At 32.9% G+C, this 103,651-nt stretch overlaps 1 protein-coding gene across 1 annotated transcript; it reads right to left on the bottom strand.

Annotated features, from left to right (window-relative positions):
• Window positions 1-1,082: 1,082 nt before the first annotated feature.
• Window positions 1,083-94,796, bottom strand: PpV (Protein phosphatase V). The gene is made up of 10 exons (XM_085823178.1): window positions 94,600-94,796; window positions 91,264-91,359; window positions 72,340-72,405; window positions 71,439-71,506; window positions 58,145-58,218; window positions 40,247-40,326; window positions 32,185-32,302; window positions 31,954-32,045; window positions 16,037-16,094; window positions 1,083-1,386 (listed from the first exon to the last, which is right to left on the bottom strand). The coding sequence occupies exons 1-10, from the start codon at window positions 94,666-94,668 to the stop codon at window positions 1,196-1,198; spliced, it is 912 nt and encodes a 303-aa protein (XP_085679304.1). The 5' UTR covers window positions 94,669-94,796; the 3' UTR covers window positions 1,083-1,195.
• Window positions 94,797-103,651: the final 8,855 nt, after the last annotated feature.

Genomic DNA, 103,651 nt, shown 5'->3' with positions numbered 1-103,651 from the left:
GATAAGAAAACGAAGCAACTTAAACAACTTACATTGAAAGAAATGTTTAATAAAGTAAACAAATAAATATTAAGCTTTTTTTTGTAAATTTTGATACCCTTTAGATCATAATTGTTCTTTATTTCATAAATTACGGTTTCATATTTTTAATTTTATAATTTCTGCATGCCATCTTACCAGATTTAAACTGATGATCTATAATCCGGAATCGCCAAAGTCCCGACGAGTCTGAATTAACGACTTTTGACTGTATTAATTTTATTCAAAAACTTCAATTATTACAGAACTTTCAAAATGCAGTTTCTTGTGCTATTATGCAGTATGTTAAAATTGTGCTGTTAGAGCGAGATAGCTAGGTTAAATCGTGGTTATTCTTTGAAGTACAACAAACCTAAAACTCAAAACCATGTATGTATTGTCAACTGATATTCTGGACAGCAAGCAATGGGCAGCTGTGACTGATATCTACAACTTGCATAGACGTGAGGCTTATATAGACCAATAAAAAATAAATGTGTTGCAGATCATATAAAATTTAACATTCCAGTTTCTCTTTCTTAAACACTTAAGACTGATCAATAGTAGGAGTTCGATCCCAGATGAACGGGCTGTTGTTCTCCATACGTATTTGTTTGTTGTTCTCCATACGTATTGCGAATATGAGCCAGTTTCCCTTGTAAAGTCCTCTATGAAGACATCTCTAAGACGTAAGCTCTTGTGTGCTGCATGTCTTAGGGGTGTTGTAGGAATATTTACGATGAATCAAATTTTGTTCTAAAACTAGTTTAATAAATAAAAAAAAGGTGAAAATGAAAATTTAAAGAATAAATAGAATAAATTTTGGGCAAAACTCCGATAGTGAAGATGATTTAAATTATCAGACAGCATACAGTATGTTAGAACCCATAGGCTATGGAGAGCAATAGGCTCATATCATGGTAAAGAAAAAGCATTTCATCTAGAAAAAAAGTAAATTTAAGAACATTCAATTAATTGTTTAACTACTGGTAATAAAATTGTCATACCAATTTATAAAATATATCATGTTTTACAGATAAGTTTTCTTCATATAAGAGATCCAATTCTTTACAAAAACTTTATTTAATTTTTTTATATGTACATTATGCATAAGACAGCAAGGTCTTAACAGTTTTTATTACATAAGAAACAATTCAAAATAACTGCTATGAAATCATTACAAAAAGTATGGTGTTGTTATTCGAGGTGGAATGACACGTTCTGAGTCAGGCACGGCACTAAAGAGCTTAGCTTTACGAGTATCTACATCTGAGAAAGCAAGAACGGCAGCTATATTACCACATCTGTAACAATAATTTGGTGCAGACCATACTGTGACCAATTTTTCATCAAACATATATTTGTAACCTGTAAATAAAATAATATAATAATATTAATATATGCCAAAAAAGATTCACAGATATGCAAAATTTATGCAATGATGATTTTAAAATGGATTTAATATTTTAATGTAGTCAAACCCAGCTTTGGCAAACCTGGTTTATAAGTAGCCCTGATTATAATAAACAAACTTTTTTTTGTTCCATCCAATTTCCTTCACACTTGTTGCTATTTTTATACAGCTAAAACAAACTTCCAGATGTACAAAAATAGATATAGAGAATTTTATGGATATATTTGAATGAAATATTTGTAATTTTCATAATTTTGTCCAGAATTCTGACAAGTTTTGAATGAAAAATGGGGAGCCTAAAATCAACCATGTTTAAGATTTTAGGCTCCCACCCATATTAGAAATAAGGAAATCCCTTTCATGTTAGTCATTTTTATCTTCATCCCTTTTTTCCCTGTATTCTTAAATAAAGGCTATGCAAGGCAAGTGCAGACTAGTTTTTGGAAAATCAGAACGCATAACAAGCATATTGTAGGACATCAGTGGCATATGTGATGAATAAGACAAAAAAAGTGAATGGGTTCTTTGATTCAATTCAAGTTCTTTTATTCAACTGTCAGGTGGAGTCTGTCCAAGGCTAATGCTGTCATGGAAATTTTGAATGTTCAAGGCTAACGCTGTTGTGTAAATTTTTAAAAAATTTTTATTGTTCAGGAAAAGAGATGTAATTAATAGATTCTGATAAAATTGCATTATTTTGAAAGACTATGCTTTTCTTTTTACTTCCTTGTATGAAGTAAAGGAAGTTTTGTAATCACGAAAAGTGGTATCTGTAAGAACGTATATATATATACGTGCAAATTAAAATATGTCAAAGAAATTAAGGCAATATATCAAAAGAAAACAAATCCAGGTATGAAATACCAGGAGAGTTTTTATATTAAATCAAAAAAATAATTTGTTCTCATAGTAAGTTTTGGGAAATCTGTGCTTTCTTAGCGAAATTCTGGCCGCTCAGAGGGTTAAAGATGTTTTTGCATGACATCTGTATGTAAGGACAATAAAAGACTCTTTTTTTCCCCAAACGAATTATAAAACATTTAAAGTGGATTCAAAAGAGATTTTTTCATGGCGTCGGTACATACGTGTGCATGTATCTCGCATAACTCAAAAACATGTAGCCTCAGAAATGTGGAAATTTTACATATAGGACTGCTATAACATGTAGTTGTGCACCTCCCTTTTTGGTTGCAATTGGCCACACCAAAAGTATATATATATATCTTGTACAGTTTTTGCTTTAAAAATGATTAAATTATGCTCTTATCTTCGAGTTAAGGTTTTTATGCCTTTGGTTAATCTGCATGCAATTGTTGCAGAATTATCAACAATTTAATAGATGTTTAAGTACGGGTAAGCCTAATTTTTTTTTTACTATAACAGTCATATTTGTTTACATTTGAAACTTAGCAGAATAGTGAAAGTTATTCTGCAACTTCAGTGTCTTTTTGTTGAGTGGAACCAAAAGGAAACTTGGTTTTGTGCACTGAAAAATCTGCCTTTTTGCCTGCTGGCCGAACTGCTTGTTTTTGAGTAGATACTCCAATTTAAATTGTAAAAACTGCTTTTTTTAACTGTTTGGTGTTTTATATTTTTAAATTTTTAATAAGGATCTTTTTGAGGTTTTTATGTATTTTTGCCTTGTTGCGAAGTGAGAAATGAATTAATTGAATGAGAAATCTATCTCTAATGAAATTCGAGGAAATAAGTTTAAAAGAAATGCAAGAAAAAGTGCGTACATTTTAATACAGTGAAGTCAGGTGGTGTACACATCAGATTTTTTAAATTTTTTATATCAGATCAGATGTAGCAAATCAAACTTGTGGTCCCTTAAAGTTTGCTATTGTGGAGTTTGACTGCAATTACTATATTATTGGCATGATACCAAAACTACAAATCTGCATTTCTTGCTGCTTCTCATTCATTTTTTCTTCAAGTTTTACATTATGTGAAACTGTACTAGTTCAGGTTCTTCCAATTTTTAAAAATTTTTTTCATTATTTAAGATTTTTTCTCAAAACAATGATTATGCATTTTCGCGTGTTTGACATGACATTCAAGATATGTAAATATAATTATTGAATATTTTTTTCTTTTTAAACACATTGTGTTAAATCCCTTAAACTGGAATTTCAATTCTTTAACCTTTCTCTTCCAATATCAAAAATAGATATCATCTTGATATTTAACCCTGTAACACAGCTAACAGACCTTACTATACCGAGCTCTGGTAACTGAGAGTAACTTACTTACTCTTAATTTTGGTGTGGAAAGAATGGAAATGATAAATATATTTCAGTCACATTATTGCCTTACTTAAATTTCTTCTACTGATTTGCCTTACTTAATTTCGTCCACTGATTCTACTGATAACGCCTTCATTAGAGAAAAATAACTGATATATCAAATGAGAAAAGATAGACAACTATGTAAAACTTAAAATTAAGTTAATTAGAAGTTATTAATTTTTAAATGATTTTCCGTGTGTAAATCTGTGAATTTTGAGCTATTCGCCAACCCAACGGTCGACCAGATACCAGCTACCTCCCCTCTGTCGCTTCCGAATTGCAGCCTGTCAACAAAAAGTTAACAATAGCAAGCGGAGTATTGATTAAGCTGGAAATAATTAAGCGACAAAAACAGTTCCACCACCATTGTACCTATCATTCAGAATGCAACAAAAGTTTCTAAATTTCGAGAAATTTGGATAATTAGATCAAAAGTTATAATTTTTATCACCAATTTATTGGACCCACACGGGAAGACCTAAGAAAAAATCCCTAATGTCGCTATTGAGTCTCATTCAAATTAGCCTTTTTAATTAATATCTCTGCTGATTAAAGTCATACAAAGATGAGAATGGTATCAATGGATTACGACGTTTTTGGAATCAGGTGTCTCGAAATTCAACCAACCGCCGTTCTATAGATATTTGTGAAAAAATTAATTGGTGCATAGCCAAACCACTTTAATAGGGAAAAAACCCAACAAAGTAAGTGAAAAATGTAGGAGGGGAATAGTAGTTTTTAATTAATATCTTGGCTAATTTAAGTCGTACGAAGACATTTTGTAGCCTATAACATTTTCTAATATATCAAAAATATTTTTTGAAAATTTCATGATGATCGGTTAAGTAATTAAGGCGTGAAAGTGTAACAAACAAACACACAAACTCACAATCACATTTGTAAATTAGTAAGGATTTAACTAATGTGGTGGACGTTTATGTGATAAAATCTTTTGTCCCATATGCCAGTATATCAAAACTGGCCAACGCCACAGGATCAGAAATATACTGTGGAGATCAGCAACAAGTGGAGCCCTCCAAAGTCATATGAAATTAAATGAGAAGAGTGAGGCAGTTACCATATTAATACGGTGTCCACCAATAACATCGCGGAGAAAACAATGCAAGGTGAAAACGTCGTGCTACAAAACATTGCAGCCCTAAAACATTGTCGTAGAAAATAAAGCAGTTAAAAAACTTCGTAGTTTAAAAACATCGTCGTCGAAAATATCGTGGTAAAAAAAGTATCTATAAATCATCGCATGACAATAACATCGCAAACATGCTTTTTTCAGGCTTTAATAACTGTAAATGGAAATATGGTCCTCATAAGGATTTGTGAGCGCAAGATATAAAGAAGGATAATTTTTACTTTCACAGCTTTTTATTGACTAATAAATTTTTGCTGAAAAAGTTAAATTATTGCATTAAGTTATTGCATTAATTAATTTAAGGCAACTTATAGATTATACTTTTCATGAAAAATTGCCAGTAAAAACTTTATAAAAAGGATTTATTAATGGCCTTTGTTAGTTAACTATGTCGGTTTAAAATTCTATTGAGTGATACAAGTTGCATTAATTTTCTATGCGTAAGTTTCCTTCTTATTTTCTCATAAAAAATTTATTAGTGAATAAAAAATATGAAAGTAAAAATTATCCTTCTTTCCATGAAAAAAGCATGTCTGCGATGTTATCGTTATGCGATGATTTGTAGATACTTTATTTTTTACCATGATATTTTCGACGACGATGTTTTTAAACTGCGAAGTTTTTTAACTGCTTTATTTTCGACGACGATGTTTTAGAACTGCGATGTTTTGTAGCACGACGTTTTCGCCTTGCGTTGTTTTCTCCGCAACGTTTTCAGCTGTAACCATTAATACATCATCTTCTCCACCTATGCATCCTATTCACCTTAGCAGCAAATGGCAAATTTTGAGTGAGGTACTCCAGCAAATTATCTCAATCTAGAGAGCTGGGCAAGTGTTTTGTTGAAAGATGTCATTCTTTCACGATTTCATTCAAATGTGGTAGTAATTAACTTTCCAATATGTAAAATCCTCCGAATAACACAGGCCTACCTGTCTGCTCTAAAAGAAAAGCTGGACACAATGAATACTTGTAAAATAAGTATAAAAAAATTTAATATGTCTATTTTTAGTGCAATAAATATGGTTTTAGTTGTGTATTTTTAATTTTTAAAATGCTTCATAAGCTTGTGAAAATAATCTTGTTTTTAAAATTAACATAATTACTATTTCTGAGGTACAAGAAAAAGTGTAAACTGGTATAAAGAATTTTTTGGATGCCTATTCTTTCATTTTATGTCATGGCAATTTTTTACAGTGTGTACATTGATCAACCAAAACATACCACTACTCTCCTAATATGTTGCTCCACCTTTGCCATGCAAAACAGTTGCTATCCACTGTAGTTATGGATTCTCTATTCTCTTTTTCTTGATAAGCAATTGGGCGAAAATTGCACCAAATTTGCAAGCACAAGTCATGCAATTCTCATACATGCATGATGAGATCTGAGTAGGCAATTCATAACATCTCAAGTATACTATATGGTGAATTATAAGAAACCAGAACATTGAGAAAAAAATCATCAGCAGAGTTCTTCAAACCACTAAAGCATAATTCCAGCCTTATGACAAAGACATTGTGCTGAAATAATCCATTTCTGGTGGGAAAGACAGAAACCATGAAAAAGTACGAATAATCACCAATCGGGATACCCATGAGAACATGTACTAAAAAATTTTGCCTCCCCACCAGTCTGTTTATGCATCCAGTCATCACCTGAACAACATACCCCAATATGGCCAATAATGTTTTGTAAAAGAAATCATGAATCATATATGACCAGGCAACTTGTTTCCATGATAGCATGGTCTAATCGCAAAGTTCATAGGTCCAATGTACTCATAAAAGTTACAAACTGGTTTAACAAAGATATGCATATATACTCAGATAGACTTGTACACTGCACAAAAAAAGGGGTAGACAGTTCTATATCTCCCAATGCATGCACTAAAAAATAAAAGTAGACAGTTGTTTTACCACATGCATAATTTATTTATAAAAATCCATTTCAGATTTTTAAAATCTTATTTTGTTAAATATCAATAAGCATTATGTGAGGAAATAGATTTAAAATTTTCAAATTCAAACAAAATAATACTCTGAATTTTACGTTACAACTCATGCCTAGCCAACGACAAGTTGATATTAATTTTTCCACAGAAGCGATATTAAAATAGGAATGATTACACCAGGCACTTAATTTTCATAACAAAATAGATAAACGATATTGAATAAAAGATCATATTCATTTGCACTTTTATTTAACTTTTAAGATTAACAAAATTTAAATTTATGGCAAGTGTATGTGATACAAAGACATACTTGCCAACCTATGACACTCAAAAATCAGGAGATTTTTCTTAATGTTAAAAAGACTTTTTAAATGATGAAAATATAGTTTTTAATTATATAGTTTTTAATAATGAATTAACTTTAAATAGTAACTAATTCTTAAATGCAAGCAACACAAAAAAACCTTACACATAAAAAACACTTTTATTACTTTCATCGTATAAAAAAAAAAAAAAAACTTTAATCAGTTTTCGTACAAATGTTATAAACAGTGGCAGATTTTGCTTTCTTTAAGACAGAAACTTCATAATTTTGTTCATAGTAATTGGCCACATAGGCCTGCTTTCGCTAATAAAAGTTTTTCTAATGTGTCATCATTAATATTAGATCTAAATTTAGTCCTCGTTTTCGCAACAACACTGAAAATCCTCTCGCACTCTGCATTACTATGGGGAACTGTCAAGATGGCCAACATAATTGTAGACGGTTCAGTATATTTCAAAATTTCATCAGCATCTTTCAGTTTTCCAATTAAACTCCACTGGGTGTCAATCCTAGCTGATTTTATAACTTCATCCAAATTTTCTAATTGTAAACTGCTGTTATGCAGCTGTTGGAACTGTTTCAATTTTTTATTCCTTTTAGAACTCCTTTCAAGATAATAATAAATATCAACAATGTGTTCATCCACATTTATTGGTAAAGAAGCTGCCCTTTTTTTAGCTGCAAAATTTAAGAGGTAGCAGGTGCACCTCATAATCTGCAAATTGGATTTTCCTTCCTTAAGATGCCTGCAACATCAGTCTTCCAAGCCTACCAATACTGGTGCATAATCGGCACCAAGTGCTAAGGAATTATCCAGAGTGACTGCATTTTCTTTTAAAGTTTTAATAATTAGCTGTACTACATTAAAGCCTGTCAAATGTCCTTCTGAAGTGGTGACAGAAAGTAAACTGCACTCAATTTCTGAAGACTCTGGATTAAAAAAAAAAAAACAACAATTGGATATAGTTTTGAATCGGTATTATTGCTTCCATCCGTAGAGAGGCAGAACGGAGCTGTTTTAATACAATCAATAACTGAAGATTTATTTTTCAAACCCATTTCTTTAACAATTGCACCTGTTTTGGTCCTTGCAATTGAGTATTTCTTAGCGATTTTACTATCGAGAAACATTTTTCTAAATAAAGCTGCAGCGTGATCCTATGCATTCAGTGGCAGGTTGTGCTCCAGTAAAAAGGCAGAGAACAGACATCTGCATTAATAACTTTTTCGTCCTTTGTTTCCGAAGAAAAATTTAATTTTTTGTTTTTTTCAAAACAACTCATGTTGTTTTTGTGTACGCACATGTTTGAGGACATCCGCCCTTCCACCATACGAAATCGAAAAATCGCAACGACAGGCGGTACACATCGCAAATTTACTACATTTCCTTGAGGAAATAATGGAAGGAAAGTCAACTGTGTACGATTTTTTAAACATACACGAGTATTTCGCCTTTCTTGAAGACATAACAAAAGATGATAATTTCTAAAACTATTTCCCGAAGGCACGTGTACTCACACAACTCGGGACAAAATGACCGAAATAACTAGAGAACATCCAAATAACAGCTTGCTTTGTCCTCATAGGCTAATATATGCCAGATGACGCGCAGTGGAGCACGATGCCCATTGGAGAACTGGAGAACGACATTTCTGGATACGTATATGCTCTCACTCACAAAGCAGAAGTTCCCATCTGATTCGCAAGGTATTATTTTAGATATAATCTAGAGAAAATTCAATTGCTTTCAGACGTCCAAAATCACTTATTTTTTTTCACAGAAATCGTGAGAAATTTTAAGAATAAGAAAAAGTCAGGAGAAATATATTGTAAATCAGGTTGCCGGGAGAGCGGTCGAAAATTGGGAGTCTCCTGCCTAAATTGGGCAACTCTGCAAAAATTACTAATACTCACAATTACTATGAGTTGGCAACTCTGCAAAAATTACTAATACTCACAATTATACAGTTATATAATTTAAATAATCCTTTAAAAGTAGATGATCATGTTGTGCTCAGCAAACCAACAACAGAAAAATATCCTGTCTTTATGTCTGGACTGATAAAGTAAATGTAAAGGTGAATAAAATTTCACACAAGATGTTATTTTTATTTATAAATAAAATCTAGTATAACTAGATACATCATATTTAGTAAACTCGGCACATGCATGCAACCTTTTAAAGATGTCAGAAACTTCAAAGTGTAATCAATATTTAAATTTTTAAGTGAAATGTGGGAAGTATTAAAAATTCACTCCTATTTCCCTAGTCCGACATACATACATAGGGCCAGCCTCAAATCTAGGACCAGCGCAGCCACACTGGGTAAAAGAATGGAGTGGCAAAATTTTTAAAATTGAGAGAAGGAATGACCAGTATAGGGATGGTAATTTTTTTAAAAATTTAGATAAGCAGAATTTAGGATCTGCAGAGATTGGAATAGATAACAAAATGTTTATTGCCAGCCCTGCATGTACACTGTGGGAAAAAAAAAAAAAAAAAAAAAAAAAAAAAAAAAAAAAAAGAAAAGAAAAAAAAGAACAGTTCTATTCTTCCATTCTACTGGGCCGATTGACGAAATTCAGATTGCGTTTGTTGTGTCTCGAAAGCACAACTTACGATATATATTAGATTTATATATAGCATCATTCTAACATAGGTATTTTGACACAAAATCGAACTTTTTCTGAAATGACATGCCATTTCCCCCCCTCCCCCATATTTCGATTTCCGCCAAGAATAATTTACTTGGTGAACTTCTTAATTTATAGCAAACTATTTCCCTTTTCTTTTTTTATTGTCGACGAGTGGGAAAAAGTCATTGTTAATAATTTTAACAAAGTGCATAAACCACGTTTGGCGTTATTATCGCTAAAAAAAAAGTTGCCAAATTTCAAAATGCTCCAATATGCAAGTTCATGTATATCTTAGAAAATTCTGAATAAAAAAAACTTTAATATATTGTAAGTGTGTCTAGAAATGAATTAACATGATGCTAAAAATTTTATAGGTTATAATACAAAAATTGTTTCAAAAATTTATAAAAATATTTAAAAATACAAATTTTCAAAATAAATCTTAAAAAATGTGCGAATTATGTTCAGATTAAGACTAAATTTCAAATTGTGGAAGAAGGAATCAAGTAAGTTTAATAAAAAAAAAAAAAAAAGAGATATTAATAAATATATAACAAATTCAATTAACATTGAGGAGCTAAAATTTTGAGAGCTAATTTTTTAAAAACTACTCGTGCGATTTTTACAAAACTCGGCAGTTTTGCATAATTTGAGTTGTAGAATCGAAATATGGAAAAAAATTGGCATGTAATTTCGGAAAAAGTCCGTTTTTGTGTCAAAATACCTATATTAGAACAACGCTATGTATAAATCTAATACATATATTAAGTCGTGCTTTTGAGACATGAAAAAAGCAAGTTGAATTTCATCAATCAGTCCAGTAGAACGGGAGATATAGAACTGTCTAACCTTTTTTTTTTTTTTCCCCCCCCACAGTGTACATACACCTGCACTGCATTTAGCTGTCTGGTTAACAACTAGCATTTGCCACCAAACAGGGCAATCTTTGATATCTGGCTGCATTATCAAGGATGAATGACCATTGCCTCAGAAACTACTGATTACACAATTTTTCTTCCATCTTTCATAGGTACTAACAGTAACAGCTTCACAGACACCCAAAGAGCAATGCCTGTTAAGGACATACTTGTTTTTAATCTTCGACCATCACAATCTGACCTTTATCAGAGTTGTTTAAGTCAACAACCTTTCCTATTAGATGCACATACAACAACCAACCAAAAGACAACTCTGTATTCCTAGCAACTATTAAATAACATCTCACCTTGTCACATCATTCTGACAGCCACATTCTCACACAGTAATGATTCGCCATGTTTTGGTTCAGCAATGAATCTGACTCAAGCAATTAAAAATATTCAAATGAAATTAAAAAATACTCATTAAACAACAGCAAAAAATTTGATGCCAGGCAGAAAAACTAGAAATAACATTAATAAATAGGCTTAGTGTCACTGCTTTTATGGAAAGATAATTTTTTATGATGTTTTTCAGGGCTAACATGAAGAAGAAAAGCTGCAGTTTGTTTACATATCTGCAAAGATAAGAAAAATATAATATTTATAACAACTTGGTCCAGAATGCAAAGATGGTTTATGCTCAAGTAGCTTTTTTCATTTCAAACTTCACAAGCTTTTTGAATATCAAAATAAATTTTATACTCTGTTTAAAAACAATGCTTCAAATTTATTATTTTTCATAAAAACTGTTAAACTTTTAATAAAATTTAATTTCCAAAAGTGACTTTCAAAATTATCTATCTACCTATAGACAGATAATTTATAAAGATGTATAAAAAAGAATAAATACAAAGTAATTCAAAACCTAATCCATCTGCACGCTAAAAGCAGCAACAAGTAGCAGTAATAATGCAAAATAAATTAAATTAAGTAATACATTTAAAACTCATCTCATATTCAATTCAGAATAAACGTAATCAAAAAACAGAAAAACGCTCACAAACCACAAGAAAAGGCGTCATCAGAAGAAAGCTGGGAATCCGCAAGAAAAGGTTATTTAAAACATGTATGTATTGCTTCTAAAAAGAAGAAGGGATATTTGGATTTCAAAATATTTATCAATAGGATGTTTAAATTTGATCCTGAACTACTAAAAGGACAAAAACTATCTTATCTTTCATCTATTACTAGCGGACTATGTGCTAGACAAAAATGTTTACTGATTATTTCCAGGTTATCTGCCTTTATTCAAGATCTGTCCCTTCCTAAGACTACCTCAAAATGTTGACATCAATCAGGGTTTGTACACATTTCTTTAAATTAACATTATGGATTTTTAAGAACCATAAAAAAAATTAAGAACCTATCAGCAAATGGAAATGAATAAATTACAGCAATCAATTTTCACTCTTACGATATCGCTCTTAGAATAAAACAGAATTATGTAGGCTGCATTGATATTAAACAATCTATTATTTAACATAGTGCTAATATAAACATTCGTGTGTCAGATTTATATCCAATTCCTTTTTTTATTCTATTTTTTCCTCTACTATGTATGATCCCATTACATTTTGTATTGCCTTCAGATATATTTCAGATCCTTCCCTTTTCATTTCAGAAAGCCTCACCTCCAGTCTATTATGGCACGAAGGTGCTATTTATCAGAGGAAGAATACATTCGTATGGTTAATGAACCATTTACCGATACAGATGAGAGTGATGCTTCATTTTCTAAAGAGTTACAAAGTGATACTTCACCATGCTTCGAGATTTACAATAGTCTTCATTTTAAATTTTGTTACTTCTTACTGTAAATAGTCTTTATTGTGTTGTTTTATTAATTTTAAACTTTATTGATGAATTTTTATCAATTAAAAATTTGGAATAATTTTAATAGCACTTCCGAAAATTATTTTACAAGATAAGCAATTTTTTTAATATATTTCCATATAAAATAGAGAAAAAAAGGTTATTAAACGCTAATTTTAACATACATAAGAACTCAAGTAATAATCTCAAATGGTACCAAAAATTACAATGCTAGAAGTGACTTTTTTTCACTGATTTTTAAAAATAAAATTAGGCTTAGGGATGCAAAACCCCCGTCCTGTGCGATGACTGCCTTCAATTCCCTTCCATCATGCATGAGAGTCTTAAACAAAGATGCATCATCGCGAAAGGGTTAATAAGAGGCTTCTTTGTGTTATTTAAACAATGGCGGCATTAATAATAAGGAAACACTGCAGAAAATTTAGGTAACTTCATTATCCCCCCATAAAAAAATTCTCCAAACAGAATGAAATTCCAATACCACAAATCTTTAGCGTAAAATATACTCTACATACAAAGCTAACACATACTTAAATACTTTGAAAGAATTACACACAAAGGAAAACATTTATCATAAAATTTAGAACAAACAAAATTAATTTTAATGTAATTGGCAACAGCTTTTTGCTTTTGCTAAAAAGTAATTTCAAAAACTGCTATAACATTTATTATCTTGGTTAAATTTTAGAATCAAGATATTGGATAAAACCATGTACAATATTTTTTCTTAATTTTATGAAATTCACAAATCACCCCCCCTTTTTTTTTTGACAAACTGAACTTAAAATTGCCAAAATAATAATAAGTCACCAAATATCATGCCGCATAGTTTTTCGTGCAATAAAGAGAATCAATTAAAATGGCAAGGTTTGCCAACAGTACGTGCTTTCAATTATGGAGACAATCATCAAAACTAGCAAAATATTATACACATTTAAAAATCAGAAAATATTAATTTCATGCACGAGATCTTCAAACTATAGCAGTTTGAGTCAAAATTACAAACAATTCATGAAAGTTGGCAGATATACATTAATCGCGTTTTTATAAATTTTGCTAGAACGTATAGGTCATTAGAAAAATTGCCTCAAAAGCTAACCACTGTCAAATCTTTATTTATTGCTATTTGGCTGATCATACCTTCCAATGTTTCCATTGGCACTGAACCAGGCACAGTTAAATTTTCCACATAAATATGAGACCCTCCCCAGATCTAGATTCTTCTAATACTGGCAGAATTTTTTCAGAACATCCTCCTCCTTTTTCAACTGCCCGAATCATGACTTTGTCCAGACAAACATTAACTCACCACATGTGGCTGTATTGTATCAAACAATACAGATATATTATTTTACAGGTACTGTTTTATTATGAATAACCCCAAAATTGAGCTTTATTCAAAATATAATTTTGGAAGAATTTCAATATCTAATTATTCAAACTCTACACCAATTTGAGTTTATTTATATTAATATAATTCTCAATACCAATTTTATTGATGTTTTTGAAATACTGGTTGCTTTCAAAAGATATGGTTGCTGGAGACATTTCTCTGTGTCATAAAAACTATTGATTATAAAGTGGATAAATACTAGATGAATGCTGGAAGAAATACACAGAAAAATTATGCATAAAAATCAGACATGTTAAAAAATTATTTTTCAAAATAATAATAATAATAATAATAACATAAAAGAGTACATATATACTTAAAAAATATAATAAAATTAGCAAAAGGTTAAGGAAATTTGAAAAAGCTCTTCAGAAACCTCTATTTTTAAGAAAATTAAATGACCAGATTTCATATTGTTTAATATTTAAAAGTTTTATGTTTTATTAATTATAAATACAGTTCATTACATAACAGATTTTTTTAATTAAAATTAAGAAAATTTATAAATAATCAGGGACAGTTTACAAATCTTTGCTTCACAAATCCATATGTCGAAATTGGAATATATGGGGCTATTCTCTTAAGTGTGTGCAAACTTCAAGAAAGGATAAATTACTCAGAGATGACTCGGAAATGCATAGCAATATAAGGATGGAAATGCATTCGTAGTGCACTAGGTGTTGTTATGGAACAGTTAAAACCTTTACCTGCGAAATTAGGCATTATCAACAATCAACTGCAGAAGAAGTAAGATGGAATGTTTCAGTAACTTGAGTTAGTAGATATGCATCTAGCATATGGAATGGCCAACTGTAATGGGCTAGCAGCTGTGCACCCGTACAGTAAGTAGCCCTTCAATAGGCAGATACCAAATCATCAGATGTTTACATGGCTGCAAATATTGCGCAATACAAGATCTTTCAGGAAGGAATTATTATCAAAGGAACTCAGAATGAAGGAAACAAGGAAAGAACAACAAGGAAAGCTGCAGTACAAGAGATGGTACTTCGTTATGCAGAAAGGAATTCACATGTCAGCACGAGTGACTGCTAAGTCTCACTGTTTCCCAAATCATTGGAGAATCCTGCACTCAAAACCACTTGTTTCCATAATATGAGAAGAGCATACAGCAACTGCTTTGTGCCAATTACACACTGTGAGTTGCATTTGCTGAATGGTACAAATAGAAATGTGCAACAGAATTTCATTTTCCTACTGCTATCCTGTTCACTGATGAGGCATACTTTAGCACAGGAGGCTCTTTCAACGCATATAACACACAAATAGGACAACACAAGGAGTATCTGAGCACATGCAGTATAACACCAGTTTTCTGTCAATGTTTGGTGTGCAATAGGCCCATATCTCATGCTTATTCATTTGGATGGTTGGTCTTGTAAGATTTTCTTGGGGAAGTCCTTCCCAGATTGTTAGATGAGCAAAGCGTCCAGCTGTCGTGGCACAATGATATGTGGTTTCCCAGCCCATTTTATTCCTTGTGTTTTGCAAGACTTAACATTCAGTCAAAGAAGGTATATTAGTCATTGTGGTCTTATTCATTGGCCTGCATGTTTGCTAGACCTATCCTGCCTAGATTTCTTTCTCTGGGGTTGTGTGAAAAGGCTGGTATATGAAACATCCGTGGCCAGTGAGGAGGATCTTGGGGTGTGCATTAGCGTAGCTAGCACAATCATCTGTGAGACTACCGGTATATTCCAAAAAGTATATCATTTTATACTGTGCCAGTGTCCCACTTGTATCATAGCTGGTGGCTGCTACTTTGAACACTTATTGTGAGCTATTTAAATATCGAAACAATAATCATTTGCTGATTAAAATATTATTATTCACATCACTCTCTCTTTCATTTGTGTTTTCTTCTATGCACACTAGAACATGAGAACTGCATTTCCACCATTTTTAAATTTTAAGTTTTTGCCAGTTTAAAAAAATTAATACTTGAAAAATAATGTGACAGTTTTTACTTTTTTATCATTTTTTACTGATTAACATATATCAAGTGCAATTACTTTAATTAAAAAAATTATTAAAATTACTATATGAAACATTTGTGAACTAGAAAATGTTCAAAAGATTTATTTACCTTCATGGACAAGTTGATGTGCTCTACAAATCAGCTTCAGGTCATTCAAATGCATAAACTAAAATAGTTTTTTTCGTTAACATAGTGCTGTTCAGATTACATAACATGCAAGCAATTAGAAAGTATACAAACATTTCTAAAAATAGTTTTTAGCTGTAAAATTTTAAAAGGCAAATTAATTAAATACTGTTGCCATGCTTTGAAGATTAAGTAAATTTCACATTAAGGGAAAAACTGATTGTTTAACCTGCAAAATGATTATTTAAAAAATGATATGGAAAATGAAACTAAAAATCCTAAAATTGTTTCATTTAAAGAGCAAAATTTACCTGTATACTAGAAATAAGTGCTGAAGGTTCTGCTTCTTTTTCCCTTTTTTTAAAAAAAATTTAAAGTTAAATAAATTTAACAACATAATGTGTACTTATATTAAAAAATAATGAGGTATCAAATTATTTAAAAAAAAATTCTAATACACAAAGAAAAGTAAACTTTTGTTTATTTTTAAAAAACTTTTTAGCTGCTTACAAAAAAAAAAAAAAAAAAAAAAAAAAAAAAAAAAAAAAAAAAAATTACAATTTCCTTTTCCCTACATCATATATGCCTATATATACAGTCAAAAGTCATTAATTCGGACACCCATAATCCGGACCTCAAAGCTAAAAACTTTCTGCGCATGCGCAGAGGCGTGTGCGCAAGTGCAGAATACGTTTTCACCTGCGCGTTTAATGTATAAAGGACGGTGTAAGCTAAAATTATCTAATTATCTATTTCAGTTAATGTTAATGATTGCATTGTTCCTTAATCTTTGAATTGGATCCCGCTTATTATTTTTTGCTGACTGTAAGAGCAATTATATAAAAGTAAACTTGAACTTTCGATTATGTCAAATAGAATTTCCGATGCTGGAACTTCCAAAGGATCTACAAAACGAAAGTATGTTTCGATGTCCAACAAACAAAAAGTGGTATTGCTGCAAAAAATGGATAAAGACATGAAGAATATGACAGAGAGGTTAGTGAAAACGAAAAAATTTCGATTGACAAGTTAGTCGGTATTCTCGGCACAGCAATTAACGGGACTTGAACAGCGGAACTTTGTAACTGAACAAGAAATTATGTCTGTTTATAGAATTAAAGAGAAAGTATGATCACATAAAACAGCAACTTAAACAACTTACATTGAAAGAAATGTTTAATAAATTAAACAAATAAATATTAAGCTTTTTTTTTTGGTAAATTTTGATACCCTTTAGATTATAATTGTTCTTTATTTCATAAATTACGGTTTCATATTTTTAATTTTAGAATTTCTGCATGCCATATTACGAGATTTAAACTGATGATCTATAATCCGGAAAAATCGATAATCTGGAATCGCAGAAGTCCCGACGAGTCCGGATTAACGACTTTTGACTGTACATATAAATGCAAACCAGTACATACATATACTAGGGGTTCCTATTTCCCTACATTATGTACGTACTTACATATATACACACACACCAAATATTCCAGCATATAACACGTGCCACTGTGTAATGCACACCTATAATTTCAAACTACATGTTTTAATTTTTAGGTATATATCAAAGTATAACACACATCCTCATCTTTACGTAGAAACCTGAAGGATACATGTGTGATGTTCTTATCTTCTGAAGCCATTAATTCAAAGATTTTCCCCCCACTTTCATACAATAGCATACTGAACTGAAAAACGATAAGGGGAACAATAAGTGTGTGGCAAAAATGTTTGAGGGAGTAAATAATTCTGTAAAGAGGATGTGCCATATTCAGTCCAAGTACAAGAATGTTATTTAGGGTTTTGAGAAAAGTGGGACATAATTTGGGGTACCAATGCACTTCCGACTAGAATAAATACACATAATTAGAAATCAGATACTTCCTCTCTCTGTAGTCATTTCAAGCCCTGATTTTGAAGTGAACCTCGAAGGCTTTCGTAAATCATATTTGCTTTTGTTGAAATATAGTTAATATAGTGTTCCTTTTAAGAGTAAATATGGTTCCCGCTAAACAAAACAAACACAATGTTGGTTTCAAATGCAAAGTCAAAGAAATGATTTTGCGTTTGAAACCATTTGAAATTGGCGAGAAAGAACAGAAATCATGCTGTAGCAAGGATGTTTGGTGTTGATGAAACATCTGTACGTGAGTAGAAGAAAAATAAAAACACAGTAATTACTATGCCAAAGAATAAATGTGCTTTGTATAAAGGAATAACAAAATGGTCTATCCTAGAAGAAAGTATTGCAAAATAGATTCTAGAAAATTGCCAGAATGGATTAATTTCACCAAGAAACAGCATAGATTCATTTGCCTTAAAAATGGGGGGGAGGGGGAAGAAGCAAATGAAATAAAAAAACTCTAAAGCAACTTTGAGCTGTGTCTTTGATTTATGGCATGGAATAAGTTAACTATTAATATGTAAAATAACTATTAATTATGTAAAATAAGTTTTGCAAAGGCTTCCGAAAGATTTGGACAACAAATTAAAAAGTTTCCAGAAGTATGTTTTTGACCTACAAAGGCAAAAAAATTATTTACTGTTACATACTGCAACAGGGTTCGTACACATTTCTGCAAAAGGAAATTAAGTACTTTTAAGGACCATTAATGAAAAAAATTAAGGACCTAAAAGCAAATGGGAACTGAATAAATTCAATTAAAAATATTATATCTAGGCCTGAACGTGAGTAGGATGCATTATTATTAAACATAATTATTAATATGTTTGAGAATAAAATTAATTTTATGAAATTTACCAAGTAGCATTAAATATTTTGCACTCATAATAACTGGACATATTTGAAAGAAGATAAGTGACATTTTACTAACAGCTTTTTTTTTTTTTTTTTTTTTTTTTTTTTTTTTTTTTAATGTCTCATTTTGTCACATACATAGAGGTTTAGTAAATAGTAAGTAGATTTTATGTCCAGCATATGTTAAAATGAGCATTGAAATCATAATCAGCATGATTCATAGCAAAAGACTGGCTGCTGTAACCGCTCCTGCTTGCCTATAAAGAGACCTGCTGATCAGAACAAACCTGAAAGGCCTGATGTAGGCACAGTTAGCAAGTTTTGAAAGTTAGCTGACCTCTGAAAATAATTATAAATCAGATAATAAATTTCAATAAAGGTTTAAATAAGCTTCTTATTCAAAAAGAACTTGGAACATATAAGTCTGTTCTTATGCTAACAAAATCAATTACAGTATGTGGTGATATAATTAAACAAGTCAAATTCAAACTAAAAATGTGGACTAGTGGTTAAAAACTATACAATTTAATTTCAATTTAATCTGATTCAGTAACTCTATTGTCATAATAAACTCAAATGTCAGCAGCAGTAATGGAAAGACTAATAATTACAAATTATCAGAGCTGACAGAACTAATGCAGGGAGCAAGTGGAGGTCAGAAACACACTTGTCTTACACTACAAAAACCTCAGTTTAAAAACTGTCTAATTTGCATCCTGGTGAGGAAATAGAAATGGGAGATTTTAGTAAAGGCTGAAACTGTAAATAACTGGATAATTTACATAATAATAACTGTACATAACTTTGAAGAATAATTTTCTTTCTCTTTACATATTTAGTTTCTTTTTTTAACACATTTCCTTTTCACTTTAAATTTTTGGGATTTAATTAAACACTTCTGTTATTCTAAAAGACTAAATGAATTTAGAATGTATGGAAAAAGCTGCTAATTTTATTTCTTTAGTAATATGAACATTCAGAAGAAATATGAAATACATATGGTAAAGTCTGGTCACAGAGCTGGTGTGGCATAATTTTTAGAATTTAGGGACATACTGAGCAACAAAATCTAGAAATGGCAAAACTTTTAGAATTTAGAGCAGGCACTGTAAGCAGAATTTAGAAAGGCACCAAGCAGCAGAATTTAGGATCCACAGATACTGCGTCAGGTGGCAAAATGCCTAGCGCCAGCTCTGTGTATGATGCATTAAGACATAGATGAATCTTTTGAATTGTCAGTTTTCAATTTCTTTATTAATAAAAAATTTCCTTTCTATAATGTCTGTCCATATGATAAGATTAGAAGTACTTTTGATATTTTCCATGCTTCTGTCTAGTGAAAAGTAGAGAAAATAAAGGGAAGATAAAAATGTTAATAAAGCGATTCTAGAATCAGAAGTAAAACATTCAACTATCATGTTTTCATTGTTCTTCCAGATGTTCTCCAAAATGTAAGAAACAGCGTGTTACTATCATGGAGACATTTTTCATTTTATCACATTTTTCTGGAATCTTTTAGAATCATGGGTCTATAAATTTGCCTTAAAATCTTTATAAACTAAACTTTTTAAGTTTCAATGTCTAAAATCCTAAAGAAAAATTACTCCTACCAATTCTGTAACAGCAAAAACCCAGAAATGTTTTTTAAAAAAATCGGAGGAAAAAAGTGTGAAATTAATTTTATAGAGAAAATTGATGCATTTCTGAGAATTCTGATCATTCTGAGAAATGGGAAAAATTCTTACCATGAAAAAATTAAAAAGCCATTTTTAATTAATTACACAGCTATTTTGCTGTTGCTAAAAGCTGTTTTGTAAACTGTGCTTTATAGCATTATTCCTTATTATTTTTCAGACTCAAAAACTTGTATAAAATGGAACTTTATAATATGACAGTGAACAATAAAAATGCTTTATTTTAATGTTATTTCTTAAATATAATCCCAATATATTACCATTATTTTAATGAAATTTATCAATGTTAGAATGTTCTAAAAAAATCGTCAAAAAATTCCCAGATCTCGGAATTAAAAATTTTCTATAGAAACCGATCTTAAAATTGCCAAAATGTTGATAATCACCAAATTTAGAACCGTTTAATAAAAGAATTCACATCCCCAAAAGCGGAAAGTTGTTTGAGAGCTCTTCATTACAAAAAATGAAATAATTTTGAAATGCTTATGTTTCACTTCTTGCTCAGAAATTTGAGTATCCCACCATTATTTATATTACAAATAGGAACAAATTAGTCATGAACACATTCAAAAAATAGCCATATTTGTCAGTGAATCGCCAAAAATATTCCTGCAAAATGCTAATTCACACTCAAAATGGCAGTCGTAAAAACAGACGGAAATTTCAGATGATTAAAATTAAGGACCTTCTGCTGATTTTGGCCAGAATTAAGGACTTTTAAGGACCAAAAATCGATTCTAAAAAACTTAAGGACTCTTAAGAACCGTACGAACCCTGTGCAAATATGAATCAAATGCCACCAATGTGTGATATGATAGGTGTTGGCAACTGCCGTTGATTCCACTAGCGCATGCGCATGATAAGCAAGTACTCTACTGCGTAATACTTTTCTAGGCAGTTAGCCAAAGTCAATGGTGAGTATCGCATGTAAGCGAGAAGTGCTAAACTCTGTGTAATATCACGTTTTTACTCTGCTGTTTAACGTCTTCATAGCTTAAATAAATGTTTGTCATGTATATGGAAGACGTCATTTTATTCTTCATAGGTTATGGGTCCAGACAGCACTTAACTGTGCAGTCCAACCACCATTGTTAAATTCTTTCAGCAAGCCAAGCTGCGTCGACTGAAATGAAAATGAAGACGACTAATACAGTGTCAATTGGAAAGCTAAACAAGGGCAACTTTGACACGTGGAAGTTGCAAGTAGAAGCAAAACTGATTAAAAATGATCATTGGGAACTATGTAACTGGGAAAATTCCAAAACCAGAACCTGGTGATGAAGAATTTGCTAAATGGAAAACTACTCACCAAAAAGCACGAGTGAATATAATCCTATCCATCTTACCCAGTGAACTTCCACAAGTAAAGAATTGTGTAACATATCACGAACTGTAGAGTAAATTGCATTCTATTTACAAATTGAAGGGACCAGCTAGAAAGGCCGCAATTCTAAAAAAATTGCTTTTTACAAAAATGAGCGAATGTAAACAAATGATTGATCATCTAAATGATTTTTTCATTCTTGTGGACTAACTGAAAGAAATGGAAATAAACATTGCAGATGATTTGCTTACAATATTGCTTTTATATAGCGTACCAGACTCTTATGAAAGCTTTCAGATAGGCATCGAATCTCGTGATAAACTGCCTTCTCCAGAAATGCAGAAAATTAAACTGTTGGAAGAAGCTAACGCTCGCAAAAATAAAGATTAATCATTTTCTGAACCACAACATGCGTTCTATTCAAAAGATCGGAAGTATACTCAACGACCGGTTCCTAAACCTAAACCTAAACCAGATAAGTTTGGAAACTGAAGACAGTATCCAGTTAACTACAGATGCAACATCTGCCATATCTATGGGCATAGAGCATCGGAATGTAGGAAGAAAGGTAAAAAAACTAAAAGCAAACACCTCAGTGAAACTGCGATGTCTGCAGAAAATCAGAATTCCTTGGAGCAAGATAAAGCCGTATCATGCATAAATAGTAACTCTAAAGACTTTTTTGTCTGGATAGTGGTGCAACATCGCATATGTGTAACAGCATCCAAGAAATTCACGAGGTAGGTGATACTTATGTTAAATTAGCTGCTGATAAAACAGTTAAAGCTACTGGAAAAGGAACTGTTAAATTTAAAGTTTGTATAGGTTCTAAAACTGAAAATATCAAACTCAAAAATGTATTGTGTGTACCTGATTTGAAAAATAATTTAATCTCAGTGTCTAAAGTAACTGCAAATAATCTTTCAGTAATTTTCAAAGAAAAATGTGCTCAAATAATTAATTCTAATAACGAAACAGTAATTTTAGCTAAACGCGAAAATGATCTTTATTTTGTCATGCGAATATTTGAATCTGTATCAATTGCTAAAGAAATAGATCAGTAGCATATAAGATTTGGCCATTTAAATGAAAATGATCTTAAAAAACTCCAAATAAATAACATGGTTAGAGGTCTTTCTTTTTCTCAAAATGACTCTCTTCTACTTGTAAGGTGTGCATTCAGGGTGAACAAACCACAACCCCCCTTCCCAAAGAATCTGAATATAGAAGTACTGAATTGTTAAATCTAATTTATTCTGATTTGTGTGGTCCCATGAGAACCGAATCAATAGGTGGATCATTTTATTTCGCAACACTTATTGATGATAAATCTCGATATGATTGTGTTTATTTTCTGAAATCTAAGGATGAGGTTAAAGAAGCTTTAACCTTTTAACTGTCATGCCCGAGATAATCTCAGGTACAGCACTGGTGTTCGAAAATGTCACGCCTGAGTATTACTCGGGGTAATTTTTTTTTTTTTTGAGTGCATCGTATTGTTATACCCGAATATATATCGGGAGACGTTTATTTCGGCTTCATCTTTTTGTCAAACCCGACTGTATCTCGGGAAAAATTTGACAATTTGTGTACCCAAATCATCGAAATAACTTGACAGTTAAAGGGTTAAGAAATTTTAAAGCATCTTTTGAAAATAAACTTAACTCTAAAATCAGAATCCAGCAAACCAATAACGGGCTAGAATATTTAGGGAAAGACTTTAATAAATTTCTTAATGATGCGGGAATAAAACATGAAATGAGCACTCCTTACACGCCAGCCCAGAATAGCATTGCGGAAAGATCAAATCGCACTTTAGTTTCAATGGCGCGATGTTTGTTATTGCAATCCAGTCTGCCTCAGAAATTCTAGGCCGAAGCCATCAATACGGCTGCTTACATTCAAAATCGCTGCCCAACGCGAGGTTTAAAAAACGAAATAAAAACACCTTACGAAGTGATGTTTGGTAGAGTACCAGCTGTCTCTCACTTCAGAACCTTTGGCCAAAAAGCATTTTCGCTAAATAAAAGGCTAGGAATAAGCAAATTTGATATTCGATATAAAGAATGCATTTTTATTGGCTATTCTGATGAATCAAAAGCGACTTTGGGATCCCGAGGCTCATAAAGTGATAATAAGCAGAGACGTAAAATTTATTAACGAGTTTGAAAACTGCTGTAGTTATGACTCAGAGTAAGAAATATATCTGCCTTTCGCTCCGAAAGAAAAAAATTATAAATAAAGCATGTTGTGATAAATCATCACCTCTGGACGGCAGGGAGTCGCCACTTGACTCTGAACCTGAAAAGGAAAGCGGAAACATTTAGATAGTGAATCAAGGCTTCCTATCCTGATTAAAAAAGGGCCTGGTCACCCAAGAAAATAAAAACAGGTTTGCCAGGAAGGCCTAAAAAGGAATATCACTATACAGTTGTAAATAAAAATGAACAAACTCAAAATGTTGAGGAAAGCATTAATCCTACGGTGCAAGAAGCATTAAATGGACCATATGCTGAAAATTGGCATAATGCCATGCTGTTAGAATATAACTCGCTTGTTCAAGAAAAGGCTTGGGAATTAGTAAAAAGACCTGAAAACAAGAAAGTTATTGATAGTAAATGGGTTCTTAAATTAAAATATAATCACGACAGCACTATCAAAAATTAAAAGCTAGGCTAGTTGTTAAGGGGTGTGCTCAAATCCCTGGTCTCGATTTCACTGAAACTTTTCCCCTGTTGCTAGATTAAGTTCCATAAGAACAGTTTTAACCTACACAGTAGAACACAATCTCAAAGCTTACTAATTAGATTTTGTAATGGTCTATGTAAATGGAAATTTAGATGAAGAAATCTACATGGAAATTCCCAAAGGATTTCATGATGAAACTAATTCAGATAAAGTGTGTCTTTTAAAGAGATCATTATATGGTCTTAAACAGTCAGGGCGTCAGTGGTACAAAAAGTTGGATGAAAAATTAAAATCTATGAAATTTAAATCTCTTAATTCAGATAATTGTGTTTATATTAAAAAGACGCCTAAAAGTGAGACTATTATAATTGTTTATGTAGACGATCTTATCGTTTTTACCGATTCTAAGCAAACGTAAGAAACAATTCGCGATAGTTTAGCTTCGGCTTTCAAAACGAAATATTTGGGGAAATTACATTATTGCTTAGGCATAGAATTTTACCAAAATGAGAATTCAATTAAAATTTCTCAAAAGAAATACGTTGATGATATTTTAAATTGGTATAATATGCAAAATGCTAAATCTGTGTCTTCACCTATAGATAATAGCAAAAATTACCAAAAGAGAGGAGTCCTAAAAACGAAAACGAAATCGCTGACATGAAAAATGTTCCATTCAGAAATCTGATTGGATCACTAATGTACCTTTCAGTAGCTACTAGGCCAAATATCACATATGCCGTGAATTTCTCAAGTCAATTTAACAACAATCTGGGAAAATAACATTGGCATGCTCTGAACGTCGTTTCCTGAAGGAGCTGGGTTACAACATAGAAAACCTAACAACAATATACTGCGACAATCAAGGGGCTCAGAAAATTACGAAGAACTCCGTGTTTACAAAGCACATAGACATTCGCCATCATTTTGTGTGTGAAGTATATGAATGCAGTGAATTAGATGTGCAGTACATACCACCAGTGAAATGGGAGCTGATGTGTTAACCAAACCCCTGACTCCTGTTAAACATCAAAACTGTTGTACAATGATAGGATTTAATTCTGTTTACTATGTATTTTGTTTTACTTTTCAGGAATAGGAGAATCAACGTCGAAAGGTGGTATGATGGCAACTGCCATTGATTCCACTAGCGCATGCGCATGATAAGCAAGTTCTCTGCTGTGTAATACTTTTCTAGGCAGTTAGCCAAAGTCAATGGTGAGTATCGCATGTAAGCAAGAAGTGCTAAGCTCTGTGTAATATCATGTTTCTACTCTGTTGTTCAATGTCTGCATAGCTTAAATAAATGTTTGTCATGTATATGGAAGACATCATTTTATTCTTCAATAGGAAATTAAACAATTGATGTGAAGGTTCACATAAAACAACAGGTTAAGAAAAATTTCATGTTACCATAGTGCTTCCCTGCTTAGCGGATGGCACAAAATTAAAGCTAATGGTTATTTTTTAAAAGAAACATGATGCCAAAATGCAATTTCCCGGTCACCATTAGTTTGGCCTTTAGATGTGTGTATCAATAAACCATTCAAAGAAAATTCTAAATGATAGTGGAATACGTGATGTTAGAAAGTGAAAAAACATTTACAAAAGGAGGTTGATTTCCATTGAAATCTATTGAGTTTCTTTCAAAATTGCTGCCAAACTAAAGTTGCTTTTTTTTTTTTTTTTTTTTTTTTGTGCCTAATTTTAAATTTTATATTGGTATGTTTCTCTTTCAGTATGATACATATAATGTATTTAAATCTGCAGCTGAAAGTCCCTCTCAAGGAATGAAATAAGAAAGGATGGAAAGAAGTAATGCCATTGTCTCTTACTAAAAAATATTTGGATGGTCACAAAGAACTCCAGGTGTACTACGGCTTAAGGGAATAAAATTAAAAGTCACCAAATAGGAAGCAAAGCCATACTACAACTTGAGAGCATATATCAACAAAATTATGAAAAATACAAAATACAAATATACAAATACATGAAAAAATAAATGCAAAGATAATAATGATAATGCATGCATAAACAACCATTTTTATGTACATTATTGAAAGTGCTGAGTTTTTAAGGTAGACAGCATGTGTGAGAAAACAGAGAAGACTGTCCAGCAGAGCCTTGCCTACATATTTTTTCACCTTATGCAAAGAGATAATGCATTCCCCTGTGTCCTGCAATTTTTTTTTGGGGGGGGGAAGAGGGGGAGAAAAAGAAATATGTGTGTGTGTGCGTGCGTACCTATAGGACTTTTAATGAAATTTTCATTTCTGAAAACTAATTGGTTATTTAATTTTGTAACATTTTCTATTTTATATAGATATTGTTTCACCTTTAGCCCTTTTCGGTGATTTTTTTAGCAGCTTTTAGGATTAATTTCTTTTTGCATTAATGTAAATTTTGTAACATAAGAGGACGAAGACATGTTGGGAAAAGAAGTGAATTTAATAAGACTTTTTAATTAGATGCAGTTTGTATAGATTATGGGATTACGTTTTAACAATTTAAAGTCTCAGTGAATTCATTTGAACGAAACATGTCTATTGGAACTCATTAATAGCTTGGTTTAAGGCTTCGAAACACTTTTTCCTTGACAAGTCCTATTTGAAGCATTAAACACAGGAGATAATAAATTTTTTTTACTGTTTTATCTGTACTATTTCCCAATTTTTTCTAGTTGAAATGTAATTTTCTTTCATTTGCATTTCACTAATTTAACTTGTTTCACATAGATAATAGGTGGCCTTCAAATAGTTAAGCGGCATTTTCTTTTTCGTTTAAGGTTCTTGAATTATATATTTTCTAACCTTTATGCATTGCCTAAATTTCACAAAATGCCATTCAAATTTCGATTCATAGCTAACGGGACCAGAAATTACGTGAAAGAAATAGACTAATACTTCACAAAAATACTTCAAAAAGTTCTCTTCTTTATTAAAACTGAACAGATACAAGAGCATAATTTCAACTGGATAACAGAAGCACTTCACACTTTAAAGATTGATAATATTTTTACGATTTTGAGAATTTACACAGCTCTTTCTTTACAAGAAGACTTTGACAATCTTATTACTCTACCAGATCTATTTCCACAAGTTATTACTGTTATTTCCAAAGAAGAATGGCAACAGTATTTAAAAAGTATTCTATTTAATAACTACATAGCATTTAATAATGCTGTTTTTAAACAAATCAACGGTATCCCGATGGGGACTTCAGCAATCTGTAATTTATACTTTTTTACCAAGGGCATTTCCAACAGCAGTTATCTCAAGTACAATGTTAATGTTACTCTTTACATTTACAGATACATGGATGATATTATTACATTCAACAACTACAATCAAATAGAATATGATCGCATTTATCCTTCATGTTTAAAACTAAATAAAACTAACTTTCAACAAGAATAATTTAATAACGTAGATTTGCAAATTATCAATTTAAAAGATATTAAAATCTACGACAAAAGAAGAGATTTTGATTTCCCTTCTATAAAATTCATGCATTAGCAGTCCAATATTTCCAAGACAGTAATACTTAATATCATACATACTCAACTAATTAGAATAAAAAATATTTGCAACAAAGTCTAATACTTACAAGAAAAAATCACCAAGTCAATTTTCTCTTAGAAAATAAAACACTTTGATTCAAAAATTCTATATCTTTAAAAAAAGCTGGTATTAACTACTTTTTTTAAATTTCTTATCTAATTCATATGATAATTATTACTTAAACCTTAACTGGAGGTAATAGTTGGTTGACTATTACCTCCAGTTACTGATAAGAAATTTGATCTAAATATGTACAAAGATCTGTATTTTTTCTTTTAAATTATTTTTACTTTTTTTATATACTCACTTTCACATACTTAATATTTTGTAAATTTAATAACTGACAAAACTGGCTGTTACTATAAAAATGGGGTTTCTAGTTATATTGTACCCCGATTACATGAAGATATTTATCTTTTATAACATATACCTTTTTTCTTTTCGGAAGTTTTGAGCCAGTTCTGTTTATGCACTTCAAAATTTTACAGAAAGCAGCTTAGTTTTTAGAAGTTTCTTATGCTGCCATTTTGGGATGATGATCACCCTCTCCTAGTCAGTAATAATTTTGCAGACCACACCCAACCATTGACAGCCCCCCCCCCACAAAATATAACAGGATAGGATATTTTGAACACATGTGAAAATACTTTGTTCTGCTATTGGACAGTCTGAACCTTATCGCATACTTTTCCCAAGAACTACAAAATTTTGGCTTCTCCAGAGCACTTTGAATTCTACTTTCTTTAGCAAGAACATCGTTTGGTCATCTTTAGAATTCACTTAGATCATGCACAGAAGCTCGTGCTAAGATTTCAGTAACTTTGCGTTTTTCAAATTTTTTCAATTATTGTTTCAAATAGGTTTTCAGTTTTTAGCTCATATTTAACCTTTTTATTTATAGAAATCTTTAAGTACAGTTTTTTGTTTTCTTGATATTAAAAGTTTAGTTAAGCATAATCGGGGACCTCCCAATTTTTTAGTTTGTTTAAATGACTATTAGTTTTAGACCTTTTTTTTTTTTTAAATTTCAAGGTACATAATGTAAAGATCTATGTGTTTTTAATTGTCATTTTAGCACTATGTAATTTTTTAAACTTTTTTCTAAGTGTTTTGAAAATGTGAATGTGAATTTGAAAATCTTTAAGTACAGTTTTTTTGTTTTCTTGATATTAAAAGTTTAGTTAAGCATAATCAGGGACCTCCCAATTTTTTAGTTTGTTTAAATGACTATTAGTTTTAGACCTTTTTTTTTTTTTTAAATTTCAAGGTACGTAATGTAAAGATCTATGTGTTTTTAATTGTCATTTTAGCACTATGTAATTTTTTAAACTTTTTTCTAAGTGTTTTGAAAATGTGTAGGAAAAATTCTGGTACATTTGAGATTCAAGTTTTCTGGTTTTATATGAATTTTAAAGTCTTTAATAAAAAGTTGATGAAATCTTTCTACAGTTTCTTATCTCAAATGAACCAGGAGAAAGAAACATATTAGTCAACTTTTATGAAGCTTTAATTCATTTTTTCCTGATGAGTTATGAATTGGAGTTTCCATAAAAGGAGATTAATTTTTATTTGTATAATTTTATGTATTTTCCCTTTCACGCTTTTTACTTTACAAGATTGTTCTAATATGAATTCTCTCTTTAATTGGATTAGTTTTGACATTGTGTTAGACCTCCTATATAGGGTTGCAATTTTTATATTATAGATGAATTGCCTTGCTTTTATTCCAACTTACTGATTAATTTAGATGCTTTAAGTATATATATATATATATATATATACATGATATGTCTACATACATATACAAACATAATCTTTGTAAAACTGATTTCTTTAAATTTAATAACGCCAAAGCATGAATCTTTAAATTACTTAAAACATTCATGTAGTTAGAAATACATGTCTACGATCAAAGTTTATGATAATGAAGGCAGATAAGGGATTTTGCTGACACGTGTTATATCTATTCCTACACACAATACAAATTAACTATACCTGCACAATTTTATGCACATTAAAATTAATTATTTCAAACAATAACAATAATTCTTGCAACAACATTTAATTATAGCTTTATATTATATATTCTGAAAAATAAAACTTATGTAATGATTTATAATTTTGAAATGAAAAGCACCTGACAATTCTTATGTTTATAACCCTAGAAAGACTGTAACACAAAGATTGTAGCATACTGAACATAATTTTCATGTTAAAAACACTGGATTTTTTATAACTATCCAAACATATTTCCATTACTAGTTGGAAATTATTTTAAAAACAATAATATCTTTACAATAACATTTCAAAAACAATGTTATCTCAACATTATATATAATTTTAAAATAAGCATGCATAAGTATAATTTTAAAGTAAAATATATAAAATTTTAAAATTGAAGAGTGAACACCTGTAACATAAGAATGGTTTTAAAATTAACGAGATTTAATGATGCTTCATATTTTATCATTACTTTTATCCCATGTCTTCAGTTAACTCAATAGATTTCAATGTGTTAAAATTTGCAAGTATGGTAAGAGTTTGCCACTAATTTTCATTCGCACCAATAAACATGTTTCCCACTTCTGGTGTAACCAAATTTGTTGTTTTATATGTTTGAATCTTAAATCAAGAGTTTATTGCACTCATTTGTACCTCTTTCTTCACATCTTAGTTTTTTCAAAATTGTATTTAAAATTTTTTTAAATAAAATTTAGTAGCAGGTTCTTTTAAATATGTTTTTATATCAATAACCTTAGAGAATCAAGGGGAAAAAATTGATTTTTTTAAAAAATATTTTCTTTTGCACCAAAAGTGTATTAGAATTAGCCAGAACAGTTTGCCTTAAATTTTCTACAAAATATTCAAAATTTTAAAACTGTTCTTACTTCTTTGAAACTAAAAAATTCATTTTAATATTTAACTTTATACACATAATTTTTTTTTAAAAAAAGGAGCTATATCTTATCTTACATTTTAATTCCAGGAGACAAAGAATGAGACAAATTAAATTGATTTGTTTAAGCCATCAAGCAATATGTGTCTGCTTCAGAAGTAACCATAAATGAAACTGTATATATAGTTTCTGTACAAATTAAACATGGATACAAGAAGACAAAACAAAAATTATGCTCAAATTCACCAACAAATGTTACACCAAAAAAGTAGATATGTAACGTACATTTCATTTTCAAACATTCTCACTCAGTCTTCCGATGCTATTCCAATGGGCTTTTGTGTGTCAGACTGCAAAAACCTGTCAGCATTACAAGTCAGAAGTATAATTTTTATGCATTTTTTTATAGTTTTTGTGCTATGCAGCCTATTACAACTGTAAATTAATATGCTACTTCCAATAATAAATTTTATGTTAGAAAATTATCACACAACATCTCTTGTGAGAATAAATGAATTTTATTAATTTTTCTTTTAATTTAGATTGATTGTTTATAATAAAAAACTCTTTTTCATATTCATTGGCGTATTCCAGAGTTGAAAATTAAAACTGTAATTTATTTTTTAAAATGAATTTCTCAATTTTTGTAGCTAATTTAGCACCTTTTCTATTAGTTCACCTGAGGCAAGTGAAGCAATTGCCTCACCCTTGTCCTGGCTGTCGTCAGTACCTAACTGCTTAACCTACACAAACACACACTCTATAATAACAAGGTGTTTGTTTTGGTATATTATATACCCCATTATTTATATAATATATAATATTTTTTCTTTCAACTAAAACTGAATTAAAAATGAAAACTTAACATTTTGCTATCAATACTTTAAACTCACATATATTTACTAAAAAAAAAAAGCATACGCAGGATTGAAATGTTAGCACAACATGTTTTTAAATAGAATTTTATATTTACTTCATGTGTAACTTTTGCACCAAATAACCATCCTGCTCCTCGTGGGCTTACAGACCATGTTTCAACATCTTCAGGATCTGACCATACTAGATTTTCAAAATGTTAAGGAAGAAACACAAAATGCAGTTATGTAGCAATTATTTTTGTGCAAATCACGTTTGATCAAGGTAATAATTAACAATGAACATGTTCACACAGTAATTTAAAATATTTCAGCTGACTAAAGGATATCACAAAATGCTCCTTTATGAGGTATTTCCTGATTTCTTTCAATAGTTCTAATTTGATCTAATGTTCTTATAAGTGGTGACAGCCCTCCATGCACACAGAGCACTTGATCATCTATTATCTAAAAATAATACAATAAAAATACAAAAACTGGATATGTTGTTTATTATAATCTGCAATCATTCTGAAATGAAAATATTAACAATATCAATTTACAAATGCTATTCAGTATAAATCAGAGTCAGTTTTTTTGCTTTGGTTTTAGTGCAAAAGAAGACTTGTTATTATTCAATATGTATAACAATAAAAAAATGGCATAGGTTAAAATGAGAAATATAATCATAATCAGCATGATTTGTAACAGAAGATTAGCTGTTGGCAGTGCTGCTGCTTGCCTAGAAAGAGATCTGTTAATCATAACAAACCTAAAAGCCTGATGTAGTTTTGAGGTTGGCAAGTTCTGAAAGTTAGTTGTGCTCCATCTGTCTGACGTAGTTAGTGTTATAGCTTCATGTAGAGTTCCTGGCATTGTAACCTAGTTAATACATTTTAAGGTTCCAATAAGCCACTAATGCACCAGAGGTGGTAAGTTATTTTGTATTATTTTAAGTCTCACTAGATGCAAAGGATAAGTTTTAAATTAATTTTTACATTTTTGTGCTTATCTTGTGACCACAGTAAGGATTAATAAAAGGATTTGTTATTATTCAGTATGTATAACGATAGGATTTTGCTACATAAGAAATATATCTGTATTCCCTATGCAGAAGGGGCACCATTTTACATTTATTCAAATCTCTGTACAAAAGCCGTACCACCAAAAATAATGTAATAATACCATAGTCTGAGAACATCTGCTTTAGTGCTTGGTAATTTTATTATTATATTTTTATGACTTCATTTACTTCCAGTGTGAAATATTTATGAAAATATTTCAAAAATTGCTCAGGATAAAGAAAGATGAACAGGGTTCGTGCATATTTCTGCACATTTAAGGCACTTTTAAGGATCATTAATGAAACAAATTAAGGACCTATCAGCAAATGGGAGCTGAATAAATTCAATTAAAATTGAATCAAATTATATCTCAATTCCGTTTTTGTAATATCCCTCTAAAAATAAGTAGATCTGTAAGTAGGATGCATTCTTATTAAACATAATTTAATAAATTTAACTATAAAACAAATTTGAGAATTAAATCCCCTTTATAAAGTTTATCAGGTAGCATTAAATATTTTACAAGTATAATAATTGGACATAGTTTGAAAGAAGTAATAGCTTGAAAGAAGATTAGGGACATTTTATTTATGTTTTACTAACAGTTAGCTTTATGTTGATTCTTTCTTTTATGTCTCGTTTTGCCACGTACTTAGGCTAGAGGTTTAGTAAATAGCAGGTAGATTTTTATGTCAAATGGCATAGGTTAAAATGAGAAATATAATCATAATCAGCATGATTTGTAACAGAAGATTAGCTGTTGGCAGTGCTGCTGCTTGCCTAGAAAGAGATCTGTTAATCATAACAAACCTAAAAGCCTGATGTAGTTTTGAGGCTGGCAAGTTCTGAAAGTTAGTTGTGCTCCATCTGTCTGACATAGTTAGTGTTATAGCTTCATGTAGAGTTCCTGGCATTGTAACCTAGTTAATACATTTTAAGGTTCCAATAAGCCACTAATGCACCAGAGGTGGTAAGTTATTTTGTATTATTTTAAGTCTCACTAGATGCAAAGGATAAGTTTTAAATTAATTTTTACATTTTTGTGCTTATCTTGTGACCACAGTAAGGATTAATAAAAGGTAATAACTTGCTTTAATATGCAGAGATAACTTTTAAAGGTAAGTAGTTAGTTACAAATAATTAAATAAGGTAACATTATAAATTTTCATGACCAGTATTAAATTTTATTTATTTTAAAAAAAATATTTGTTGAAAAAGCACTATTAAAATCACAATCTAATAACATTTCACAGTTTAAAATGCATGTAATTTTAAATTTTCAGTTTTAAATCAATGTCATAACATTGATTCTTAAACAATGTTAGGGTAATTCCACATTAAAAGCTACAAAACATAACAAAATATTTATGCGTCTTTTTAATTTGAAGCCTTCCCAGACATTTTGGCTTAATTTATATTTAAACATCTTTCCTAACAATTAAAAATCTCTTTCAATACACAAATCGATGTTCCCACTAGTTTTTGTGTGCTTTATCTCCTAATTTGCCAGTCTCTTAACAGTGTATGTAATGAGGTTGTACTTGATCTGGTAAAAGTTAATTAGTCCAAAATCTTTTATAGACATGAAGCAAATTATCGCTATATCTGAAAGTACGAGGGCCATCCAGGAAGTAGATTACGTTTCCGTCTGTGTCCGCTAGGGGCGGGGCTAGCGCGGCCATCTTGGGGTCAGAGCGTTGCGCAGCTCAGTCTGCATCTAGCCGTGCTAGTGAGAGGTTCGTGCTGTGCTCCGTTCAGATACTGTGACGGTTTGAAATGTCTGCGTTAATTGAAAATCCCGCGAGCTGCGAGGTGCACTCAGTAATAAGGTTTCTGACTGCAAAAAACTGTAAACCGATAGAAATCTATCGGCAGCTTCGTGAAGTGTATGGGGACAACATTATCACTGAAGGTGGAGTGCGTCAGTGGGTCATAAGATTTCAAAATGGCCGAACCAATGTTCACGACGAAGATCGAAGTGGGAGACCCAGCATAGTGACCGCCGAACTTCTCGAAAAAGTCGATGCTAAAGTCCGTGAAAATCAAAATTTCACAATAACGGAACTTTCTTTGAGTTTTCCACAAATTTCGCGAAGTTTGTTGCACGAAATCATCAGCGAAAAGCTTGGTTACCACAAGTTTTGTGCAAGATGGAAGGCAAGAAGAGGTAACAAAGTGGTTGAAGGCGCAGGCGGCCGAATTTTTCGACGAAGGAATTTCCAAGCTCGTACATCGCTACGATAAATGCCTTAATTTGTATGGTGACTATGTAGAAAAGTAGTATTTGAGTGTGGCTTTCATCTGTATATAATAAAATTTGTTTCCTATACTTTGTTTATTTTTTTATTCCAAAACGTAATCTACTTTCTGGATAGCCCTCGTAACTACAAAGTCACATAAAGGTTTAAATAAACCTTTTATTTAAAAAGAACTTCGAACATACAGGCACGTTCCTATGTTGACAAAATCAACTACAGCTTGGGGTGATGGAATTAAACAGCAACAGTCACATTCAAACTAAAAATGTGGACTAGTAGTCAAAGACTACACAATTTAATTTTAATTTTAATCTAAGCTGCCTCAGTAACTCTATCATTGTAACAAATTCAAATGTTAGTGGTGATTACGCAAAAATGAATAATTACAAATTATCAGAGCTGGCAGAAACTAATGCAACATCCAAGCAGAGGGCAAAAACACTTTGTCTTCCAGTTCCAAAACCTCAGTTTAAAATCTATTTGATTTGCATAGTGGTGAGGAAACGGAAAGGGGAACTTATAGTAAAGACTAAAATTACAAACAACTAGTTAATTTGCATAATAATAACTGTACATATCATCGAAGAATAATTTTCTTCCTCTTTATGCATTCAATTTGTTTCCTCTTTAGAATTTTTGGAATTAATTAAAAGACTTCTGTTATTCTAAAAAACCAAATGTATTTAGAATGTAAAGAAAAAGGTGATAAATATGAAATGATGTATCGTAAGGGCTGGTTTCAGGGCCGATAAGGCAGAATTTTTAGAATTTAGTGACACACCGAGCAACAAAATCTAGAAATGGCAAAACTTTTAGAATTTAAGAAAGGCAGTGGGAGCAGAATTTAGGATCCATGCTGACTGCATCAAATGGGAAAATGCCTTGTGTCAGTCCTGTGTAGACTGTGTAGACTCCATTGAGACATATAAGGTGATTCTTTTAAATTATCAGTTTTCAATTTCTTTATTAATAGAAAAATTCTTTTTTATAAATGCCTGTCCATGCAAAAAGATTAGAAACATTTTTGATATTTTCCATACATCTGACTAGTGAAAAGTTGAGAAAATATAGGGAAGATAAACATGCTAAGAAAAAGACTCCTAGTATCAGAAGTACAACATTCAAACATTATGTTTTCTTTGTCCTTCCAAAAATTCCCCAAAATGTGAGAAATTCATCATAAACTTTCTATAAAATACATCCATTATGTTTTAATATAATGAAGACAATTTCATTTTGTCAATTTTTCTGGAGACTTCTAGAATCGTGGGTCTGTAAATCTTGCCTTGAAATCCTTCTAAACTTTCTATAAACTTTCTAAGTTGCAATGTATAAAATCCTGAAGAAAAATTAGCCCTACCAATTCTGCAAGAGAAAAAGGGATAGAAATATTTTGAAGAAAAAAAAAAAAAAAAACGTGGAAAAAGTGGAAAATGAATTTTATAGAGAAAACTGGATACATCTTCTGAGACAATTATGTGGGAAAATTTCTTACCATAAAAAAATTAAAAGGAAGAAAATTTTAATTAATTATATAGCTATTTTGCTTTTGCCTTGAATTGTTTTGTAAACTGTGCTTTATAGCATTTATTACCTTGTTTATTTTTCAGATTCAAAATATTGCATAATAAGTCGCCAAAATGGAAAGTAATGCCACTTTATAATATTACAGCAAAAGAAAATAAAAATGTTTTATTTTCATGTTATTCCTTAAATGTAACTTAAATATATTACCATTATTTTAGTTAAATTTATCAATGTTATAATGTTCCTCCACCCCCAAAAAAAACGTCGAAAAATTCTCAGACATTCGAATTAAAAATTTTCTATAGAAATTAATCTTAAAATTGCCAAAATGTTGATAAGTCGTCAAATTTAGAGCCGTTTAATAAAAGAAATCACAGCAGAATTTTTTCCCACTCTTTTCTCATGCACACATTAACATTTAACTTTACAAAAAGATCAGAGAATTGCACATATTCAGAAAAAGCAATTATTACAATTATCCAAGAACAGCTGATAAGCTATTTTCCCACACTTCTGTTGTGTGTATATAAACCTATTTTAACTTACAAAAACAACAGAGAATTGATCAAATTAAAAAAAGCTATTACCACTAAATAAACACCAGAAAAAGCAAAAATTTGGAAAAGACAGTCAAAAGTCTTTAATCCGGACTCGTCGGGACTTCGACGATTCCGGATTATCGGTTTTTCCAGATTATAGATCATCAGTTTAAATCTGGTAAGATGGCATGCAGAAATTATAAAATTAAAAATATGAAACTGTAATTTATGAAATAAAGAGCAATTATGATAGAAAGGGTATCAAAATTTACAAAAAAAAAAGCTTTCTATTTATTTGTTTACTTTATTAAACATTTCTTTCAACACGTGCATGCGTAAAGCATACATTACACATAGTCGAAATTAGAAAATTGCAACCAGAAAACTATTTGATGTGCATTCGTGATATTTATAATGACGAGGAATTTGATTTAAATCATATCAAAGACGGAGTACATCGAGATGAAATACTACATTTAGTAAGGAATTATAAGCCGAATAAAATAAAAACAACTGCCCTGAAGATAAGGATAGTGCTGACAGATCAACTTCCAGTTCCTTGCGCACCGCGTCGTCCTCCCTCCCACAGAGCAGCGTGAAATTGATAAACATATTTCGGAATGATTAGAGAATCAAAGGATGTGCCTTTATCCAATTTTTGCAGCAATTCCACTTTTTGTTTGATGGACATCGGAACATGCTTTCGCTTTGTAGATCCTTTCGTAGCTCCAGAAACGGAAATTCTTTTTGACATAATCGAAAGTTCAAGCTTACTTTTATAAAATTGTTCTAACAGTCTGCAAAAAATAATAAGCCGGATCAAATTAGATGATTAAGGAACAATGCAATCTGCAACATTAACTGAAATTGATAATTAGATAATTTTAGCTTAGCTTATACCGTCTGTTATACATTAAACGCGCATGCGTAAACATATTATGCGCATGCGTAGACGCATATGTGCAGAAAGTTTGTAGCTTTGGGGTCCGGATTATAGATCATTCCGGATTATGGACGTCCGGATTAAAGACTTTTGACTGTATCACAATCACCTAAGAACAGTTAATAAGTAGCTGCCACATAAATGGATTTTAAAAGCAAAATTCTGCACTGCTCCAACCATTTATAGGTTGCCAGATAAATACATTTTAATGAAATTCTGAATCGTGTACTATGGCGACAATAGTGCATTGCCCAATGACTCTTCGAGGGTTTAGGCGATTAATCAGAGAACCAGCCAAGGAGATATACTCACTTGCCTCCTTAAAAAATATCTCCCAAACAAAATCAGCTGAAAATATGGATAAAATTTTTTTAATCATAAACATATGGTATAGAAGCATGCCAATCTTCAATATATGTATGACAAACAGAGATACCATCATATAAACATTTCCCACTCGCTGGGATTCCTGCATATAAAGTGAAGAATGTTCTATAGTTGCAGCTTTGCATAAATTCTACATAACTAAAGTAGTACACAAGTCACTGAAACAGCTTTCGCAAAATTGTTTCCTACACATTTTAAAAAGTAGACCAAAGTGGCTATGGGACACTGGAAGGAAGGTGCTTGGAAAAATATCATCATGTTTCTCTGCATATAATTTTTCTTTTGTGTGCTTTTACTATCAGTTTTTATTAGACAGCTCTCGTACGAAGTTATTCAGAAGCAGTAAATAGCAAAAACACAAGGATAAAATATATGTATATATAATATAAAAAGAAAATTTAAAAAAAAAAAAAAAAAATCTGAAAAGTTTCAGATTTTAAATTATGTCCACAGGGCCTTTTTTTTAACCTTTATTTATTAAATATGATTATTCTTTGCACTTAAACTATAAAATTCAGTTTCAACAGCAATATCATAAAATAATTTTAAATTGAGCATATCATTAGAATTTCTGAGACTGGAGATAATGTTTTTTCTGTACAATGCTGCCATTGCTCGCTTTGAAATCCTTGAGTTTGTTAATCAAAAATTCGTTAAAGTTTTACAAAATATAAAATGGATAATAAAACAAATTCCAAACTTCAAATTTGGACTTCCAGATGCCCATATTTGCAGTAGGATTACATCATTCAAAATTGGATGGCTCTAGGTACCGTTGTTTTATCACAATGCAAGAAACGTACATACATTTATTCAGATTCTTCATTATTTAATTTCTTCAAATATAATAGAGGGCAATAATATTTGGTGGCAACAGTTTGAAAAGTGAAACGGGCATTCTGACTGATTTGATGCAAAATCGCAAAACAAAAACTATAATAGCTCAGGAACAAAGCCCCTTTGGACTAACAATAAATTATTAAATACTATTCAAGTTTATAAAACGCATTGGTATTTTACTCATACAAAGACTATATCCATGCATTTTACAAACAAATTGTATATGTACTATGCAAAATTTTCAAACATCAATTAAAAAAAAAAAAAAAAGGTCTGTTCAGTTTCATTCAAAAGTATACAGATGCCATGGATCATACTGCTACTAACGGATAGTGATTGCCATAATGCTGATATGCTAGGGTTCAGATGCTAGATAAGACAGGTTTTTTGATGATTCAGGCACTTCAAATTTTGACAATCCAAAAGTCCTCTTCAGAGTTTTGTTAGCAATGAAAGAGGGAAGACATTTGGTAGCAGGTAAAGATAGATCCTCAAATACCATGTTTAAAACTGAAATATAGCTTAGGCAAACAACCTCAACAAGCTTAGCTTTAATAAAATAATGTTATACAATATACAAGATGGTTCATTTATGAAGCAATAAGAATTTTTATTACTATATATTTGTATAATTTAATTTTTTTATTCTATTAAAATTCTACATGACTTCTATGCAATTACTAAAAATCAATCTAATACTTCTTAGCATTAAGATTTTAAAAACATTAAATTACCAACAACAAAAATGAAAGGTGTAAAAAAAAATATGAATACATAAAATTTCTTTCCAATATATATAGAAATCAATATATATATAACCAAAGAGGAAAAAAAAGCAATTTTTTTTTACTCACGGCTGCAATAGTAAGTAGATCAAATACTTTACAGCAATAACGCCAAGCATTGGCATTTCCATATTTTGTTTGACATTCATCTACAAAAGTAAACAAATTTTAAATTCACATTATTTTTAGATAAATAACTCATGTAACAATACACTATACAGTCAAAAGTTGTTAATTCGGACACCCATAATCCGGACCTCAAAGCTACAAACTTTCTGCGCATGCGTCGCAATGACGGCTGCAACGCATATTACACGCATAGTACGGCTGCGAATATGCATGTGCACATGCGCAAAATACGTTTATGCATGCGCGTTTAATGTATAACGAACAGTATAAGCTAAGCTAAAATTATCTAATTCAGTTAATGTTGCAGACTGCGTTGTTCCTTAATCTTTGAATTGGATCTGGCTTATTACTTTTTGCAGACTGTTAGATCAATTTTATAAAAGTAAGCTTGAACTTTCGATTATGTCAAAAAGAATTTCCATTTCTGGAGCTACTTGTTGGAAAATATAACTTATTGTAAACCTTTTACTGCATAATCTATCCTCCTTGAAATGTTTATTGAGTTTAGTTCTTATTTTAATGTAATATAGTAGTTACTTCTACTACTTTTTCTTGCTGCCACTGTTTGCATTGAGAATGGACTATTTCAACCTAATTGAGATGTAAAAACGAAACGTGATGTTACGTCATCTGGAAAGCCGATTTGTGCCGATAGCTGATTGGTTGCCGTGAGATGACATCATGCCTACTTCTGCTATAAGTATCTCGCGTCGCTCTGGCTCAACCCTTTTAGTTCCTGCTTTCCTGGCACTTGAGTGAGCGGTTTCCAGCCCCTTCAGAAGGACGCATGCAGTCCGGTGAATAAAGTGCCTTGGTTCCGATTTGCGGGATGGCTGTTCCTGAATAAAGTTCCTTGGTACCTGTCCGCGGGATGGTTGTTCCAGAATAAAGTTCCTTGGTTCCAGAGGCTACCATGTGAGTGACTGCTGTGGGCGGCATTCATGTTCTTCAATGAAGGCGGCGATCCTCGTGCAAATGGAGTTAGGCCGGTTTTAAGTGTTTTCAAGAACTTGATTTAAATTTCAAGTGTTTTTCTCGACCATTGATTATGGACTTATTGAATGTGTAGCCAGCTTCATTTTTAGGCTGCATAATTACTGTTTAGGACATTTTGTTTGTATAGAATGCCAGTGTTTTTGGAGACCAGGTAAAAATATTATTTGATGAATGATGGTTATATTATATTTTTCCTAAGACTCTGATATTGTTGAAATTTATTTTCTGTGTTTTTATTCTTTATTATATTGTTAATAAATTGGTTAAGTTCAAAACCTTTTATTGTCTTCAATGTCTGCACAACATATTAACTCGGGGAGCTTTTATTGCTACTACTGCTAAATGTTTAATTTCTTTAAACTTTAAACTTTGCTTTAGCATCATTTTGGTTATGGGCCACCAGCCCCTGAGTTATTTTTAGTGCAGACTTTTGAAGTTTAAAGTTAATTTAGGACTTAAGAGATTGGGGGGCGGTTTTGTTAAAATTCAAATATGGCTACTGTTAGTGTCATGCATAATATTGCTAAACTTGAGGCATGTAATTACTTTACATGGTCCAAAGATATGAAATTTGTTTAAAATGAAAAAAAAATGCATGGCTTTTGGTTAAAGGTATTGAAAAATGTCCTGATTTAAATGATGTTAAGGGTATTACAAAAGAAATTATAGCCGACTATCAAAATAGAAATCGATTGGCATTATTGTTAATTTATATGAATGTAAGCCCTGAATATAGAAACTTGATATGTGAAATTGATGACCCGGTAGTGGCATGGAATACGCTTGCCAAATACTTCCAGCCAGATTATTGGTCAAGACATATGTCCCTGTTTTCAGAGTTCTTAAATTGTAAAATTAAGCCAAATGAAAGTATTAGTTTCTTTTCTTCTAGATTAAAACGCATAACTGAACAGCTAGCTGATATTAATCAGGCTGTAAGAGACGTATATATATGTTTCCAGTTTCTTAGGTTCCTTCCAGATAAATTTGATCAAGTCGTTCAGAATGTTTTGAGGTGGCCAGATGAAAAGTTCATATTTAAAAATGTTGAACTTGAAATACTAGCAGAGGAAACGTGTCTTGGTTTAAGAGAGATAGATAGGGAAAATTCTAATAAGACTACAGAAGTCCAAAGTACTAACTGTGAACACAAATTTAAGCAGATTAAAGGACTCAAGTGTTATAAATGTGGCCGTCTAGGTCATATTAAAAAATACTGTAGAGAGAGAGGTAATTTTTCCAGATCACCCTCACCTGCTTCTTCTGTTTCCTCAGATGTATCTAGTAGTAATAAAGCATCTCCTAAGTGTAAGAATAAACCCAAGTTGAGTAAAGGTAAAAATAATTCCCATGCACAGTCCCATTTTATAGCTCAAGCTAATGTTAACAATTTGGAAGAGAATGATGATAGTTGGATTTTTGATACAGCTGCATCTCATCATTTTTGTAAAAGTCGTGAATTGTTTGATACTTTTTCTCCTGTGAAAAATGAGAATATGCTAGTAGCTATTGATGGGGTAACTTTTCCAATTCATGGGAAGGGTACTGTTAAAATGAAATTTGGGGATACGGTTATTTTGCTTAAAAATGTGTTATACTCACCTGAACTGAAACGAAATTTAATATCTGGACCTAGAGTAGATATCAATGGAGCAAGATTTTATGGTAAAAATGGTCAAATTAAAGTTATTGATGATGAAAATGAAACTTTGTATAAAGCTAAGTTGATAGGAAGTAACTATCATGTATTCCCGAAAATAGTCAAAAAGGGGGGCAAATCTGTAAAATTTGAGGCATCCACAGTTCAGCATAATAATAGTAAATTATGGCATGGTCGGTTTGGTCATATAAATTATGGTGCTATTGTCAGGACTAGTAAGAGACATTCAGTTCGAGGTCTTCCTGTGTTAAAGCACTCACCTAATTTGTTTTGTAAACATTGCCAAATCAATAAGCAAAGACGAATCTCCTATAGACCCTTAGAAGGTATTCAAGTAAAGAGGCCGCTTGAAAGGGTTTTTTCTGATGTATGGGGACCTATTAGCATTCCAGGTAGGAATAGTGGAGGTTATTTCGTTTCCTTTATTGACGAATATTCTCGTTATGTGGTAGTGTACCCCATTGTGGAGAAAAGTCAGGTGTTTGAAGTATTTGAAAGGCATATAGCACGTGCGGAAAGATCTTTGAACCTTACATTCAAATACTTTAGGACTGAGAATGGGCGAGAATATGATAATGATCAATTCAGGTCATATTGTAATAAAAATGGTGTAAAGCACGAATTTACAGATGTATATACCCCAGAACAGAATGGAGTTTGTGAGAGATTTAATCAGACAGCTCTCAACAATGTACGTGCAATCTTACATGATAGTGGAATGAGTTACAAATTTTGGTCAGATGCAGTAATGTATTTTGCATATTCATTTGATAGAATTTGTCATAAGGGCCTAGATAAAATGCAATTTGAATTATACACTAAGTGGAAACCATCAGTACGTCATCTTAAGGCATTTGGAACGATTGCCTATGTGGGAATTCCAAAGGCTAAAAGAAATTCTAAACTTGATCCAAAGGCAACGAAGGGCCGATTGATTGGGTACACTGTACGAACAAAAGGGTACAAGATTTGGTTGGAAAATGAGCAAAAGGTAGTAGAAACCCTAAATGCTACTTTTAAAGAGTCAATTGGAATGCAGAAAAGTGGCAGTGGAGCTGCACTGGGCACCCTTCCTGATTTAGAATCTGAAGAAAGGGTTGAGTTCCAATCTAATGATACTCCAGTTGGCTATTTTCCTGAAATAGAAGAAAGAACCGATACCAATGCACCTTCTTCTACAATTGGCACTGACACTCAATCTACATTGAGACAAGTAACTTGGCTTCATAAACCTGTTCCAAGGCCAGACGGCACTCGTACAGATGTGTATTATTTTGAGAGGGGGTCTAATCAAAGACTATGATCACCAAATGATGTAGAAAGGTATTGCACTGAACATAATATTCAGTATGATCCTACCTTGTTTGATTTCAAGGGAAGCAACACTTATAGTGGTGAAATCGACCCAACTGGTACTCCTTCAACGTCATGTACCCGAGATAGCTGACTAGATGTTTCAATTCCAAACACTTATAACCAGGCAATGAAATCCACAGAAAAGCTTAAATGGATAGAGGCAATGGAAGAGGAAATGGCCAACATGCGAAAGCATAAGGTATGGCATCTCGTTCCACTTCCTAAAGACAAGACTCCACTAGGTTGCAGGTGGATTTTCAACATTAAACGTGACGAATTTGGAAACATTGTTCGTTTTAAAGCTCGTTTAGTGGCTCAGGGTTATCGGCAAATTAAATACGATACCTATGATGAAACCTACTCGCCTGTAGTCAACTTTTCAGTAATAAGGCTCTTTTTCTCCCTTTTAGTTGCACACCTTGGATGGGCAAATATACAATGTGACATAAAAAGTGCCTATCTCTACGCTCCTTTATCAGAGGAAATTTACATGTCCCAAACTTAGGGTTTTGTAGAGCGAGATAAAGAAACTTTTGTATGTCGTTTAGATAGAGCCTTGTATGGTTTGCATCAGAGTGGGCGATTATGGTACTACGAGTTGGATAGAACACTATGTAACCTAGGGTTTATCAAGTTTGAGTGGTGTAATTGTGTTTATCGTTTTAAAGATTTTGTCATTCTGTTGGTTTATGTTGATGATACAGTAGTGTTTGGGAAAAGTGAAGTTCAGGCCAAAAGGATATTAAAAGTCCTGAGTTCACATTTCGATTTGAAAATTTTGGTTAAAACAAGAAAGCTTCTGGGTGTGGAATTTGAATATGAGAACAATAGTGTTTTAATTCATCAGCAATTATATATAGAAGACATAGTTGATCGATTTAAGTCTTTTAAAATACAAATTACTTTTCTTCCAATAGTTAAAGGTGTGAAATACTCAAAGTCTCAAAGCCCCAGTACACAAGAAGAAACAACTGAAATGATGAATTATCCTTATAGAAATGTTTTGGGATGTCTCTCATTTCTTTGCAATCGTACTCGTCCGGATATAGCTTATGCTGTTAATATATTTTCTCAGTTCCAAAGCAATCCTGGCAAGTTTCACTGGGAAGGATTACTTAAACTTTTAGGGTACGTTTCCAATACCAGACAGCACAAACTTAAACTGGTATGCAAGGAACTGAAGCTCAATATATATTCAGATTCGGATTTTGCTTCAAGCAGGGATGATATGGTGTCTATTGGTGGACAAATAGCTTTGTTGGGAGAATCACCTGTATCTTGGCATACATTTAAAGAAAGGGGAGTGAGTTTGTCTACAATGGAGGCTGAATTTATCTCCATGACTGAATCAGCAAAAGAATTAGTTTGGTTTAAAAATATTTTGGATGAATGCATTCAGTTTAAGATTGCAAGTAACTACGTTTCAAAACCAATATTGTTTGCTGGTAACATGGCTGCTATATGTTTTACAAAATCATCCATTGAAAACTCAAGGACAAAACATATAGATGTGAAACTATTTTTCATTCGTGATCTATCGAACAGGGAAATTTTTGATTTAAAATATGTTCCAAGTAAAGATAATCTGGCTGATCCCATGACAAAACCGCTGACTAAGCATAACCTGATAAGATTTTGTGGAACAATTTTCATATGAAATTTGTTTTTGTGTGTATTTAAGTTAAGAGTTTTGTTTATTTGAAAATAATATGTTATAAGTCATATGTGATGGATATTAGGTAAATGTAAAACTGTATAGTGTAGAATGTTGTATGAGTGACCAGGGCCCTGGGTAAATGTATTGAGTGTATGATCATACATATGTCTTTGTATTGTTTTGTAACATGTTGGACTTTCTTGCTACAGTAAAATTTTTGACTACTGGGATAAGATTTTCCCAAAGGAAAATTTTCTTAAAAATTTCTGAATGAAATTGTGATATTTATTTGTTCTTGTTTTGAATTTTGTAAAGATACTGCCATTCAGTTTTTATTTCAGGTTGGAGATGATGATGTGGGGGGCATTTGTTGGAAAATATAACTTATTGTAAACCTTTTACTGCATCCTCTCTCCTCCTTGAAATGTTTATTTAGTTCTTATTTTAATGTAATATAGTAGTTACTTATACTTCTTTTTCTTGCTGCCACTGTTTGCATTGAGAATGGACTATTTCAACCTAATTGAGATGTAAAAACGAAACGTGATGTTACGTCATCTGGAAAGCCGATTCGTGCCGATAGCTGATTGGTTGCTGTGAGATGACGTCATGCCTACTTCTGCTATAAGTATCTCGCATCACTCTGGCTCAACCCTTCTAGTTCCTGCTTTCCTGGCACTTGAGTGAGTGGTTTCCAGCCCCTTCAGAAGGATGCATGCAGTCCGGTGAATAAAGTGCCTTGGTTCCGATTTGCGGGATGGCTGTTCCTGAATAAAACTCCTTGGTGCCTACCCGCGGGATGGTTGTTCCAGAACAAAGTTCCTTGGTTCCAGAGGCTACCATGTGAGTGACTGCTGTGGGCGGCATTCATGTTCTTCAATGAAGGCGGCAATTAAAACACGTGAGCGGAGATTCCTCGTGCAAACGGAGTTAGGCCGGTTTTAAGTGTTTTCAAGAACTTGATTTAAATTTCAGGTGTTTTTCTCGACCATTGATTATGGACTTATTGAATGTGTAGCCAGCTTCATTTTTAGGCTGCATAATTACTGTTTAGGACATTTTGTTTGTATAGAATGCCAGTGTTTTTGGAGACCAGGTAAAAATATTATTTGATGAATGATGGTTATATTATATTTTTCCTAAGACTCTGATATTGTTGAAATTTATTTTCTGTGTTTTTATTCTTTATTATATTGTTAATAAATTGGTTAAGTTCAAAACTTTTTATTGTCTTCAATGTCTGCACAACATATTAACCCAGGGAGCTTTTATTGCTACTACTGCTAAATGTTTAATTTCTTTAAACTTTAAACTTTGCTTTAGCATCACTACTAAAGGATATACAAAGTGAAAGCATGTTCTGATGTCCATCAAATGAAACGTCGAATTGCTGCAAAAAAATGGATAAAGGCACATCCTTTGATTCTCTAATCATTCCGAAATATGTTTATCAATTTCCCACTGCTCTGTGGGGGGGGGGAAGCAGCGGCACACAATGAATTGGAAGTTCATCTGTCAGCACTATCCTTATCTTCAGGGCAGATGTTTTCATTTTATTTGGCTTATAATTCCTTACTAAAGGTAGTATTTCATCTCGATGTATTCAGTGTTTGATATGATTTAAATCAAATTCCTCGTCATTATAATTTGCTTCCGATAGTGAAGAAAGTGACACAGAGGTTATTGAAAACGAAAAAATTTCAATTGACAAATTAGTCGGTATTCTCAACACAGCAATTATAGGACTTGAACAGCAGAACTTTGTAACTGAACAAGAAATTATGTCTGTTTATAGAATTAAAGAGAAAGTATTATCACATAAAACGAAGCAACTTAAACAACTTACATTGAAAGAAATGTTTAATAAAGTAAACAAATAAATATTAAGCTTTTTTTGTTTTGTTTTGTTTTTTGTAAATTTTGATATCCTTTAGATCATAATTGTTCTTTATTTCATAAATTACGGTTTCATATTTTTAATTTTGTAATTTCTGCATGCCATCTTACCAGATTTAAACTGGTGATCTATAATCCGGAAAAATCGATAATCCGGAATCGCCGAAGTCCCAACGAGTCCAGATTAATGACTTTTGACTGTAGTTTGTATAATTATAGACAACTATTTCTGCCTGGCCAACAACGATTTACAAACTGAAGAGCAGATGCAGAATGTCCATACATTTGAAGGAAACAAATAGTAGTTATCAAGCAAATACATTAATTAAAGAATTAAAGAAATAATATAAAAATGCATTTTAATATACAACTCAATATGAAATGTTTAGAACACATATAAGTTAAATAAAAAATCTAGCATTTAATCTTGAATTCAGGAATCGCTGAATGCCATTGACAAATTTTTGCTCAAGAAAATAACATGTAAATGAACCAGAGAATTTAAACACCCGTCAAGGAAACTGGTATTAGACGGTTACAGGGTGATAGTATTTGTGTCGAGATGTTTTATGAAGAACTCATGATAAAAGCTTGCATTAATAGCAACAAATCAGATCAACATCGTTCAATAATTCCTGTTTGTTTCCAAACATGGAATTACTTGGAACTTCTCTCAAAGAGAAGTAATGAATGTAACAGTATTTAATACATAAAACAAACACATATTACCTTCAATACTGGTAAAATTTTAGTCAAATAAAAACCTTAAAAACTTGGTACTTTCTGATTATCTGCACTAGGATTCACAAACTCATTGCCAGTTAATTTTTCGCTAACAGACATATATAGCCAACAGACATTTTAAAAATGGCAGCACACTAAGAATTCCATATAAGAATAATCAAATAAAATAAAAAATGAGAACAAGATCATTATTTAGTCACAGTTTTGCCCACCAAAAGAGATTTCCTTCATATTATTTTAGGTTTAAAAAAAAAAAACTGAAAGGTTTCAGATTTTAAATTACGTCCAAAGGCGCATTTTTTAACATTTTGTGTGTTACCTTTAGTTATTAAATATCATGTTCTTTGCCCTTAAACCATCAAATTCAGTTCATGTCGCAAAATAATTTTAAAATGAGCGTATCTTTAGAATTTCCGATACACAGTTCCGTGTGCTGGAGATAAAAAGGTCCCCCCCCCCCTCCCGTGGAGTGTTGCCATTGTTTGCTTTTAAATTGTTGATCAAAAATTCGTTAAAGTTTTACAAAATATGAAATCAATAATAAAACAAACTCCAAATTTCAAATTTTGGCTTTCAGATGGCCATATTCGCAGTAGAATTGCGCCATTCAAAATTGGATGGCTCTAGGTACCCTTGTTTTATCACAATGTGAGAAACATAAATAAATTCATGCAGATTCTCCAATATTTAATTTCTTCAAATATAATACAGGGTGATAGTATTTGGGGGTAACAATTTGAAAAGTGATACAGCCTTTTAAAGTTTTCAATGTAAAATTGCAAGACAAAAACAATAGTCCTTTAGGGACAAAGCCCTTTTGGACTAAAAAAGAAGCATCAGTAACAAAACATTTACCTTTTTCAAGAAATCCATCTTTTTTGCACTGTTGTTCTCCCCATGCATATGATTTATTTTCGCTTAGTCACTTCTGTGTAGCCACGTAACTATTTTGAAAATATACTGCTTTGCCTCATGCATAACTTTTTGGCAGGAGGATTTTTTTAATCAGTACATAAACATTCTAAGTTTGATTTGCTTTTAAAGCAAGGGAAAAAATGTCATTCCGATAAATCAGCACTCATAACTTGTCAGAATACATTGTAATAAAACAATTTATTTTCAATTTTAAGTTTATGTTATATTTAGCAGGCACAAGCATTATAAAAAGAGACTCTAATTTTACTACAAAATAAAAACTAAATTTAAATAATTAATACAAACAGAAGGCATTTATGAGAGATAATTAAACAAAGTAAAAAAAAAAAAAAAAAGATTCAAATCAAAACATAACATCATGAATAGATAAGAAATCTGATTACAAAGAACTGCTGGAAAAAATTAAGATTTTATTTATAAATCTGGTTAAAATTTTACAAAACTGCAGGCTCATTTATACCAAGAAAGGTAATACATTTATCAGAGATAGACAAAGTGATTCATAAAGAAGTATACAGTTTAAATGCACTATAAATCAAGAACAATGCAAGATGTTCTATATAGTCAAAAGTCATTAATCCGGACTCGTCGGGACTTTGGCGATTCCGGATTATAGATCATCAGTTTAAATCTGGTAAGATAGCATGCAGAAATTATAAAATTAAAAATATGAAACCGTAATTTATGAAATAAAGAACAATTATGATCTAAACAGTATCAAAATTTACAAAAAAAAGAAAAGCTTAATATTTATTTGTTTACTTTATTAAACATTTCTTTCAATGTAAGTTGTTTAAGTTGCTTCGTTTTATGTGATAATACTTTCTCTTTAATTCTATAAACAGACATAATTTCTTGTTCAGTTACAAAGTTCCGCTGTTCCAAGTCCTATAATTGCTGTGTTGAGAATACCGACTAATTTGTGAATCGAAATTTTTTCGTTTTCAATAACCTCTGTGTCACTTTCTTCACTATCGGAAGCAAATTATAATGACGAGGAATTTGATTTAAGTCATATCAAATACTGAATACATAGAGATGAAATACTACATTTAGTTAGGAATTATAAGCCAAATAAAATGAAAACATCTGCCCTGAAGATAAGGATAAAGCTGACAGATCAACTTACAATTCATTGCGCGCCGCGGCGTTCCCCCCCCATCACAGAGCAACGTGAAATTGATAAACAGATTTCGGAATGGTTAGGTCATTTTTTGCAGCAATTCCACTTTTGTTTAATGGACTTCGAAACATACTTTCGCTTTGTAGATCCTTTACATATTAGTAAATATATATCGGAAATTCTATTTGACATAATCGAAAGTTCAAGCTTACTTTTATAAAATTGCTCAAACAGTCTGCAAAAAATAATAAGCCGGATCCAATTCGAAGATTAAGGAACAACACAATCTGCAACATCAACTGAATTAGATAACTAGTTTAGCTTATACCATCCGTTATACATTAAACGCTTAGCTTATACCGTCCGTTATACATTAAACGCGCACGCGTAAACATATTTTGCATATGCATATTCGCAGCCGTAAAGGTCTTGCGCGCATGCGTCAACACGACGCATGCGCAGAAAGTTTGTAGCTTTGAGGTCCGAATTATAGATCATTCCGGATTATGGGTGTCTGAATTAATGACTTTTGACTGTATTACCTGTACAGAATTATATGAGATTATTTTAAGTTTTGTTAGAGACAATCACAGATGTTCTATGTGTGAACCCTTTAATCACACAACACACGTCAAGCCGGTACTCTATTTCCACCCAAACATGTTATAGTTGGTTATCCAGGACTTTTGCATTGTTGAACATTGAAAATGCCGTGGTTCGAAAAACAAACATTTATTGTAGAGTAATACGCAGAGGTACACACAGAGAGTGAAAAAGTTTACAGAGGTTATATATATAACTTTACAACAGATCAGGTTTTAACAAATCATAACAAGGCACATAAAACAATCAATCAAAAATAACATTAATAAAATGTAAACAAATAGAATGAGATTAAGTTTCAGAATACATCGGACCTGACAGAAAGCTAAAGCATCGGATGCAACAGAAAGCTATACTTCTTTTTAACCAATAAGAATGCGATTACAAATATCTCAACATGCACCAAGCAGCCCATATTTTTAAACTTTTTCATGCCACTGATAGATTTTCTAGTTGGAGGTTCTTTTCTGAATCGTGACTGAAAATGCTGTTGCACGGCAGTTGCGGATTCTATTTGGCTAAATTCAAGAACATAAAAAGCCTTCTCCACTGCAGAAGCTGCCATTTTGACTGACTAGTCCCATGACATGCACAATATTGCTACATCAGGGGTGGCCAACAAGGTCGATTGCGAGGATAATTTTTGTCGATCGCTCACAATGACTGAAGTGGAATTCGGTATACAATGGAAATATATTCGGTATACCAGAAAGCAATTGCAGAAGACAAAACCTTTTAGCAATAGTTTAATGCATTCTGGGAATTTGCCAAGGTCATAGATTCCTATAATTCGGACAGCCTGACACTTATCTCTGCCCATCCAGCACAATACATTTTGATTTATGTTTTACACTTGTCACCAGATGCAATATGTGATAGCAAATGTTATGGCTCTACTCGTCAAAGAATACAGTCAGTTAGCTTGAATATTTGGTAGTGTCAGACGGTAGCTTCTTTTCTTTTGTATTAATATTATTATTATTAATCAATATTATTTATCCTCAGTGACCGCTTTTGGTTTCAATTTTTTTCTTCTGTTTAAAATGCAAGTACCTTTTCTTTCTTTTAAATCAAACTGCTTTTCTTATATATCTATTTACTTGATAAGTGAGCTTTCTCGGCAACAGATCTCTAAACTATTATAACACTGAGAGAAAAATACAGGACAGTATTACAAATATACAGTACAAAGTCTGTATTACAGACTCGTCGGGACTTCGCCGATTCCGGATTAGGGTTTTTTCCGGATTATAGATCATCAATTTAAATCTGGTGAGATGACATGCAGAAATTATACAATTAAAAATATGAAATCGTAATTTATGAAATAAAGAACAATTATGGTCTAAAGGGTGAACTATTCGAGGGAGACTTAATCAGCCTTGTCCCAGCGGAACCATATGATTAAAAATAGGTCATCCCTCCTCGAAACCAAAACGATGGCAACCAGAGACCCGCGGTTCCTCCTCTCATTAGCTGAGCAAAACGAAAAATTAATTTAAAAGCCAATTAAATCACACATTAAAACTGGGTCCCCAAAGTACGAGCCCCGAGTACACAAAAATGAGTAAAAAGAAACCAAAAAGAACTTTAAAATATACAATCAGCATTCCAACTCTCACTTACTCTAAAAATCATGCTGATAAAACATGGTCTAAAGGGTATCAAAATTTACAAAAAAAAAAAAAAAAAAAAAAAAAAAAAAAAAGCCTACTTAATATTTATTTGTTTACTTTATTAAACATTTCTTTCAATGCAAGTTGTTTAAAATGCTTCCACAAAAAATTCAAAAAGTTACTTTTTCTTGTGTCATATATGGTGGACTTTCCAATGCCATACTTCTCGCATAATTTTGAGACAGATAGGCCTTTATCCATTTTTTGCAGCAATTCCACTTTTTGTTTAATGGACATCGAAACATGCTTTCGCTTTGTAGATCCTTTGGCAGCTCCAGAATTGGAAACTCTTTTTGACATAATCGAAAGTTCAAGCTTAACTTTTATAAAGTTCTTCTAACATTCTGCCAAAAATAATAAGCCGGATCCAATTAGAAGATTAAGGAACAGTGCAATCTACAACATTAACTGAAATGCCTTAGATAATTTTAACTTAGCTTATACCATCCGTTAAACATTAAACACACATGCGTAAATGCATTTTGCATTTACGCATGTGCATAAAGTTTGTAGCTTTGAGGTCCAGATTATAGATCATTCCGGATTACAGACTTTGTACTGTATTAGGAATAACAATAATTCTATTTAAATTAAGATTTTAGTATTTAAGCCATGATAACTATATTGTAACTTTAACATACTTCTTGTAAATTTGAATATATCTTTATTAGATTATAATACACTTGTATTGCTGTGTCCGATGGTAGTATGCAGTATTGTTTTTATTTCTCTCAATATAATGAAGATAATAGTCGCAATTCACGAGTTTTTAATTTTCTAGAAAAATATTTAATTCAATATTTATTCTTTAAATTGTCATATTTCTTTGCATTCAAATATACTTATGAACATGAGTAGTAAACCTAAGAAATTGAAAACTTCTCACTTGAATGAAGAATGAGAACTTGATTACATTTTTACAATGTTGAATGATAAATATTGTTCAATGTGCATTACCTCAGTAGCCATTGCTAAAAAAGGTAATCTGGAGAGACTTTTTTTTAGCTTTAAAAAACAAGTATCAAACAGATTAGCCACCAAATTTCTAAACTGAGAAAACGTAAAGTTAGGGTGTAAGGATTTTAAGTTTTACTAATGTTTATTTGATTTTAATACTTTATACTGTCCTCTCTTATTTTCCACTTCCTGCCAGAATAAACGCAGTTAGTTTTAGTTATGCAAATTGAGCTTGCAAACTGTTAAGTATTAAAGACATGTCTTTTAGACAAAAGAAGGAGTTAGAGAGAGAGACTTCTCACTACTTAACCTCATGCATGCTTTTCAGTCAGTTGCTGTCTGCCTTTAAGGCCAGAATTTAGTTCTCTTAATACTGAAGATGTATTATAGATTTTCCGCATTCTTCTTACTACATACGCAAGGTTTAAATGCCAATTTTTTTGTTACTAGACTTTGTAAAGTTTTTGAGTTTAGTTCTTATTTAATTTCGTTAGTTTGTAGTTCTTATTTTTAGGTTTCGGACCATAAGTACTGGTCTTTGTATCCTGAGGTGCGAGAACAGCTGTACACGGTGAAGAATAAAGGGTAATTAAACCCTTCCCATTTGAGTCGTATCTTCTACACTTGCACGAACATAGTTTAAAGTAAACTCTCTGTTCTTGATCAGGACTCCAGTATGTTTGCAAAAGCAATTGGAAGAAATAGAAGTCCTGATAAGGAAACAAATCTCAATTAACACTCAATTAAGAAATCAACAAAGTGTTTTTAAAAAACCAAGTATGAAGTCACAAGAGTAACTACTGCATCATTCGAATAAGCTAGCTCTTAGCAAAAAAATGTAATCCATTTTCTGATGGTAAATTTGTAAAGGAATTTTTTTTAGAAATGTCAGATTCACTTTTTAACCATTTTAAGAACAAGAGTGAAATTGTTGCTGCAATTCAAGATCTACAATTGCCCTGAAACACAGCGGTGCAACGAATTGAAAGGATGAGTGGGAATGTAGGAAAGCAGTTATATAATGATATTAACAGACGTTCGTGTTTTTCCCTTCAGTGTGATGAATCGACAAATATAAGTGATACAGCACAATTACTTGCTTTCGTTCTTATAGTTTTTAAGAATTTTACATCTAAAGAAGAATAGTTGGGTATGATTTCTTTGAAGGAAAGGACTAGAGGTGTAAACATATTCAAAGCCTTTAAAAACTTGTTCAATGATTTGAAAGTACCACTTTTTAAATTAGTCTCAATTACAACGGATGGCGCAGCTGCAATGATAGGTAGCATAAATGGATTTATAGCGCTATGTAATAAGGAAGACTAATTCCCTGCCTTTTTAAGCTACCACTGCATAATTCACCAGCAAGAGACTAAATACAAAAGAGGTAATGGACATAGCATTCAATTCGAGAAAGTTGCCTCAGACGGCGCCTATTCCAACTGCAGCTCGATGAAAGTCAAGCTGAATTACAAGGTATCTAAAAACGTTCTTGCCGTTTTGGACAATCAGATAGAAAAAGTCATAAAACAAATTATAATCAACGCTAATATCACAAGTAATCACCATTGACATCCAGTGCCTTATGTCAATGAGTGGATAGCTGTGCAATGCCATCGCGGTAAAACTCGGGAGTCTTGGACGCAAAGAAGTTTTCGAGGGCCTTTTCGAGGTCTGGCCGGTTGTTGAAGGATTGTCTATGAAGATGGTTGTCCAGGGAAAAGATGGTAGTCTGTTTGTGCGAGGTCTAGGGAGTATAGAGGATGGGTTAGTATCTCCCAGCTCAGTCGCTGGATGATGTCCCTGGCCTCCCAAGCCACCACATTCAGTCTCGCATTATCATGGAGGAGAAGTACACCCTTACAATTGACCAATGCTGACTCCTTATGCACACGTTACAACTGCTGCGCGTACAGGCTTGCCAAGATGGTTTGGCCCACTGGCAGGAACTCATAGTGCACTCTCTATGGCTGCTCTCAGTCTATCATTATCACTCTATCATCTTCCAGCGCTTGTAGCTGACCGGTGCGTGGTGTACGAGACATATCCCCTGACCTGAACTTCTGAAACCATTGCCTAGTGGTTCATTTGTTAATAGCATCATCCCCAAAGGCCTAACAAATTCGGCGACTTGATTCTGCTGCTGAAAGGCCCTCTTTAAAAACATATAGCAAACACATGCGAATGAGCGCCTTTGATGTGTCCATTTTGATTAGTCGCTGTGTGAGTTATGTTTGAAGTACTGATGCAATGCATATTTATACTTTTGGTCAATGTCCAAACTCGCATCTTAATCACTTCATCACCAGGTTTGGCGACTATTTTTATGTTGGGGTTCACTCTTCCATTGCTATATCAGAAACGGCAAGAACGTTTTTGGTTACCTTGTATTACTACATACAATTGGATGTAGTCGGATGGCTAAGCAGAGGTAAATTTTTGCAGCAATTACATGATTTATTGCCTGAAGTTACAGATTTTCTTCACGAACAAGATGGAAACTGCGAAAATTTAAATGATGAAACTTAGCTTACTGTGCATTTCTTACTGATTTTACTTCAAAATTAAGTCATTTAAATTTAGAATTACAAGGTAAAAATAAAACAGAAATTGATATGATCAGCTGCATAGACACATATAAAACAAAATTAATTTTGCTAATAGAAGATTAGCAACAAAATAATCTGAATCATTTTCCAAATATGGCAGATAACCTAAAAAAACATAAAAATATTAATTATAAGATCGACAAATATGTCGCGGAAATCCAAAAAGTAACTGAAGATAACTGAAATAAGATACCAGGATTTTGAAAAAATTAAAGAAATTGTGGAATTCATATCTTTTTTCCTTTAAAAAAAGATTTAAGTGTGAAACGCATTAGCCAAAAAATTTCAGACATATAATTTATAATTTTGCAAACTGCCTTAACCTTACAAGCCCGACAATTTGACAAAGATTTTTGGAAATATGTCAACCGAGAAAAATATCCTAGTATCACCAAATGTAGCGAATGTATCTATTCTTGTTATCTTCTACATACCTATGGGAATCGGCATTTTCGCACTTGAAACTAACAAAGACTAAACAGCGTTCTGTCCTGATTGATTCCAATACTGAAAACTTATTATTATCTTTCTCAAGATATATACCTAATTATGATTCCTTGGTTAGGGACATGCAATCTCAGTCTTCCCATTAATGTTACGGCAACAAAGTAAATTATAAATCTGTCTTTATCTGTAACTACTTAATAAATATTGTTAATAATTATCCATGTTCTTTTTTTTTTCCCTTTGGCATGAATTTTTGAAATCTTTAAACAATTATTGTTGTTGTTGTTGTTTACGTAGGTAGATAAACCTTATATCTATTTTTCAGTACGAGGTATGCTCAGCGAGATTAAAAATAGATTGAAAATTTAAATTGTATTTTAAGTTAGTAAAAATTTATCTTGAAAAAGTGTAGGAAAACCAATTTTTTTTTTGGTACCACATGTATGGAATGCTGCTATTAAAAGTTGGGTCTGGAAATTTATTTTCTTCATGAGCCTATATCTCGAAAACTTAATAAGTGATTCAAAAAACAAAAAATAGCTTTTAACATATATTTTACTTATCTACCCATACCTCGCTGGAATGCACCTTATACTGAAACATGGTGTATAAACATTGTATGTATTTTACACCCTTCTCCCCCCTTAGACTACACCTATAACAACAAGTCGATCGCGACACACTTTTAAGATAAAAAGTAGGTCTTATATACGAAAAAATTGGCCACCCCTCGCCTACATCACTTCTGTCATGGGTGAGACACAAACTTTAAGAGTACATCTACCTAACGATTTGCTCAGGTGGTGCACATCATTATGACTATTACTGTTTTACATCACCTAGAAAGTGTATGCTTCTTTATGAATCACTCTGTATAATGGAATATCTGAAGTCCAAAATTTTTTTAATATAACTTTCTAATTATATTACTTGGTTAAAAAAAATCATAAAAAATCTAGTACAGTTAAATTTGGGTTAAATTGAATAAAAATTTAAATTTTAACAAATAAATTTGTTATTTTTGAATAAAAAATTACATAATTCTTATATACATAAATTTCTTATATTCTTACACACTTACATAAAAAATTACATACTTGCATTTAATGAACAAAAAAAAAGTTTTTGATGATCTTATTTATCATATAAAAGTGACATTATAATCAAAATTTTAATACCATAAAATCCATAAACCTGAGTAATCTGCCGACTTTCATGATTTCCACGTAGCAAAGTTATTTTATCAGGCCACCTACAAATATTAATTTTATCATTATTACACAAAAATTAAGAATTTCTTTCTAATTTGTAATACAATTATGTTTTATAAGAACTTTGAAAAATCAGAAATATTACAATTTGGTTAAGTCATCGCTGCAAATTATTATATAAAATGCACCTGCCCTTTAACTAGCATTTACGTTACTTTGTTCAAATCTTTACCATTATGTACATACAGGGTGATCAGCGAATAAGCCCTGATTTCAAAATTAAATATCTCTACAACAAAGATCGATAGAATTATGCGGTAAACTGTATGTTTATTAGCAAAACTGTAAAAATGGTGGACAAAAGTTTATAAAATTTAGTTATGAAAATCGTTAACAGATGGCGCTCTAATCGCAATGACCTGTCAATAGCCTTTAAAATATGCTTCGAAGTTGAAAGTGATCAGTACAACTGTTGGCTAGTGAAAAGAGGCTAGCGTAGAAAGTGAAATAATGTATTCCATTGAAAAACGTGTATTTTGGTTCTGGAATTTCACCAATCAGAACACAGTCCTACGGCAACACGTCACAGTTTTCAAAACCGATTCAATGTTCCAGTTGGACCCGATGTAAAAACCATTCGCATGCTCTTCGCGAAATTCAAATGGACTGGTAGCGTGGCTAATGATCGAAAGGGAAATGATGGGCCTAAGCAAACTATAGTCACCCCTGAAAATGCAGCCAAAGTTTCTGGATTTGTTCAGCAAAATCCTAGGAAAAGCATCTGACTTATTGCATCAGAGACAGGTTTGAAGTACACAAGCACACAAAAAATATTTAAAAATAGCCTACGTCTGTTTCCATACAAAATCCAAAGTTATCAGGCCATACCCTTGAAAGCTGTGCAACAAAGGGTTGACTTTGCGAATCATCTAACAATGATCGACAACAGATTTGATGTGAGCTGCATCTGGTTCACAGATACGGCACATTTTCATTTGAATGGAATCGTTAATAAACAAAACTGGAGATTTTGAGGTACTGAAACTCCTCATTTGTGTGAAGAAAAAGTACTGCATTCGCCTAAAGTTATGGCATGGGCTGCGGTATGCGCCAGAGGCATTATCAGACCCTTTTTCGTACGAGAAATGATAACTACTGAACGTTACGTTACAATTTTGGAACGATTTGTCAGCACTCAACTAGCGTTGGAGGATCGACCAGCTATCAACTGGTTCCTGCAAGATGGGGCTCGACCACATCGAACAAATAAAGTTTTTCACTTTCTTCATGAATACTTTGGGAATAGAGTAATTGCGTTAGATTATCCTCAATTTACTGACACAGAAATAGCTTGGCCTCCATATTCTCCCGATCTGAGTCCTTGTGACTTCTTTCTGTGGGGTGCATTGAAAGACGCTGTCTATCGAAACAATCCTGCTACTCTAGATGAGCTTGAACTGTTGATTGGTGTTGCAAAAGATTCCATTTCCGTCGAGACACTGCAAGACGTGATGTCAAATTTCATTGTTCATTTACGCCACCTCATTGTTTCGAACGGTGAACATTTTAAAAAAAAATTGTATTTTGATTGCAAAGGCTGCTTCACTCTATTTTTTTAACTAATTTTTTTCACTCCTTTCAGAGAAAGTTTTCAGTGCAGAGCACCACCTGTAAACGATTTTCGTAACTAAATTTTCTAAACTTTTGTATACTATTTTTACAGTTTTGCTAATAAATGTACAATTTACCGCATAATTCTATCGATTTTTGTTGTAGAGATATTTAATTTTGAGATCAGGGCTTATTCGCTGATCACTCTGTAAATACTGTAATTATGAAAATCTTTTACAGTAACATTTTCTAATAAACTGATCTTTTGACTAAATACATTCAAAAGCCAAGCCACATGATATAATTAAAAACATTTAATTTTGTTTTGAAAACAGTCTGACAAGTAAACCCTTCTCTCCTTTGATACCGATTTCCCGGAAACCCATATACTTTCTGAAAGCTTATTTCACAAGTAGAAAATCTGTGAAGTCTTAGGGGCAGAGGGACAAGCGTTTAGGAGCTACAGGACCCATAAAGTATCATTAAAGTGTGTATAGATGGACATATTCCCGTAATGAAGTCTCTATTTCTTGTATGTTCATGCATTGTCTGCTTCTGAATAACCTCATGGTAAAGTCCTACAAAAAGAACTGGTACCTGAAGGATGTATGGGAAATATCCAGTCTCTGTATATTCATTTCTTCAGACACTACAAATCTTTTGTTCGTTACATAATGGACACAAGCATTATCGACACACAGGAGCATATTCGGCATCGCGATAGGATTTGGGCAATGCAGACGTTTCACTATATCAGTTCTGCACTCATCGTTTCAAGAACTTGATTAAGTATGCTTTTTATAAGGGTGGATGCTTGGGTGACGAACTTGGACAGTGGATTGCGCCAATGGATTACTGCTTTGATTCATTGACATAATGATGAGTGTGCAAAGTGTGAGGCTATTGCTTTTGCAAAATGTGTCCAATGTTAACTTTCTCAATGTTTAATGAGTCGCACACTGACTGTCTCTCACAACAGATTTTGTCTGAAGTCAATAACAAGTCGCATTTTCAGCATCCCAATGTATATCGTTTCTTTTCAACAAGTTGTTTTTTCTTTTATATCAAGATTTTCACCTTCTTACCATGTTATTAGTTTATATAAATACATAAAATGAGCATTTCATCCATGTTTGGTGTCCTGTTTCCAACATTTTACTGATACATTGTGGGTCTTACAGCTCCTAAATGCTTGTTCTGCTGCCCTTAAGATTTCACAGTTTTTCTACTTGTGACATAAGCTTTCAGAAAATATATGGGCTTCTGGGAAATATACATCAAAGGAGAGAAAGTTTACTTGTGAGAGCTGTCAAAATTGTCAGCTTTTTTCTCATTAGTTAAAATAATATTTCAATCAGATTTTCATTATTATAAAACAGTCCTTGCTATCTTAAATGCTACATGAAAATTTCAGAATTTACTGACTGGAGTTTAGAAAATATATCTTTCTTGCGTACTTTACACTAATTTTTGGTACTTGTACATTTTATCATCAACTATTTCAACAAATTAAAATTGTCGTCAAACAATCCAATTTCATGCCAATAATGGATAAGCATGATATCATTGTTGGTATGCATATAGTGATGGACTGTCGCCAATACCACGATAAACTGTATGAAACTGGAAACCCTGCAAAAGAGTTAACTGTGTAACTCTCTTATTTTTTTACACCTTACATTTCTCACTCCTTCAGTATAGGACAATGATATGATACTCTCTATAATATAACTCCTTTTTTCAATATGTATTTGGAATACTAACGAATTTTATCTATTTTTCATGTATTAATAAAGACTGTGTTTTGTGATTTTACAATTTCCGTCTACACCTATTTTGGATTACAAGTTAATTAGGTATGATCTCGCTTGATGATGCGCTGGATAGAACAGTAAGAAGAATCATTTTGCTCTCTATTTTTATTAATTTGTTGTGAAATTTCGAGGCTATAAAATGTTTTACAACAAAAGATTATGAGTCCTGATGAAAAGATCATAGCTAATTAAATAATAATAAAAGAAAAAAAACTGTAAAAGCTAAACTGTAGTTTCATATTAAAATTGAAAATAAATTTTTCGACGATACAAAAATGTTGAATTCAAGTCAAATGCAATTTGCAAAACTGAATTCCAGCAATTATTCAACATGGAAATTCAAAATGCAAATGCTACTAATAAAGGAGGATCTTTACGATGTAATCGAAGATATACCTCCAAGCCCCATTACAGAACAATGGAGTAAACGGGATCGGCAATGTCGCGCGATGAGAAATTTATGTATCGAAGACAGCCAAATAATTCCCATTAAACATGAAACTACTGTTAAAGCCACCTGGGAAAAACTCAGGCAGGTACATGAAAGGTCTAATCTTTCAAGTAAACTATTTCTTTTGCGAAAGCTTTACAGTTTGAAGCTTGAAGAAGACGGAAATATGCAAACACATATAAATACATTACTGGAGTTAGTCGATAAACTCAAATCAATAGGTGAGAACATAAAAGACGAACACGTTTCAGCACTTTCGCTTTGTTCAATGCCTAGTTCTTACGATACACTTATTATGGCTCTTGAAGCCAGAGCAGAATCGGAACTGAATCCAGAATTCTTAAAAGGGAAATTAATTGACGAATTTAACAAGAGAGTTGAAAATAATTCATCAGATTCAAAGGCATTTAAAGCTTCATTTCAAAACAAGACAAAGAGAGAAAAGTTTTGCTCATATTGTCATAAAAATAACCATTTTAGATCAGAGTGTTATCATCTAAAATCGAAACAAAGAAATGAACCACGCCAAAACTCAAAGAAAACATATGCGGATTCTAAAACACGCCAAGCAAAGAATATAGGTAACCTCGCAATGAACCAACAACAAACAAAAATTAAAACACCGGAAATTGAATCCAGATGTGACAGCGTCGCTCTGTCTATTAACTACACCGTACATCAATCATCCGAGAGTTTTATTTTTGACAGCGGAGCAAGTAATCACCTGGTAAATAATAAGAAATATTTCATGGAATGTAAACCCATAAATCCATCAGATATTATAACTGCGAATGGGCAATGTATTAAATCAACGGTGATAGGAACTGTCCGTTTTAAAACATTAAATGCTAAACAAAAAATAACTGAAGTTCTCTTATCAGAAGTTTTATACGCTCCTGAATTAGGAACAAATTTAATCTCAATTAAGAAAATAACAGAAAAAGGACTTTGGTTCTATTTGAAGGAAATAAACGTATGTGTGGTGATGGCGATAAGGAGCGCGCCTTGCACCCTCCAATAAGTGTGGCAACCCTAGAGGAGAAGTTTCTTACGAGTAGCGAGCAGAGCGAAACAGGCAGGCTGTCAGGCAGTGTGCGCGAAGTTCCGAAATAAAGCTTAATTTTTATTGTGCACTATGTCTTGTTAATATTTATATTAATGCAGTAAGAACATAATCTGTGATATGGAATTCGAGGATTGGTGGTAAAAACATAATAGGAAATCTCTATAATGGTAACCCGGACTGTGTTAAATCGTATGAACAGTTCTCAAGCACTTTCGGTTTTGACTACAAGCCATCACTCAAGATCTCCAAACCAGAAGTAATGGATTACATCGGTTTTCGTCCTCCGGATCACAGATGAGTAGTAATTATAGATCATTTTATAATTCTGTTTTCTACTTATCATTTAATTTCATTTTCTTTAGTTAAATTTTTGCTTTTATTTTGGCTTAAAAACCTTGCACAATGTCTGATGTTCATGCCGCCCAAATTCCGGTTTATAACCGATCAGACCCATCTTTATGGTTTATTATGTGTGAAAGTACCTTTGCTCTTGCCACCCCGAAACCTATCACAGAATCCATTACTAAATATAATTACATAGTTGCTCATCTTCCTCAAGATATTGCATCAATAGTACGGAATTTACTTATGAAACCAGACCATATTGATCCATATACAAAGCTCAAAACTGAGTTAATAAATCGTTCGGGAGAATCTTTTCAGCAAGAAATTCGCCAATTATTATCTGGAGAGGAATTAGGCTCTCGAAAACCTTCCGATTTGCTTAGAAATATGAAGCGTCGAGCAGAATCTTTAAATGTTCCTGATAACTTAATGTTAGAATTATTCCTTCAACATTTGCCTTCGACTGTTCAGTCTATTTTGGCAGCGGTTTCCAATTTAACTGTAGATAAAGCTGCAGAAATTGCCGACACAATTTTGGAAGTAAATCCAACCCCAGGGACTTGTGCCGTTTCTCGCACAGTCGATCAGTCTCTTGAGGATAAATTATTTAAACAAATAGAAAAATTAAACAAACGTATTGATCGCATTTCTCTTTCTCGTAGTCGCTCACCAAATCGCGGAGATCGCAATAAGGAAAGAAGCAATTCCAAAAGGAGAGATTATTCTGTTTGCTGGTATCATAGACGTTTTGGGAAAAAGTGTAGAGATGACAAATGTACAAAACCTTGTTCATGGCAGGGAAACGAAACCAGCAAAGAATAGAGGCGACTTATTCTTTGCCTCAAGTTTCACGTCGCCTGTTCGTTCGTGACCGTAGAACAAACCTTTCATTCTTGGTCGATACCGGCTCTGACGTGTCTTTACTTCCAGCAAATAATTCTCAAAAACGGAATTCGTCCCAACAAACACTTTTCGCTGCTAATTCTTCTACTATTCATGTTTATGGTCAAAAAACACTTTCTTTGGATTTCAAATTAAGACGACAGTTTACATGGACTTTTCTTATAGCAAATGTTAGTACACCCATTCTTGGAGCAGATTATCTCCATTTCTTTGAATTGGTGCTTGATCTCAGAAACAAATGTCTCAAAGATTTAAAAATGCATTTTAAAACCGTCGGTTGCATGAAAAATGCAAGCATTTATTCAGTAAAAACTGTATTTAGTGATACACCATATCACAAAATTTTAAAAGAATTTCCTTCAGTTACTAGATTACCAGATCCTAACCAACCTGTTAAACATAACACCGTTCATTATATCATAACTAAAGGTCCACCTGTGGTTGCAAAACCTCGTCGGTTAGCTCCAGATCGCTTAAAAATAGCAAAACAAGAATTTCAAACTATGATGCAATTGGGGCATTTGAGACCTTCGAGCAGCAATTATGCATCCCCACTTCACATGGTTCCAAAAAAGGGAAGTCTGGAATGGAGACCTGTAGGAGATTATCGAGCATTGAACACTCAAACAATAAAAGACAAATACCCTATTCCATGCTTAGCCGATTTTACTGCTGCATTGCACGGTACTAAAATTTTTAGTCATGTCGACCTGATTAAGGCATACCATCAAATACCAATTAACCCAGCCGACATCCACAAAACCGCCATATGCACACCATTCGGTTTATTCGAAAGTACCCGTATGCAATTCGGCTTATGCAATGCATCCGCGACTTTTCAACGCTTTATAGATGAAGTCACGCGGGATTTAGAAGGTGTTTACGCTTTTGTCGATGACTTGCTCATAGCCTCTAAAGATTCTGAGGAACATTGCAGGCATTTGAAAGCTTTATTTTCCAAACTTCAGGAATATGGACTTTGCATAAATGTTTCAAAATGCACCTTTGGTCAAATGTCTATTGATTTCTTAGGTTTTCACCTTAGTGAAAACGGAATTGAACCTCTTCCTGACAAAGTCAAATGTATTTTAGAATTTCCTCAACCTACCACTCTCACTCAGCTTCGCCGATTTTTAGGCATGTTTGACTTTTACAGATGTTTCATACCTAAAGCAGCACATATTCTTTCTCCTTTAATAAAATTGTTAGAAGGCTATATTAATAAAAAGAAATCTCGTTCTCGTGTTCAGGATTCATCCCCACAATTAAATTGGAACGAGAATGCTGAACAAGCCTTTATTGCTGCCAAAAATGCCATTGCTCAGGCTACCCTTTTGAGACACCCTATTCCCGGAGCCCAGCTAAGCATCTGGGTAGATGCCTCAGACGTCGCAATCGGCGGCACACTTATGCAGTTGTCTCAACAAACATGGGAACCTATAGCATTTTTCTCTATGAAACTCAATAAAAGTCAACAGAAATGGTCCGCGTACGATAGGGAATTATTTTCTATTTATTCTGCAATTAAGAAATTCCGACACATGTTAGAGGGCAGAAATTTTATAATTTATACGGATCAAAAACCGTTAATATACGCTTTTAAACAGAACCCTCATAAATGTTCACCTCGACAATTGCGCCATTTAGATTTTATTTCTCAGTACTCTACTGATATTAGCCATGTGCAAGGTTCAAAAAACGTCGTTGCTGATGCTCTTTCAAGAATCGAAATTAATTCCATAACAAAATCTCCATTTTTGGATTTTAAAAAAATTTCGGAAGCTCAACGGCATGATCCGGAGGTACAAGACCTTCTCAAAAACAATCTCATCATCTTTGAAACTGGAATTTAAACCGTGCCAATATTCTGATGGTAATATTCTTTGTGACATATCAACAGACATTCCTCGTCCATTTGTTCCGAATTCCTTTCGCAGACTCATCTTTAATCATTTGCATAATCTGTCACATCCAGGAATTGCAGCTACTACGAAGCTTATTTGTTCTCGTTATGTATGGCCCGATATGAAACGTCATATCAAAAATTGGGTGAAATCCTGTGAATCTTGCCATAAATCGAAAATTATTAGGCATACTAAAGCACCACTGGGCACATTCTCTCTTCCTGATGCACGTTTTTCAGAAATCCATATGGATATCGTCGGACCGTTACCTCCATCAGAAGGCAACGTGTACCTGGCCTGAAGCCATTCCCATCCCGGATATGAAAACGGAAACCATTTGCAGAGCCATCTTCAACTGTTGGATATCTCGTTTTGGCTGCCCATCGATCATAACAACAGACCAAGGTTCTCAAATGAGATCCGCACTTTTTGCAGAATTTACGTGCATTTTGGGTACGAACAGAATCACAACAACAGCCTATCATCCAATGTCCAACGGCATTGTTGAACAATTTCATCGACATTTAAAATCTTCTCTCAAGGCTCACGAGACCAATAACTGGACTGAAACACTACCAGTTGTTATGCTTGGTATTCGGACAGCCGTAAAGGAAGATCTACAGTCATCTTGTGCTGAACTGGTGTACGGCACAACTCTCAAGCTGCCTAGTGATATGATAATGTCATCTAAGATATCTCCGTATGACACACAATTTATCACGAATCTTCGGCATAGAATGCAACAATTGAATCCAACAGCAACATCTGCACATTGTCAAGAAAAATGTTATGTAAGTGCTACCTTAAAGTCGTGTACGCATGTATACTTACGTGTCGATCGAGTAAAGCCACCTCTGTGCCAACCATATACAGGTCCGCATAAAGTCCTTTCTAGAACGGACAAAACTTTCACAATTGATATTAACGGTCTGAAATCTACTGTGTCTATTGACTGTGTGAAACCAGCCTATTTGCTTTCAGACTCTAATTTGCCTGAACTGAAAACAAATAAAGACTTAAAGACAGTTCAGCAGAATAAATCTGCAAACGAACTCTCTAAGACACAAACTGTCACCAGATCGGGAAGACATGTTCACTTCCCTAAGAAACTTGCTTCTTACATAACAATTTAAAACACTTTTTTAAAATTCATATCTTAACATATTTCTTGTTATTTCATGTTTATTATATGTGTCAATACCTTGTTATATACTGAATTGCATTTTGATCTTTTCTAATTTTATATTCTAATTTTGTAATCATGTAAAAAATACCCGACAGCACGGATACTCTGAGATAATTTCATAACCTATGTCGTTCCTTTGAATAGCCATTAAAGGAACTGGGGGGAAACTCTGTGGTGATGGCGATAAGGAGCGTGCCTTGCGCCCTCCGATAAGTGTGGCAACCCTAGAGGAGAAGTTTCTTACGAGTAGCGAGCAGAGCAAAACAGGCAGGCTGTCGGGCAGTGTGCGCGAAGTTCCGAAATAAAGCTTAATTTTTATTGTGCACTATGTCTTGTTAATATTTATATTAATGCAGTAAGAACATAATCTGTGATATGGAATTCGAGGATTGGTGGTAAAAACATAACAGGAAATCACCATATATGATCGCAAAAGGAGATCAGATTATTCTAGAATGTCATGCAACTAATAATCTTTACCAAATTAAACCAATAGTTAGGAGTAATGAACCATCAGTTCATGTAGCATTTCAGTGCAAAAATGAGAACTGTGTTCAACTTTGGCATAGACGCCTTGGTCACAGAAACGATGACGCAACCAAGCAACTTGTAAACAAAGAACTTGCTGAAGGAATTAAACTAGATAATTGTAAACATGACATCAAATGCATTCAGTGCATAAAATGTAAACTAACTGATTTTCCGTATCCCAAAGAATCGAAATTCAGAGCATCTAAACCGCTAGAACTCATTCACACTGATGTTTTAGAACCAGTACAAACACCATCTGTCAGTGTATACCTATACTTCGTAACTTTTATTGAAGATTACAGCAGGTTCACAATGATTTACCTAATGAAAAAGAAAAATGAAGTAATTTCTAAACTAAAACAATTTATTGCTCTTACAAACAATAAATTCGGGAGAAAGGTAAAAACGCTAAGAAGTGATAACGGGGTGAGTACACAAGTAAGGAACTTGAAGAATATCTTATAAAACATGGTATAAATCACTAGCTTACTGTACCGTATTGTCCAGCACAAAATGGAGTCAGTGAACGGAAAAATAGGTCTTTGATGGAGATGACAAGATGTCTTTTAGCTGACTCAGGTCAACCTCACAGATACTGGGCCGAAGCAGTGCTGACTGCAAATTATTTACAGAATCGTATGCCTACAAAACCAAATGCAAAAACTCCATACGAATTATGGAATAACAAGAAACCCAACCTCTCTCATCTGAGGACTTTTGGGTGCAAGGCTTTTGCTTACATCCATAAATCTAAAAGAGGTAAATTGGATGATACTGCTATAGAAGGAATACTCGTCGGCTACGACAGCAGAAGCAAAGGCTACAAAATTTTAATTCCTGGAGACAAAATTATAATAAGTCGATCTGTACGATTTATTGAAGACACTGGAACTGAGGAGCCTGTAAGCATCTATTTAAACCAGGATGAAAAAAATTCTAAGGAAGAAAGCTCAGAACGGGAAAAAATAAAAATAGAAGAACCCGAAGAGAAAGAAATATCAGAACACGAAGAAGAACCTTTGGAAGTCAGAAGATCGAACAGACTTACAAAAGGTAAACCTCCTGATCGTTACAGATTCTATGCCAAATATCCAATCTCCTCAGAACCCAAAACCTGGAAGGAAATTCAAAGTTTGGAAGAAAATGAAAAAAGAAAATGGCTAACAGCTGTTCGAGAAGAAATTAATTCACTAGAAGAGAACAACACTTGGGAATTAGTTGATTTACCAAAAGGAAGAAAACCAATAGGATGCAAATGGTCTTTTAAGACAAAGCTCAATGCAGAAGGAAAAATTGAAAGATACAAAGCTAGATCAGTCGCAAAAGGATTTAGCCAGAAGTTTGGATCTGACTATGATGAAACCTTTGCTCTTGTAGTAAAATACACAACGCTACGATCCTTCCTATGTGCAGCTTCGTATAAGAACATGTCTGTCAGACATATTGATGTCAAAACAGCTTTCCTTCATGGAGAACTAGAAGAAGAAATTACATGACTCAACCCGAAGGATACTCAAAAGCTGGAAATGAAAATAAAGTTTGCAAGCTGAAGAAATCTATATATGGTTTAAAACAAGCAGCTAGAGCTTGGAATCTGAAAATTGGAAAAATACTTCTAAACATGTCATTTAAACAAAGTAAAGCAGACCCATGCTTGTTTTTCAAAAACATCAATGGAAAATTCATGTATATAATATTATATGTAGATGATATGCTTGTAGGAAATGAAAGAGAAGAAGATGTAATGGAAACAATCCAACAATTGAACGCTAAATTCAAAATCAAAAACCTAGGAGAAGTCACCTACTACCTCGGAATAAACATTGAAAGATTTGAAGATGGAAATTTTGCCATAAACCAAAGGAATAAAATCGAAGAAACAGTTCAAAAGTTTGGACTTCAGAATGAAAAACCAACATATACGCCAATGGAAACAAATTACTGCAAACTAGAAGCTGAAGATGATCTTCTAGAGAATAATACAGAATATAGACAAGCAATAGGGGCATTATTATATATTGCAACAATCAGCAAACCAGATATAGCATGTGCAGTCAATCTACTGAGTAGAAGAAATGAAAAACCTCAGAACATAGATTGGAGTGCTGTCAAGAAAGTCATTCGATACTTGCACATAACTAAAGACTTTAAGTTGGTCTTTAACAAAATTCAAGAACCTATACTAACTGCAGATTGAGCAAATGACAGAACAACAAGAAAATCCATTAGCGGATACATATTCAAACTAGGAAATAACTGCATTTCATGGAGCAGCAAACGTCAAAACTGCATTGCACTATCTTCAACTGAAGCAGAATATATTGCAGCAGCTAATACAGCACAAGAAGCACAATGGCTGTTAAATTTGCTTAAAGATCTAGGACTGAAACAAAATCTGTCGGTTACTCTCTATGAAGATAACAAATCATGCAGCAAACAATCACAAACGGAGAAAAATAGCTTTAGAACAAAGCATATAGACGTGAAATACCACTACTTGCGTGAACAAAACGGGATTCTGAGCCTAGACTACTGCAGAAGCTCCGACATGATTGCGGACCTACTCACCAAACCACTAGGCAAACCTGTGTTCGAGAAACTTCGAGAATTGCTGCAAATGGCAATCCTGCCCATCAAGTAGAGGTGTTGGTATGCATATAGTGATGGACTGTCGCCAATAGCACGATAAACCGTATAAACTGGAAACCCTGCAAATGAGTTAACTGTGTAACTCTCTTATTTTTTACACCTTACTTTTCTCACTCCTTCAGTATAGAACAGTGATATGATACTCTCTATAATATAACTTCTTTTTCAATATGTATTTGGAATACTAACGAATTTTATCTATTTTTCATGTATTAATAAAGAATGTGTTTTGTGATCTTACAATTTCCGTCTACACCTATTTTGGATTACAAGTTAATTAGGTATGATCTCCCTTGATGATGCGCTGGATAGAACGGTAAGAAGAATCATTTTGCTCTCTATTTTTATTAATTTGTTGTGAAATTTCAAGGCTATAAAATGTTTTAAAACAATCATAACCCAGTTATCTTCGCTTTGGTTTAGTATAAACATTGACTTTGGTTTCTGATAAATCAGCATGGAAGTATTAAACTTATTTCATTTATCTACAGTTGTTTTAGACTCTTGGAAGGCCTATAAAACTAATAAATTATAAGCTATAAGATTTGAACATATTAATCATCAATATAATTTTTTGGAAAAGTTTCAGATGCATTTTAAAAGATGCAAAGAAGCCAGAAAAATGTTTTGTGCTAAACAAATGTAATCTAGAATACATTTTAGAGATTAATGCCTTTTATCCTTAATTCTAAACATAATACACTTATACATGCATTGTTAACTATGCTGCATGATAAAAAAATATGTTTTAATATACTATTTAGTTTGTAAAATTCTTATAGTGAATTACTTTTTACTTACTTGGCTTTCAGAGTTAAAAGCCTAGTAAAGGTTTCAAGACTATAATATCCTCTATCTACAAAATCCCCCTGAAACAGACAACAGAAACATCATGAGACCATTTGTTGTATATCAGCCTTAAGATAAAAGTAGCATTCTACTGAATGTAAATTTCATTATTTACATCTGGCAGCTAGTGCTAATTTTACAAATTGGCAGATTTTGGTCTTTTACTACATAACATTTTTAATCAAAATGGAAAGAAAATGTTATTGAAATGTCATAAGAAAATAAGGTACTCTTCTGTTTTCAGGACCAGATTCAGAAGTATATATATGTATGTACACACACAGATACATATATGTATGTACATATATACATACATACATGAACACATACATACATTTCTGGACTCAGTCCTGATAACAGAACAGTACCAAAAATAATTAAACAGAATGTGAAATTAATGACTTATTTTAATCATTTATTTAAATTGTTACAAAATTTTCACACACATTCAATGTTTTTTTCCTCAAAGTACTTTTTCATTTTACCTACCTATAATTAATACAGGATGTTATAACTTGTAATGGGTGAGCCTTAAATTTCAGTAAAAAATCAACATATAGAAGTAAACCAATTTTTATATTATTTTAAGCTTATTCCAATCAAGTAAAAGAAGCCTGCTGCTATTAAATACATAGACAGAAAGAAAATATTCAACTAGTTAAGAATCATATACCTTTTTAAGTGATTAAGTTTTTAGTACATTGACGACTTCAAATATCCAGTGATAAGTACTGTGAGCTTCCAAAATATAATAAAGCAGAACTTTAAGTGAAAAGTAACAGGCATGTTTTGAATTCTAATTCGAAGAGTCTATATTTAATATCTAAATCATAAATAGATTAAAAATACTTACCAGAAATATGTAATTTGTGTCTGGAACTTTTCCTCCTGTCCTAAATAATTCCTCAAGATCATAAAACTACAACAGAAAAAAAATGCAATTAAAATTTGGAATTTCTATTTATGAAAATGGTTACAGAATGAAAGCCAGAAGCATTTAATGGGATAATTTTATAAAGAAATAGACAGATTTATAATGTTTCATATTCTTAAGACAATATTGATACAGTTATTAACAAAAAGACAATTCATCTTTTATATGTTTATTATATATTTCATTAATTTTTAAACAGATGGTAAGATATAGCTACAGGTATATTCTAAAACCTCTATGACTACTACCTAAAGCATCACAAAATTTTCTTCTTCTGTAAAAGTGATTGTACGATAGGACATGAATATCCATATTGTTTAAGTTTACCTTTACATCCTCCAAAATGATAACCTGCCCCTAAGGGAACTGCATTTCCCCTTCTTTATGCTTCTCTTATTCTAAAAATAATTTTCTGTAGCTCCATTATGAAATTACTATCACAGTAGTCTACCATTTTAATTAATATATTACTACATACATATGTGTGTGTATATGTAAGATAAAAAATATATAAATCAAAATTATAACTTAAATTAACGGGCAACCCCTTAATTCTCCCTCTCTATTCTAAAAATCTTAATAATTCCTGGGGATTGCATGATTTCTAGATTAATCTAAGCCACAAAGCTACAGTTAATGCTCGTGACGTGGTTAAACTTTAAGAACTGAAACCTTAAACCAAAACCTTTCTCTTTACACAATTTTGCTGAGTATTATCATGTTGCTAACTACGCCATTATTTAAAATATGATCATCTATATAAAATTGTGGTATGCATATTGTGTTCTTGATCATGTATAATGAGAAATATGGTCTTGATAATTAGTTCAGGTCCAGCAATAAAGATTATGTTCAGTTTGGCTACGTCTGTCTACAAGTGTCTCTTTTGAGTGTCATCTTTGAGTCTGAATCTGGTAGTAAATCCAGATTTTCAAATGTGGTGGTAGAGTTTTCCTCTCCTCATCTCTGGGCTATGGGGGACATACACAACAAATTTTGAACACAAAAACTCTGGAAAGAAGGGAAAAAAAATGATAGTAAGATGTGTTACACAGTGCCAAATATTTTGGAACTAATTTGTTTTTTCACAGAATCCTTCATCCCCCCTCGTTTAATCTTCCTACAAAATGTGGTATCATTCTCACAAACAGATCGCTCTACAGAACACTGTGAGCACTGTCAGTTTAATTATGGCCACCCGGTATATAGGTACTACTTTGGTAAACGAGGACACGGGTTTTTTGTGAAAAACATTACGCTTGGCGGTAGATGATAACTGATACGAATTATGGCAACCCATTGTTGGACAAATTATTAATGGTAACCTATAATTTGAGCACTGTAGTGTTTTACATCATTTAATATTTAAAATAATGGGCTTTAATATGCATTAATTCAATGTTTTAAATATTATTTATGGCTATCACATATTAAAAATTGATTTAATTTTTCACTTTTATTTGAAAAACTGATTTTGTTAGATAAGATATTTTAATTAATTTTATGCTGTGTCTGATGTAATCAATGACATCATTTTATCTTTAAAATAATGAGTTTTAATATCTTTAAATTTTGCTTTTTGATATGTATAAATCTTGGGTTTTAAATATTATTTACGGCTGTTAAATATTAAAATTGTAATTTTGTATTTTTATTTGAAAAACTGATTTTATTATTTATGATTATTGGTTTATATGATTAGTTACAGAATATTTGTGCATTACCACACTATTTTAGAAATTTTGTTCCATTATTCGTATACATATTTTGAAAGTTTGTTCTACATTCTTAGTCAGAAAAGTTCCGGGACAATTTTTTTTTTATTTCTGAATTTGCAGTACTAAAAAGGAACAAGTGTTTTTTTTTATCTTGCCTGGTACGTATTCTTACTCGACATAACCTTAACATGTTTCCACGCAAAATTACTAGGTGGTAGGGCTGAGCTTTAGCAACACACTGTTCGGGTTGTTGTTGTATTCATTAGCGTGCAACAATGTATGTGGATTGTGAGCAAAGAGTGAACATTAAGTTCTGAATTAAGCTCAGAAAAACCCCTAGTAAAACATGGAACATGATTAAGCAAGCATATGAAGGCAAGGCACTTTCAAGAAATCATGTTTCCAAGTGGCACAAAAGGTTTCATGAAAGCAGTGATTCAATGCAAGACGATCCCAGAGCTAGTCGCCCGTCTATAGCACATACCAATGCAAATGTGGAGTGTGTAAGGCAATTATTGCAAGAATTGTTGTGTAACTGTGTGTATAATATCAGAAGAAATGAATTTGAATCGTGATGTGTGTCGCAATATTTCCGCGAAGATTTAGGAAATGGAAACTTAATGCAAGAATCATCCCTCACTCACTAATAGATGAACAGAAAGAGGAAAGATGAAGAATTTCTACTAAACTATTGGATAGAGCCAGATGTGACCTGACACTTGTGTCAAAGATTATTGTGATATTTTCTTGGGTAAAAATATATTTACGGGTGCCCCTTGGGAGTAATTGGCAGTACACGGACACTGAATTTGCACAATTCTTCTTTGACTTGTTATTTTGGCTTTGTACAGCAGTGATTTTTGTGCCAAAAATCACTGCTAATAGATAATTTTTGTGCCAAAAATCGCTGCTACACAAATCGAAAATCACAAATCAAAAAATTGCACAAACTCTGTATCCATGTATACATCGACCTATTTTCACTTTAAAAAAATCAGAGAATTGCACAAACTAGGAATTTTGCACTCCCTTCGTACACATCGATCTATATTCACTTAAAAAGTCAAAGGAGCAGCCAACAAAAAATATATAATCTTAATAAACTACATTTTAAATTAAAAAATGAAATAACATTAAAAAAGAAATTCATCATAGCACTACACAAAGGAAATATCCACTTACCTTATTTACAAATTTCCATTGTCTTCAGTTAAATAAAATTCCTTAACAGCATCCAAGAACTTCCTAAAATTATCTGAACTAGAATCTGTATACTGGCATCGCCACATAAATTCACAAAAATAAGAGTAAAAAATATCCTCCGTAGTGCAGGTATCCTCCGATGTTCGACCATACACATTTCCTTCCTACAAACAGGACACTTATAATGGCAACTAAGTAAACCTTCATTTACACACCAGTCAATTAATGTTTTTTTCCCTTTCGTTCCAAATCATACAGAAACTTCAGTGGCACCTTTCAATCTACTCTAACCTTTTCTTTTCTCCATGAGTGAAAAGATGACTAAAAGGAAAGCTTCATCAAGATTATTGCAAACATCCAACAGGCTGTGACAAATGAGGTTGAAAGCAATACAGTTGAAGATTTTCCTGCTTGCTTCCAAGACCTCTAAAAATTTTGGCAGTTGTGTATAGGTAGCTAAGGGGACTGACTACTTTGATAGCAGCTAGGCACATTACTTGGCACTTTACTATTTTTTACGATCTTTGTCCTGGAGCTTTTCTGAGAAAAGATGTATTATGTACTTTACTCGATAATTGTACAGCAGTGGCAGCTTCTGTTTTATCTATGAATATCGTCATTCATAATTATTATCAATTATTGGTATCAGAATCTAATATTCTCCTTTGAGACTTTTTTCTGGTGAACCTGGCTTTCCCAATCAAAGAATTTATTTTACCCTGAAATTCGGAATCTTAAAAATAACACCTATTATTGGAAATAATGTTTTTTTATTTTTCCAAATTTTTTATTTTTTTAATCCTTATGATGCATTTATTTGGCTATAAATTGTTTTATCTATTTATACAGTTATTTTTTTATTATTTTTTCATTCCCACCATTTTTCATTGAAATCTTACTTATGATTATGATTTTTTTTAATGGTGATACTTACCAACATTTTCTTAAAAGTTATTGTTGGGTAGAGGCACGCAAACTTTTTTCTTATGCGTATGCGTATCAATTACGGTGGCACAGCCGTCTCTTCTCCCGACACATCCGTCATTCGAGCGTATGGAGATGGAGAGACACTATATGCTGTGTGATGGTTAATATGATTTGCTGTGTGCTCTTTTTATTCATTATTTGTGTAAATAAAGTGTGTTGTCCTAAATCGATGGCTTCTTTACTTTAAATATGGGCTTCTGAACAACAAATGGTAACATTTGCATGGTTATATCAAGGAGATTTTGATGAAATACCAAGTAGAAATCGAAACTGTCTTAGTGAAAGACAGAAATGGAGAAATGGAATGTTCCTGAATTACCTGGTGAGAGCTACTTTATCTGGACATTGAAAATTAAAGCTGCCTAATCATTGAAAAGACTTGACTCGGTAATTTCGGCTATAAAACCAGAAAACTTAGATGAGAAAGATGAAAGATTGTGGAATGAGAAAAATTCTGACGTCATAGCTTATATAAAACTTTCACTATCGGATCAACAGGCGCTTCAGTTCTCCACAGAAGAGAATGCAAAAATTCTTTGGAAAAAAATAAAATCAACATTTACGGTACAAGCCGAAGATTGAAGAATAGATACCAGTAATGAGTTAAAAAATTTAGAAATGAAGTTGCATGAGTAGGCTAATGATTATATCGCAAGAGTGAGAGGAATAGCAACTAAGTGCCAATCGCTCAGACTAGAAGTATCTCCTCGGGAACTGGTGTTTTACACAGTCTGTTGACTTCGTTGAAAATTCTCTTGAATTACGGAAATTGTAAGAAACTCAGCATGAAAAAACAATTGATGAGGTGTACTTGAAATACTCCATGAGGAAGAGTCTACACACCAACGAACAGGAAACTACCAGATGGAACCAATGCTGAGGTGCTCGTATCAAGGAGAAATAAAAACTATAATCCAAGAATTTGTTACATTTGCCGTCGGCCTGGTCACATCGCAAAATATTGCTACTACAGAAACAAGAATCCAAAAAGTATGTTATCTAAAGGTAACAAAGAAAGAAAAAAATTGCAACCTACAAGTGTGAATCTTTCATCTCGTTCTGATGAAAAAGGAAAGTGATTTTGCTTTTCAACTTACGCGTGGAAAAAATGACGAATGTGACAAAATTTGGTTGCTGGATAGTGGTGCAACTGGACAGATGTTTAAAGACTCCTTTTGTTTTCAGAATATTACATCATACGTGAGAGAGATTTACCAGGCAGCTAAACATTCAAAAATATTTTCAGAGGGTACTGGTACTGTTAAAGCAAAAACTAATAAATTCAAAGATTTCTAGTTCTGTTAATTTAACTATTAGTAAAGTTAGCTACATTCCCGATTTAAGAAATAACTTATTGTCACTCACTGCATTAATAGGTAAAGGATGTAAAATTGAATCAAGGAATAATTCTGTATTAGTTTTTAGTAGGTGTAATGAATTACTTTTTAAAGCATTTAAGAATGATGGTAGGCTTGAAGTTAATTTAGAACCATATTATAATTCTAAATGTTGCATTGCTAATCATTGTACAGGTAATAATTATGAACTTTGGCATAGTAAATTGTGACATTTAAATCCAAAATATATGCTTAAAATGAAAGAATACATTGATATTAATTATGTAAGTGATTTTATATGTGAAACTTGTGACATAAGTAAAATAACTAGAAAAAGTCATCCAAATATTGACATTAATCAAGAGTTCAGAAATTTTAGAATTAATTTATTCGGATCTGTGTGGGCCTGTTCAAAATGAATCAATTGGTGGGTCTAAATATTTTACGATCTTGGTGGATGATTTTTCTGGAATGTATTTTACTTATTTTCTTAAAAGTAAAAACGAAGTATTTGATGGATTTTCTAAATTTAAAGCTAAGTAAGAAAATTTAACTGGTAAAAGAATTAAATGTTTGAGAACAGACAATGGTTTAGAATTTGTAAATGAACAATTAGATAATTATCTTGCTAATTCTGGTATTTTTCATGAAAAAAACAATTCTATATAATAGTGAAAATAATGGGAAAGCTGAACGAGCAAAGAGAGTTCTTTTGGAAAGAGCTGGAACATTACTATATGAGAGTGAGCTTCCAGTAAAATTCTGGGCGGAAGCAATTAATTTTAGTACTCAAGTATCAAATTTAACACCCCGGAAAGAAAAAGAAAAAATTCCTATAGAAATTTGGACTATTAAAAAACCCAAATTAAACTATCTAAAAAAATTTGGATGTGTAGCATACTTTCACATTCCAAAAATAATGTGAAACAAATTTGATATACCAGGGAAAAGAGAGATAATGTTAGGATATGCTAGAGAAAAAAAAGGATATTGTATTTATGATATAGCAAGTAATAAAATAATTGAAGAACAATCAGTTAAATTTAACGAATCTTTAAAAGGTGGTAATTGTATGAGGGGAATAAAACCATAGCATGAGCCGCTGTAGCGGGGGTGATGACAGGGGGAATAAAATCCAAGCATCTGATAGCTATGAAAAAGTAATAAATATGGAAATGAAATACCATTAAGATGATCCGAGAGGTTCAAATCACTCAAATCAAAACAACTATCGACAAATATAACCAATAATGTTCCGATGTTCCGAATGATTTTTCAGAAGCAAAACAAAGTGCTAATTGGTATGACTGGAAATCGAGGATGGAAAATGAATTAAATTCATTACATAAACACGAAATGTGGGAAATAGTAGAGAGGTCTGAAAAAACAAGATTAGTAAAATGTAAGTGGGTATACACTTTGAAGGAAGGAGACTTTGGGGAAATAAAATATAAAGCGCGATTAGTAGCGGCTGGGATTAATCAAATAAAAAATAAAGATTATAACGAATCATATTCACCAGTTGTTAACATTGAATGTTTACGATTATTGCTTGCACTTTCAGCTAAATTAAATTTGACTGTTAAATTTTATGATATAAAAACAGCATACTTGTACAGTGACTTAGAGAAGGAAAAGTATGTAAACTAAAGAAAAGTATTTATGGGTTGCCTCAATCGGGTAGAAATTGGTATATGAAAATAAAAACTGAATTAGAAAAACTTGGACTGGTGCAATTAGCATCTAATAATTGTATATTCATTTAAAATGATACCAAAAACAATTTTATAATGTGTTTACGATGATGATTTAGCTGTATTCTATAATAATAAAGAAATGCTTGAAAATACTGTTTTTAAAATTAAAAATGTATTTGAGTTACATAAAAATAGTAATTCAAAATTTTTAGAAATGCATATAGAAAAACTTGAAAATGGTATAGGTGTGTCTCAAACTGCATATGTAGCGAATAGTTTATCCAACAGATGGCAGTATCTGCCAAGCTCCTTTGGTAATTGTCAATGCGCATGCGCAAGCGGAGTGTAAAAAGAAGTATGTTATTAGGAGAAGGAGCTTTCGTTAATAATGTTTCTGCGCGTTTTCGCTGTGTAAATAAAAGTATATTTTTATATCATAGATGTTCTTTACTCTCTAATGCGAAGCACTAGGTTAGTGCACGAATCTCTTCTGATTCAGAAACCATTTTCAAACCGTGGATCACCACAATAAAAAGTGGCATCCGCGACAGGATGCATTAGTTAGGTAAAGGACACTTTTGATGGTTTAACAGCAGAAATGGAAGCCTTGAAAGTAAGAAGAATACCACTGCGTGCAGCCTTCAGGAAAGCATATAATAGCCTACATGGACATTTGAATGAGTCAGAATTGAACAGTGATGTTCTATTATCATCCCTGGAAATTCTGGAAGATAAAGGAATTCGACTACAACAGTTGGATGAAGAAATATTGGATCTCCTATCAAAATCGAAAGAAGTCTCGCAAGAAGAATATACTAAAGAATTTGAGTCATGTGAGACTTACAAGGAGAAATTAATAGCAGCCAGGATGAAAGTGAAGCAAATCACTGTGAAACTAAAGAAAAATTTGCTGACTCATGCATCGGTAAATGAAACCAGAACTGTTGATTCAAGAACAACGGCAACGAATTTGAAGCTTCCGAAAATAAATTTGATTGAATTTACAGGTGATCCACGACAATGGTTGAATTTCTGAAATACCTTTAGTAAGATACACGAAGATCCAGTACTAGATGATCATTTGAAATTCGTATATCTGATCCAGGCTACTGCTGCCAAATCGAAAGCACGGGAAATAGTGCAAAGTTTCCCGACAACTAAAGAAAATTATCCGAAAGTCATCGAACATTTAAAGAATCGTTTTGGACGTGAAGATATTCTTATACAATAGTACGTTCGGGATTTATTGAATCTTGTGTTGATAAATAATAATGCAACCAAAAAGGACTTTGCGCTATCATCGTTGTATGACAGTTTAGAAACAAAACTGCGTGCTCTGGAATCTCTCGGTGTGACTGAAGATAAATACGCTCGTGTTATTTTTCCGTTAGATGAATCTTGCCTGCCCCCTGACATCTTATGCGTGTGGGAGAGGGAACGGGAGAGGTCGTCACAACAAGGTAAGAGCGATCTTGAATCTATTCTTCTGTTTTTGAAAAATGAAGTGATATCTGAAGAGAGAATTAAATCAGCGCGTTTTTCTTTTGATAAAAGTATAAAATCTAAAAGTTACATTAATGATGAGTCTAATATTCCTACTTGTAATGATTCGTATACAGGAGACAAATTTAAAGAAAATGCTCCTATTAAGAAAGTTGAGGAATCGTGTTTATTTTGTGATAAGCCACATTTAACAGAAAAATGTTTTAAAGCTAGTACGCTTACATATCAGGATAAAAAAGATTTAATATTTAAGAAGGGTTTATGTCTATTATGCTTGAAGAAAAACCATATTTCTCGTAACTGTAAGTCCAAGGTTGAGTGTTTAATTTGCCAGAAAAGGCATTTGGCAGTAATGTGTCAACAAGTTCCTTCTCAATTGAAAGAGACTAAACAAGTAGAGCCTGTGGCGAAAAATGAGGTCAATGTTTTGGCTAGCAGATCCGCGAGCTCCGATGGATGTGTTACTACAAACATCAATCGTAAGGGTAAAAAATGGCAACAGGCAAAGGATAGTCAGAGGGATTATAGATACGGGTTGCGAGAGAAGTTATTTAACAAAAGATATTACAGATTCTTTGAAATGTAACAGTGTTGGTGAAGTGAAATTAGTTCATAAATTATTCGGAGGTGTAGAAACAAAAGAAAAATTGCATTCTAAATATATAGTTAATTTGAGTAGCCTTGATAATAAATATGTATGTAGTGTGCATTGTTTAAGTGAATCTGTTATCTGTTCTGATGTTAAGAAAATACCTAAAGGTCCTTGGTTGAAAGAACTTCGTAAATTAAATATTCAAGTGTCAGATGTAGAGGGTAATGCTCCCGAAAACGAAAGTGACATTAAATTGTTGATAGGTTCTGATATTGCTGGAAAATTATTCACCGGAAATATTAAATGTTTACAAAGTGGTCCGGTCGCGATGGAAACAAGTTTGGGATGGATTTTAATGGGTAAAATTCCAGTGAAGGAATCTTCGGGTATAAATGATTCTCTTGCATGTGTTTCTTTATTGCTAAACGGAAGATCAGCAGAAAACTTGTGGAAGTTAGACGTTATTGGTATAAATGACCCAGTTGAGTCTAAAAAGAAAGCTGAAATTCATGAGGAGACCATGCAGTATTTTGAGGAAAATTTGAATTTGGATTCAGACGGGAGATATGAAACTGCATTACCTTGGGTACTGGACCCCTCTCGCTTGTCGAATAATAAAACGTTGGCAGAAAAACGCCTGACTAATACGCGAAGGAAATTATTAGATTCGAATCAAATTAAAGTTTATCAGGAAGTATTTGATACTTGGTTGAAGGAACAAATTATTGAAGAGGTAAATGAAGGCGAAGTAGATAGAGAGCACTATTTGCCTCATAGGCCGGTTTTTAAAGAATCTAGCAAAACTACGCGAGTAAGGCCAGTTTTTTATGCTTCGGCACACGCCAAAGGAGAACTTTCCTTAAATGATTGTCTTGAGAAAGGTCCCAACCTAACAGAAATAATTCCAACATTGTTGAATCGTTTTCGGAAATATCCTGTTGCAGTAATTTCAGACATTGAGAAAGCCTTCTTGCAGATTGGTATAAGAGAGAAGGATAGAGATTATTTGCGTTTCTTTTGGAAAGGTGCAAAAGAAGAGAATACTAAAATTTACAGACATTGTCGCGTGGTTTTTGGGCTTAACTGTAGTCCATTTTTGTTAGCCGCTACGTTGAACTATCATTTAAATCGTGCCCCAGATCAGTTTGCAGTTACAGCCAACATTTTGAAGGAGTCCTTCTATGTTGATAATTGCCTGACTAGTTTTAAGAATGTTGAAGAATTGAATAGATTTGTACTAGAATCGAGAATGTTATTGTCACTGGGAAAGTTTAATCTTAGAGGATGGCAGTCGAATTGTGAAACCGAAATAATTCCCAACTCTAAATTAGATACATTCGTTTGCGTTTTAGGGTTAAACTGGGATTTGAAGGATGATACTCTTTCCTGTAAAATTGAGTCACTAAAGAAAGAGGAGATTGTCGCGAGTAAACGAACACTCCTTTCTTGCGCGCATAAGTTATTTGACCCAGTAGGCTTCCTTTCTCCCGTTACCCTGTTCCCAAAGGTGATATTGCAAGAGTGTTGGAAATTACGATTAAATTGGGATCAAAAATTGCCAGAACATTTAGAAAAGAAGTCCATGCAATGGGTAAAGGAAATGAAACTGCTGTCTGATGTCAAAATTCCTAGATGGCTTAATATTGACAGATCGGTTAACGGAGATGTAAGTCTTCATGTTTTCAGCGATGCCAGCAAGCATGCCTATGCTACCTGTATTTTCTTAAGAGTGAAGACCGAAAATAAGGTTTATTTAAATTTTGTGCAAGCACGCACTAGAGTTGCGCCTTTAAAGAGTATATCCATTCCTTGTTTGGAATTATTATCCTGCTTAATCGGAGCATGCTTGGGACGTACGGTCTTTACAGATTTGAACATGCCAAATTTAAGAACATTCTTCTGGACTGACTCAACAACCGCTTTGTGCTGGATCCAACGAGACGTACGGTGGGGAACTTTCGTTTGGAATCGTGTCCAAGAAATCAGAACACTTACAAAAATAGAAGATTGGCATTACATCCCTTCGGAGCTGAATGCCGCCGATCTCCCTTCTAGAGGCTGTTTAGTTAAACAGTTTTTGCTGTCGAAATGGTGGGAGGGCCCATCATGGCTGTTAGAACCAGAATCGTCATGGTCAAGAGGCACCGATTTGCCGGACGAAGAGATCATAAATTCAGAAAGGTGTAAATCAGTATTGACAACTCTTAACAAAGATTCTAAACCTGACAATTGGTATTACAGGTACTTTTCATCCATGAAGAAAATTGTACGCATGTTAGGTTGGATTCTTAGGTTTTACTTTAAATTACGAAGAATTACAAACGAAACCTCCAAAATTTTGTCAGTTTCGGAAATTGAAAGAGCTGAGAAAACTCTTATGTTATTGGTTCAAAGAGAATCATTTAAGAGTGTGAACGATGATAAAATTAAAGACCTCAGACCTATAGTTGATCGTGATGGTTTGATCAGAGCTAAAACCAATATTTCTTATCGCGACGATACTGATGACTTTAAGTTTCCTGTCATTTTGCCATCTGATCATGCAGTAGTAAAATTACTAATAATGAATGCACATAATGAGCTGCTGCATGCTGGTACTTCTATGGTGATGTCTCATTTGCGGGAAAAGTATTCGATCCTCAAAACTCGTAAGACAGTACGAAACTGCATTAGAAAATGTGTTAAATGTCAAAGATTTAAATCCAAAAGTTGTGATGTAACTCCAGGAATTTTGCCGAAAGATAGAGTACGTGATGCAAATGTTTTTGAGATAGTGGGTGTCGATCTGGCAGGACCCCTCTACCTTAAAGATGGTCGAAAAGCTTATATTGTTCTTTACACATGTGCGGTCTATAGGGCCATTCATCTGGAGTCAGTAACATCCTTGACAACTGAAGCTTTTTTCCAGTCATTGAGACGTTTCATTTCTCGTCGCGGAAGACCATCTATAATATACTCAGACAATGGCAGTAATTTTAAAGGAGCGGAGAGCCTTCTGCATACAATTGATTGGGAGAGTCTGCGATCAAAGGCCGCTGAGCAAAGAATTCAGTGGAAATTTATTCCTCCTTCTGCACCTTGGTGGGGCGGTTGGTGGGAACGTTTAGTTCAAATGGTGAAACAGATTCTGAGAAAAGTTCTAGGTCGTGCTGCCCTGGATTATGAGGAGTTGCTTACAGTACTATGCGACTGTGAGAGAGTAATCAATACTAGGCCACTTACCTACGTGTCGGAAGACGTTGAAGATTCATCCCCATTAACTCCAGAAATGCTTCTGCGGGAGATTTCCAAATCAGGAGTACCTGATATCGATACAGTGGATAAGGAAAAACTGAGTAAACGAACTAAGTATCTACAAAAGGTGAGAGGACAACTTAGAGCAAGATTCCGTGTGGAATATCTAGGACAGTTACGTCAGCAGTCCATTAAAAACTCTATAGCTAAACCTCTCCAGGTGGGTGAAATTGTTCTACTTGAAGATAACTGTTGGAAAATATAGCTTATTTTTAAACCTTTTACTGCATCATCTCTCCTCCTTGAAATGTTTATTTAGTTTAGTCCTTATTTTAATGTAATATACTAGTTACTTCTACTTCTTTTTCTTGCTGCCACTGTTTGCATTGAGAACGGACTGATTCAACCTAATTGAGATGCAAAAACGAAACATGATGTTACGTCATCTGAAAGGCCGATTCGTGCTGATAGCTGATTGATTGCTGTGAGATGACGTCATTCCTACTTCTGCTATAAGTATCTCGCGTCGCTCTGGCTCAACCCTTCTAGTTCCTGCTTTCCCGGCATTTGAGTGAGCGGTTTCCAGCCCCTTCAGAAGAATGGATGTAGTCCGGTGATTAAAGTGCATTGGTTCTGGTTTGCGAGATGATGGTTCCAGAATAAAGTTCTTCGGCTACCATGTGAGTGACTGCCGTGGGCGGCATCCATGTTTCTTCAATGAAGGCGGAATTAAAAATACGTGAGCGGCGACGACTCCTTGTGCAAACGGGGTTAGGCCGGTTTTAAGTGCTTTCAAGAACTTCATTTAAATTTTCAGGTGTTTTTCTTGACCATTGATTATGGACTTATTGAATGGGTAGCCAGCTTTATTTTTAGGCGCATAGTCACTGTTTAGGACATTTTTTGTTTGTATAGAATGCCAGTGTTTTGGAGGCCAGGTAAAAATATTTGATGAATGATGATTATATTATATTTTTCCTAATACTCTAATATTGTTGACATTTATTTTTTGTGTTTTTATTCTTTATTATATTGTTAATAAATTGGTTAAGTTCAAAATCTTTTATTGTCTTCAATGTCTGCACAACATATCTCAGGGAGCTTTCATTGCTACTACTGCTAAATGTTTAATTTCTTTAAACTTTGCTTTAGCATCAATAACAACAAAATTTTAAATTTGTTAACTTTAAACTTTGCTTTAGCATCAATAACAACAAAAAATGTGCTTTTTGGAACCTGGCACTTGTCATAAAGCTGCTACCTGGTTGTGATGGACAAATAAGACTTGCTGTCATAAAAACAGAGACTTCTGAGTTTCTGAGACCAGTGCAAAGTACAGACTTGAGCTGGATAACCCAGTCCAAAAGGATATGACTGAAAATATTCCTATGACTACCAGCAGTGGTAGAACTGTGAAACCAGTGATACGTCTGTGAAATGTTTTGTACTTGTTTGAATACTTTGTAATAATTTGATTTATTTTTATTTTTCTAGGTTTAGTATTATCTGTTAATATGTCTAGAAAATTATGGAATGCTGCATCTCCAGGTAAATTTGTATTTCAATTTAATTAGAACATCTTGGTAGGCATAATTTTATACTTCAATATTGTATACCGTACTATTATGCATATATTATACTTAACAGATGTGTGAATTTACCTCCCAGTAAATTCAGGTGGGAGGAATATGTAGCGAATAGTTTATCCAACAGATGGCAGTATCTGCCAAGCTCCTTTGGTAATTGTCAATGCGCATGCGCAAGTGGAGTGTAAAAAGAAGTATGTTATTAGGAGAAGGAGCTTTCGTTAATAATGTTGCTGCGCGTTTTCGCTGTGTAAATAAAAGTATATTTTTATATCATAGATGTTCTTTACTCTCTAATGCAAAGCACTAGGTTAGTGCATGAATCTCTTCTGATTCAGAAACCATTTTCAAACCATGGATCACCACAGCATATATTAAATCCTTATTGACTAAACACAATCTAGAAAATCGTAAAGCAGTAAAAATGCCAATCGTTAAAGGGGCAGATAAAGGTTTTTCATGTACAAATGAAAACATTGATACAACTTTGTATCAGGAATTAATTGAACTTTTATATTTAGTGAATAGAACACGCAATATCATTTGTCACAATTTAATCATGTACCAGAAAAAGAACATTATCTTTTGGTTAAAAGGGTATTACCCCTTGGGTACATTTGACGTCTGAGACACGTCATTCACTTTTTTCCCCCTAGGAATGGATGGCATGTCCAAGACATCAAACCAAAAATTAAACTCTTGGGTACATTTGACGTCTGAGAGACGTCATTCACTTGTCTTCCCTAGAAGCGGATGACATGTCTAAAATGTTATTTGAGGTTAGACACAATTCTGTTCATTACATTGTAGCTTGTATCAGTCATAATAGAAGAGGCAATTACAGTATTTCGCTGAACATTATTCGCGATACACTGCCCCATTATGTCAAAAGCAAGGAATATATTTTATCATAGTGATAGCGAAAGTGATTGAGAAATCTAAAGAAGAATTGTTTAGTGATCCTGAAATTGACAATTACAATGAAATACAAAGTGAAGGTGATGAAGACGATATTGAACTAGAAAATGATGACAATTGTAATACAATATCAAGGTTTTGAAGACGAACAAGACATCTATCAAGCAGTGATAGTGAATCTTCTCGTGAACCAGAAAATGATGACAAGTGTAATATAAAACCAAGGTTTCAAAGATGCACAAGACGTCTATCAAGCAGTGATAGTGAATCCTCTCGTGAACCAGTATCAGAGTAATGGATTTGGGAAGAAGAAGAAAATGTAGCTGATATAAAAAGTTTTTCTAAAATATCTGGAATTAATCCTTTGAGCTTGCGTAGACTAGGTGGTAATCCTACGCCTTTAGCTGTTTTGAAAGAAGTCTTGAATGAAGATTTTTGGGACACTATAGTAGAAGAGACGAATAGATATGCCAGACAAGTGATAGAAAAAGAAGGTTGTGTAACAACAAAAAAAAAAAAAAAAAAAAAAAACAAAGGTGGTTTCCTGTATGTTCTGAAGAAATTAAAGCTTATACAGTCAAAAGTCGTTAATTCGGACACCCATAATCCGGACCTCAAAGGTACAAACTTTCTAACTGACGCATGCGCGTAAGACCTTTACGGCTGCGAATATGTGTGTGCGCATGCCCAAAATACGTTTACGCATGCGCGTTTAATGTATAACGGATGGTATAAGCTAAGCTAAAATTATCTAATTCAGTTAATGTTGCAGATTGCGTTGTTCCTTAATCTTCGAATTGGATCCGGCTTATTATTTTTTGCAGACTGTTAGACCAATTTTATAAAAGTAAGCTTGAACTTTCGATTATGTCAAATAGAATTTCTGATATATATTTACTAATATAAAGGATCTACAAAGCGAAAGTATGTTTCGAAGTCCATTAAACAAAAAGTGGAATTGCTGCAAAAAATGGATAAAGACATATCCTTTCTTTATCTAATCATTCCAAAATCTGTTTATCAATTTCATGCTGCTCTGCGGCGGGGGGACGCCGCGGCGTGCTATGAATTGGAAGTTGATCTGTCAGCACTATCCTTATGTTCAGGGCAGATGTTTTTATTTTATTTGGCTTATAATTTGTTACTAAATGTAGTATTTCATCTCGATGTACTCCGTCTTTGATATGATTTAAATCAAATTCCTCGTCATCATAATTCGCTTCCGATAGCGAAGAAAGTAAAGTAAACAAATAAATATTAAGCTTTTTTTTTTTTTTTTTTTTTTTTTTTTTTTTTTTGTAAATTTTGATACCCTTTGGATCATAATTGTTCTTTATATCATAAATTACGGTTTCATATTTTTAATTTTATAATTTCTGCATGCCATCTTACCAGATTTAAACTGATGATCTATAATCCGGAATCGCCGAAGTCTCGATGAGTCCGGATTAACGACTTTTGACTGTATTGCATTATACATCTTGATGTCGCAAATGAAGAAGCCAAAAATGCATATGTATTGGTCAAAAAGATATGCAATAAGTACTCCAGTTTTTGCCAGCACTATGCCATGCGATAGATTTTTTGATATTTCAAGCTTTCTACATTTTACGGATAATGAAAAGGAAAATAAAGATGACAGAATAAGAAAGATTAGAAATATAGTGGATTACCTAAATAATAAATTTTGTTACCTTTATACTCCTGATAGTGAAGTAGCTATTGATGAATGACAACCAAAAATTATATCTGTTCCGCATGCAAATATTTTCTCAAATAAATCCGTACTCAAGGGGTTAATGTATGAGGGCAATCCCCAAAAAAGGTCTCCTATTTTTTGGGGACATAGAGAAAGTTTTAATACGGTTGTTGGCAACACTGTTGTGAGTGGTGCCTTCTCCGCTACCACATAAGCATGCAGGCGCTTCGCTCGGGTGCTCAGTCTTGGCTTGGTAGCCATTTGAAATGGAGCTCCCGACAAACGTTACCGCCAAGTGGGAGCAGTTATTTGATTTTTGAATGCAAAAGGCGTTAAACCGGTTGAAATTCACCGCCTATTGACGGAAGTGTATGAACAGTCATGCATCGATGTCAAAAACGTTCGCAAGTGGCGTAGAGAGTTTACAGCTGGTCGTACTGAAATTCATGACGAAGAAAGAAGCAGGAGGCCGTCAATTGTCGACGAGACAATCGCGAAAGTTGAGGAACTCATGCGTAAAATTCGGAGGATCATTATGGATGCTCTCTGCATTTTGGTTCCTGAGGTTTCCAGAAGCACCATCCACAGGATTTTAACGGAAAAGTTGCAATATCGGAAGGTGTGTGCAAGATGGGTGCCGCGTATGCTGACAGAAGATCACAAACGGCAATGGGCACCCAGCGATTTCCACCTGTTCCCTAAGTTGAAGGAACATTTGTCTGGTCGACGGTCACTGGTGACGAGGTGAAAGATGAGGTTCAATGCTTCCTGAAGGGCATGGCGGCAAGCTGGTATGACATGGGCATCATAAAACTGCCACAGCGTCTACAAAAATGCATCGACTGAAATGGCGATTATGTTGAAAAATAAAGCATTCTTCAATCTTTAAAGTGATGTAGCAATTATAGAAAATAAACGTTTTTTTTTTTTTTTGTATATCTAAAATTATAGGAGACCATTTTTGGGGGGATTGCTCTCGTATTTAAAAGGTACAAAAAATAAAAAAAATTCTATAGCAATGATTTTGGAGTTTTAAATGCATATGCTGATGCTAGCTGGGGAAATGCAGAAAATGATAAGTCATTTTCTGGTGGTACTATTTTACTAGGTGATTAATTGATTTCTTGCAAATGTCAAAAGTGTTAGGCTGTCTACTTCTGAAGCAGAATTGTTTTATATTTTTGAAATTTGTAAAGATATTATATGGACTGTAAATTTATTATCAGAATTAAAATGTAAACAATTTTTGGATGGTGCAGTGGCTTTGAATACAGACAGTGGTTCAACTATGCCAGATCTACGAAATCCAGACACATGAACGTACGTTTCCATTTTATGAAGGACTTAATAAAGGACAATGTCATTAAGTTGGAATATTCACAATGATAGTATGATTGTAGATTTTCTTCTTAAGAATGTCAGTGAAGAAAAATTAATGTATACGAAAAAATGTTGCTCGCAGGAGGGGTGTGTTGGGTAGAGTTGAGCGAACTTTTTTCTTTTGCACATGCATATTAATTATGGTGGCACAGCTGTCTCTTCTCCTGACACATCTGTCATTCGAGCGTACGGAGATGGTGAGATACTATATGCTATGTGATGGTTCATATGATTTGCTGCATCCTTTTTTTATTCATTATTCGTGTAAATAAAGAGTGTTGTCCTAAATTGATGGCTTCTTTACTCTAAATATGGGCCTCTGAACAACAGTTATTAGACACTTGAAAAAATGTAAAGACATATATATATATATATAAAATTAATACATTATTTTCAACAATGGCTGAGCTATTTTTTTATTGTCACAGATGTTTTACACTTAAATAACTGTATTATGCAAAATTACTTTATTTTAAAGTGTTTCAGTTCAAGTAATAAGTTAATAATCTTATTAAACATTGTCACAATGTTTTTAAAGTGGTGTTTTTATTTTATTTCTTTGTTATAAAAGTAATAATTTAACCTTTCTTTAGTATCTTATATTCACACAAAATATATTTATTTACAGTCATATGCCATTTTGAAAAACAATTTTCAACAAAAAATTAATACATTATTTTCTCCTATACCTCATATTTTTAAAGTTTAGAATATTTTGTTAAGCTTAACACAATTTTTCAAGATAGCAGGGGATTATAAAACCCATGGCAATAATCGTGCCAACAATTGCACAACAAAAAAATTACCAAAAACATGTGTGCCTGTCTACCAAAGCAGTACCTATATATAAAGTAAATTTAGTAAAACTTCAAAAGGCAAATTTAAACACGAAAAAACAAATCAACAGTTAAGACAAATGTTATTTATTGATTTTGAAATCCATCAAAGTTATTCTGATAAAATATAATTTGCTAAAATTTTGTATTTACCTGGCCATGTATATCTCCACAAACTGTAACTGGAGTAAAAACAGGCTGAATATTAGACTCTTCCAATAGAAGATCACATACTATGTCACATAATTTCTGAAACAATTAAAAAATCTGCAGCAGATAAAAAGATAGCAGAAACTGCAAAGGCTAATCTTTGGAATATGGTAACAGGTCGTTTGGCGACATTTTGGTAAGGCGATAAAGGTTACTAGCTAGGACTTTAGCAGTGTACATAGATAAAGTCAAAAGTGCGCGCAATGCCATTTTTGTGCAATTCTGGGATGTTTTTTTAAGTGAAAATAGTTCTAGCATAAGCGTAATTCGGCTAGCAGATTGTTGGAAAAAAATTTTGAGTATTAAAAAAAAAAAAAAAAAAAAAAAAAAAAAAAAAAAAACCATGCCTTTACTTCATGAAAACAAAAACTAGCAGGTTGATGTAGCAGGGCTAGCCGCCAAAAAATCGCCAAGTTACCATAATCCAGAGATTAACCACAGCAAATATAACAGAAACAAATTGGAGATTTTGAAAATAATAAAAAGCAAACATACCAAGAAAAAGTTTAACGACAACTACAATATTTCTGTACGCAATTTCTCATAACATTTACTCAAAACCTACATTAACAGTTATAACACTACAGATTAAGAAATTGCTAGGATGATAGCAATTATATGTTAGTTTTGTAAATATAGTAATTTATAATGCATATACATACAATATCTCTAATGAAGGATTTTTTTAATGAATGCAGGGGAAAGATAGCTCCATAGCTTCAATTAATTTTACGAATTTATAAAAAATATGAGTATATCCTGAACATGAAAAGAATATAATGACACCAACTTATTTTACCAGTTTCTTCCATAAAAAAATGAAAATATCTATTTAAAAAATGTTTCATTTTATGTCTCTAGTGTTAATAGTTTGGATAATCTTCTGTTATCAGGTGTAATGTATGTACATTCAGGATAATGTATGTATGTGCATATATGTGTGTATATACTCACACATACATATATACGTACACACATACAGGGTGTCCCATAAATGTTGCGACAAACTTCTAGGGGAGGTAGGGCACATCATAAGGATTAAGAATTGCAAAGGAACCCATACCCGGAAATGTCAGGGGTATGTGGTAGCTGAGGTAGAAGTTGGGAAATTTGAAACATTTATTGGATGTGAATACAAATGGTGTACGACAGCTCCAATGTTACAACAAATAATAGAAGTTTGCTGCATCAGACACCAAACGTGCCAGGCATCGACAGACCATTGATCGCCAGAATTGTTCAAACACACCGGGAGTTTTTTTTTTTTTTTTTTATTGTAGCAGCTGGGCAGGTAAGTCTTGCCACAAGATCCATTTCAGACACAACAGGATCATGATACATGACACTTTTGATGGTTTTCCCACAAACATAATTACACAGTCACTGACCAAACCTACCTACACATTAAACTTTGAAGCTTTGTTGTGCTGCATTCTGCCATGGGGATTTTCTTGAGCCCACAAATGCTGATTGTGGTAATTGAATATAACCTCATCCGTGAACAACACATAAGCTAGGAAACTAACATCACAGGCATTTTCTTGCAGAAACCACGAAGCAAAATGCACACATTTAGGATGCTCATTGGGAAGTACTAACTAAACCCTTTGTAGACGAAAGGCGTGGAAGGACTCAATGTTCAGGACACTAGTACGAGACATTTTTAAATAAAAAAACAATGGTACATATGCTAGTCCTTGGATTACTCTCCACCGTATCCAGCACAGTTTCTTTCCTAACGACTGAGTGAGTCACGGCCTGCCCTCACTTGTCCTGCTACTTCTTAATGATCCGCAGTCGCACAAATTTTGATGCAAATGTGCAAACAAACTGTAGAGTGGTTGATATCTGTTGAATGTGCATTCTTGATGAATGTGCATTCTTGATAAATGTGTCCATTACCCTCAGCTATTCCATACACTAAGTGCAGTCTGCATGCTCTCCATTCATACAGTGTTCCATTCTCTTCGTATGGTACCTACTGCTCAAATGAGGCAATACTAACATTCTCCTGTACAACACCCCCTGGCAACATACAGTGACATTTCTGGGCATGGGTTGCTATGCAATTTTTAATGCTTATGATGTGCCCTACCTCACCCAGAAGTTTGTCGCATATTCACTGGACACCCTGTATATATGCATACATGAACACATGTCTGAAGTGTCAATAACAGAATAGTACCATAGTATATCAATACAATGTCATGATTATACTCAAATAATAATGTATAGACAGATAATTCATTCTGTAACTAATTGATGTAAACTTGGATGTCAGTACATTACATTATTGCATGTCATGGATTCCTTGATAATACAGGTTTCTGTTCTAGCTTGCTCTATCATACAGACACAGTCCTGATAATCACTCACAGTCCCATATGATTTTGGGTCTGCTGTGAAGTTCTCAAAAACAATGGTCACCATGAGAGGGTTCTTTATATAATACACATATATATGTTTAAATAGAGGTAAACTAGTGGCATAATTAATAAGGCTTTCAACAGATAATGATTAACGCCATTACACACATACAATTTACCTACAGTTTTCTTTTAGGTAGTTAAATTGGCTCTCTTTTAATATAAATGCAAGGGAGTTTTTCGCAGAAAGTCCTCTACTTTTTTCCTTCAGGTTGGTACTCTTATGTTTTACTATAATTAACGACAAGACATTCAACATTAGGTTACTAAGAGTTAAATTTTGGAGTGTCAAACATTACATGCATGAAATTTCAATGATGTAGGATTCAATACTACCATATCTGCACACTGTTCAAAGGTTGACTACATTAATAAATATCTCCAGTAACACATGCTGAGGTTTTCAATAATTACAATTATTTTCCACAACACTATTAAAATACTTTAACTTCATATTTGTATAAAACACAATTCGGAATATATTTAATTTTTTTAAATTATAAACTAATTCAAAATAAAATTGTAAAATGAATACAAATGTAACCAGAACAAAATATCAAACACTTCAACATAGCTTGTGTTCCTTCTATTATAAAACTAAATATACAAGCACGTAAAAACGCCCACTATTTAAAACCGTTACGACGAAGCTTCAATGGTTTTCAAAACTTCAAGCAAAAGGAAGGAAACACTACAGCAAATATCTCATATCAAAACAACAGAGTTTTATGTGAAAAAAAATCATAAAGTAAACAATGCTTTATACAAGAACAATAAAGAACATGCCGACTGCATCAATTTTAAAAAAATAAGGAGACCATTTAGTTCGTGACGTTCAAAAACTTCTAAGTACCTTAAGATCATTTTCCGGCAGATATTTGCAGTCTTTTGCTATTTCCACCCATTTGTCAATGTCAGTCATAGTATGTAATTTATAAAATAAATTAAAACGCTAATTTACGATGGCATTAAACTATAAATTTTAGCGCCCGTTTGTTAACATAAACAATTACAGACAAATTACAAGATGTCTTATTTTGCAACCGCTAAGTCTTTCTGCACAGACGAAAGAAAAATCAAGCTAAGGTGCGGAAGGAAAGGTATATACCTAAGCTTGATCAAAGAAAATTCTTTGACTTGATTAACTTTTGGCTGTGGAAGATCAAAATTAATGTCGCAAAATGTGCTGCCACTTTATCCCCAATTTACCTAACTTGCAATTCTTCGGGAAACCATTCCCTGGGTTCGCACTTATAAGTACCTAGAAGTGATACTTGATTCAAAATTAACTTAGCAACCTCACATTCAAAAAACAATTTCCGGTGCGAAGGTTGTCAAATCTAAATTACTGTCTTTTTTCGCTAGAAAAAACGACCTCTTCACGAAAAACAAGATCCTGCTCTATAAATCAGTGATAAGGCCTATTCTGACCTATGCAAGTCCCGTATGAGGCACAGCAGCAATTACTAACAAGAAACACATCCAAATTTTCATATATATTTCATATAGTTCGTATATATTTCATATCCAACATATTATGCTTCGGCAAATTTACAAAGCCCTTGGTTTGTTACAAACGAGGATATTCATAATGCAACCAAAATTCTTCCCTTAAATCACTTTATACAGCGACTTTCGGTTAACTTTTTCAAAAAGATTCCTTCGATCGGTAACCCCGTCTCCCATTCATTGCCTGTTTATCATCCAGGAATTGAGTCATCTAGAAAAAGACGCGAGAAGCTTCGAAGCTATCACCCAATTCGTTCAATGACCCCCCCCCCCTCCCGGCCTGAGCTAGAGCTATTAGAGCGAATTCGCTGTTCTTTCAGCTTCGCTCAGGGTCACTTTCTTTGTCCAGTAATAGAGCAATTATTATTTCTTTCAATCGTAAGCGCTGTAAGCACCTCTGTTCCCTGCTAAAAGGGTTCTTGTGCACAGATATTTTATTTAAACCCAGTCTCTTTAAGAGAATTTCTTTAATTTATTACTATTATATCATAACACTTAAAGCTATTCATTTATTCATCTCCTCAGAGGCAGTTCTGGCCTTGTATCTTTAAATCTAACTCGCCTAACGAGTTCCCCCGCTCCCTTCCCTAACCAGACCCGAATCACTTGAGAAGGAAATGACCTTTTGCGAGTGGTTCTTTTCTCGTGTTGTTAACACAACAAGATCATTAATCAAGGAAATATTGAATCGTTTCAAAATGCATGATATACTGCTTTCAAATTGATTCTGGCCCTTTATTCGATCTCAAAATTATTAAATGTTTAGTGTTTTTTTAACTTTTTTCACTGTGGAATGCAATTTATCATTTGTCATTTTGACAATTCGACACTAAATTTTACCTCTTTGAAGAACCCTCTTTTTGATGATAATTATTTAATATTTGATGATGTGGGGATAAAAGCATTATCAGGTTCTGTGTTCTTCCTTACTTGCTTTGGGAACATTAAATGACCTGACTCGGAACAGGGAGCTTACTAAAGCTATGTTCAATAAATGTGGGAAGTAGACAATACACACAAGAAGGGTATACGAAACCCTTTATTTTTCTCTCTTTACAATGATTTCCGGACTTCGGAATACAGAGACCAACCACTTGTGGTTTGAACATAAGAATATAAAAATATTAACTAAACTCTAACTAAACTAACTTTGGATTAATAAACAAGTGCCTACTTGAAGATTGGCCGTATATTAACATAAAGGCCGTATGTAGTACAGAGAACTGTTAACACTACGATACGTTTAAAATTATCAAGAGGATTAAACCTCTGGCCTTGAAGCGTATTTCCAAACCCTACCCCACTTTTCGAATTTTTGACGTCATGGTCAAATCGACTAGTTTCGCCTGGATGGTAATTCTTGAGCATGCGCTGAAGGGCGAGATGTAACATAAACAGAACTTTGTCTTGCGCTTGTAAACAATATTAAGTGTATCGTCCGAAAGTGTATTCGTTTATGTAATTGCATAATTTTACTGTTTCTGTAATAAGAAAACTTCATTCAGATAAAATTTATTTTAATATTATTATTATCTGGTTATAGGATTATACGAAATGCTGAATACTCTAGGTACTATCGTAATCTTCGCATAACCTTTCACATTGGATTTTGCCTTATCATTTTAAAATAAATTGTATTATAAAGATTAAATCAAAGCAAATTACTTTGTTAGAGATGTGAATGTTCTGACTGAATTTTCTTTTTATCACTTATTATTTATTCCCTCTTTGAAAACACATTCATATTTGACAAATAATTATCTCCGTTTTAAATTTTTTGATTGTTTAAAAACTATATTTGTCAATAATGTAATAAAAACTCACTAATCTAGTGCTTCATAGATCAATATGACAACGAATTCAAAATGTTTTAAAAACAGTTCTTTAATCTTTATTTTGTAGTAGATGCAACTAATGTCACAGAGAAAAAATATCTTAATAAAAAAGTTCTCCATGTTAATTCAATAGCAAAATTATTTCTATTTCAGTGAGAAATCCACTTTCAATGCTTATATAACAGAAAAATGTAACATAAGCATTTTAGAAGTTTTAAATAGAAGCTAAAGGTTTACTGTACAATTTTACGTAAGAAACGTAATAATTTACTTTCATTCCTTTTAAATCGGCATATTAGTTTCCAATCACCTACAATTTTTGGCAAGTTAGAGACTTAACACACAGTATTCTATCACTTAACATATCAATTAATTGTTCTTTTCCATTTAGAGATACATTGGAATTGAAATCACCAAAGGCAAAATGGGTCACAGATCCAACCTAATTCCTTATTTGGAAATTTTTCAAAAAACTTTCTGTCCATTTTATCATATGTCGTTTTAAACAAGAAATCTGTATTATTTTCTTCAGTAAATTGTGAAAAGCATGTTTCTGTTTTTTTATTGTTCAATTCTCCTTGCCAAAGTATTGTCTTAGTTTTAAAAGCTTACATTAGTACAAACTGCGACACAGTGTGTCTAGGTAACATTGTTTCAAAATGTCTGTTAATAATTTCAAATATTTTCTCTCCAGTTGCTTTTCCTTCCCAAATATTACAACATAAAAAATATTCTACTGCATTGTTTTCAAAAACATATCTCACATAAATGATAAATTGAAACATTTTAGTAATGTCGGTAGTTTCAAGTTTTATAGTAAAGACTGAATTTTGTATTCTATAGTGTTTGATATGACAAAAATTTGGTGAGAAACAGTATCTTTTTTAATGTTATTGTTTTTAAATCGTTACTATATTTTTCTGCATGCATAAATGATGTCATTTTAATTGCTGAAGGAAGAATGAGTGATTCTCCAATTGTATGAGGTTTTAAATATTTTAAAATTAAATACGAAACTTTTAAGGATGCCTGTAAATCCTTCTCAGGAACTGTTGTATATTTTTTCAAAAACACATTTTAATTTTTCATGCTCTCAGCTCATTCCTTAAAAAAATTCTTCAGATTTATTTATTTAATCTTTATGTTTAGTTTCTGAGGTACTTTTCAGTTTCACTGGTGCAAATCTCGCCAAGCAGACTTTGTTGACGACAACATACAATATAGACATAAAAAATGTTAACAACTGTTAGTTCTAAGAATTTTTTATTTTGAAGGCACAAACATTTTAATATCTTTTAAAATTTTGTAAAAAACCAATAAATAAAGATAATAAATTTGTAAAAAGACATTAAGAATTTACTATGTTTTCATGGTTCAACATCCTGATTTGCCAGTTCGTATCACGTAACACCACGTGATCTCATCGCACGTAAACTACGCTACAAAAATCTAATTCTCTCAGTAATTATCTACATTAATTTCAAGTTAAATCTTAATTTGGAATACAAGTTTAAATGCAAGAATTATTTCAATTCGTACAAATAGCTTACTCAGAAATTATGTAAAAACCGCAGTGCTTTACTTCGCTACTGCATCCTCATTAGAATTGATGAATTTAACCCTTGATTTTGCCTTCGGGTGAGTGGTGTGATTGCAGTCTACACTGGTGTGCAAAAATTAAGGACGAGACTTTGTACAAAAGCTTTCCAAATCAACACATTTAATACCGTAAGATCCCCAATACGTAAGGACATGAGTAATGTAAGCAACACTTACTAAAAGAGAAATCAGAGGGATAAAAAGAAGTTTTATTGAAAAAGTAGCATGGAGCGCAATGCGACTGAAGGCCGAAACATCCCTGTGATGGGTGTTCAGCAAGAAACATCCGGTCTTTAATAGGGTATATGATCTTCCCTGACTGCTAGGCAGGTTTCACAGCGTCTGCCCATGCTGAGAATGAGGGTGTCAATGAGTTGTTGAGGCATTGCTGCCCATTCGTCTTGCAGCGCCAATCGAAGCTCCGGAATCGTTACTGGTGGTAAGGTACGAGCTGCCAAGCCTCTGCCTAGAAAATCCCATACATGCTCGATGGGATTGAGTACTCGGACTGAATCTGCTCTCATCTGTAAAGAGTACTCGTCCCCATTCATTGTCTCTACAATTCCGGTGTTCCCGGCACCACAGAGAACGCCTTCTCCGATGGGCAGGCGTTAGAGGTACACACCGTACAGGGCGTCGTGCAAACAGACCACCACCGTGCAGTCTTCTGGCCACGATAAAACGCGATATCGGTCGTCCAATTGCCTGTGTCGTGTGTCTAGCGATTTCTCCCGCTGTCTGCCGCCTGTTTTTTCTGGCCTGTAAGGCAATATACCAGTCATCTGCGAGTGTGGTTCCTCGTGGACGACCACTACTAAACCCCCCGGATAGCTGTTCCTGTAGTTTGAAATTGTCTCCAAAGTCGTGAAACGATGCTGTGAGCAATTCCGAACTCTGAAGCCACACTTGTCACACTGCGGCCTTCCTCCAACTTCCCAATGATTTGACCTCGGGTAAAAGCATCCAGATGTCATCTAACAGATTGATTATTCGCCATTTCTCGCTGAGGCAGCAACTCGGTGTGATTTTAACTGCTATACAGCGTGCAATCTCTTTGCCAGAAATACTGATCTTACACCGACAACATGCTTTATACTACTCAGACACTCCCCCATTATGTCCACCTGCATATCTGCGCATGTGCTACCGTACATCACCTTACTTAATCTCCTGATTGGTCTTTCTGTCCGTTCTGCCTCTTCGTTCAGCTGATATGCTAATTTTTCGACTTCGTCCTTAATTTTTGCACACCAGTGTAATTGTCTTAATTACCGCGAATGGTCTTGGGGCATAAATTTTAATTATACTTGTAAAAATTCTATGTAGTTGTATGCCAGTATTGAAAGAAACAATCTGATAAGAAATGGCTGCGACTTTTCGAAAATGAGGCGTAAAACATTGGCAGTGGAGATGTTCCGTTTGGCATCAGTAGTACCGTTGTTGGCAACTTTACTGTTTGCGGCGGCAAAACGGGAAAAGTACCGTTTCTAAATGTATTTTTAATTTCGCAGGTTTCATGCTTTCCGTGTGCCAAGTTTTCACTGCATTTAACACACAATGGATATTCTTTTTCCATTGATAATGCAACATGTAAAACAGTATAAAATAAACTCTTCTTGATATTTACTAATTTTTTTTTTTTTAGAAGTAGAAAGAGAGCCAATGGTTACATTTTTGTTTGCATTTTCATTAATGGTTTTTCTCTAAGTTTATTTGATGTTGGTGCATCCATCCCATTTCTCTTACAAGAGATTTTGGGCCATTCAACCATCGTGAACAAAATTGCAACGAAAACAAAATTGTTTTTATTATCCTTTGAGACACTACTGAATTTTCTAATGCTTAGGAAATGTTATGCGCTTACTTGACAACAAATTTGATTAGAAATAAGAAACATAGTTTATAAATGATGCGTATTACATTTACAAATTGCATGCAAGACATTACTAAGATAGCCAAAAAAACTAAATCTTAGCTGCGCGTATGCAGTTGCTTTGAAATTTGATTCGAGCTGTTTGGAAATCATCAAACATAACACATAAATCAAGTGAAAAGCAATAAAATCAGAATTAAAATATGGAAATGTTTAATTTAAAATTCCTGGCAAATGTTAAAAAACATCCAAAATTCTCTTCAAATTCCGTATATCTTTTATTGTTAAATAAATTTCTTTGAATTTGGTGACCCCCCACAAATTCGTTCATAACTCCCAGGTTAAAATTTTGTAAAAAAAAAATACAAGTTATCAATTGCATTTTGAAAAAAAAAAATGATTTCAGGTTTGTCTTGAACAGAACAGCATACAATAGAGTATTTTCAAATTTACGGGAAAGTACGACTTATGTGAAAATTGATAAACATTGGCTGTCTAATGTGAAAAGTGAATTACGGTTTAATATGTTATGTTCATAGCTTCTGTATTTTGATTATCTAACTAAATAAAGAATGATCCGTTCTTGCAAATTTCTGCTGGAATAACTGCTGGAATATCTATCCCATTTCAGATGAACAGAAAGCAAGTGTTGTATTCTTATTCAACAATTACAATACTCTTGCATAATACTTACAAGGAATGAGTTAGGTTACTTAACTAAAGTGCTGTCAATTTTATTTCTTATTTACATGAAGGATGTATCACACAATGCTGTGTAGGCTGCTGACCTAGCAATGATGACTCAAAATGCATCTTTGCATTCAGGCATACACTCTTTATAAGAATATAACCATGCACTGGAGTCTTAGCTTCAGCAGATACATTTTGTTGTGCTATGCAATCTCTGTGGGTCTTAAATTCTAAAAACTTTTCCACTCCTAAATTCCAAAAATTTTGCTATTTCATATTTCTGTAAATTTCAAAATTTGCACACCTGCCATAACTGCACTGGATGTGGCCTCAGTTAACCAATGTTCCAACAAAATCAAATATTGTAACGTTATTTTAGACCAGACTTTCTTAAACTGTAGATCGCAACCCCCATCTACAGCAGGGGGTCGCAAAAAATTTCAGTAGTTTTGGTATTTCTTAAACTTAATATAATAATTTTACAATTACCCAATATTTTTACACAATGTATCTGAAAAAAGATAAAGATAAGACCATACAGACAAAGAGAAAAAAAAAATGTTTCAACGCATTCTGTTTATAATATAAACGTTCACTTTACTTGCTTTGCATGTGACGCTGTCATTTTGTCTGTTAATTAATTAAAATTTTCACATTGTTCTATGTCTTAAAATGAGAAATTAAAGATATGACCTAAAACAGCAATACTATTTTACAATACAAGTGAAAAAATTGACAGTTTCACTCGCACGTGTGTCAGATTTTCGCAATGCTTATAGGGTCCCACAAAATTTTCATAAATATTTTGGGGTCGTGAAAAAAATCTATGATAAAAAAGGCTCACGACTGAAAAAACGTTTAAGAAGCTCTGTTTTAGACCAATCAGTTTCCTGATGCCAACCCAATTTTTTGCCTGTTTTGTTTCTCAGCCGAATTATGTTTCTATGGGAATTTTTCTATATTTTTACTGTTTCAGCTGAATGGAAAAACACGCTAAAATGTTTCAAATGACTATTAGGGGAAGAGAATCAAATACCCCACATTATTATTATCTTTGTTTATCTCCTATTTTGATTCTGAGTTATGTTTTTTAATAGAATTTTTCCATATTACATATTTCAGTTCAACAAAAAATCAACTTTTAAAATATTGAGGAAAAGCATGTACTAAAATGTTTCAAAATGAAAATGTGGGATAAATAAATTTATAAATTAGTTTTTTCTTTCTAGGAGTTCTTATATACAGTATATAAAGAAATTTGGAACCAACTTTTCACAAAGACTTAAAAATTGAAGTTCAAATAATCTTCATAAAATCTTATAAATGTAGAACAAGAATACTTTAAAATGTAAAAATTAACACGTTGACTGCCGCGCGCATTTTACGTGATTTGCCCATGACGGCAACTTGAAATTTTTATTTTTGCGATATATATTATGTCGAAATATTATCTACAGAAAATAATGTTATATAATTGTGCTTCATGCTGGGGGTCACCAGCAACCTCCAAACATCTGTAGACCATTTTTGTGATTTATAATTTAAATTTTTACGATTTATTATTCTTCAAACCATTATAGTAACAATGGTACTATTTAAAAATTTATCAGATTCAATATTTATTCTAGTTATGTATTTTACTATTGGTCGCGTTGCCAGTGGCACCCACGGCGCTGTATAGCCAAGTCGAGTGCAGGTCACCGGTGACCACCACGGCAGTCAACATGTTAAAATAAACCATCACAAGAAAAACCAAAAAAGTAGTATAAAAAGAACAAGAAAGGTGAGGAATCCAACCAACTTTAACATAATATCATCAAGAGGAGGTATGTTGAATTTAATTACATTTCCCCTTCTAAAACAAAATCCTTGCTTCTCTGTATCCAGAATCAGCTGATGAACCATTTCAATATATTTTTTTATTTTAATAGTTCACCGAAAAAAAAAAAAAAAAAAAAAAAAAAAAAAAAAAGAAAACATGCCCTTAAAATGTAGAAAAAATTAAAATCCTGCAGTGGAAAATCTTTGAAAGTTCAAAATAATTTTAACACAAATCTTTACTAGAACCTCTTATCAAACAGCAGTAGCAAAGGAAAATGGGGGGGGGGGAAAGTAAAATCAAAAGTTAAAAATATCTTCCAATTTAAAAAGATTTTACTAGTCGAAACAGGATTTTATCAAGTTAATTTTAATTTCAATTTTTATTCTTTCTGAAAAATTGGTTCTAAATTTCTTTCTTTATATATTTACTGATCAATTTTTAGCAGCATAATGCACAAAAATTTTCCTTTTAGAACATTATTTGTATATACATAGTCCAAACACATCTGTATAGAGTGGAATACGTTTAACGCGAAATATCAGTGAACACGAAATAATGCAACGGTCCCGACAAACTA

Source organism: Stegodyphus dumicola, chromosome 9 (assembly GCF_044657685.1).
Source record: "Stegodyphus dumicola isolate Sdum_Otavi_A_Nest chromosome 9, ASM4465768v1".
Classification (NCBI taxonomy): domain Eukaryota; kingdom Metazoa; phylum Arthropoda; class Arachnida; order Araneae; family Eresidae; genus Stegodyphus; species Stegodyphus dumicola.
The sequence above is the reverse complement of the archived record's forward strand: the minus strand, read 5'-3'. Positions and strand labels throughout refer to the sequence as shown.

Excerpts from the sequence above, each read along its gene's own strand:
- PpV (XM_085823178.1), bottom strand. The coding sequence starts at position 94,668 with ATGACTGACATTGACAAATGGGTGGAAATAGCAAAAGACTGCAAATAT. Across the intron at positions 91,360-94,599 it reads TGCCGGAAAATGATCTTAAG|AAATTATGTGACATAGTATG; the intron begins GTACTTAGAAGT and ends TAATTGTTTCAG. Across the intron at positions 32,046-32,184 it reads TCATAAAGGAGCATTTTGTG|ATCTAGTATGGTCAGATCCT; the intron begins ATATCCTTTAGT and ends AACATTTTGAAA.